Raw genomic sequence first — 144,179 nt, 5'->3', positions numbered from 1 at the left:
AAGTCACCAGGTGCGTGGTTCTGCCTCCCAGGTAAGTGTAGGGAGGCTTGCAAAACCAAAAATGGGGCCGGGTGGTGATCTTTCCCCCCTGCACTGTTTTGGGTCTTCTAAGGCTCCAGGGAGAGGCAAACTAATCACCTAATTGAGCAGCCCGTTTTTAGCATAGCAAGCCTCCCTGGAGACGCAGGAGACCCAAAATGGCACGCAGGGGGAGGGCACATGGGAGGGGGCTGGGGGGTGCACCAGGGGGGTCCTGAGCGTGCCCCTTCCCCCTGCACACCATTTGGGCCCTTTTTTTTCTCTTTGGGAGGTGCAGGAGGAGTGCTGCCTATCACACACCCCTGGCCATGCCCACCCAGCCAGTGATTAGGGCAGAGAACGGGCTGCTCAGTTAGGTGATTAGTTTGCCTCTCTCACCTGAGGGTTGCCTGCTCTCCCTCCCACCGGCCGGCATGTAAGGGCTTCATTCAGTTTGTTCCTGCCCTCAAACAGCAAAGGTTCTCCTGCAGCTGGGCTTGCAATTGGCTTGCAACAACTGACTTCCAGGTCCTTCCTCCTCCTGCTCCTTTTGCTATGCCTGTTTCTCCCGCCTCCTCCTCCTCCTCCTCTTCCTCCTCTTGCTTCCTGTTTCTCCTGCTACCTCTTCTACCTTCCTCTGCTTCTTCCCCACTTTTCTCCTCTCCTTCTCCCAGCATTGCAACTGGGTCTGCATTCCCTTCCTGCCCCTCTCCAAGTTTGCAAGACAAACACTGCAGCAGCCCAACTTGCAAGCAAGTGCTTTCCCAAAGCCTTGTTGGAGGGAAACAAGGTTTGGGGGGAGGGGAGGGGAATGTCACCTTAAATGCTGGGTCTCTCCTTTGCACCAAGACTGCTGACCAAGTCTCTCTCTCTCTGCCTCTGCCTCTCCCCCTCCTTCTCCTTCTCCTCTCTTTTGAATGGTTTGTTTTGCTGGAAGGGTGGGTAAGAATTGTCTCTTCTCTCCCCCACCCTTCCTTCCTTCCCACTTTCTTAGCAGAAAGTCACAGGTCTAATCTGGAAGAGAATCACTGTGCTGAATCATTGAAAAGTGCAGGTGGTGGTCATTTACCCTCTTTCTGCTTTTCCGGGTCTTTGCGGGTTTCCTCTGGAGCAAAAGCAGAGAGCCTCTTCCAGTGAAGATTTATCTGTGTCTTCTAATTTTCTTCCAGAGCAGAACAAAAAAGTCTCTTCCTGCGGAGGCCTTTTCTGTTCTTTATTCTGATTTTCTCCAGGAGCAAAATAAAGCCCTTTCTAGTGAAGTCTTCCCTATGTTTCTATTATGATTTTCCCCTGGACTGGAGCAAAATCATCTGGTAGCAGGCTTTAAGTAACAATCCCACACTTATTTTACTCCGTGCATGACCCACCCACTATTTAATTTACCACTTCTTTTTGTGCTTCTTTCCCAAACTATACTCCCCTCCCCCGCCAAGTCCATGGTGAAATTGTCTTCCATGAAATCAGTCCCTGGTGCCAGAAAGGCTGGGGACCTCTGAATTAGACCATGCAGGAGAACCCTTTTAAGGATTATGTATTAATAGAAAAGTAACCAACTTAGCTCTGATCCTAAACCAGGGGTCCCCAAACCTGGCAACTTTAAGACTTGTGGACTTCAACTCCCCGAAATCCTCAGCCAGCTCTGTTCTGCTGTCTGAGGAATTCTGGGAATTGAAGTCCACAAATCTTAAAGTTGCCAAGTTTGAAGACCTCTGTCCTAAACGCTGCTTCTTTGGAAATATATTGCCCCCCCCCCCCTTTCTTTGTGGCAGCCCTTAAAAGCCTGTTGCCTATCACCCTCTTGGGCAAAGCATGTGAGCCATTTCCTCCTTTCTGTGGTCCATGTAAGTATATCTATAGCACGTAGATAATAAAGTCAATATTTTTTACAGAACTAGAGATAAGTTGAGGCTGGGTGTAACAAGGAATGGTTGGGAGAGGATGGGCCAGGCGAGGCACCTCTTGACGTGAATGATATTGAGTTGGTCATGCCCAGCCAGTCATGTGGCCACTAAACCACACCCACAAATTAAGCCACGCCCACAGAACCGGTTGTTAAGAAATTTGAATCCCACCCCTGCTTGTAGATCATTTATCTGTCATCACATAAGTCCTCTTACATTAACAGTTGCCTTGCTTGCCTATAAGCTGAATGTATGGGCTTGGGATCAAGTTTGTTACTGTTTTTAGGAATACGTGCAATTCTAGAAATCTAATTCTAATCTAATTGCTAATGAAGATACGAGTACTCTATTTTTCTTATCTTCATCTTTAAGTGCTCTGGTTTTATTGTATTGCGAACAGTTGCTGGGGTGCAACTGTTCGTTGTACTCGTACAATGACAATAAAGATCTTATCTTATCTTATCTTATCTTATCTTATCTCTAAATCTATGATCCAGAAATCTGGTCCTTGATTCAGTAGATCTCACATGAGAAACTAAAACACCTTTCTTCCAACATATTTCATTCTCCAAAACTGCTTTGTGGCTGATATCCTCAGACTCCTTCCATACTCTCTCAGCATATATTTTTCTTCTCTTTAAAATACTGTTATATATGGCGGAAAGCCCAACACTCCCTTCTGTCTCAACTAAGAGGTAATTATTATTATTAGATGGATAGTATCCTGAAACACCAGTTTGTGTCTTACTTTACTTTCCCTGTCACAATTAAACGAAATCTGCAGAAGCAACGCATGCCAACTCACTGGGGTGATTGCTCTGCCTGAACATTTGGACAGAGTTCATCACCAGTTGACTTCACATATTTGTTGCCGGGTCACCCCGTTTCAGATTCCAGTGAGTGACTCAGATAATTAATTGTGTTGCTAATTGCAACTACCATAGTATTGTAATGACTTTTTTAATGGCATTACTATCAGAGCAGACATGCAGGACTTGTCCAGACATTTATTAATTCAGTGTTCAATAATGGGTGTCCAGAATCATCCAGGAAAACATGTCCATGACTGTTGTTTGCTTCCACAATCTAATGTTTGAAATCTATTGCCTCTGTTTCTAAACCTAAAGATCTGCGCACCAGATGGTTTGGATTACAAGGCCAGTAATCCCTTGTCATGATGCTGAGCTGATACGAATCAGTCCAAAATATTCAGAGTAGTGGCAATTTATCAGGAAAACTGGATAAGTGCCTCTCTTTCCTGCTGGAGGCCAAATTTATAGATTGCCTGTAGAGCTCTTAATGAGCACCATGGCTTTCCCTGACCCCTGATGCCACAACCCATAAGACTTTTAAAACTATAAATCCTTTCCCTTTTTTCTTGTTATGTTAATACCAATATACACTTGCTAGCAGCTAAAAAATGAAAGCACAACTCTTTGGTCAGGGGTTAAAGCACAGTTTAAAGAGAAAGGTGGGATAAGTTTAAGTAGGGTCTCTCAGACAGACTGGGTCCTTTCCTATTGTAGAAGCAACCCAGAATTCTCTGACAACTACTGCAGAATATATATGTAAAGGTGAAAGCATATGATGGCCCTCAGGGATGATAGTGCTACTATTGAAATGGAAGTAATTTCCCTTCCAGCAGCCCATAGACAGAACCAAATCAGCGAATCACTGTTGAAAATACAGAAAGACAGGCACATCTTGAGAAAATAACAGTAGCAGGTTATCATTTCTGTTTTGTATTTGGGAAAAGATTGACAGACAGGAGTAGAAAATGGAGGCTTTGAGTAATTGACAATTGGGCACACAATGGTGGGATCTCTCCAAATTGCAGATTAATTGCTAAAGCTGTTCATTTTCAGCTTTTAGGTGCAGTAGTAGATGGTGAGAAATTTCAGCTTGGTGGTGCCTATTTCTTTGAAAATCCAGATAGGCACAAAAAAATAAAATAAATCTGAAGCACCCCCCACTTTTCTCTCTTTTTACCACTCCTAATCACCAGTTTTCAACTTTACTCTTCATAAATTTTAAGTTTACCATCTTGTTTGCACAAAGCTGAGGATAGATGATTTTCAGGAAAGGAAGAAACAGATCAAATATTTTGTAATGAATAAAACAAAAGAGGTTGATTAGCAAGTGCTAGCTCTAAGTATACCACTACTTTCAGGAACTACCTTTCGAAGCAATTCTCACAAAGAAGTGAAGAGTGAAATACAAACTTTCTTTCTTCAATAGCTTTAGCCTTGTAAATCATTCTTTCTGCTTTTTATTGCTGCTGATATCTTATTTTTTAAAAAATATTCCTGTTTTTTTAAAAAATACGCTTTTTGAAATGAGATGACATTCAATTTATCAGCACCAAACTATCTGGCTAGTCTTTGTTATATTTTGAAATCTGCATTCCTTAAAGCTAAGAAACACTAGTATAATTCAGAATGGGGCAAAGTTTCACAGTTTTTTTTAAAAAATATGCATATGCCTGCCCATCTTAAACCAAACTCTGGTGGCTCACAACTCTAGGATAAAAATATACACAAACAGAATAACAGACTTGGAAGGGACCTTGGAGGTCTTGTAGTGCAACTACCTGCTCAAGCAGGGGACAATATACCATTTCAGACAAATGGCTGACCAGTTTTTTAAAAAAGCCTCAAGTGATGGAGCACCCACAATTTCTGAAGGCAAGCTGTTCCACAGTTCTAGGTTGCTTCTTTCATGATTAGTTTCCATCCATTGTTTCTCGTCTTGCCTTCTGGTACTTTGAAAAATAGGTTGATTTCCTGTTCTTTGTGGCAGCCCATCAAATATTGGAACACTGCTATCATGTCGCCCTTGTCCTTCTTTTCACTAGACCAGACATTCTCAATTCCTGCAAACAGTAAAACCCAAAGCAGAAATCCTGGTGCAACAAATAAACTTTCTGATGCAACACTTGACAGAGAAGCAGACTTTTAAACTTTTCAGAAGTTTAAAAGTGTAGGAATCTAATGAATCTGAAAGAAGGATGTTCCATAAGGCAGGGGCTGTCATGGAAAAAGAAGCATTTAAGAAAAAAAGGTACTGGAGCATGTCTAAGCTATCTAAACTGGAGAATCACCACATTACAAAAAGATGTTGGGACTTTGGGAAAAGTGCAAAGAAGAGCAACTAAGATGATTAAAGGCCTGGAGATCAAAACATATGAAGAACATTGCAGGAATTGGGTATGGCCGGTCTAGAGAAAAGAACGGCTAGTGGGGTCATGATAACAATATTCCAGTATTTGAGGGGCTGCCACAAAGAAGAGTGTTCAACTTATTTTCCAAAGCACCAGAAGGCAAGACAAGAAACAATGGATGGAAAGAAAAGAAGGAACCTGAAATTAAGGAGAAACTTCCTAACAGTGGGAACAATTAACCAGTGGAACAGCTTGCCTTCAGAAGTTGTGGGTGTTCATCACTGGAGGTTTTAAAGAAAAGATTGGATGGGCATCTGTCTGAAATGGTATAGGGTCTCCTGCTTGAGTAGCAGGTTGGACTAGAACACTGGTGGCTAACCTTTTTGGGGCTCCTGTGCCAAAAATTGTGCGTGCACTTGCATGCTCATGCTCATGTGCCAGCACCCAGAAGGCAGTGCGCGCCTCCCCCACACCCCTATGCATGTGCGCACAATCCCCACTCCCACCCCCGCCACCCCTTACCTGCACTGCGCCTTAAAGCTGATATTCGACCAGTTTAAGGCTTTTTTTAGCCTCCAAGAGGCTTTAGGAAGGCTTCTACAGGCTTCTGCAGGCTTTTCAGGATGAAAACTAGGCCCGTTTCATCACTTCCAATATTTCCGGGAAAACAGGAAGTGAGGAAACGGGCCTAGTTTTCGGTCTGAAAAGCCTGCAGAAGCCTTCCTCAAGCCTCTGGGAGCCCGAAAAAGGCCTCAAACCAGCCAAAAATCAGCTGTGAGATGCACGCATGCAAAGTGAGGTAAGTTTACTTGCAGCTTGAGTGCCGGCACAAATGGCTCTGCGTGCCACCTGTGGCATGTGTGCCATAGGTTCGCCATCACGGGACTAGAAGATCTCCAAGGTCCCTTCCAGCCCTATTTTGATTGATTGATTAGTGTGACTGGCAGATATCTTCAGGGAGAAGTAGTCCTGCAAATAGTCATGTCCTATGTCACGTAAGCTTTTAAATGTTGTAACCACACCAAGAACTGCATTATCACATGATCACAAGTCTCATCAGGCTTTATAGAATCATAGTGACTATTTAAGCTGCAGATACTGCTTATTTGCTCAATTTGGAGGAATCCCTATTAAAGTATCCCTGACAGAGGACTGTCCAACTTCTTTTTAAATACAGAAGGAAAAGCCCACTAATTCTCTGGTAATTGGCCCATTCCACTTATTGTTAGGAATTTTTTAATAACATTTATTCAGATTCTGCCTTCCTGTAATTGATGTCTTTTCTATTAGCCTTTTTAAAGATCCTTTTTAAATGCTTTGATATTAGTGTTCCACATTATAAATGTTATAAATTGTAGATCTGAACTGTAGATCTAAATGTTATAAACTGCAGTGAGGAAAGCAGGGGAAATCAGTTGGTATAAATCTTATTTCACTTTACGTAATGTTGGCATATTGTTCTTCTCAGAAAGTTCTTTTCCTCTCAAATAATTTATTTGAGGGGTGGGTACAGCTTTTCTGTTCATAGCTTGTTAGATTTCTTCCTATGTAATTCCAAGGTGTTGACAGATACTCTGAACCCACAATCTGGCACATAGGCAGTTATGTTTATTTATAATATAATATTTCTCTCCTCTCATATAAGGATTGAGTGATCTTATTGCCAGTATTTCTGTGACACCTCCCAGTTGGGTTGGATGTAGATTGCACTCCAGCTTCATACTGCTATTTGCACATGATTCTCTGATGGTCTTGCATTTAATGGGAAAGCTTTCAGGTGTAGGTTGAACTAAGCCCATATTTGAGGGGGGGAAATATTGCTTTCAGAAGCTTGAAGCAATAGCAATTTTCATGAGTTCTTCTCTTAAAATCATATTCAAACAAAACAAAAACCAGGATATTATTCTTCAGATCTATGCATTACATTAAGTGCTTTCAGGAGACTATTCCCACAGTTTGACAAGACTTCAAAGAAATAGTGCTCTATTTAAACAAACAAAAGTAGGGTTTCCATGTATTTGTACCATAGTAACTGGTTTAAAATGTATGCTAACTGAATTGTAAGTTCACTGAACAGCCTATGACTAACAATTTTAATTCAATACATATTTTAATGTATTTGACAGTTATTCTCTGTGCTATATATTCTGTGTTATATTAAAGACTGTCCAAATATAATTTCTCCTTTTATCAGGAGCAAAACAAAATAAGATTAATCAGATTGTGGTTCTGGATGGGACTATATTTTCTACATCTGCAGTTTCTACTGGTCACTTATTGCTTTTCAAACACATTTGGGGGGATTTAACTTTTAAAGCTTGAAACAGCTTTCCAGAGCTTAGGGGATGCTCGTCTTCTTTGAAATGTTAAACAAATGTGTGTCAATACTATCTAATATCTAATCTAACTAGCTAACAAGCTAGAATTGAATTTATTTTTTTGTTTTTTTGTTTGTCAAACACGTACAAGATAACAAGTATAAGTATGAACATAAACAAGAATAAAGGAAGTAAATATAGACAAATGGGGACAGTAAGACAGGGATAGTAGGCATGCTGGTGCACTCATGCCCTCCCCTTTAAGGATCTTTTAGGAACGGGGTGAGGTCCACGGTAGACAGTTTGAGGTTGAAGCTGTGAGGGGTTGAGGCTGTAACAACTGAGTCGGATAGGGCATTCCAGGCGCTGACCACTCTATTGCTGAAGTCGTATTTTCAACAATTGAGTTTGGAGCTGAAGTTGTATTTTCTGCAATCAGTTTTGGATACAAATTTTGAGTTTGTATCAGTTGTTTGCTTGTGTATTATTGTGATTGAAGCTGAAGAAGTTGTTGACAGGCAGACAATTTTGTCTGTTATAGCAGACAATTTTGTGAACTATGTGTCGGGCTCCAACTATGTATCAGGCTCGGATGCAAATGAGGGAATGAACTGCTGATAAAAAAACGAGCAGATCATACACCATTCAATATTGGAGATCGTGTGTACCTATATACTAAATATCTAAACATAGGACTGCCATGTAAGAAACTGGGCCCTAAATATGTCAGACCCTTCTCGGTTATACGGGTGATCAATCCAGTAACCATTCAATTAAGATTACCCTCACGGTTTAAACATGTACACCTAGTATTCCATAGTAGCTTGCTAAAACCACCTACAGGGATGGGCTCAGAAGCAAGCAAACCAGGGCCTGTGAAGGATGATCATTATGAAGTGGACAGTATCCTTGATACCTTCCGATGAAGGGGCAGGCTTCAATACCTAGTTAAGTGGAAGGGGTATACCATTGATAAGGGATCCTGGATGGATCAGGAACATATGGTGGCTCCACAGTTACAATACCGATTCCATGGAGCATACTCCACTCCACTAAAACCAGTGGGAGAGGGGAATGTTTTGGATATGTATCTCACTCTGATCCCTTTTGTGTTCCAGATGGATCCATGGTAGAGCGGGACGCATGTCAGGCTCCGGATGCCTCCCGACCCATTCTGGAGCCCAACACATCAGTGGGGTGCGAGTGGATGCAAGCTACAGGGCTAGACTTGCCTGGCAATCCTGCATGATCCTGTGCTCTTCATGATGCTGGCTGATCAGGACTAGACATGCCTGGTGATCCTGCACAATCCTGCATTCCTCAGGGTGGCAGCCAATCAGGACTAGCCATGCCTGACGATTCTGCACTCTTCAGTGTGATGGAGCTGCTGTGAAATAGCGGGGCAGCTGTGAATTGGCAGAGCAGCTGCAAATCTCGGCACGGTGACATGCACACATGGGGGCTGTGTGTGCTTGTCATTGGCCAAAGTGCAACGTTTGGGAGAGGCATGAGTGAGCACAGGAGGGTTTGGGAAGTTTGGATATAGTAGGGGAGCACATGATTGAGGGGTAGGATAGGAACACCAGGTTGGCGGGCGGATGTTAGGAGGGTGCGGTGTTAGGAGGAGATGGATGCTGGATAACCCAAGACTGATTTAAAAAAGGTATTTAAAGCACTGAGATACATTAGCTTTCAGCACTGGCTTTTCATGGGTTTCCCATTCATGCTGCTGTTAATCCTGAGTTTTCAAAATAAAGCTGAAACATGATGCCATCGGAGTGAGTACTGTCTGCTTTGTCAGTAAATGCTCAGGAGTTCAGAGGCAGCTGAGACTATGCTTAGGTTGGACCGCAGGCGGCATAGTTCTAGATTGTCCAGGCCCCAAATTTCAAACCTCCCAAACCTTAGTGATATCTTTGATGTCATTGATTGACATTTTAAACATGTTATAAAAGAAACAAAATGTAGGAAAATAAAACTATTTCAAAATAATATAAAGAAAATTTATGGAATATAATATTGTTGACTGCTCATAAAAACACTATGCCACTGCTAAGATGGCTTGACTAACAGGTAATATTAGCTGCAGTTTTTTAAATGACATAAGATACTTAACTATGTAAAACCTAACTAATGCTGTATGGTAAACTCTTATCTAATATATTGAGTTTCACGATATTTGTAAATTACAAATTTAATGGTTTTGCATTTTCTCCTTTTTCTTTTTCTCTCTTTATTTTGTTTGTCCTTTTTTCTCTTTTAAATGTTTAATTAAAACAATACAAAATCCAAAAGGTTCAAAGCTCTCAGTATAGTGGAATAGGAAAGACCTCTGCTGTGAACATGAATAAATTGGATTTGTTAAACCTATGATTTGTTTAGCCTATGATTTCTTCTAAGAATACAAAGCAATGGGATGAGCAGATCACAAGAAACTGAGCAAGGCAGCTAGAGTAAAACAATGTAAAGTAACCTACAAATTAGGTTAAAATATAGTTTCCCCAATTCTATAAATTTAATGTTTTGGAATAAAAAATATTTTAAAAAAAGGTTTTAAATCAATAAGAGAATAACAGAGTTGAAAAAGACCTTAGAGGTCTTGTAGTCCAACTTTCCTGCTCAAGCAGGAAACCTGATACCATTTCAGACAAATGTCTTGTTAAAAATCTCCATCATTGGACTACAACTTCTAGAGGCAAGTTGTTCCACTGAATAATTGTTCTAACTGTGAGGAAATTTGTGCTTAGTTCTAGGAAATGAATACAACAGAGCATAGCAACTGTCATTGCAATATTATGGTTCAGTTACTAGCATTCATGTACACACACACGCACACACACACACACACAATTATTATTCTTGGTATTGAATGATTAAAAAAAAATAGCTCTTAGATATAATAGATGACAGCCAAGCAAAACTTATCCAACCTTACATTGTATGCCAATTTTTGGGGGGAGTATAAAAGAAGAATTGTTACTGAAGACATAGTGGGGGGGGAAAAACCATTTTCTTAAACTTCAAATATATACTTTGGGAACTCACTACACAAAGTAGGTTTTTATTTCTTCAGCTACACAGAAAGGATCATTGTTGTTTGAATTAAAGTTCACTAACAGCAAGATGTATCTATAAAGTCAATACATAAAAGTTCATTTTTTATGTTCGTGGTTTAAATGTACACAAGAGTCAAAAAGATTATAATTAGATATTTCAGTCTTTGAAAATAAGGAAACACATTCAATTGTACCTGGAAGAGATAATAAATTATCTCCTATGATAATTTATCCCTACCTGGGGCCCTTTGGCTTTGATGCAATTTTGTGTGTCTGGGGAGAGCACAACAGCATAGAAGATTGACCTCTTCTTGTTTTATTTTGACTTCTTATGGCTCAGTAAATGAACAGAGAATCTCCTGATAACAGAAATAGTAACAGCATGCACACATTTAAGCAGATAATATGGGAAAATCCATCAAGCAGTTATGCTGAATCTCATATCACATGACGTCCTCAACAATTTCAGGAGTGGTATTTTACATCAGCTGCTAGTCCTTATAAACTTGTGAAATATTGAAAAAAGAAAGAATGCGTTATACCTATATAGCAAATGTCTACATCCATCATATTGAAATTTTTATGGTTGCGATCTACCATAATAAAATTTGTTCTTAGGGATGTGAAAAACATGACATCAAAATGAAAATAAATAAACAAATAAATCCATGGGCTAGGTTCTCTTTCCTTTAAATTAGTGAGGGGAAAAAACTTGCTGCTCATTAAAAGGATAGTATTGGAACTAAGTAAATTTTTCTTATTTGTGCTATGTACCTCAATGTTAGCTGCTGTGGCAATATAAGCACATGAGGAAATTTATTTTTCATTTACTCAGATTAATAATGAAGTGAAAAAAACAGGCTTTAAACTGGTCCCTTTTCTACAGCTTCAATTCCTCAAGACCTCAATTAGCGCTTGGGTGACCTAAGATGCCGAATTCTTTTCAGAGCATGAACCATGAGGAAAAAAAAAATGATGAAGTCCAGTTGGATGATGACGGCTGACTCTGTTGTTCTTTTTAAAGAGAGAAGCATTGGTGCTCTCTTTGATTGTCTTGAACAAAAAAAATTATAATCAGAGACAGATTTTGTGTTCCTATTAAAAATGGAATTTCTGTGAAGGGAAAGACTGTTCTTAATATAGTCTTCTAAAAGAAAAACAACTTCATTGAATACAAATGCCTGAATTTAAATGCTTATGTAACGAGATTGCATCCAAGTTGACTATAAATGTGGCTGAAGATTGGAAAACTTTCTCATACTGATAGTTTTAAACATAATTTATGTAAAAGATTATTTAAAGCAGAAGTGTTTGTCTACTGGACTTGCTAGCATTCATCACTTTAAAATAGTACTAGAATATCAAACGAAAATCCCATTAAGACTGAGAAAACTTTTGAATACATTCTGATGTGCTAATAGAATATGAAATTGGACATATTTGTTTTTTAAATAGTAAAAATTACATTTGCAACAATTAAAAAGAATACAAACTAAAAAAGAAAAGTATAAAAAGAAAAATATAGAAAGAAAAATAGAAATGGAAGAAAAAAAGAACATAGTAAACAAAGGCAAAGAAATAAATAAGGAAGTAACTTCCTCCTTCATCACAACAAATGTAAACAATTGTAATAACTTATCACCTTCTCTTAAAATACAACATACGATTTTTTTTCTTCAACATCTCATCTCTTATCTATAAACAAATCCTTAAAGCCTTGTCACATTTCAATCATTATATCAGCAACAATCCATTAAGAATTACCAGAGACAAGAACAAATCTATTTTAACCTTGATCAAAGAAACCAACTTTACATTCCTTCCTTTTACTTTCAATAATCTTGAACTTTAGTTCCCCAAATAATGTCCTAGATTTAGAACTTGGTTTCTTTTTTTCCTTTATCCTTTCTCAAAAAATTCTTCAAAACTTTAACAAGCCTCTTTTATAAATCCAATTTAGGGAAATTATCCAGGTCACTGTCTTGGTTTCTTATTGTTATTTTTATTATTAAACATCAGGGAGTTTCTTTTTTTATGTCTAGTGTATTACCTCTTTTCATATAATGCCTATAGCCATTTAAAGCCACTTTCAGATCAATCTTAATGCTGTCAACTAAAATTTGTTCCTCTTCCATAACTTCTTTTAAACACAGTCTGTTTACAGAAGCAAGCATTCTTTTAAAAAAATTCTGAATTCATTTTTTAAAAATGTCCAGTTTTGCTTCTTTCTCTATTTGTAAGCAGAATTTAAATGGTCTCTTTTAATTGTAATCTTTAATTCCTTCTACTTCCCTCTAGTGACCTTCAAAGTCCCATCCTAACATGTATTTTCTAATGCAGGGGTCTCCAACCTTGGCAACTTTAAGCCTGGAGGACTTCAACTCCCAGAATTCCCCAGCCAGTCAACTCCCAGAATTCCCCAGCCAGCTGGCTGGGGAATTCTGAGAGTTGAAGTCCTCCAGGCTTAAAGTTGCCAAGGTTGGAGACCCCTGTTCTAAAGGATTTCAAAGCAAAAGCATATACCTATTGAAAGGATTCCAACATCTTATTTCAAATCCATTTGGATCTTTCGTCTGTTTGTAACTTTTAAAATCAAAGTTCTAATTACTCAAAGTAATTACTAATTACTTTGCAGTTTATTTTCAAAATTTATTAATTAATTTTAATTAATTAAAATTAAAAATCCTAATTTTCAAACTTATATTTGAAATTTCTTTTACTAAGGTTTGAAGGAAACTGACTGTTTTCAGTTTTATCAACCCAAAGATTCCTCACAGATGAAAAACAATTAACAAGCAATTCCTGAAAGTGATTAGAAAAGAGAGTATGCAAACACAGTATCGTTTTTAAAGATGTGATTGTGGTTGAGCAAGATAGCGCTTTAAACTCACTTGAGGGCACTATCTTGTAGTTTCCTCCCAAGAAGCAATTTTCTGGAACATTTGTGGGCAATCTCAAATCCTCTCTGTTCAGAGATGAATTACAAAGAGTTGGTCTGTTAGGTTTTCATTCCATGGTTGTCACCTCTGCTTTTAACAGAGTTGTCTTCACCATTTCTTGCCCTGAAGTCAAAACTGGACATGTTTGCATGCTGAATATGATGCCAGGTTTACAGTAACTTTCTATTACAACAAATATCAAAAATATTTTCATATTTACTGAAGTCTGCCCCATGGGAATATAGGCTTTACATAAGGACACGGATTTCGTTTATTATTTGTACATTTAACAGAGTCTGTAGAAATTCAAATTTTAAAAGATATATTATTCACAATGTAGCCCATTTCATCAGATGCACTTTTTTCTTTAAAAAAAAAACTTGACAGGAACTAAGTGAAATGTCTCTGGCCATTTTGATAACCACTGACCCTACAGTAGTGATTATTAGCTTTCTTTTCTGCACTAATTCCAGAAGTTTTCTCAAAGAAACTGGGGAAAACTGCAATATTAAAATTTGAGTCTGAATAAGAGTAACCTTTGCTACATTTTTTTTTAAATTTCCTGATTAAACTGTTTTATCCTTGAATGTATTTGGGTCTTTTCTTGTTGAATAAACAATATTTAATATAAGATTGGTCCTTAAACTTACCCTCATTAGATATGATTTCCCTATGTATTCAAAACAAGCAGAGACAACTGAACATATCCTACATTGACTGAAGAAGTATATTCATGATTAAATTGAGCATGTTTGATTCTAGTTATTTGGAATTCCTAATTGCATGGGATAATTGCATGAAGCACCTGCCTACTGGTATACTTTAACTTCCAGGTTAGTCATGGAACCGATATTGATGAACATCTGGGGATATTACAAAATATTTTTCCAATATTGTTCAAACAGCTATGACTATTGTCTCCCACAGGCCTTTGCCTCTTTTCTTCCAGAAAATTCAATTTCTCAGAAACCAGTTTACTCACATTTAAATAGTTTAAATAGTTATAGGAATAAGAGAACCAGTTTAGTGTAGTGATTAAGGCATAGAGCTACAAACCAAGAGACAGTGAGTTCTAGTTCTACCTTGGCACAAAGCCAGCTGAGTGATCTTGGGGCAGTCACCCTCAGCCCTAGGAAGGAGACAGTGGCAAACCACTTATTTCCAAAACATTGCCAACAAATCTAAAGGGACATGCCCAGGCAATCACTGAGAGTTAAGACTGACTTGAGGGATATGTTAAGCAATAAATCATGATCTGCAGACCACAATGGCTAGGTGCACACCGCATGCTTAACCAAATCTTGTCACAGCTTATTATAATATATTTTAAATGAGTCTACAATTAGATAAGTAAACCAAGCCTGTATGAATCAGGGAAAGATATTCTGTTTCTCTGCAACATTTTTTCGGTTATGCCTTCCATCATCATCAGCAGCAACAGCAGCAGCATGATAAGGTAGCAACAATAATGCACTGGAAGATCTACAATCTTTTGCCTAGAAGAAAGAAATGGTGGGACCATAAAATAAAGTCATAGAACATGAAGTTAAATTGCTCTGGGACTTTAGAATTCAAACAGACAGGCACCTGCCACATAACATCTCAGATTTAGCAACTGTTGATAAGATAGACAAAAAGGTCTGGATAATGGACATGGCAGTACCTGGAGAGAGCAGAATAGACAAGAAAGTAGTGTAGAAGATAACAAAATACAAAGACCTACAAATAGAAATAGACCGACGATGGCAAAAGCAAGCAAAAGTAGTACCAATAGTACTAGGCACCTCAGGTACAATCTAAAAACAACTGGAGCACCATTTGAATATCATCGGCATTGACAAATTCACCACTAGTCAATTGGAAAAGGTAGCTTTACACAGAATAGCTTACATCCTGCAACGATATCTGTAACATTATCAAATGTCCACATCTAACTATCCAGATCCTTGGAAAGGACTCAATAGTTAGATAAAAACGCCAAATCCAGTCTCATCATCCAGCTGACTGTGTAACAAACCATAATAATAATATAATAAAAGCTTCTGTAGCATAATAATCAGATTTAAAGAATGTGCAAATATTTTCTACTCATAAACAAGAGGTTTTGACTATTGAAGTCCATAATTTAAAACATAAAGTCTGACATCAGCCTCAGTTAAAGATAAACGGATTCTCTGTTTAAGTCTATTAACAATGAAGCCCTTAATTCTTCTCACTGTTGATAGGAAGCATGTATGTCATAGTAGACTATGATGTAAATAGGGAGGTCAATACGTGTCTGGAAGGACATGCTAAAATAACAGGTTAATTTAAATCATCTCTAGAAAAATGTATTCTTCAATTCCTCTAAATTTCTGACTATACAGCACCATCTAGAGACAAGCTATTGCCTATTCAAGTGTACATATTTCACTAAGATCAAAAGATCTATATATTCATATGCTTTGATCTTACAGCTCCATTCCAGAGATTTTCATCATTAAGCTATGATGTCACCTGAGAAACATGTGGCAGACACTCAGTCATAAATCAGCTTTTATTCTTGCTGTTTATTCAAGCCTTCCATCTATTTTCTTATGCCCTTAATCTGTTAATCTGTAGTTTTATTATATAAATTAAAACCTTATTACGTGAAGACATATGGTTCAGCAACTATAATCAGTTGAAATGCAGATGCTCTCGATTTTTTAGCCAATATGTTTATTCTTAGAAAGTTTGACCTTTCTATGGAAAAACTTGCAGAAAGGACTAAACTGACTTTTGATTAGAGAGGGAACAATAGCTACTTTTATTGGATATTTGGATGACAATTGGTAAAAATGAGCTTGTGATTTCTGGATTTATCAATTAATATGGGTTGCATATGGAGAGAAGGGAACCACGTTATGTCATTTTGAAGGGGATAAATGATTTCATGTATATTTATAGATGTTGTAAAATAGATTGTCTTTTTGCCTTCTTTTCCTTGTCTTCATTCTTTATTGTTCTCAACACCTTTTTCTTTTTGTTCCTTATATCTTTTTCTATATTGCTTTGTGTTTATCTTTTAATATTGTGAAAATAACTTTAATAAAACACACATGCGTATACTCATTCACAAAGGAACAAAGACACAAAGAAAACGCCGCAAAAAAGACCCAGGGTCAGGAGTAGTTAACCTGTTGCTCATAATGCTATATCTTTAATGGTAGAAATCTCTAGAATGGAACAAGCATCTCCATGTCTGCAGAATTATTTCTTTATGTAGACCACATCTGAATTATTATTTTATAAATTTAATTTAAAAAATTAGAAGAAATACCATTCTCCAAAGCAATCCAAACATCAACTTTATGAGAGCGCCATAAGCATTTGTACAAAATGAAATCGATTGCATTGTCAGAGAAATTCCTTAGTTCCCTCAGCATTCTTTTCCTTTTTCAGTCACCTGACTGACAAAGTTCAGGTCTGCCCTTCAACTCAATCAGGACACCATTCTTGAAATCTCCAATACCTTTGTTAAGCCTCTGTAGTTTAGTCAAACACACAAAGAATATGTTTGGCAATTTTCCTTGGGCAAAACCAAAGCTTTTACAGGATCAAGCAAGCTTATTCAGACAGTTCAGATACAAGGAAATACAGGAAAAGAATCTATCCTAGTTGCTATAAGCATCTGGTCAGTTTTATTTATGCCTGCACTACCAAGAAATACAGAAGTCTTTTATTTGAGATTGCACAATTAGCAGTTAGCTTTGGAGGAATTCCATTTGCAATAGCAGTAGCTAATGTTTGTCGATGAAATTAGCCACATTAACTTTCTGTGTGGGTAACTTAACTTTCTGAGTAAGTGACTTCCAAGTTTGAAGGCAAAATGGAGTTAGTATATCTAAGTAGAATGGTATCCCTAGGTGCAATCCCATATATTCATCTTCCATGTGCCTACATCCTGGATGGGTTTTTTTCCCCCTGATAAATAAATACTGTCTATTTATCCCCATCATGGGAGTATTTTACAAAACCACAAACTTCTAGGGTAATTATTTTTGGAAAGAATCTACATATATACTGTGAAACTCACCAAAGTTTTCTATGCTGGTTTTAGGTGCATAGAAGTAGAACTATTTAGTCTCCTGAAAAATTTCATTTTTCTTTGGAGAATTGGCTAGCCATACCAAAATTATCACCGCCATCTCTTAATTTCATGAATCTATACCCCAAGGCCTTTTCTGACATTACAAAAGAATAACAGCTTTGATACTACTGTTTCTGAATACCATCACCCTTGGATAAATCATAGTATTGTAGAGAAATTCTGGTGTCTCTCACATTTAATTGCCCAATATATCCTTCTTAGGACAGCCAAGAAAATCCAGCAGGAGAAAACATTTTTTTGCTTGTTCTTGATTTTGCCTGCCAGAGAACAGTGCTGTTATTGCTATGTGAAGTGTCTGTGTGTGTGGAGGTAAGGGGGTGGGCTGGGGAGAGGGAGAGAAAGAAAGAGAGAGAATATCTACCGTATATGTGTTCATGTATCTAAATGCTACTGAAATTTTCACAGCCATAACCTTTAATTGGGTGAAACAATGTATCATAGAGCAAAACAGTTTGAACTAAGGTGTGCAAAATCCAGAACACATGATTCTCACCTGACATTTGGCAAATTGTATAAAACACTTTATGACATAAAAATCACCATAAAGCATTTGTGACATAATACAGAATGTTACAAAACATTTCATGAGGTCAGCTCCTGATATTTGACTGTGTTATACAGTTCAACATGGGCTATTTTCAAAACAGATAAAACTCTCTGCATATCTCTATGAATTTTAAAGAACTTTTGTGGGAGACATTGAAGAATGTAGTAAAGAAATATATCTTAAATGATAGATTGCTTAGTTTGGGTGTGGATGTTTGTGTATATGCACTTTCAATTTGGAGGTAACATCAGCCCTTTTAAAAACAAAGAACATCTCCATATAAGAATACTGAAATCACAGATGCCAAATAAAATGAGAGGAAAATCTCATTTTCAGAAACATCAGCATGAACTATGGAAAGGGACAACAAAATTATTACTTAGCATGCTGATCCACTTTTGTAATAATAAAACATTTCAGTAAAGGAGAAAGTTCAAAATCCCAGGCAAGTGGCTAATATGTAAGTTTTTAAAGAAAAACATCTGTATAATGGCACATGCATTCCAGTCTGGTGCTATTCAGGGATAGACAAAATTCTTGCTGAAGGGAGACAACTGTACCTTTCACAGAGGCATGCTTGGAATGCAACATCAAAATATAGATTGGGGCTTGAAATTAGAACATACGATTAAACACCGGGTGATTTCCAAGAATGTGTGATTTTGGAATAACAATGTTACAGACATTCTGCCCATAAAAATCTGTTCTTCCAGATGATAGCTGGAAAGTTAACACTTCCAGATGGATATGTTCTTTGTTTTTAAAAGGGCCAATCTTTTTTTTAAAAAACTCAAATGCATCCAGAGTATTGCAGTAAGCACTTTGGAGGTAACAGCTATGGACTATGGAAATTAAATTTGGAGAGGTGGAACTGGTATCTGCCAAGAATTGGAAACATCCACTTATAATTTTATAACAAAGTATGTTTTCAAAAGACTTTATTTTGGCCTAGGAGAAACGTCCGAGAACTTTCCTGTAGATGACTTTATTTTTGCATCTTATATTTTGATGGTCTTATGATTCTAATATTTTAAAATTTGGCATGATTCTGAGATATGAGATAGTTGATCTAAACTGATTTTTACATGGATTCTTTAATACAGGCAAAATTAAGGGTTAGTTCTAAGCATTATTAATCAGCAATTTTTACTCTCTTTTTAATATTTTTGAAACCATACCATGAAATAGAAATAGCACTTAGACTTATATACTGCTTCACAGTGCTTTACTGCCCTCTCTAAACAGTTTACAGAGTCAGCATATTGACCCCAACAATCTGGGTCCTCATTTTACCAACCTTAGAAGGCTGAGTCAACCTTCAGCCAGTGAGACTCGAACTGCCGGCAGTTAGCAGAAATAACTTGCAGTATTGCATTCTAACTATTGTGCCACCCTGGCTCAATAATTCCATGTGAAAGTTGGTTAAGTCTTTGTTTCTTTATTTCCCAAATAAATTATGCTATTGATTATGTCAGGTATTTAAGACTATAATATTAAATCAATGTATCAATCAATATCACAGAGTGTACAGTGGTACCTTGGTACTCATTTGGGGAGGTGCAATGAGTACCAAAAATGATGAGTACCGAACAAATATTTCCCATAAAAATAATGTAATCTGTCACAAGGCAGCCAACACTGACAAGTTCTAGCTTCTGTGTTGAGTACTAAACAAACGATGAGTACTGGAACAAAATTTTCACATCAAAGTGAAATTTTAATGAGTTTCAAAGCAGTGGAATACTAAGATACCACTGTGTACAGATAAATGACTATGGATTAGAAATCCCAAGTTCAGCATTTTCATCCATGATCATATCAAGTCATCCTAGTTTGATTTTTTCCTGCTGTTTAGCCATCTATGATATTAATCAAATTTTATTATAAATCCTACAAAAAGTAAACACTTGAATCTCTTGATATATGTTTTCACATTTTTGGATGGAATTTTGAAAGCTTATTATAGATGTTCTCTTAAAATGACTCCCACTGTATATTAATAAAATAACTGTAATGGCCTCTTTACTAGGAATCAGACTGGTAGACATTGCTTCCTTTCACAGTCATTAACCTTCCAGAATATTTTTTAGTGCTGTCTCTTTCTTTCTGAGACTAGGTGCTGATACCAAAAACAGAGATTTGGATTTTTCAATGATGGTACAAACCATGAAAGATGGGCTGCTTTGCAAAGATGGAATTTATAATAACGTTGAGAGAAAACACATAGAAAGATTCTACAAAATTATTAGCTCAAAAATATATGAATGAAGCTAAGAAGTCAGAAGGAGAAATGAGCTGAGAGGCAAAATCCAAAAAGAAGGCCTTTTTTCCCCCAAAAAAATGTCGACAAGAAAAGGAGGCAATGCTTACTCTCAAGTACAGAAATATTAACAATTTTAAAAAGTAAAAAATAGTTGCTCCTATTTTGATTGTCTTTACATTCAAAGGAAATTGTCATTTGAATAGCATGAAATGGACATGAAGACCACAGATGAAAATCCATGTCAATATTAATGCACAAACAGAAAATTTCTCCTTATTCTCGGCTGCATCTTCTCTTTTAAACAGTGATCAGATTTTCTGAATCAGTGATATGATATGGGCTTATCCCATAGTTACCTCATGTTGGTTATCCACAAATTTCTTAATAAGATATTACAAAAATCATTATGGTTTAAAGATGTGAATGTACTGTTGAATAATGTATCAACGTTTTACAAGAATTTTAAATTCAAAATGATAATAAGAATTATGGATTTATTAAACACAAGAGGTAGGTACCCAAAAAAGTACACTTCAATGTGCAACCCCAAATTTATAAACCTCTGTAACTGTTATGTGTTCATTTTTGGTTTATAAACTAGGTAGCCATCAGAACCATGAGTTGATGAGTCAACATTACTACTATGCCAAGGATTAATGTTAAGTTTTAAAAAAATGGGTTGAATTATTTTTAAATATACCATCTAATATTTTGTGTTCTCTTTTTACTGTATCTTTTCTTCCTTTCTTTTAACATTTTGTGTACTTTCTCTCCCGTACATTAAAGCCAATTTGAAAAAGGACAGATGTTTAAAGAATTCATTAAAATAAAGGTGTGTTTTATCAGTAATTTCCCACCAACTTTCAACTAACAAATGACACATACAGATCAAATTCTCACTTCATATATTTCCCATGACGGTTATTGGAAATTATCCCTAAAATATTTCTTTTTTTTTCTGTTTTACTTTTTCTATATTTAATTGCCTGAGGTATACACAAAATGCTGTAGCCATCACAATTATATTTGCTTTGTTGGAACATGCTGGAAACTGCATCTCCCATTTCCTGAGAGGATTTTCAATCGGAAGCAAACAGATAATGCTGGGGTGTTCATTGAATTTGGTCGGAACTGCTAATCAGGTATGTATGTACAGGATTACAGCCTAAAACTGACTCTTGAGTTTCTGCCTCATTTGCATTTTTCTTCATCATTATTAATCAAAGGGCAGATTTTAATATGAAACTGAAACTTTGTTTATTCAAGAATGAAGAATAACATAGTCCTGCATACCCCTGGGAGAGAAGGAGACAAAGGGCTGGGGAGAAAAACTGTTGATGCCCATTCTTGGGCCTTTTCTGCAGTTGCCACTTCATTAGCTACTGTCTTATCACTGGATATTTAATTCTTTCTACTGTGTCAGGCAAATAAAGGACAATGCTTCAAGGACTGGCTTATTTTCAGAGACTGCAAGTGAGCACATAATTTGGAGGTTGATATTAGGTCATTGTTTTATATTTTCAATTACAAAATCAGAGCAAGTAAATGCAAGAAATCTCATCAAAATAAACAGGAAAACAATTGCTGTGAAACCAAATTCTTAAAGTGGGCCTCTGGCTCAAATGTTTGTTTCCTTTTAGCGAAATTCTTTGACTATTGGTTTCCTAATTTAAAAAAGTGAAAATTCCTTTTTTTCAACAGATAGCATTCCTGCAAATTATTTTCATACTCAAAACATCTTCAAATCATTACCGCCTGCTAATGCTATATCAGTCACTATTAGCAAAAATAGAGTTTAACGTAAAGTGGTCACAAATGTAATATTAGGATACAAAGTGTTGTCTGGAATAAAGCTTGTATAAGTAAGCATATCACATATTATAATCAACTTTTCTTTTACATTATCTGTTACCTATAATTTACTGAAATTTATAATTTACTAAATAATAACTTCAGAAGTTTAATGTCCATGCCTGGAATGGAATATTATCTATGGAATATTATTTTAATTTTATAAAAATCTGCCATTCATTAAATTTTGAATAATTAACTAAAATGTCACATTAACTTTAGAATTGGCCAGGTTTCTCACTCCTTCCCATATTTTTAAACAAAAAGGCAGAGTACCTCATAGTTTTCATGGATACTCCCAGATTCCTTCAAAGCAGTTATTAATATCTGCTTTTGCTTTGTTTAAGTGTTGCTTGCTATGACTCTTTTCCATTGGACTGAATCCATCTTGTTCATATATATGAACAGCACCAGAGGTGATATTCAGCAGGTTCTGACCAGTTCTAGAGAACTGGTAGTGGAAATTTTGAAAAGTTCAGAGAACCAGAAAATACCACCTCTGACTGGAGATTTTACAGTATCCTTCCCCTGCCGCTCCCACCAATCCATGCCTACAGAGCATGCATAAGTGCACCATCGTGCCTCCCATCCCTGTCCTATTGTCGCCATTTAATCGTACCTATTTTCTGTATTCTTACTCATGTTTATACTTATACCTATTATTTTGTAAGTGATTGACAAATCAAATAAATAAATAAATAGGTAGTAAAATAATTTGAATCCCACTCTTGGACAGCACATATATCTCCGGCAATTCTGCAAAGCTTATCAAACTATTCATTTGTCAGTTTCACTGTCAAACACTGATATCAAAGTTCCTGGAATCCTGTAATTCCACATCTAATTGGAATACAGTTTTGTCAAATTCACAATACTGATCTATATTATATATCAAATGATATTAATTCAAAGCATTATTTTCTAATTTAGAATGTCAAACGAGATGAAAAAATAAGTGTAACATTTTGTATTGTTGTTGAGAAAGATCCAGGAGCATAACTGATAGATAATGGGACATTTTATTACGAGTTGATGATGATATTATGTAGTATTTCCTTCAAAAAACCCTATCTAGTTTCAATAGAAAAGCTATTTTTTTCGAGGCCAACAGCTTATAGTTCCACTATATTTTTCATTTTTTGTATTTCTCAAAAATGGCTTTTAGAATTCTTATGCTTTTTTCACTTGATTTTTTTATTCCATGTTTGGAAAATAGTTGCAAACTGATACCAGGTTCTGATGCAAGACCTTAATCACTGCATCTTTGCATGGAGGCTCAGTTAGTGATTTTAGGCAGATCAATCTTTCAGTGCCTAATTTTGGGGATAAAATAAAAGAAGATTCCCTCCTGAGTTACCTGGAATTGCTGGAGAACATTTGGAATATGGAACAAATGGACTAGGTATGTTTGTGTGTTCCTCTATTGAATATTTAGTCAGTGGTTAGACAGCCATTGGTTGAGGATGATTTAATTTAGAGTCATGCATTGAGCAGTGGTTAGACTTGATGTCACTAAAATCCCATTCTTATGATTTTGTATGTGTGTGTGTGGTGCAAATCTTGAGCACAGAAATATGCATACATACATACATACATACATACATACATACATATTAGAACTATGAACTGTTGGCCCTGAAAGAAATAGCTTATCTAGTAAAACTAGATGGGATCTTTTTCAAGAAATACTACATAATAATCATCATCAACTCCTTGCAATAAAATGTCCCATTATCTACCACTTATGCTCCTGGGTTCTTCTCAACAAAATTGACACACCACTGGAAAGCATTTGACCCTGTTTCATATCCAGGAAGCAACATATTATAAAATTAAAAAAAAATTCAATTCAGATAGTTAAGTAAAATATTACTGTTTTTTTTAAAAAAATACTTGTACAGAGTGTTCTCTCAAAAAAGCAATGTAACTTTTAAATTAGTTTTAAACAATGACTTTGCAGTTTAAAAAAGAAAACATTTGAAATGCTTTGGTTAAGAGACATTTAAATTATAGTTATGACTATAGCACCAAGAACTTGGATGTAGACAAAGAGCAATCATTGAGTTGGAAGAGAACTTTAAGTGCATCATTTAATATATTGATCAATTGATGGATGGATGTTTCTTCAGCAGTCTACATGGCATGTCCACTAAGCATGCTATATGTAATTTTAAAAAACTCAAAACCCAGCAGGCTGGATTACATTCTAAACTGGATGTGTACCAGAAATGTAGTACAGAATTGTATATTTGGATATATCACTTTCAGAGTGACTAATTTTTATTTAAACTCTTTGGCTTTGTTTATTTTTGATAAGGTGAAGATGGATTTTCTACCAGTCCTAGTAAAGAAGTGTTAATGTCATCCAGAGAAGTGCATGGATCCCTGACTTACATGGGGAATAGATGACATAATTAAATTTTCATGTTTTATTTTGCATTTCCTTTCCTGATGATATTTCAGCTAGCAAGATTGTTTGTCCTATTGTTTATAATAAAGATACTATCAGTGTGGAAGCACCATAGAATTTTATTGGAGCTTATTCCTAGTTTATTATGCCTTATTATCTATAAACCTAACTGTAAAGGCTTATTAACAATCTGAATGCTTTGTATGCTTGTCATTTAAGATGACTTTTGTGATTATGGATCTTCCTGGAAGCATGCCTGTTATCACAACATGTCACAATTGCTGTGCTGGAAAATGCACCACTACAGATAATATTTCATACTTAGCATATGGTGTGTGGTAGTGTGTTTTGAAATAATTCCAAACAACTGGATTGCACCAAGATCACACCAATGGTTATGAGGTGTATTCAAAGAAAATTTCATGAAAGCATTTTGGTTTGGGGGTTGATCTGAAATAAATTCTTCAACTGGCAGTGAAATGGGAACTGGATGCTTGCTAAAGGTCATGAAAGCTTCCTGGCTCCTGCTTTATGAATGGAAACTTCTCTTTCACTTCAATGTATACATTGTTTTGTCTTCGACAGTCCAGCCAAGCAATGTTATAGTGGGGATGGGATATTGTGTATCCAAGAGATTTGTCAGATTATTTTCATGGTAAAGGGTAACTTTCAAACCAGCTCTTTCCTATTCCCTTTGAATGATGAAACTGCCTGGAATGAAGCCAATTCAATTTTTTGTACCTTCATCTTGAAATTTTCTGTTCTAAACATGTTTTAAGTAAAATTTGAAAATTGGAAACATATCTTTGAAGGAAGTATTTCTGTATCACTGCAGAAGAAGCTACATAAAAATGTCAATTCTTCAGGACACAAAAAGAATAGAAAGTAATGGGGTAGAAGAGAAAAGAAAATATAGAGGTATTTTTTTTTTCCTTTTCTGAAACCTAAGATGGCTATGAGTAAAACACAGGACAAAAGGGAAGTTACAATAGCAAGAAAAAAAGACAGCAAAATATAATATAGTAAAAAAGAAAAATTATGTAACAAGTCTGACCAGATATATGGTACAGACAATTGAATTGGCTTCATTCCAGGTATTATGCAGTTTTTTCATTCAAAGAATAAGAAACAGCTGGTTTGAAAGTTACCCTTTATCATGAAAATAATCTGACAAATCTCTTGGGTACATAATATCCCATCCCCATGATAACATTGCTTGGCTGGAGTGTCGAAGACAAAACAATGTATACATTGAAGTGAAAGAGAAGTTTCCATTCATAAAGCTTCATAAATCTCTATCTCTATCTCTATATATCTATATCTATATCTATATCTCTATATCTCTATATCTCTATGTCTGTCTGTCTGTCTGTCTGTCTGTCTGTCTGTCTGTCTGTCTATGATTGACGTTGGTCCAATAGATCAAATGTCAAAATGGCTTGAATGCTCCATGTTCAGTCAGAACAAAAATGGAAAACAAAACCCGTTTTTATGAACAAATTCTTTGGGTCATGCAATCAACAGATCATTACTTTCAATCAGAATAATGGCACCTACTTCTTAGCCAGAGGAGGCAACTGGGGTACCCATGTCAGACACAAACATGGCAAAAGCAACTATGCTGATCTTTTCTGGTGCTTTTCTTGCTTAAAAGTCTGTGCTGACCAATTGGCCCCCATCTTCACCCGAATCTTCAGCACTAGAGGTCACTAGAGATGTGCCATGTTCCTTCCTGCTTCAAATGTTCTACCATCATCCCAGTGCCAAAGAAGCCCTCCATCAAGGAACTGAATGACTACAGACCAGTTGCTCTAACATCTGTAGTTATGAAAATCTTTGAAAGGCTTGTGCTGTCCCACCTGAAAACTATCACGGATCTGCTGTTAGATCCCATGCAGTTTGCATACCAAGCAAATAGATTGACAGATGCTGCTGTTAACATGGCTCTGCATTACATCCTACGACGCCTTGAATCTCCAAATACTTACGCAAGGGTCCTCTTTGTAGACTTCAGTTCAGCATTCAATACCATCATTCCAGACACTCTTCTAAGTAAATTAAACTAACTAGCAGTACCTGAACACACTTGTAAGTGGATCATAAGCTTCCTAACAGACAGGAAGCAGCAGGTGAAGCTAGGCAGAATCACATCCGATACCTGTACTGTTGAGGTGAATGAGCACATACAGGGAGACGTATAGAGAACACTGTTTGAATAATACACACACAGCACACAGATACACTGTACAGTAAATGTAGGTTTTTACTTCCAGAAAGCTTAAGCAAAGTTCAAAATAGGCAGTCCAAAGTCATTCACAGGTTAAATCAATCAGTTTTCAATCCAGAGATAATCCAATAACAAAGTCCAGTGTCAAAAAACAGTTCAGGAACAAACTTACATTAAATCCGGGAATATCAGTCAATTAAGAAAAATGGAGGAACAGCAATACTTTCCAACAGAAGAAAACAGAGATACACTTTCTTCTGAGACTAAGACTAAAACAACCCAGGTTTCTGGCTCCATCTTATGGCCGTTTGAAAAAACCACACCCAACTACACTTTTGCATTTTCTTAAAGATATGGTACTAAAATGTCTATCCTGGCTTATATATTTCTAACCCAAATACCTGTTAGGTGACTTATATTCCTAACATGTACAATCAGCACAGGGGCCCCACAAGGCTGTGTGCTATCTCCACTTCTCTTTTCCCTGTATACCAATGACTGCATCTCAAACGATCCATCAGTTAAAATACTGAAGTTTGCTGATGACACAACAGTGATAGGTCTCATTCGAGACAACAATGAATTCACATACAGACAGGAGGTTATACAACTTGCCTCAAAACCATAGGAAACCCTCCCATACTACCACCTCTTACAATACTAAATAACACAGTATCAACAGTAGAGATCTTCAAATTTCTAGGTTCTAACATATCACATGACCTAAAATGGACACCTAACATCAAAAACGTCATCAAAAAAACACAACAAAGAATGTTCTTTCTGTGTCAACTCAGAAAGCTCAGACTGCTCAAGGAGCTGCTGATACAGTTCTACAGAGGAATGATTGAATTTGTCATCTGCACTTCTATAACTGTCTGGTTTGGTTGTGCAACCCAACAGGACAGACATAGACTTCAGAGGATAATTAGGACTGCAGAAAAAACAATTACTACCCATCTGTCTTCAATTGAGGACCTGTATACTGCACGAGTCAAAAAGAGGGCTGTGAAAATATTTACAGACCCCTCACATCCTGGACATAAACTGTTTCAACTCCTTCTCTCAAAATGATGCTATAGAGCACTGCACACCAGAACAACTAGACACAAGAACAGTTTTTTTTCTCAAAAGCCATCACTCTGCTAAACAAATAATTCCCTCAACACTGTTCAACTATTTACAAATTGTGCACTACTATTACTGTTAATCTTCTCATCACTCCTTATCACCCATCCCTTCCCACTTGTGATTGTAGGACTGTAACTTTGTCACTTGTATCCTTATGATTTATATTGACTGTTTCCTAGCATGGTTTGATTGTTGATTGTACCCTATGACTATCATTAAGTGTTGTACGTTATGATTCTTGATTCTTAACGAATGTATCTTTTCTTTATGTATACTGAGAGTATACATATTCTCTATACTGAGAGCATTTACACTTGGCCAATAAAGTATTCTATTCTGTTCTATTCTATTCTATTCTATTCTATTCTATTCTATTCTATTCTACTCTACTCTACTCTACTCTACTCTACTCTACTCTACTCTACTCTACTCTACTCTATTTCTTTGAATTTAGGTGTTGCTTGTTAGGAAGTACATACACTTTTTATTTATTTATTTATTTATTTGTTTTGTTTTGATTTGATTTGTCAATTGCTTACAAGATGATAGGTATAACTATAAACATGAGTAAGATATTTTTGTTGACATGAGTGGAGTTTGCTTTGTGAATCTGATGGGTACAAAAGCTTTGGGAAAGGTACCTGGGAAAGGTAACTTTGGAACCTGTCTTGAAGTTACAGTCTTTAAAATGTTCTGTTTAAATAGGGTTAAACTTAATCAGGACTAAAGTTTGATACAAATAGCATTGTACTTCTGGATGGAAATTGGAAATGTTGACAACTCAGTATAGTCAGAATGAGAGGTTTATTTTTATTTATTTATTTATTTGATTTGTCAAATACTTACAAGATAATAGGTATAAGTATAAACATGAGTTTATACAGGAAATAGGTACTATAAATGGGGACAATAGGACAGGGATGGCAAGCATGATTGTGCACTTATGCATGCCCCTTACAGACCTCTTAGGAATGGGGAGAGGTCAGTAGTGGTTAGTTTGAGGTTAAAGGAGTGGGTGTTAGAGGATGTAACAACAGAGTCAGGGAGTGCATTCCAGGCATTAACCACTCTGTTGCTGAAGTCGTACTTTCTGCAATCAAGTTTGGAGTGGTTTACATTGAGTTTGTATCTGTTGTGTGCTCTTGTATTGTTGTGGTTGAAGCTGAAGTAGTCATTGACTGGTAGGACATTGTAGCAGATAATTTTGTGTGCTATGCTTAAGTCTAACCATAGCAGCATAGGGCAAGGTTGTCCAAGCCCAAAATCTCAAACCTGATGATATAAGGTATTCTGTTGTGAGCAGAGGAATGTATTACTCTTCTCGTGAAATACTTCTGGACTCGCTCGATTAATGTCCAATATGCAGTGTGGATTCCAGACTGATGAGCTGTATTTGAGTATTGGTCTGACAAAAGTTTTGCATGCTCTAGTTAGCAATTCGATATTTCCAGAGGAGAAGCTTCATAAGATTAGATTTTCAACTCTTAATGCCTTTTTGGCAATGCTGTTACAGTGAGCTCTGGTGCTTAGGTCATTTGATATGAGAACTCCAAGGTCCTTGACAGACAAATGATGTTTTATGCTGTTTAATTTTATTTGTAAAAACATGCAAGAACATAGCAGAATACTCTCATATGCCAAACTTCAACAAGCAAGAGCAAAGCAACATATTTGCATTATAAAACACACCCTGACAGAAGCAAATATATGCAAACAGATGCAAATATATTTGCATACCAAAGTTTACCAAACCAAATGTGACTTACATCATTTTAGCAGTACTTAAATTTACCAAAGCTCAGCAGTACTAATAACACTTGTGCATAAAATACAATAGTAAATGGAGCTGAAGTGTTAAGTGACTGTCTCATAATGTGATGAATTGGTTTTTATTGTGATGAGTATGATTCCTGGTGTTACATATGTAATTTCTATGTGTGATTTGATTTTAAATTGGATTGTACATAGTTTATAAGGTTACCCTTGGATCCATTCCAATAAGTTAGCTCTGAATGGTGGGTTGATTTAAAGAACCTGTTCAAAATGCAAAGATTGAGGCTATTAGTTGTTTAGGCCAGAGGTACACCTGAAAAAGTTGCTTTCAGATCTTTGATTGCCTTATAGTATTGTACACAGAGAGTTTCATTGTCGGGACCAAGCTTGGAATTTAAGTCTGTCCCTAACAATATATATTGGATTAGGTACATGCTTGTTTCTATCCCAAACTGGGTATTTAGAGAGCAGAACTCTGCTCAGAATCAGCTAAGTTGAACATCTGATACACCCTATAAATATGTGTAGAAACACTTTTTTTGTTGCCTGTCTACAAAATAAAGCTCGGGGAAAAATATGTGTAACCAAACACCACCCATGTTGAACTCTATTTCTTTTAACAGTTTACATAAGAAATTCATAAAAGAGAAGTAGCTGACAAAAAGTGGAGATACAATTGTGAGCAGTCTCTCCACTACCTCTATGAATTGTCAAACCATATTCCTTCTTTAACAAAATTTAACAATTCACTTATACTTCATCACAGGTGGGCTGCACATACTTTAACAACCAGTTCACAAAAAAAACAGAAAGACAATGCACAAGGAACAGTTTTTTTTGGCTTTGTATTTCAATTTTAGAAATGGAGATCCTGAACTATGAGAAACAACAAGAAATGCCTGTAGAACAAGAAGGATGGGACAAAGAAGAAGCTATCTTCAATGACCAAGTATTTCTATGCGGGGGAAAAGAAAGGAAAGGAGGGAAAGAGAGTGAAAAATTTAAGATCTGAAAAAACAACCCCCCAAAAAGAATAATTTGAAAAGTAAGTACAATATTAGGAAGAAACAGAAGAGAGGATTACAGAAGAGAGAATTAGAATTAGAGAGACAAGTGGTCAAAAAGGAGAGGGGGAAGAAGAGGGGGAAGAGGGAAAGGAAAAGAAGTTATAAAGGACAGAAACAGGATATAGAGAAACAGGGAAAACGTACATGGATTAAAGGTATAAGGCTATTTAGAAGACACAGAAATAATGGGTGAAAATTTAATTGAAAGAGGGATTCTGCAAGGATACATATGATAGTATTGTTATATTAGAAATAGAAATGAACTTAGAAAATATGAAATAAGTGTGATTAAAATGATAGATAAAATACTCATTGTAATGTAATGGAATGTTTGTTAATGAAGAAATGAAATAAAGAGAATGAGAAAATGAAATTAGGAAAGGATGGGAACATTTTAATTATTATTAATGAGTTATAAAAATTTAAGTGAAGAGGAATATGAAAGAAATATGAAAAAATTATGGAAATATAATAAGTGTTCCTAAGGAAGTATGATATCCCATTGAAAAGAAATGTTAAAGATGTTAAAGATTATAACTAACATTAATGATAGAGCTGAATTGGACTAGAATAAGTATTTTATTTATTATTGTTATATATATACTTTTTCTTTAAGAACTTAGTGTGTATTTTAAGAATGTACCAAGCAGACTAGAAGCTATGTGTTATATTGACAGTTATAATTGTAAAGGCATAAATTGAAGTTTAAATAAGAGTTGAATGGACAAAAATTAAAAGATACAAAGGTTTCATACTCCAATCAGTAACTACAGGGGAAAATTTTGTTTAATGAGAAAAGAAAATATGAAATTGAAACAGGACAGACAAAAGTATAAATATAATGATTAGAAAGAGTTTGAAACTTAGAAAAAGATATACATAACTGAATTTAGAAAGGAATGAAATAATTAAAAGCAAGGTTAAGAAAACTAAGGGAAGGGAAAAATTATTAAGAAAATGTTAAAATAGTAATAAGGTATGGAATAGAACACAAAGATGAATATGAAAATGAGTTTGTGTCTGTATGGAGAAGAGATAACCTGGGACCATGCTATTCTCAAAAAAAGATATTTTATTTGTATTATGTTTTGTGAAAACCCAAATAAATGTTTTACAAAAAACAAACAAACAAACAACAAGTTCACCTAGTGCAGAACGAAAAATGTGAGCGCACACATCCTCTTCAAAATATGGATTTCAAAGTCCATATGAAATCTTGGGCGTCATTTTTTGTGGATGCAGAATTACAGTGATATTGTTTAGATAAATTAATGGACCCATAAATGAACAGATAAATTAGCCTTTGCAGTTATGCTAAAGTAATAGCTGAATAAATCATTTCAGCTTTTGAATATTTTTTCATGTAACAATTGCTGTAAATTGCTTAATGTATTTTACTCATCTCAGTCTCACTCTAAGTTAAACCTTGCTAAAATCATTAAAATCTAAGCAGACATAAGATGATTTGATCTGGAAAGCAATTTCTTGTAAGATAATTCAAAAGGCTTAAAATAGGATAAGGCAGAGATCCAGAATAGAATATTATATACAATGAAAAGTTGGAACAACTAAGCAAAAGTATCTCATAATTCTTGGAACTATCATAAATCAAAGGATAATTTTTCACCTAAAAAGAAACTCTGATATAAAAATGCCGTGAAAGGAAAGCAAATTACAAATGGGACATTTCAAAAGTTTGGCAGTTACTATCACATTATTATCAGGGCATCAGTGTCCTCATGACTTTCATTTCCAATAAGCAATGCAAATTTATCCTCAGTGATGCTCACACTCAACTTTGATTCTTTTTACAGCATGCCATGTGCCCAGTTATGAGAATTCCCTGCATAAATAATGAATCATGAATCAATGCTAAGAGTCAGAATAAATCTCAATTACTAAACATATTGAATATCTAAATAATGAGTCACGGTCATCCCAAAGTTACAGGTATGTGGTTCTGTCTGGAAAACATCAAAAATGTAAACTATCTCTGCAAACTACTCTCTTAATATTGGTTTAGTGAAAGACTGCTTTTACCTTATTTTCAGAAACCTGAAGAGCAATTATTTTCTGAAGTGAAAGTGTAGTATATTCACAGTGCTCGTATTATTATACCATTTATATCTAAGTGCCTAAGCAGTTAGAATGCAAGTCAGAATATAAAAACACAATGCTTTCACTTTCTTGTTTGAATTAAGAGGTAAAAATAGAAGGTAAACCAGCAAAAGCTAATACAATTGGACATAGTTTGTCAAATCAAATAAAAAGATTTTCTCCCCTGGCACCCAAATACTAGAAAACTTGGTAGCAGATATAATACTGTAGTGTGTTATAATGGTTAGGTCTTGGATTAGGAGTGGAATAATCAATGCTCAAGTTGAAATTCAGCTGTGGAAATTTCCTGGATGGGTAACTTTGAGCTAGCCATTTTAGTCATTTTTCAGCTTACTCACAGCAGGTCAAGAAAATAGGTAAGCTAGCTTGAGGGGAAAAAAGCAGGGTATACAATATGTCTAATAATTAAATAAGAGACACACTCTGCTAGAGAAAAGTTACCCAAAGATGGGCTCCAGCATGAGCTAAAAGCTGAGAAGACTCAACCTCTGGTCTGGTGACCGACACAAATTGGATCCCGCAACATGATCCTGGGACACATATATTGACCTTCATTAGTAAATAAGATACCCTACAGCTGCTCAAAGGTCTCCCTTTTCATCTGCTTGACTTCCAAAACTAGATGTTTTACCTTCTGTCTTTTAAAACATTCATAATTGCAATAGATTAGATGATTAGATTGTTAAGTGATTTCAAAATGATTTTGGAATCTTCCTTGTTGCTACTGAAGCTTGCTTAAGCCAAGAACATACTATATGTGTAAAATTGTTAATGCAGAGAGTTTTAATTATAGATAAGAACAAACATGATATTCACACTTTTCCTTTAAACACTGAGATATAAACACAATTTGCACTGATCCTAACCTTTAATTGGCTTGTCATGTTTGGAAAGTGAAATATACACTGCCTTGCCTATGAATTGGAAGTAGCTACTCCAAAACCAGAATTTCTCCATTATCCATATACTAGCTTTCATCCTTGTGCTGAAAAAAGTACTTAGAAAAGGCTCAAGAAATTATCCATGAAAAGTGTTTTGGACTGGTTTTATTTTTATACTGTATGGAGAAATTCTTTTCAACTTCAGCATGGTCAGCTTAAGAATTTAAACAATATATTGTTTTCATCCATCCCCCCTTTATATAGATAGCCCAAATCTGTGGTACTTAGAATCTATATTTAAAATGTGCATGTGCCACTTTTATTTTTATTTCTTTCATCTAATTTCTATCTCACTTAAATCTTTTAGCTTCACTAAATGGTAACAGTATTTTACTTCCAATAAAATCTGAAGAAATTTGGGTATTATGCTCAGCTGAGCTGGTACATATACAGTTACATTTTGCCATATAAGGCCAAAGATATAGAAGTGATAGCTACAGAATTGCATCATCAGCCCTGTTTCATAGGTCATGCATCATGTAAAATATTCCCTGTGGGAATAAATGTTCTTTCAATTCATGCTTTTCAAAGTATATTTTTAATTAGCTGGGATTGTTCAGCGAACAGTCCTCTATTAGAAACAAGCTTGGATACTATGGTAAACTTTAAAAACTCACTTCCTATTTGGGGGATTCTTATTATTCAGACAAATACATCTGATGCATATTATTTTAAATATATGTTTTAAAAAAGAGGCCCAAATGTTCAGACATTGCATTTTTTGTCTGTTATTCAATGGTATGAATGAGAGAGATAAGAAATGGCAAGCTTTGGATCTTGAGTGAAACATTAAAATAAAATTTTAAAATGGGAGAGATACCTTGGCAGGTTCTGAGACATAAAACAGAGCTCACACATCCCCATTTTTAACATAACTGATATTAAGCACGTGGAGAGTATTCCTGTATGGTTCATGTCACACAGGAAAAAAATTATTAGCTTGCTATCTTTATAGACTTTTATCTGTCAGCCCCTCAGACAGACAGCTGTTACAAATAATCTCTGTTTTGCAAATTAACATTTATTTCTTTAACATTTAGATAATATCACTTTCAATTTGAGCCAAAAGTGCATTAGCATCCTTGTTCATAGATTTGCTTAAGTGGGAGCTAGACTTGAAGTCACCTCTGCCTTGATAAAATAAGCAACACACCAACACTTAACAGCTGCAGAAAGAAAAATACATAAATATTCTGTGGTTCTGGAACTGGTGGATGCCAAGGCTACAAGCTAAACTTTCCTTCCTTTGAATGTTGCTGTGACTTTCAGCCAAACTACACACTACAGCAAATATGTAACATGCAGCAATGTTTCAATTTTTCTGTCAGTTATTACAAGCACAGGGAGATAATTTTTACTGGAGTAGATTAAGTGCAAAGCAGAATTCTCTCACATACACACACCCCAGCTCCTAGGAAAAACAACATCTCTCTCTCTCTCTCTCTCTCTCTCTCTCTCTCTCTCTCACACACACACACACACACACACACACACACACACACACACACAATGCAACTATGAAAGTTATGCAATGGTTTCTTCAACAAGAAGGGAACTTTTCCTCCATAAGCATTTGGAATTTCTGGGGCATGTTTAGGAGAAATAATCATCATCTTGATTATAGCTCAGGAACAACTTGTGTTACAGGACCAGTGACAAATCTCTATACCAATGTTCCTGGCTCCCACTTTTTAAGAGGAGTTCTCTAAGGGCTACAGCCTCTGCCAATGTCATAAGGGAGTTTACCAACCATAGTTACCCAAGTTCTCTAATTCCAATCATAAAGGTCAACAGCAAAATAGTCCCAATGATTGCATATGATATAGAACTGTGGGGTTATATAAATGCTCCAGTACTGGAACAGGTACAATATACTTTCCTGAAATGTACCTTGGAGTTGGATAAATCTACAAATATAGAGCAACTTATGCAAGGATCAATGGTGAGAAGAATTTCTTGTATTCAAACTTTGTTTCAACATCATCGTGCTCATGCTGACCAGGAAAACTCCTGAATCCTTTAATCCAGATATCTGCACTGCTTCTTAGTTTAGCTATCAATCTGTAGGTTCTACATAAGTTCTACATAATGAACCACCTGAGAGGGCAAGCATAGATTATATTGATTACACACTGACTCAATTTGTTTCAATTTACAACCTAGACTTCATTAATCAAAGTTCATTTCATTTTGTTAATTCTTCCTTTATATTGTAAAAGCAATACAATAAAACACTGTTTACGTATAGCCCTTTAGCTCTTTAATATCTGCATTGGGAATTTAAATGTTTGCTGAAGGTTGACAATTTCTAATCAGGGAGGGGGTGAACACACAGTTGCTGGGGCAAAAACCCCAGGGGCTTTTTTTTTTTTTTTTTTAGCTATTCAGTGTGTGAAGCCTTCCTAAGCTGCAAAACTGAGACAATTTTAAAGGCTGTAACAGGAACTTCCTCAGAGTGTTTTATTCTGTTTGTTAGGCCATCTAGAGAAAAATTGCTGATTGACATCATTCTGCTCAGTCTTCTAATTGTTGGAACTAATTTTGCAGATTAAATTGTAAGAGCAAGGCATAAATCCAATGGTAAGCATTAATTGTTTAACACTGCAAGCTTTATCAGCAGCCATAAAATAACTCCCCAAAATCCTGGCCAGGCAAAAAGTGCTTGTCATGTGGTGCTACTGATGACTGATGTCAGGGCCTGATGAAAAATGAAGTAATTGTATTTTGAAGGGAAAGTCCTTTAGAAAATCCATGGTGCCGCCATTATCCGTTGTCTTTCATTTGTATTGTCCAGTCATGATTTGGATTTTCTTTTTCTTTTGCTTCTCTTACAATATCTTTTTTGTGCTTTATTACAGCTGGAGATTGGGAGAAAAATAAGGCAAACGTTTCCGTACTAAAATTTGTTATTAATGATACTGATATTCAGTATTTTGCTGGCATTACATTGTGTTCAAGAGTGCATTTATAATGTAGCTGTAATATTTTCTACTATAACTGCAACCATTCCTCTTTTTAAAACCTTCACATCTTCATTTGTCTTAATTGCTATTGTTATTATTTCCCATCTCTTTCCTCAGAATTCAAGCTGACACGCAGTTTTTCATTTTGTGATTTTAAGATCATAAGAAGGCTATGAGACAACTGATGAAAGTATTGGATGCCTATGAGGGGGCTTCAACTGGAGTCTTCTAATGACTAAATCCTATTGGCAGTTAATATGAAAATTCAAGCACAGCTCCAGGGAAAGGGAACATGCCACAAATTGCCATATGAAAACCTGAATCTGATCTGTCAGTTCTATAACTTTATTTTTTGAACTGCATTATCCTGGACCTGCCAAATATATTTATTTGACCCAGAAGATATCCAAGGCATTTCAGATGAATCCAGCAAGGCTTGTTAACAACAGATGGATAAATTCATTGAAAGGTCTTGCCAATTTCCTTACTGCAGTAAATGATAGCTGAATTAAATACATTATTAAACATATACATATAGCCTCAGAGAACATAAAAGAGAGTGAAAATATAAGGGCCCATAAATTAATCAATTCAATCCATGTTCAAAGATTAGGAGTTAATGCAAACTGATTAATTATCATAGCTGTGTAAACATTGGTTACCCTTTGTAATGACTTTGAGTTAATTCTGCATATCCCTAAAATGATTTCCTTCTAATGTGATACCAAAAATCCCAAGAGTTTCAGCTAGCATGACTAAAATTGGATTGGGCTAAAACTTTATGTGTGAAAGGGTGATAGCAAAAAGCAGGCTGTGGGAGCTATGTTTCAGGGTCAAACCACATTTTTTTTTATTTGCATAGCTTTGTTGGTCTGCATAAAATTTATCCCAATCCAGCAATATTTTCTATGTATGAGTATGATCTTATCCTTTGGTTCAGAAAGCAGGTTTAGTGCTGATTTTGCATAGTTTCCATATAAAACCTTCTGATCTCCTAGTTCAACTATCCTCTGGAGAACCTTCAAACCATTCTGTGCTACAACCATGGATCCTGCTACTTCTACTTAGCTATCAGAACATGTTAATTTAAAAATAGCTATCAAGTATGTCTGATCACAGAAGATACCACGAAGGAAGAAAGCACAAACCTATCTTAGGAAGGCCATTGCTACAGATGTCCTCATGCCCTGAGAGCCTTTTATTTTTTTTATTTTTTAAAAAACCCACATCCATGTCATAGCTTTCAGTTAACACTAGTTTCATGTTATTCCACAATCTATCATATCATTTGTAAGACAAACATTTATTTCATCTTGACAAATGCTAGAAATGTAAAGCCCTCCCCCCCCAAAAGCAAAGACAGCAGTAAGCCTCAAACTGCAGAATGTTTAATTCTTAACAATTTTAGCTGTAACTGAGACCTAACCATAACCTCTGGACTGCAGCCCCTGGCTTCCTCTTCGTGCACATAAAATGTTTACATATAAAGGACAGCATCTTGATTGTTTGTATTTAACTGTTATGCACATAAGATTTTCCATTATGGAAGGGTTAAGCCTTATACTCCTCTAGGGTATTCTCTTAATGGTGGTGATTGCCAGGACTGGATCCAGGTGCAGAAACACCATTGTCCAAAGGAATGCACTTGAAAGTGGTTTGGCCCAAATTCAACATAGGTAACATTTGGAAATACTCAGCCTTAAATGAAATCGAATCATTCTTAAAGTAAAACAATGACCACCATCAAAAGATTGAAAGCATATAAAAGGATGATGTGAACTAAACTATCTAACCTCAAGGGGACATCTAGTTCTTAGACATCAAACATCTTCAAGATGTGCATATAACAGATGCATAACTTCATATAAAATATTTGAAAATTCTATGATTTTAATAAACTTAAAACAATGATACAAAGGATTCCATTATAAGAAGCTAATGGGAAAAGGGTCTCAAGATGTGTGCAAACAATTTCAGTAAAGAGAAAAATGGAGTTACCAGATGAAGTCAGTAAGTAAAGTAAAAAGTAGGCAAGCAGGTGCCACCCAAAAATCTATTAGGGACTTCAAAATCCAGTATTTCCATCCTTTCAAATGCCTTTGCTTGTGAGAAGATCACAAAAGGTGATCACATGACCTTGGGACACAGAATGGTCATAAATATGAACCAGTTGTCAAGCATCTGAATTTTAATCACATGATCATGGGGATGCTGCAATGACCATAATTGTGAAAAATGGTCATAAGTCTCATCTTTCAGTGTCATTGTAACTTTGAACAGTCACTAAACAAACTATTGTAAATAAAGGTTCTCTGTTCTACAGAGAACAGTAGGTTCTCAGTATCACTGCTTGTCCTTCAGACAAAATGTCTTCCCCCTGAGAGCAGAAATTTCTACAGCTAAGGAAATGAGTGGGTCCAAACTAAGTGCAGAATTTTTTGGATGAACAGATTTACCTTTGCAGGCAGTTTTTAGAATGATTAGATTGTAGGCATCAGGAAAAGGAAGACAATGTACAAGAGAAAGGGCTGCAAAAAGAAAAGGACTCGGGAAGCAGTTGTTATTGATTGACAACAGCTACAAAAAGAGGCAGAAGCACAAAGCTCTTGAAATTATCCAAGCAATAACAGCAATGTGGAAGGAGAAGGAGAAGAGCTTAAGAAAAAGGCAGTGATGGAAGAAAATCAAGATGCCATGGTGTTGGGGTCTGCAAAATAAGATGTCCTCAGAATTGAACTGCCAAAGCCCGAGGGGGGCACCATCCAAGGTTCTACTGTCCTCCAGTGGCCAAACTCAGGAAACCAAGATGATAATTTGTCTCAGGTTGTTAAGACCGTTTGTCTCAAAACATTCTCAAGAACTGAAGGGTCCTTTATATGCCATTAAGTTCTTCATGGGTCTGTGATCCAGCTTCAGGAACTATCACCTCCATCTTAGTTCAGGAGGATGAGAGGAAATACCATGCCAGTGACACAATTCCCCTTTAAAACGCAGCCCTCCCTGGAGCCTTCAATAAAAGTGTTTCAATATATTTTTTAAATGTAGGTATTGACACTGAATCAGATTTCATTGTTCAACTGTTATATGTAAGTAATAAATCCCAACAGTTCTTATCCACTTAATATTTCCATTATTGTTTATTTCAGCATTCTTCTAAAGGTGCAAGATAGTGTTCTATTATTATTTTCAAAGTTACACCTTCTCTCAAAAGATAGATAACTGAAGATTGTTGATCCTCTTTTAAACAGAAGGTTGATAAACTGATATTATGAGGTGGTTACAGACAAAAGTATACTTTTCATCAATTACTAGTGCTTTGGAAGATGCACCAAATACATCAAATGCAGATGCAGCATGGACAAAAAGTAAAAATAACAAGAATATTATGTATTGTAGTTGATGGCTATATGGCTTGAACGCTGCTGAAACTGCAGAATCTTATTTCTAGACTTCACAATATGGGCATGGTGTTTAGATTAAGTGTTATAAAACTAAGAGGATAAGAGGGGCTGTTTTAAAAGCCCCACTACTCATTTAATTAATATTTACTTAAGTTAACTACTTCAGCATAAACTGTTCTTTCATGATTTGTTCCTTAAAAACATCCACAGAATAATCTCCTGGTGGATTATTTCTATTAATCTATTGGACCTAAAATAAAATGATTGGTTAAAAATAATTGGTTATAACTGATGAAAAATGGTCTAACATGAAGAAATGGAAGTTTGTATATCCCTAAAATCTAAAGCTTTAATTATGAGGCTGCGGTAGATTCAAGTGAAAAGAGTTCTGCTGATTCAGGATAACTTTAGAGACACCCCATCAAATGTTTTCATGTTTATTTGCTGAACAATCCAAACAGCTTTACTAAGAGGAATTTGCTTTAATGAGAACTATACAGAGACATAAAAAGAGCACTGATGTTTATATTTTTATTTGCTCTGGGGAATTTGCATAGAATTTTAATATATCTGTATACTGATTTACAATAATATACTGTTTAATTGCAGAGGTTGGTAAGAGAAACTAAATACTCAAGATGAGAGTAGGGTTTCAGGGAAGAATATATACAGGTATTCCTGAATTGCAGGGATAGTATCAGGAAAGCTACAGTTCAAAATAACCTGAACTTAAGGGCAAAAAGGTCATGATCTTCTAAAAAAAATGATTTAAAAAGTCAGTGAAGATGGAAAAATTAGAAAACCAGTTATTTTTGTTCATTCTTCTTCAGTAAGAGTTGTGCCAAAAAAGAAAGAAGGAAAGAAAATATTTACCAAAACTGAAGGGGCAATGATTGAAGGTAGGAATGGAAACAGTAAGCATTTTATGGAAAATCTTTTCCCCACATATTATAAGATATTAATTTCTCTTCATTAGCAGTGGGGTGACAAACATTATCCATTTATAAAGTTTCTCAGGTTCAATCCCCCAAATCTCTAGGAAAGATTGTAGAAATTCTTGCCAGAAAAACTGACAAGTCAAGGCCAATCACTGTTGTAAAAAAAGTTTTCCATCTGCTTTCCTCCAGATGGCACCTTTGTTCATCTCACACTCACATGGCCATTGTTATTATCGCATGAGTTTCAGCTCTAGAGGGACAGTGTTAAGCTAATACCCGAATGATACATTTTGATGGCTTCCTATATTTCTGCCACATAAGTGTCTAACACAAAACACAAAATGTACTAGAAATATTTGGAGTTATTGTATTAATAATATTAACAACATGATTCATTTTAGTGATTTTATTTTATATTTTATTGTTGACATCTTAGAAAGTTTTTTTCTATTACTTCTTTTTTGTACATCACTGAATATTTGAATTTTAAAATATAGCTTGTAAATATTTTCAGTACATAAAAGCAGATACTTAACAGATACTTCCATGTAAATAATGCATAACATTTTTTGCAGATGCATACTTAGTAACCAGCTGATGATACAATGTGCATACTGTATTTTAGACATGGCTGGACCATATGGATACCCATAAGTGGTCATCTGCCCATAAATGATCATTTGGATTTTTACAGTCCAGATATGATATGCCTAACATGTATTTTATGATCCCCCTCCCCCATTTCTATATATTCTCCAAACCTTTGCATGATATCTCCTTCTGAACAAAAAGTATTGAATTATGCCTGACATCTAGGTTATACTAACATTCTGGGTTTAATGAAAAGATGCTGCATAGCAAGAAAGACTGATACAATCTTCAAGAGATACTTCAAGAGAGATAAAGTAGTTTGCTTAATACTGGAATATTTAAGTATGCTGAAAAAATATTGTCCACCCTTCAAGATCTTTTGATAGTAGGTACTGAGAGATCATTAGAACATTACATTTCACAGTTACATACTGTTAATGCTACTTTCCCTTAATTGTTGACCTAGACCTAATTGCTATAGGTCCCTACATCTGGGCAAGATGTATTGTAAAATTAGAATAAAATAAGTAATTGTAGTCATGTTGGCCAAGGGGAATATCCAGTATCACGCAGGAAATTTTCTATTAAGCCAACTTAAATTTTATTTTAAAAGATGCATGTTGCATGGCACTTCTTGGGATAATAATAAAATGTAGGGCTATATTTCTCTAAATGTCCTTTGATAGTGGAATTCAGTTTTGCATAATGGGATAGACTGCCACATGTAGAAGGGCAATTTCCTTTGCACTAAATAATCCAGTGAATCCAGCAAAAAGTACAAGAATCTGTATTCTGTATAACCACTTGACTGTTTAAAAATCTGCATGTAGAAGAGACACTCACAAGCCTTTTGGTTTTGGTCCCTTAAGGAGATTGGGAAGCACGGAGCTCATCCAGAGTCATTCTTTTGATGGGTTAACTATGACAGTGGTAAAAAAAATTGTCCATATTTCTTTGGTGTAAAGTTAACTATCCTGAAAAAAAATCCTTGAAGGCAGAATCTGTAAGAATTTATGAGCCAAATGCAGTAACTCCTTTTTTGCTAAATTAATTTCCCTTATTACATTTTTGTCTTTGGTGCCAACGTTTCAAACCAGTGCTTTAAAGACAGAATCCAAGACATTTCTCTGCAAATATTTTGCAAGAGTTAAATATCATATATTGGCAGTCAATGGAATGAAAAGGATGTTGCTGTTTTTATTCCATTAATAATACATCCTGCTCGAGCTAAAAGCTAAGCTTCAGGTTTGTAAGCAATGAATAAATGCATGCTACATTTTTATCACCAAACCAGACCAATGCTTGGCAGATTATAGAACTGAAATTAAGTTGTAATTGTTTCTCACTTTTGAAGTCAAATAGTTATCCTACAGTTATTATTTTCCTGGCAGCAACAAATAAAGCAAATGGCAGTCCTCATCAATGGAATGTGCAACTAGTAGCTTGCTTCAAATGCAGCATATACTCTTAGGTAGCTTGGGGAAGAGATCAAGCGTGGGGATCCTGCAGTAATACAAGAAGAAACATCACCAAAAAAAGCACATTTCACATGCATAGTAATAATGATGCTTCATCTTGGACTACTCTTAAAATAGAATAAACAAATATAAGCGTATACACATTATAAATGACAAAATTAAATTAAGTTACTGATTATTAACAAGAGAAAACATTTTCTTTTTCTTTTTTTAAATTTTAAACTTTCTTTACAAGAATTAAAAACATACAAATTTAAAAATACAAAACCAATAGTGTATACATAACACATTCCTCTTTACATTTAATATCGAATTTGATATGTCCTAACAGTCATTACTGATACTTCTCACATTTCCATTTACTATCACATCTTAATCACTAAATAACTCACAATACTCTACTAATCTTCTTGTTTGTTTATAACTATTAATTAATAATACATTCAAAAAAATTTAAATAAATAAAAAGATATAGTTAATATATAATAATATATTCAAAAAAATTTAAATAATAAATAAAAAGATATAGTTAATATATAATGATAATAATAATAATGTAGGAGAAAAGAGGATTTAACACCTTTGTTATTCTTATACATTTCGTATGGACAGCTGAATATAATTTGTTTCTTGGGTTCATTTATGTGTTTTCCCTTTACAATCTACCCAGTTGTACCATTTATCCCATATCCTATAATAATCTGTGTCCTCCTTCCCACTGATTTTGAGTGTGAGCCTCTCCAATTGGGCACACTTATACATTTTTTGTATAGCAACATGTATCAATGGTACATTTGGATTCTTTCAATATTATGCTAATGAAATCCATGATGCTGAGAAACATTTTCAAGCAATGATAATAGTGCAGTATTCTTCAGACCATTAAGAATGGCTACTGTCTATGAAAACAAGCAAAAGGTGCTCATATTTAATGTGTCAAAGATGTAATCCACAATCTAGAATGAAACCCTGCATTTACTAATTGTTTAAAGCTTTCTTCTCTAACCCAGTCACCTTCAAACTTCGAAAAGCTGCAGTCCCAACTTATCTGCAGTGTTTCAGCTTGAAAATATTAGTGCTGATTATAGACACAGATTTTAAGGTGTATCTTAAATCTTCCTGAGACATTGTGCTGTCTGGAAAGGATGACTTTGTGCATGCATTGGGTTGAAGAATATCTAAAGCTAAAGGGTTGCACACTGAACAAGATGTCCTCTGTGGGTGGGAAGGATTCTATGCATACAGAAAACTTTATGTGAATAAGTGAATAAGAATACATGTAAAAATACCAATTAATTTACTAAACACATCCATTTAACAGCCTGATCACTGCCAAGATGAACCTTCTACAAGATTCTGAGGTTTTTCAAATTTATTAACTTTTAATTTCCACAATCAATTGAATAAGGCAGTATAGGAACAAACCAGTGGTGGGATTCAAAAACCTTTCCTACCGGTTCTGTGGGCGTGGCTTGGTGGGCATGGCCATGTGACTGGGTGGGAGTGGCTTTTTTTGCAGCCCCCACCCATTTTTGGGAGCTTCCTAGTCACAGAGGAGCCTCAGCGGGGGGGTTCGTTTTTGCTCCCCTAAAGCTCCTCTGGGGCTTTGGAAGACAAGGAACACAGCATGGGAGGGGCATGCAGCACTCCTCCAAGCTCTGTTTTGGGAGCTTCCTAGCCTCAGAGAAGCATCTGGAGGGGCATTTTTGCTCCCCTAAGGCTCCTCAGGGGCTCTGGAAGGCAAAAAATGGAGGGGGGGGCTGAGCTCCTCCCTCCATTTTTTGACTTCCTGGGCCTCAGCAAGGGAAATCCTGGCACAGCTGATCTTATCTACAGCTGATTGTTGGGAGGGAAAAAAAGAAAGAAATACCTTAGGCAAATGTCAGGCAGGCGGGCGGGGTGAGCGAGCATCGGGCGGGCGGGCGACCAGGTGGGGGGGCGTGGCCAGCCAGAACTTACTACCGATTCGGTGACCCACGCCAAATTCTTGTTACTGGTTCGCCCGATCTGGTGCAAACCGGCTGAATACCATCACTGGAACAAATGTATGGGAGACACCAGATTCAGACAGTCTGAATGAAAACAAAACCCATTTAAAAAGCATCAGACTCACCTCTGACTCTTCTTTATTGTGCAGGGGCTTGGTGTAGGTATCAGGTTTACGGATGAAGTGCTTAACTACCATTGAAAAGACTGTGTAGAGTAAAATAGCTCCAAACACTGAGAGGAAAATGATGAGGATGATCTGCATGAACCGAGAAGCGAAATATCATCATACACAGTGGATAAAAGAACATGCTTTAAGCAAGGCGTCAACATCTATATTGCAAAAAGGGAAATCAGCACTGCTAGAAAGAGAAGATCAAAGTACGCACAAAAGTATTAGGCTGGAATTACCCAATTTGATGCCTTTGCAAACTTTGGAACAATCTGCAGCCTCAGAATTCTGTATTGTTCAAGGGCATCAGATTAGGAAAGGATGAAGAAAATGACAGCTTTCCTAGCAGAGTTAAACAATCCAAAACACATAAGATGAGTCCCCCAATGCATGTACTTGCTTCTCTAGAGAAGTTAACTCTCATGCAACAACATCTGTGGTTTTAACTACAAGATCTACATGAGAAATACCATAGTAGACACTCTTGCCTGAATGTCATAGTGCTAATTTCCTTGTGATTATTTTTTCAGTCTCTTTTAGTTTCCTTGACAGTTGGAATCAGTCAAAATTCCTAGTTCTATACATTGAGGAAAGAAGACAGAGAAAGCTGGTGTAAGAGAAAGTCTGATATATTACCTTAGTGGTGGTTTTCTTTCTTTCCACAAACTTGCAATCACACAGCAGGCAATACTCCTCAACTTCATGTCTTGGCACTGGCATTGGGTCCACTGTATACAGGCAATTACTGCAATTGTGAGAAACCAGAAGCAACAACAAGCAATAAAATCTATCCCATGGAAGTCCACCTGAGGGTATTGTTCCAGAGGGTATTGAGCTTAATGTAATGTTTAGCTGGACATATTGACTGTTTATGAATGATCATATATTGGTCTAATAAGCCAAGATACACATTCACCTTTATTTTCTCCACTCATTACATCAATTAAACAGTGGTGCAGTGGTTAGAATGCAGTACTGCAGACTACTTCTGCTGACTGCCAGATGACTGCAATTTGGCAGATCGAATCTCACCAGACTCAAGGTTGACTCAGCCTTCCATCCTTCCAAGGTGGGTTAAATGAGGACCCAGATTGTTGGGGGCAATATACTGACTATGTAAACCACTTAAAGTGAGCTGTAAAAGCACCATGGAGTGGTATATAATCTAAGTGCTATTGCTATTTGATCAAATCTGGAAAATTTTGATTAACTGGTTCATATCAAATTACGGTCTTAACCCATAGTCTCAAGTTAATTTAAGAGACTAATTTGTTCCAAATTATAACTAGTTTCTAAGTTTAAATGAAACAGAAAACATAGTTAATTGAAAATTTCTACATTTAATTGTTGCGTGTAATGAATAAAAGGAGAGAATCTGTCCATTTTAAAAATGTCATGTACCTCTTGGCTTATTTGGACTGTTTAATTTTAGGCCAGTATCTATAGAGCAAGAATATTTGATTTAATCACTTTTCATATAAAATGTTTCTGAATCTATTTTTTTCAGTATGACTTAATAATTCTTACATAACAACTTCAAAACATTCCCAGAACTGCAGAATTTAATCTTCCAGTAGCTAACAAAGACACTGGCATTTAGCTGTTGATTCCTGCCTAAAACATTATGACTTCCATCAAAGCTTTGAAAATGTCATTAGGGAGACAACAGAAAGTAATTACAGATGTAAAAAATAAGGCCTTTTCTAGAATATTTCTCTTCCCAGTCTGAGTCATTCATATTGGAGTAGCGTATAAATCCAATAAATGAAAACTAAAATAAAATATCAAATGTGAATCTAATAGCTCTTGGAAAATCCCTAATTTTGGGACTATTATTCCCTTGATCAATAATGACCATGCATAAATAAATGAAATGCACATGGTGAAAGTATCCAATGTAAACAAACAGAAAGTGTGAGTCTTTAGTTCATTTCACTGAACTCACTTCCTACACTGAAGAGCTGTTTTAAAATCAGCTTTTTAGAACAATCACATCTTGCAGACATTCTATGACGTTTGAAATTTGACTCACCAGTCATCCTGAACTAGTTTTTTCCAGAACATGATTTCACTTAAATTCTGATATGGTGGGCAGACACAGTGGCAGCCATTAGGCACAAATTGCTATAGAAGAAAAATAAGATAAGCAGTGTGTGACTAATTGTTTTGCCCCATTGCAAAGTAAACTAATTAACATTCTCCCCAGTCACTTCATAATCTGCTGGAGAACTTGTTACCCTTAAAGTCCTCTTGATCTACAGCTGCAAGTTTTATTTTAATATCATATAAAATTGAATATTAGTTGCTGAGGATGATAACACTGGCATATAATGGAATTAAAACCTATGGAAGAATAAATAGAATGCTTTTTGTGAATGATTCTTGTGAATGATTGAATGCTGACATGCTGTCATAAGACAAGGATATGTGCATAAAATCCCCTTAATTTTTAATTTAGTTATGGAAGAATGGATAAGGAAAGTTTGTTTTTATTAGAATTGTGATGATTGGGACCATGGATATACGTGCACTTTTGAATTGATATGATTGGGCTAAAGAGCTTGGAACTGAAATTGTATATATGAAAGGCTGAGATAATAGTGTTCTTCAAGAAAAACAGAGTAAATGATTGCAAGTAATATGAAAATACCGTGTTTCCCTCAAAATAAGATCTGGTATATATATATTTGTTTTCTTGAGTTTTCACGGGTACTTACATGTATGGTATTCAGCTTTGTTCGGGTATTTTCCCACGTCATTATAGTTGTGCTTTTAAAGTTGTAGCAACGTTTCGGCAGAATCTCATCTGCTGAAGCCTGATGATGGCAGATGAGATTCTGCCAAAACGTTGTGACAACTTTAAAAGCACAACTATAATGACGTGGGAAAATACCCTAACAAAGCTGAATATCATATATATATATATATATATATATATATATATATATATATATATATATATATATATATATATATATATACACATACATACATACACATACACACACACACACACACACACACACACACACGACACATTCAGGTCTGGCAGCAGCTGTAGCCCATCGACCCCTTGGCTGGCACACTCTGGGCTTGCACAACTTGTGCATCTCAGGTGAATCCAAGTATTGTGACTGCCAGGCTGGCCTTCAAGGAGCAGGTGGAGGCAGAAAGCAGAAGTGGGGAAAGGCACATATCCGGCCTGCTGGATGTACCACATGGCCACCTAGCCCATTGTGGGCAAGCAAAGACAGATGGTGGGAAGAATTACGTGCCTCTCTCCTGTGCCTCTGCCTCTGCCTGCTGCTTGGAGGGCTGATTCAGCAGTCACAACTCTTGGACTCACCTGTGCTGCATAGGCTGCACAGCCCCAGATTGTGCCAGCCACATGGCTGCTCACCCACTGTGTCCCACTGTCTGTCATTGCTTGCCTGCAGATGTGACAGGGCAGGTGGCCTTGTGGCACATCCAATGGGCTAGATCATGTCTGCCCCCTGCACCTATGTCTGCTGCTTGGAGCGCTGGGCTGACAGTCACAGTGCTCGAATTTACCCACGCTGCACACCAGAATGCACCAGTCAAGGGACTAATGGGCTATGGCAGTTGCCAGACACAGTCAAACCCCACGTGCTTGCCACCTCCTCTGCTGGCCACACTCCCTCAAGGGCTGTTGATCTTAACTTGGGCGTATTTTGGGGGTAGGGCTTATATTGCGAGCATCCTGAAAAATCATGCTAGGCTTATTTTCTGGTTGGGCCTTATTTTCGGGGAAACATAATAGGAAAATAGTAACAGCAACTAATGAATTTGGGTTCTTCTGTAAAACATTTACTAAAAATGAACTGATAAACATTAATGCTGATCAAATATAGTGATGTTTTTAGGTCTGTTGTAAAAAATGAATGTTGTTTTGAAAAAACAACAAAAGGCTATATAAAACAGACTGCTTGTCCACACTTGGTTATATGAGAATTGGATATGTTAGGAGAAACAACAGTAAATTAGGTGCAATGAAACAAAAAGTATGTGTGTGGTAAAACAAGAAGAGATGGGAGAAAAAATGAATGGCTGCTGAATGAATATGAACTGAATACAAAAGAGAATTACAGACATGAAATCAATTTAAGCATGCTGGGAGGGGGATCATGTAGAGAGAGTAAATTATGATCAAATTACAAAACAAATATGTGAGGGATTATTGAATAGGTTGAGAGAAATGGGATATAAGGAATTAATGCTGGATGGATTTGATGACATTCTCAAAGAGAAAGAGATGAAAAGTTTATGGAATAAAAAGGGGGTATGTGAACTGGTGAATAGATATGGTAGAACAAAGGACGGCTTGCACAGATAAAAATATATGAAGAAGTATAAACTAATTTTAGCTATGACTCCTTTTCCCTTTTTTAAGCTTATGCCTTGAATTTCTTTGGCTTGCTGTTTTTTACTCTTTTCCCTACTCTATATAACACTGTTGTCCAAAAAAGGAATAGCATAATGGGCATTTCTGCATTTCTGCATATCTGTTATACTGTAATTGAATTGCACATAATTGCAAAAGTCTAAATGCTATTGCTATCAACAAATTATATTAAAAATAAACCATGATTTAGTTTGAACTGAGTTATGTTGGCCTGGCTTCATATAATGCTATGGTGACATAGATAGACATGACTGTTACATTAACCCAAAAGCAAATAATAAACATTAATATAATCAGTTTTTCTTCCTATTTTCCCCTCTCACCTTGCTGGTCTCAAATGATGGTATTAGGATACACCAAAAAATGGCTGCAAGTGACACCGATTTCATGATTTCTCAGATGTGTAAATTAATATTACCTGGAAGGGAGGGGGGAAACAACAGAAATCAGCCAATTCTTTATAACATTATAGAGTTTTAGATATCACAACTCATCTGCTAAAATGTGACAAGCTGGTTTCTTCAGCATATGTATAATTTTGATGATATCTCCTTTTAGGGCCTGAAAACCTGAAGCAATAAAAACATATCAAAAGCCAAGAACTTGCAGTATGCGTGGAAGAGAAGACAAAACCAGTCTTTTCCAAATCCTTTAACAGCAGAGACAGTTTGACTAGAAACAATCTTTAATTAGATTTTAAATATAGCTCATTACATATTATCATCTTACCAAATATGTAAGAATAGCACAACACCTTGTACTATTCTGCAACTAGATTAGATTTTTGATTTGTCTGCAAAAGATGTACAGTGGCTTTCAGGTGAAAATATAAATAGGATAGAATAGAATAGAATAGAATAGAATAGAATAGAATAGAATAGAATTCTTTATTGGCCAGGTGTGTTTGGACACACAAGGAATTTTGTCTTGGTGCATATGCTCTCAGTGTATGTAAAAGAAAAATACATTCATCAAGAATCATAAGGTACAACACTTAATAATAATCATAGGCACACCATAAGCAATCAGCAATCAAATCATACTAGGAAACAGTCAATAAAATTGTCAAGATACAAGCAACAAGGTTAAAATCATACAGTCATAAGTGGGAGGAGAAGGGTGAAAGGGAGGATGGGAGGATTAATAGTAATAGTAATGCAGACTTAATAAATAGTTTGACAGTGTTGAGAGAATTGTTTAGCAGAGTGATGGCATTCGGGGAAAAAATGTTCTTGTGTCTAGTTGTTCTGGTGTGCCAGTGCTCTATAGCGTCGTTTTGAGGGTAGGAGTTGAAACAGTTTATGTCCAGGATGTGAAGGGTCTGTAAATATTTTCCCAGCCCTCTTTTTGACTCGTGCAGTATACAGGTCCTCAATGGAAGGCAGGTTGGTAGTAATTTTTTTTTCTGCAGCCCTAATTGCTCTCTGAAGTCTGTGTCTGTCTTATTGGGTTGCAGAACCAAACCAGACAGTTATAGAGGTGCAGGTGACAGATTCAATCATTCCTCTGTAGAACTGCATCAGCAGCTCTTTGGGCAGTTTGAGCTTTATGAGTTGACGCAGAAAGAACATTCTTTGTTGATAATGTATGTGATGTTAGGTGTCCATTTTAGGTCATGTGATATAGTAGAACCTAGAAATTTGAAGGTCTCTACTGTTGATACTGTGTTGTTTAGTATTGTAAGAGGTGGTAGTATGGGAGGGTTTCTCCTGAAGTCTACCACCATTTCTATGGTTTTGAGTATGTTCAGTTCCAGATTGTTCTGGTCACACCACGACGCAAGTTGTACAACCTCCCATCTGTATGCGGATTCATCGTCTCGAATGAGACCAATCACTGTTGTATCATCTGCAAACATCAGTATTTTAACAGATGGATCATTTGAGATGCAGTCATTGGTATATAGGGAGAAATGGAGAAAGCACACAGCCTACGGGTGGTGGTGTTGTGCTAATTGTACAGGTATCAGATGTGATTCTGCCTAGCTTCACCTGCTGCTTCCTGTCTGTTAGGAAGCTTATGATCCATTTACAAGTGTGTTCAGGTACCACTATCTGGTTTAATTTAGTTAGAAGAATGTCTGGAGTGATGGGATTGAATGCTGAACTAAAGTCTACAAAGAGAACCCTTGCGTATGTATTTGGAGATTCAAAGTGTTGTCAGATGTAGTGCAGAGCCATATTAACAACATCATCTGTCAATCTATTTGCTTGGTATGTAAATTACATGGATCTAACAGCGGATCTGTGATGGTTTTCAGGTGGGACAGCGCTAGCCTTTCAAAGGTTTTCATAACTACAAATGTTAGAGCAACTGGTCTGTAGTCATTCAGGTTCCCTGATGGAGGGTTTCTTTGGCACTGGGATGACAGTCAAGCATTTGAAGCAAATAGGAACATAGCACATCTCTAGGGATTTATTGAAGATTGAAGTGAAGGTGGGGGCCAATTTGTCAGCACAGACTTTTAAGCAAGAAGGAGTTATCTTGTCTGGGCCCTGGTGCTTTTCCTGGCTTTTGTCTGTGAAACAGATCTTGCACTCCTTTTTCTGTGATCACCAGAGGTTGTGAACCCAATGGGTTGGGGTAGTTGTGGGAGCTTTGGCTATTATTGGTGTGTTTGAGATGGGGATTGTGGAGATAGGTGGCTGTATTTATCTTTCGAAGCAGTAAAACATTCAGGTCATCTGCTAGTTCTTGATTTCCTTCTGGCTGGGAAGGAGGTTTGCTGTAGCCAGTGATGTTTTTAAGAGTTTTCCACGTTTGCTGATTCATTTGTTGAGAACTGATTCCTTAACTTTTCAGAGTAGCTTCTTTTTGCTACTCTGATCTCTCTTCTTAATACATTTCTGGCCTGATTGTACTGTCACCTTTTCTATAGGCTTCCATTTTGGAATGATGTAGCTGCTTTTGCTGTAAACCAAGGTTTATTGTTGCTATATATTCACAGGTTCCTTGTCAGTACACATAGGTCTTCCCAGAAGCTGACATATAATCTTACAGTATCTTTGAGTTCATCTAGATCTGCAGAGCTATCTTCAAAAACATTCCATTCAGTGCAATCAAGACAAGCCTGTAGCTTCAGCTTTGCCTCATCAGTCCAAGTCCTCACTGATTGGTTTCATGGTTTTAAGTCTTTGTCTGTAGGCAGGTACAAGGTGAATCATGCAGTGATCAGAGTGTCCCACAACTGCTTGTGATAAAGACCTATAAGCATCTTTTAGTGTTGTGTAGCAGGGGTCTAAAGCAGGGGTCTCCAACCTTGGCAACTTTAAAACTTGTGGACTTCAATTCCCAGAATTCCTCAGCCAGCTTTACTGGCTGAGGAATTCTGAGAGTTGAAGTCCATAGTTCTTAAAGTTGCCAAGGTTAGAAACCCCGGTCTAAAGTATTTTTGCCTCTGGTGGGACAATTGACTTGCTGGAAATATTTTGGGAGCTCTTTCCTTAGATTTGCTTGATTGAAATCTCCTAAAATGATGGGAAGGGAATCTGGGTGTTTGGCTTCAGCCTCCATAATCTGATCAGCTAGAGTTTGTAATTCCTTGTTTACACAAGCTTGTGGCGGAACATACACAGCTAGTATTACCTAAATTTCTCCTCTTACTAAATATGGCAAAATTTGACATCATATTTGTCCGTGAAACATGGCTCAACACATCTCTCCCTGACTCCATTACCACAGTAAGAGGCTATCATGTTTACCGATCCGATCGTGAAATCCGTAGAGGAGGTGGTGTTGCTATCTTCTATAAAAAGTCCTTACATCTAAAAAACATCCAAGTTACCCAGGAGCTTGCTCTTCCTGAGACCATCATCTGTGAACTATCCTTAAATATCACATTTCAATTCTTACTATGTTACAGAGCACCTGATTATGACATCGAACATGTAAACAAGCTAAATACACTACTAACATGGGCAACATCCTGCCCACATGCTTTTATCTTTCTTGGTGACTTCAATCTACCTCATATTGACCCTAAATGAATGTACAACTGAACCCATACATGCAAGCTTCTACAATGCTGTTACAAATCTGGGACTGGAACAACTAGTAACCAACAATACTAGACTAAATAACTGCCTTGATCTCATCTTCTGCAATAGTTTGAATTTAATTTACGGAATACAAACTAAAGAACCCTTTTCCAGCAGTGACCACAATATGATTGACTTTTGTCTCAACATATGCCCACACAAAAATCATCACAATGATGTAATCCCCAATTATAATTTCAGAAAAGGCAACTATGATCTTATAAACAACGATCTCTCATCCCTTGATTGGCAATCTCTATTCACTGGATGCAATACTGTTGAAGACCATTACAACATATTTTTACTTGAAGTCAAAAGAGTCATCAAACTATATGTACCAACAACAACTCCCAAAACAACAACAACAACAACAAAAACAGATTACCCATAACAATAAGGAAGCTTCAATCCAAAAAGAGATCACTCTGGTGGAAAAACAAATCTAATCACATTGCCAACTTCAAAAGCCAATACAAAAATTTATGTCACCAGATAAAGACCAAATGCACCAATTATCACATTAAAGAAGAGGAAAACCTTCCACACACCAATTCCACCGCGCTTTTTACAATTTTGTAAACAACAAATTAAAGGACTCAAGGTCCATCCCACCCCTGATAGGACCTAATGGTAAAGATTGCAACGATGACACCATTAAAGCCGACATCTTTAACACATTCTTTGGCTCAGTATTTGTAAACAGCAATGGATCATGCCCAGTATTTCCTAGCCAAACCACAGAAAACTACAATGATCTAATACATATCGATTTTACAGAAGACAATGTTGAAAAAGCACTACACAATCTAAAACCATCTCTATCTATTGGACCGGACAAAATATGTGCCTACTTCTTAAAAAAGCTATCCACTGCCATAGCCGAACCTCTAAGCATAATCTTTGAAAAATCTTTCAGGACCAGGTCCTTGCCTAACCTATGGTCACAAGCCACGGTCATCCCCATCTTCAAAAAGGGAGACCCCAGCCTAGTTGAAAATTACAAACCAATCTCCTTATGCTGCATCACTTGTAAAGTCATGGAATCAATTATTAACCAATCCATTATCTTCCACTCTTCCACAACCTACTCTCCAATAAACAATTTGGTTTCAGAAAAAAACTATCCTGTAATCTGCAACTCTTACACTGCAAAAACATATGGACTACACAACTTGATCTGGGCAAAACAATAGACGCAATCTATTAAAGCCTTTGATTCAGTGGTACATGACAAACTACTCCTAAAGCTAAAATCTTATGGTGTCTCTGGACAACTGCATAACTGGATAGAAGCATTCCTGTCAAACAGACAACAAATGGTCAAAATTGGGAGTGTCCTATCAAATTCTGTACCTGTCAATAGTGGTGTACCCCAAGGTAGTGTTCTAGGACCAACTCTCTTCATACTTACATAAATGACCTCTGTGATCATATTAAGAGCAACTGCGATGTAAAGCTGTTCAATACCACACACAATACTGCTACCCTTCAAATGATCTTGACTATGTATTAGAATGGTCAAACGGAAACTTCAAATCTCAACAAATAAATGTTCTGTCCTACATATTGGCAAAAAAAATCAGAAAATAAAATACAAGCTGAATAGTCAAGACCTTGCTGATGATCTAAACTCTGTAAAGGACCTTGGAATACTCATCTCTAATGATCTAAGTACTAGAGCCCACTGTAAGTACATAGCCAAAAAGGCATTAAGAGTTGTTAACCTAATCCTATGTAGCTTTTTCTCTGGTAATATCACACTATTAACTAGAGCATACAAAAGATTTGCTAGACCAATACTGGAATAAAGCTTATCAGTCTGGAACCCACATTACGTATCTGATATTAGCACAGTTGAGAAAGTCCAGATATATTTCACAAGAAGAGTTCTCCACTCCTCTACTCGCTGTAGAATACCTTATGCCACCAGACTTGAAATTCTAGACCAAGAAGACCTTGAATGACGCCGTCTTTGGTCTGATCTAAGTATGGTATATAAAATCATACATTGCAATGTCCTACCTCTCAATGAATACTTCAGCTTCAACCATAACAACACAAGAGCACAAATAGATACAAACTCAAGGTTAACCGCACCAAACTTGATTGCAGGAAATACGACTTCAGCAACAGAGTGGTCAATGTCTGGAATACTCTACCTGACTCTGTGGTTTCTTCCCCAAACCCAAAAAACTTTAACCTTAGACTGTCTACTATTGACCTCACCCCTTTCCTAAGAGGTCTGTAGGGGGCGTGCATAAGCACACCAACGTGCCTACCGTCCTTGTCCTATTGTTTCTTTTATTTTTCTTATATGTACCCATTTCATGTATTCATAACTATGTATATACTTATACCTATTATCTTGTAAGTGATTGACAAATCAAATCAAATCAAATCAAATAAATCAATCAATAAATAAATATTAGGAGAAATGAGGAGAACTCACATGGAGAATAAAATGGTTTGCAGTTGATATGTAAAAGACTATAAGTTTTCATCATAGAATTTATACATAAAGCAAATAATCTAATAACATTAAGAAAAAATCAATATACAGGAAAGATCACAATTTTATTATTTCAAATGTCATGTTTTTAATTAAAATTGAGGCCATGTTGTAACTTATTTTTCCATGTTTACAAAACATTTCAACTACACTGGTTAAAATGCATGTTTATCTTATGACTTTAATAGCACTATGAACTGTGCAACAATTATAGGAAACAAAATATGTATTTGTTCTTCACAGTAGCTGCTTTTATTGGTAGAGCCAAAGTTAATTAGTGATCCATCTTTAAAAAAAAGCAAGCTCAAAATCTCTGCAGCTGTCTACCTAAAGGCAAATAAAATAAAAAGAACTATTAATCAGATTAGATCATCATTTACTAAGAAATGTTTGTGTAAAAATGAGCCTCCTCCAAGTACTATTTTATGGGAACATTAAGTATTCTTAGCAAGATACTCAATCTTACATATGCAATCTACCATCTCTATCTTAGATGCTCATCACTTTTACATATATTTTGGAAAGTTTCAGCTTTTAGGCAGCAAACAATCAAACTGGACATAGAAAAGCCAGTCAAGTCACATAAAAAGGACCAGAAAACTCTTCATCACCTGCAAGGAATGTGAATTGAATATTTATACATTCTTCACTAAAGTATTTTTTCTGAAGCATCTGCTAAACTTTACACTCCTTTTCCTCTTTGTGGTGTAGAGTAGTCCAAATCTAAAGGGAAGGAAGAGGAAGAGGAGGCATTTCCCCCTGCTTAAGGGAAAAAGAAAAAAAGTAGAAAAAGAGGGGAAAGAGACAAGAAGCTCTCTTGCACAATGGCCACATTTCCCAGACTGTCCAACTTTGATAGCCAACTATAGCTTCCCGCTCCTCTCTATCTCCCATAAAAGTGTGCATGTGATACATCTGCTTAATATTTGGATTTTGGATGGTTTTGGATTTTTTTTATGCAAATGGAAAGGTGACGAGATTGCATACACATCATGATAAAAAATACCCCATCCCTAATTAAATAAGGGTGCCTTTTGCTGCAACTCCTGAAGGTACCTGCCGATCACCTTCTCCTGGCAATTTACATTCCCTTTCAAACCATACCATTTTTCAGGACACGAACCACCAACAAACACGCAGATCACGGGCAGAGTTCGGATTCTTCCAAGCTTCGCTACACCCATAGTACAAGAGGTTGCTATGGAAACTGCTCCCCGTTTTCTCCCAACCAACATCGGGGTTTTTTTATACTATTGGCGAAGGAACAAGAGACATACCTAGCAGCGACGGCTCCTAGAAACGGTCGGATCCGCCTTTCGCTATCATCACCATAAGTAGGCGTTGCTAGAAACCAACCAAAGCCGCTTCCGCGATTTAATAATTTTGGAAGGTTTAGTCAAATTTTAAACGTTCAGTCAAACGGCTGCGCTCTTTGGATTCCAGGTTGGACGACAGAACGTTTAAAGCAGGAGAGGCGAAAAGGCCGCGTAGCCTTCGCTGGTGCTTTTCGAGAAGGCATTGGACAGCCTTTCGCCCGGAATGGTAAAAGGTCTCCTGCTCGAGCGGTGGGTTGGACTCGAAAATCTCCAAGATCCTCCTAACTCTGTTATTCTGATCTTATTCTGATATTCGGCTTCGACCGAGATGTCCAATTTTGCTGGGTGCTGGCTTAATGCGCTGTTTTGTAGTATAATCATGTCGTATAATCATGTAACATAATCATGTTCTAATGTTATCTAGTACATGCTTGACAACTAAATAAATAAATAAATATTTGGAAAGCTATACGAAGGCTGAAGCAATCGGTGAATGCAGTAACTTCAGTGCTAGCTTCTTATTCCTTGTGAAGATTTCCTTGGAATTTGGGGTAGTTTTAATACAGTATTTCTTACCAATACTGTACTGAGTTACTTATACAAGTAATAAAGATGGTTTATTAAAACAACTAATAAATACCTTCCAATATCGAATTTGAATGTCACCAACATAATTTCAATCCAGTGGTTCTGGTCCTGCTGACCAGAATCCAGCCTCAGATGTGGAAGCCAGCTGGGTGATTTTGGGTCAATCACTTTTTTTCACTCCAACTTACCTCATAAGACTGTTGTGTGGAAAACAGCGGGAGGAAGAAGTATTGGATATGTCTACTGCCTTCAGTTACTTATAAAAATTATAAAGGGATAAAAAAATAAATATTGTCCAAGTAATAGCAGTGTGGAAGAAGGAGAAGCTAAACTGGAGAAAGAGGCAGTGATGGAAGGAAATCAAATGCCATGATCTTTGGGGTCAGCAAAATAAAATAAGATCTCCTCATCCTCCTGAACTGCCAAAGTCCAGGAAATGGATCCAGCACCATCCAAGGCTCTATGGTCTTCCAGTGGTCACACTCAGGGGAGCCAAGATGATAATTTGTCTGTTAAAGGAGTTTGTCTGTCAAAAACTGAAGGATCCTTTATTTACCATTAAGTTCTTCATAGGTCTGGGATCCAGTTTCAGGAATCATCTCCATCTTATCTCAGAGGAGGAATAACATACTAGTGACACAATTCCTCTTTAAAATGCAGTCCTTCCTGGAGCTGTCAGTAAAAATGCTTACAAAACAAAGGCGGTCTTCAATTTATGACTGTAAATGAGCCTGCCCTTTATAGTCATGAGTTGTAATGGTCATAAAGTAGGTTATCATATGATCAATCTGATTTAGACACCTTGTTTTGCGGCAGTCATTAAGAGAATGCCTAAGAGATGTGGTTCTAAAAGCCCCTCTTCTAAGTAAAATTCACTTAAGCTAACTAGTTCAGCATAAACATTTTTTTTTCATCATTTGTTCCTGTAAAATCAACAGAGTAATGTCCTGGTGAATTATTTCTGTTGGATCTGTTAAAAATGATCAATTATGACTGATGAAAAAAAATCTAACAGGAAAAAAATGTTATGCATTTCTAAAATCTAAAGCTTTCATTATGAGGCTGAGGTAGATTCAAGGGAAGGGCATCCTGCTAATCCAGTATAACTTTAAGGATACCTCTTCAGATTCCTATGCACTTTTGCTGAACAATCCCAACTTTACCAAGAGACTTGCTTTAATAAGAGATATGCAGAAACACAACAGGAAGAAATAGAAAAGGGAAGCAATGTTTATATTTTAATTTGAAGGAATCCCCATATAGCTTTAGTACATTTGTATACTGATTTAGAATAATGTACTGTTATATTTTAGTATACCATTCTTGCTCGGGGATTTTAAGCTTCTTACTCAGCTTCAAGTCATTAAGAGAAGTGGGAGGGAAGATGCATACTAAAAATTATATAAATGGATAGCTAACACTTGTTTTTAAATTATATTAAATCTATGGGAAGTTTTAAACTATGCTCTCCAAAATTCTTCTATCTCAAAATAACATGAAATGATGCTATTGATTTTTAATAGTTATGCACTGAGATGGTTCTAGGAAATGAGGTTGTCTTCAGACTTCCTTTTAGTTATTGAATTATGCCTGATGTCTGTAATATTGTACATACTTTAATGAACAGATGCTTCATAGTAACAAAGACTGATGCAATTTGCAAGAGATATTGTAAGAGATAAAGTAGGTCATTTAATACATAAATATTTTTGCATGCGGAAAAAAATACTGTCTAACCTTCAAGATCTCTTGATGGTGCCTTTTATATCTGAGCTACCATTACAAAATTACATTTCACCATTACATACTGGTAATACTACTTCCCCTTAATTGGCGGCATAAATCTGGCTGCTACAAGTACCATAAAAACACATTTCAATACAATATCCCATATATCTGGGCAAGCAATTGGTTGATGTATTGTAAAATTACAATAAAATAATTATGGCCCTGTAGGCCAAGGGAAAAATTCCAAATCCATGCAGGAAATTTTCCATTAAGTCAAGTTAAACTTTATTTTGCATATTGCATGTCATTCTTTGAACTGATATTAAAATCTAAGGCTACATTTCTATAAATGTCCTTTGATAGTAGAATCCAGTTCTACATACTGGGACAAACTGCCATATGTGCACTGAATAATCTGGTGCACTTTGCACTGAATAATCTAGTTTCCTTCCTGTGCATATAACTCTTAAAGCAAAAGATTTTCAATAGTTAATATGTGGAAAACATTCTTTGTTTGCATATGAAATTGTATGAACAGCAACGGCTTCATCTGTTCAACATACTGTGAAAATTAAGATCTAACCTAGGCAGTAATTAAGCGGTTTCCAAAGCAAAGAAATACGACAATCTGTATATCCATTTCATTGTTTAAAAATCTGCATGTGAAAGAGGCATCCACAAGTTTCTTGGTTTGGTTCCTTTAGGAGATTGAGAATTAATCCAGAAGCATTATTCTGATGGGTTACCCATGGGTTACCATTAACTATGATAGTGCTAAAAAAAAAATCTGTCCATATTTCTTTGGTGTAAAGTTAACTATCCCCCCAAAAATCCTTGAAGGAAGAATCTGTACGAATTTATGAGCCAAATACAGTAACTCCTTTATGGCAAGTTAATTTCCCTTATTTCATTTCTATCTTTAGTGCCAACTTTTCAAACTAGCATGTTATACATAAGACCCAAGCCACTTTTGCTCTATTTTGTTGCTCTATTTTGCAACAGCGAAGGATCATATATCGGCATACAGTCAATGGAATGAAAAGGATGTTGCTATTCTCATTCTATTAATAAAACATCCAACTCAAACTAAAAGCCAAGCCATAGGTTAGTAAGCAGTAACAAATAAATGCATGCCTTTTTTTAATCACCAAACCAGACCAATGCTTGGCAGATTATAGAACCCAAAGTTGCAACTGTTTCTCACTTTTGAAGTCAAATAGTTATCCTAGAGTTATTTAAAGCAAGTGGCAGTCCTCATAGAATCATAGATGGCACGTGCAGCCAGCAGCTTGCTTCAAATGCAGCATATTCTCTTGGGTGGACTGAAGAGGAAGACAACAAGCAAATCCAATCAGAAACAGTAGGTGCAAGATATTTAAACTACAGATTTGGGGTCTGTACTGGCGAACAAAATTTTGCCTAGCTAACCAGCAGCTGCAGCTCACACCTAAAATAAAAGGTCTAGCTTAGCATCTTGTGCCGATCAAACACAGTCTTCCGCTGTTCCTGCACCTGACGCTTCCACCTTTCCTGGGCTCCTTCCACTCTCTCCAGCACTGTATTTGTTCTAGCATTCGCTGAAGGATGTATAGCTGTCAAGGAACAGGGAACCTGCAGTAACAGAAGAAGAAACATCTCAAAGAAAAAGCATTTCAGATGCGCAGTAGTAACACTCCACCTTGGGCTACAAAGACAAATCAAAATGTTTTTAAAACAATGGACAGGTGCACACTGTGAAAATAGCAAGGTTAAACTGCTCATCATTAACAACAGAATATATCCCAAGGCAGAGAAATTACTGCAGTATGCTTCAGATTATTAAGAATGGTTAGTTACCTTCTATAAAAACAAATGCAACGGAATTAGAATGAAATGTCTGGGTAACATTCTGTCTACCAAAAATATAAGTTTCCATAATCAATACAATCATGTTATATTGCACTGTTGCCATATTCTTTAAAGCAGAATTGGAGATATTTCTGAAATATAATTCCTAGCTTTCCCTCTTTCTTGATCACGAGTTGTGGTTCAGAAAAATGTGTTCTGAAACAAACAGCCTTATTTTAAACACTGCTTCAGCGTTCTAATTCAAATGAATGAATGACATACAAAATAAAATCCTTTCAGAATTGTCTCAGAAACATAATTAACAGGAATTTAAAATATTTTCTTCAAAATAAAATGTGCTCGTATTTAATGTGCGTGAACTTCAAAGATACAATCCACAATACAGAATGAGATCCTAGAAAGAAATCCAATTTCTTTATGTCACTAATTTTTTAAAGGTGCCTTCTCTAACCCAGTCACCCCCAGACTTCAGAAAGCTACAGTCTCAACTTATCTGCAATGTTTCAGCTTGGAAATGTTAGTTCTGAGTGCTGATTATAGAAACAGATTTTGAGGCATATCTTAAACCCTTCTCAAGCATTATGCTCTCTGGAAAGGATGAAGATGTGTACGCATTTGGGAGAAGGGTATCTAGAGGGAAAGGGTTGTATACTGAACCCCTTTCCCTCTGTGGGTGGGAAGGCTTCTGTTACTGTGCATACAGAAAATGTTATGTGAATAAGTGAATAAGCATACATAGAGGTTTCTATATACCAATCATTTTGTTCTGTAAAGTGATTGGTATGTAGAAATCTCCACTGTTGAACACATAGATTTAAAGGTCAGATTACTACCAAGCTTTCCAGAATCTCAGGCTTTCCAAAATTATTAGCTTTTAATTCCCACAATCTAATCAGTGGGGGATTGTGGGAAGCAACGTACGGAAGATACCAGATTCAGGAAGTCCAAATGAAAGAAAAAACAACCTATTTAAAGAGCATCAAACTCACCTCTGACTCTTCTTCATTGTGCAGGGGCTGTGTATAGGCATCAGGTTTGCGGATAAAAGGGTCAACTACCATTAAAAAGACCATGTAGAGTAGAAGAGCTCCAATCACTGAGAGATAAATGATGATGATAATCTGCATGAACACAAAATGTCATCAAAGATCCTGGATAAGAGGACATATTTTGAGCAAAGCTTCAATATCTATATTGTAATAGGGGAAATCAGCTACAAAATTACCAGTGCTAGAAAGGATAAGATCAAAACATGGCAAGGATACCAGGTTGGATTTCCCCAATCTGATGCCTTTTCAATATGCTGGAAGTATATGCAGTTGTGCGCATTCAAAATTCTGCATTGTCTGAAGACATCAGATTTAAGAAAGGATGAAAAAAACAACACCTTTCCCAGTGAAGTTAAAGAGTCCAAAATCAAACATTTATATACAGTAAATAACCGAAACATGACTAAAATTATTTCCTTGATTTCTTATGAAGAAATCTAAGATATGATTCTCAAATGCAGCTTTCACTAGAAGGTAAGACCTATATGAGAAACACTAACTGGGAGAACTAACCAATGTAGATACTCTTGCCTCAATCTCACAATGCTGATTTCTTTGTGAGTATATTTGCAGATTCTCTTTTCAGTTTCCTTGACAGTTGTCAACAGCCAAAATTCTTAGTGTTATACAGTGAGGACAGAAGACAGAGAAAGCTGGTGTAAGAGATAGATTGGTATTTTACCTTGATAGTCGTGGTGCTTCGTTCTTCATATTTGCACTCACACAACAGGCAATATGCCTCAACATCATGTCCTGGCACTGGCATAGGGTCCACCACATGCAGGCAATTACTGTAGTGAGAAACAAGAAGCAACAACGGGCATCAAAAGCCTTCTATCATATGGAAATTCACCTGTTTTTAAGGATACAGAATTTAATGTTACATTTAGCTGGATAATTTTGAGACTGTTATTGCATCACTAAGTTAATTCCTTTGACAGATATACAAACAGATAAAATGTACAGGGAGAAAGTATCCAATTGATGAGACAGAAAGTATGAGATTAGTTCATTTCACTGTCTGAAGACCAGTTTTTAAACCAGCTTTTTAAAACAATCACATCTTGCAAACATTCTATGGGCTTTGAGAATCTCTTCTGAAATTTGTCTTACCAATCTTTCTGTGATACATTGTTCTTGTAAATCTGTCCTGTTATATTCCGATATGGTGGGCAGACACACTTGCAGCGTATGTCTTCAAATGTCTATAGAAGAAAAATAGGATACAACTAGAATAAGCAGTATGTGCGACCAATAGTTTTGCCTCATTGCAAAGTAAAGTAGTTAACGATACTCTTTCAAGTCATGTCATATTATGCTGGAGAACCTGAGATCCTTCGTATTTTCTTGAACTACATCTTGGTTGTTACAACTGTTAAGTTTTACTTCAGTAACGTTTATTTATTTGTATGGCTGTCCACTCACTCTCAGCAACTGGACGGCTTACAAAAATAAAAATTCAATATACAAAAAATACAAAGCAATACCTTTTGCCAGCAACAACAATCAACCAAATAAGCACTTGATGAGTTCCATCCTACTCTGGGTTCCCAGACCCTTTGGCAAAACCAGATCTTCAGGGCCTTGCAAAAGAATGTCAAAATGAAGGCCACTCTAATCTCCACAGGGATGTTCCGAAAAGAGGGAACCATCATGAAGAAGGCCATTCTTCTGGATCCCACCAGATGTACCTCCGTAAGGAGAGGAGCCCCACATTTGCTGCCACCCAGTTCTGGTGGGTCAGATGGCTATAACCAGGAAGAGGCTGTCCTTCTGATAACCTACCCCCCAAGCCATGTGGGGTTTTTGAAGGTGACAACCAGCATCTTGAATTGTACCCAGAAGAGATTGGTAGCCACTGATGCTCCCACAGGAGATGACACCAATGCACATCTACAGCTGCACAAAACAACACGGACCACTGTATTTTGAACCAATTGGAGATTCCAGCTTCTTTTCAAGACCAACCCCATGTACAGGGTATTACAATAGTCAAGACAGGAGGTTACTAGGGCGTGATTAACTGAGAGGAGGGATCGTTGGTCCAGGAAAGAGCATAACTGATGCACAAGCCACAGCTGCACAAAGGCCCTTGAGCAGGAGTTGTGAGTCCAAAAGAACCTCCAGATTACACACTGGATCTATCTATGGCAGTGCCAGCCCTTCCAAGACCAGAGATAGCAATTCTCGACCAAAGAACTCTAGACTCAGTCATTTGGTCTTTCCAGGAACCAGTTCCAGGCCACTGCTCCCCACCCAGCATATAAAATTGAACATTAATCACCAAGGGGAATCAGATTAGTATATAATGGAATTAAGATCTGTGTGAAAATAAATAGAATGCTTAGTGAATGGTTAAACACTGAACAGGGAATGAGATAAGGATAGAGATCTCCCTGTATGATATCTCCTTGATTGTTTAATGTATTTATGAAAGAAATAACAAAAGTTTGTGGCGACATTAGAAATGTGATGATTGGGACCATGAATATAGATGTACGTTTGTATTTAATAATATTATGTTGTTGGCTGATAGAGTATATGATACAATGAAGAGCATGGATCTGACAGTATATATGAATGCTGAGATAATTGTGTTTATCAAAGAAAATAGAGTGACGGACTACAGACTATATTCAGATACGAAAAAAATCAGAGCAAGTAAATGAATTCGGGTTCGTGTTTAGAAATATATTCATAAACAAAAAATTAATTTAATTATAAACTAATTTTTTTCTCTATTTTCCTCCCTTACCTTGCTGGTCTCAAATGATGGTATTAGGATACACCAAAAAATGGCTGCAAGTGACACCGATTTCATGATTTCTCAGATGTGTAAATGAACATTACCTGGAGGGGGGAGGGAAAACAACAGAAATCAGCCAATTCTTTATAACATTATAGACATTTAGATATTACAATTCATCTGCTAAAAAGTGACAAGCTGGTTTCCTCAGCATATGTGTAATTTTGATGATACCTCCTTCTTTTAGGGCCTGAAAACCTGAAGCAATAAAAACATATATCAAAAGCCAATAGTTCACAACAGATTTGCACAAGAACTTGTAGTGTGTTTAGAAGGGAAGAAAAAAACAGCCTTTTCCTATTCCTTGGGCAAAGAAGACAATTTTAATAGAACCAGCCTTACATTAGATTTTAAATATAGCTCATTACATATTATCATTTTATCGTATGTTACACCTTGTGCTTTTCTGCAACTGGATTAGATTTTCTACAAAAGATGTACATTCAGTTTCAGATCAGAATACACAACAAATAAACTAATAAGAGTATATATATGTATGTGTATATGTATGTGTATGTAATTATATATATGTAAATACAAACACATACATATATATACATATATCTGTGTATGCAGCAACGTTATATATATATATGCATATGTAAATATATATATGTAAATACAGGAAAGATGAATTTATTTGAATCACATTTTCACACTTTAAAATTTCATATCCTTTTAAGTAACCTGAAGGCCACAGTTTAACTTATTTCCATGTTCATAAAAGAATGAAACTTTTCAGCTGCATTGGCTACATCTTATCGCTTTAATAGTACAATAATGAAAATTACAATAGTAAGAAAGAAATATGTATTTATTTTTCAAAAAAAGCTGCTCTTAATGGTAGATCAGTTAATTAGTGGTCAATCTTGATGAAGATTGAGATCCCAGCAGCTATGTCTCAAAATGCAAAAATAAAAAAGAGCAATTAAGTTAGAGCAGATCATCTTTTACTAAGAAAAGTTGTGTAAAAATGAACTTTTTCCCAGTTCCATTTTACTGAAGCATTGAAAAGCAAAAGTATTATTAATTAGATACTTGATCTTACACATATTTTCCACATACATAAATATCTGCCACATCTATCTTAGGTGCTCTTCACATTTACATATATTTTGGAAAGTTTCAGTTTTTAGGCAGCAAACAATCAAACATCTGGACACAGAAAAGCCAGTTCAGTTACATAAAAGAGGCCACAAAACTGTGTCATCTGAAAAGAATGTGAACTGAATGCTTTAGTCTTAGACCACACCAAGGGTGGGTTCATTCTTTGTCCTGTTTTTATGTAACTTTATTTTTTAACTATATTGGGACTGCTCTGCTCCTTCCCAATGTTCTTTGGGTTTTAGATGGTTTCCCAGCATATGTTTAAAAACAGACAGTTTTGTGACATTCAAATTGCTCTTGGTTTATACTCTGGGGGATCCAGAACAAACATTGACAGATTTATCAAGAAACTCTCTTGAGAGCGAAGAAAGCCTGCTTTCTTTACTTATGTAAAATATGTCCAAGTTATTCCTGGATGCCTGAGTAGCTCTGAATCTTAAGAAGGACTCAAAGGAATCATACTGAGTTTGATGAAACTTCTGAAGCATATCTAATACATACATACTTAATATGTTACCCTTCTACAGTATTTGAATAAGATTTTGCATAAATGGAAAGATTCCAAAATATTCTTCCCCTTCCTATGCAGTGCCTGGTGTAGACTTCTTCATAAGACAGAGTGATGATGGTTAGTGCCATGTTTCCCTCCAGCGTGCAATGCTGAAAATTAATAATTGAATAATGTCACCTGGAAAAAAGGCTGTATATATGAACCCCACTTATGCAATCTGTATACTCTTTTTCGATTACTAGGGAAATCTTCCAATTATCAAGCCCACTGCTATGGGAAATACTTGTTGCACAAACTGCCAGAAGTCTGGTAGAATTCAGAAGTCTCCAGCTGTATTCTTTCTAACTCTGAAGTCTAACCAAGCCATTCTGACATCACAACTATCAATCCAAGCCATTTTGACATCATTCTATCTTGTGACAGTCCAGAGAATGCTTTGCAATTTGTACCCAATTTGGTTGGATAAATATAAAAACCAAAGTTCTACTCTCATACTGTAATTAGCCAATCTGGAAAAAGCATAAATGAGGAATGGCACATATTTTCATGTTCATTAGAATGGAAATGAAATAAAATTCACAGAAAAACTGCATCATTATGTCATCATCAAAAACTGCATCATCATGTCAAATTTCATAGAAACTGATGCAAGAATTTTCAAGTTCGGTTACATTGTGTTTTTTTTTTTTATCTAGCTGCTTTGTGTTTTAATTTCTTGTATACTGTAATTTACTTATTTTATTTACTTTTAAATACTGGTATCTACCCATTTTATGTATTTGAGATGAGCAGCCATATAAACTGATTGATTTTTGAAAAACAAATACAAAAGTAAGATACACAAACCTATGATTATACAAACCAAACATTTCCAAAGAACCCAATAATATTGTCTTTCCTGAATATTGTGTTGAAGTGTTATCTAGCCATCTTTGAACTGGCATAGAATGCCTGTATAAATCTTGCTCTGCTCATTGCCAATCTCGGCTCTGCTGCCATCCCCTTCTAGCATGCCGCCAGCCCGTAGGGAATGCATCCACCAACCGAGGAACTATGTCATGAATGGGAAAGGCCTGACTTCAGGAGTTTCTCGGCTCCTCCTTCCATCTCTCTTTTGGCTACTCCCAACTGAAGATATGGGAAGATACAAGGTAGACATAGTTGTATTTATTCAAGTTATGAGGTCTTGCAACCAGGAAAAAACTAAAATGGATTAGTTATTGGGTAATGAAGTCTCTTATCTCAAGAAAAGGAAAAAGGAGTGACTGAAAATATTCACTCTTGGTTGTGTTAGTGATTTGCTGCTTCTTGAGTGCTTTGTATTTTAATTTTTTGTAAATGATTATAATTGTTTTTATGTTATTTAAGTTCTGTTCACTGCCCAGAGTAACTACACAGCTGTCATATAACCCCAAACAAAAAAATCCCTTTAGTTTTAAAAGTTGTGAACAAATTCTCTGCTTTTACTATCAGTTATACTTTTTGTCTTTGAATCTCCAATAAGCTCTATAGCTGAACATATGGATTATAAAATAGAATCTTTTCTATAGGGTCAAAATTGGATATGATAATGTTAATGATATGGGTGAAAGACATCTATATTAATTCAGTCTAAGAGGATAGTTTTAATTGTATTCCAATTTCTACATAAGTTCAAGAAGTCACCAAACTAGAAATTAATCATGAAAGTAGTCCTCGACTTACAACCACGATTGAGTGCAAAATTTTCATTGCTTAAGCAAGGCAACTTTTAAATGATTATTTGTCCCATTTTATCAACTTTTTACCACAGTTGTTGAAGCAAATCACTACAGTTAAATGAATTATGCAGTCATTAAGCAAATCTGGTTCCCCCCCTTGTCTTTGTTGGAAGTTGGTTGGCAAGGTTACAAATGATGATCACATAACTCTGGAACAGTGCAATTATCAGAAATGCATGCCAGTGGCCAAGCACTTTCATTATGTGGCTGTGGGGATGCATGAAAACCAGACATAATCCACGTTTTCAATGCTGTTGTAACTTGGAACTGACACCAAGCAAATAGTTGTAAGTCGAAAACTATGTATAGCCACACAACTTAAGCTGGAAAAACTTTCCTGAATCTCACATGCAGTAATTGATTTGAAAATGACACCATCTGCAGCTATAATTTTAAGTCAAGCTCAGACTGAAGAGGGATGGGTCTATGCAGGGACTGAAGAGATACACACCTACTCCAATCTTAGAGGTGCCTTGAGAGAAACTGGGTGACCATGTGATGGGAATGGAGTACCCATTAACAGACATCTCCTCACACCCCAGGTCTCCTCACTCCTCTGATTTCTACACGCCCTCCCCATCCCAAAGCATGTACTGTAAAGAAAGACTGTGTATCCCTTGTGTGTTCTGCTTGATTCTCTTATTCCCGGAGTACTTCATTAAAACCCCAAAGGTGCTTTTTCAAAAGGCAACTGGACTTTCTTTCTTTTTCCCTGAAGATGTTTCACTTCTCATCCAAGGACATTCTTCAGTTCTGAAGTATCTTGGATGAGAAGGGAAACCTATTCAAGGAAAAACAAAGGAAGTCCAGTTGCCTTTTTTGAAAAAGCACCTTTGGGACAACCATGATCTGGATGACTTAAAGTCTCAGTATACATTCTTCACTAAAGTATTTTTTCTGAAGGATCTGCTAAACTTTACACTCCTTTTCCTCTTTGTGGTGTAGAGTAGTCCAAATCTAAAGGGAAGGAAGAGGAAGAGGAGGCATTTCCCCCTGCTTAAGGGAAAAAGAAAAAAAGTAGAAAAAGAGGGGAAAGAGACAAGAAGCTCTCTTGCACAACGGCCACATTTCCCAGACTGTCCAACTTTGATAGCCATCTATAGCTTCCCGCTCCTCTCTATTTCCCATAAAAGTGTGCATGTGATACATCTACTTAATTTTTGGATTTTGGATGGTTTTGGATTTTTTTTATGTAAATGCAAAGGTGACGAGATTGCATACACGTCATGATAAAAAAAAACCCACCCCTAATTAAATAAGGGTGCTTTTTGCTGCAACTCCTGAAGGAACGGCAACAGTTCATAGCTACTACCCACCGGTACCTGCCGATCACCTTGTCCTGGCAATTTACATTCCCTTCCAAACCATACCATTTTTCAGGACACGAACCACCAAACACGCAGATCACGGGCAGAGATCGGATCCTTCCGAGCTTCGCTATACCCCCAGTACCACAAGCTAAGGAAACTGCTCCCCGTTTTCCCCCAACCAACATCGGGGGCGTTTAATGCTACCGGCGACGAAACAAGAGACTCACCCTTAGCAGCGCCGACTCCTGGAAACGACCGGGTCCGCCTTTCCCTGTGATTTTTTTTCTGCTGACATCACCGTAATAGACGTTGCTAGAAACCAACCAAAACCGCTTCTGCGATTTAAGGGACTATTCATAATTTTCAAGCCTTTTAGTAACCAGAAAAAAAAAAAAGTCAGATGATTGCGCTCTGTGGATTCCAGGCTGGGTCGCAAAATATTAAAGTAGGAGAGGCGAAAAGGCTGCGTTGCTGTTCCTCCGGGGGCGGGATTAAAGACGCACTGTCGTTTTACCGATTTGTGCTATAACGGGAGTTATTTCTCAAACAACTTGGGAGAGTAACTTCAGGGCCAACTTTTCATTGCCTGTAAAGAGGTGCTTGGAATATCGGGTTGTTTTACAAGGCTTGCTACCTTTGAGTACCATCCCAACAGCAAAAGGAGACATTCTTAGCAGTGCCAATGAATACGTGCAGAATGTTTTTCCCACTATAAGCCGTTTCAGTGAGCATGAAGGCATCTATTCTCTTATCTATGTTGGCACATACTGAATGTCCGTGGGTTTTCTGACCCCCCTCATCTGATTTACATTGTACAGCAATCTGGAGGGGGGGGGAGGAGAGTAATGTTCACAAATGCATTGCATTGCATTGCCTAGCGCAGGGGTCCCCAAAGTTGGCAACTTTAAGACTTGTGGACTTCAACTCCCAGAATTCTCCAGCCAGCCCTGGAGAATTCTGGGAGTTGAAGTCCACAAGTCTTAAAGTTGCCAACTTTGGAGACCTGTAGCCTAGGGCCCGTTTTTTCCCCTTGTCGATTAATTATCTAAATGCATATAAGCCTGGTTCCAGTTGTGAAAACAAAACTCATAAAACAGCGCCTTTGAACACCTGCAGTTCTACTTCAACCGGAATCAACTTGCTTTAACCCGCCTTGATAGTTTGATTACAAGGTAGAAAGAAACAGCAGCCTTCTATTAAAGGAGTATTAGGGAAGAAAAGTTGGAATAAAAATACCTGCATATCCCGCCCCCCCCCCTCAAAAAAAAAAAGCAATAAATTCTTCGATGCGGCAGTCAGCGGTCATTTTTCAAAATTTTCCTCAGTTTCACTCCATTGCCTGCATCTGCACCCGCCGACCTACCCTGTAATCGTTTCAGTGAAATCGGCCGGATGTGACGTCAGCAAAGAAAAGACAGCCGGTTAAAATGCGAGCGGGCAACTCCGGCCGCCATGGCTGCTGCAGTGGATTGCATTCTGAAATTAGGTGGTAGTGCGTTGACGCAGAAAAACCAGCTGGAGACACTGAAAGCGGAGTCCTTGCGGAGGGCGGCTGCTCTCGTGTCGAAGCTCTGGGAGGCTGGAGAGAGACGCTGCATAATCGTGCACGGCGCAGGGTAGGAACGCATGCGAAGTAGCAGAAGGCTGCTGCCCTTGAGCCAGGATGGCGTCTTTCCCAAACAATTGAATTAAAGGACTGAACTAATTAATCAAGGAGCTTAATTAATTAATTAATGCCAATGAAAGGAGCTGAAGCCCCACACATCAACACCTGGAATGCTCTACCCGACTCCGTTGTTACAGCCTCAAACCCTCGTAGCTTCTATTTCAAAGTGTCTACCGTGGACCTCATCCCCATTCCTAAGAGGGGGTGTGCATAAGCGCACCAGCGTGCATACTGTCCCTGCGTTATTGTCCCTATTTATATTTATTTCCTTTGTTCATGTTTATGTTCATACCTATACTTGTTTTCTTGTACATGTTTGACAAATAAATCTGGAGGGAGTACCAAGTTAAGGAAGACCCTAACTTTAACCCTAACCTATTGACCTGAGAGGGCGATTGCACTATGTTTAAATTTGCACCAGCAGCAAACTCATCCTGTTATGCAGCCATGCGTATTTTTATTTGGAAGTCCTCAATTTTCCCAATGAATCTTGTTCCTGGGATTGCACCAGCTGCAGTTTTAATGGGTTTTCTTGGTAGATGTGCTTAGAATAGTACAGGCAGCGTGTATTGCATCATGATTTGGGAAAAGAATAAATCGTACCTGTTAAAGAAAAATGATGGATTTGTTTTTTAAAAAATACTTTTTCTAGTTTGCAAGTTACATGGTTTTTTCATAATCCAGAAAATCTTGTAATTTTGAAGGGTCAAACAGTAGAAAATAAAGGGAGAAAAATCTGCATTGTACAGTGTTCAGAAAATAGAAAATGAAGTTAAGAAACAAATGTGAGAGACTATCTCTGCAAATCTATGCACATTTTCTTATAAATAAGTTCTCAACCGGCTCCATGAATTGATTCCCAAGAAATGTGTGGAATAATTTAGGGGTACAGTCCTACTGTAGGGATACAGTGTTATGCCTATGTATATGGGAATAAAATACAATCCCGGGTTGTATAAACAGAGGCATAGAATCAAGATCATGTGAAATATTAGTACTGTTTTATAAAACCCTAATAAGACCACACCCTGAATACTACAACCAATTTTGGTCATCATACCTACAAAAAAGATGTTGAAACTTTGGAAAAAGTTCAGAGAAGAGCAACTAAGATGATGAAAGGCCTGGATACTAAAACATGAAGGATTTGGGTTTGACTAGTCTAAAGAAAGAAGAATTAGGGGTGACATGATAGCAGTATTCCAGTATTTAAGGAGCTGCCACAAAAAAAAAGTGGGTCAAATTATTCTCTAAAGCATTGGAGGGCAGGACAAGGAATAATGGTTGGAAACTAATCAAAGAGAGAACAACTAGAATTAAGGAGAAACTTCCTAACAGTGAGGACAATTAACCAGTGCAACAGCTTCCCTCCAGAAATCATGAGTGCTCCATCACTGGATGTTTCTAAGAAAAGCCTAGAGCAGGGGTGTCAAATTGGTGGCCTGCAGGCTGGATGTGTCACATGCAGGCCACACCCATCCCAGCTCTGCTGGGTGGAAAAATCTGACGTGAGTTTGACACCCGTGATCTAGAGTCACTTATCTGGACTAGAAGACCTCCAAGGTACCTTCCAGCTCGTTTATTCATTCATTCATGTTGGATATGTTAATTAGGTTTAGAGACTATTTTAAGTCATGCTTTGGTTAACCCTGGTTTATTGAAGAACACACAAAGGGCTAGATTCAGAGAAGATGTCACAAAGATGCTTTTTCAAGAGGCAACTGGACTTTCTGGCTTTTCTTCTTTCTTCAAAGAAAAATGAGAAAGTCCAGTTGCCTCTTGAAAAAGCACCTTTGGAACAACCATGACTCAGATAACTGAGAATCTCCATAGACATTCAGAGAAGATGTTTATTAAACAATTTATATGGCCACCCAACTGACACACAGTGATGCTGGGCGGTGTACCCAGTTTTAAACCCATAAATCCTAAACCAGGTAATCACAGGGCAGGGCATGGATAGAATGTCAAATCAAACAAAGCAAGATTACCTAGCCCAGCTGTATTGATGTATCCGATATTGCCATATGAGAAAAAACAATTGCTGTTGACTAGTTTCTCATTACAATTAATGGGGAAGATTAATATACTAATATTTAACAATTTAATTAAAATTAATAAAACTGAAGATTTTATTTTTAAATTGGTCCAGTCTTATCAAATGACCCTAATCAAGATCCAAGCATCTAATCAATTTCTCGTGTGATTCTGTGTGGCTGGAAGATTTGTTTTCTTGCCAATAAATTGCTGCAAGGAGCATGAACTATGTACTTCCTGTGACTAAACTCAGCAGCTCTAATTTAATACATATGAAATAAGGTATATTTTATATATAAACATATGCAATTTTGATCCACATTAACCTAATAACTGATATCCTGTTTATTTTATAAAAAATTCATTTACCACGTGTTTGAAGTGAAAGCTTATCATGGCAAACTAAGAATTGAGTGAAAGAGTCTTGGTTTTTGGTCTTTCAAGTACTTCATAGTGGAGTATTTTGTGGATATTTCCTGAGAGATAAATAGTTATTTAGGAGGCAATTGCATAAAGAGAATTGAGATGCTTCTTCATTGCCATCTTGCCCTTTGGCATATCGGGTGCACTTTCAGAGTTCTAAAAATCTGGGCAACCAATGGAGAAAAGAAGGAGGAAAGTCCCTCTGGTACTACTGAGACAGCAGGAGAAAGACTGCTGGAAATTAGGCAACGGCATGAAGGTTGTGTCAGACACAATGTATCCAAGGCCCAGAAGAAACAGCTCCATGCCCAGATAGTTACACTCCTCACCATGCATTAAGGTATCACATCTGGGGCCAGAGTTGGCACCTGCACCAGTGGGTCTGACATGTTTCTTCTTGCTATGGATTTAGGGGGGGAAGTACAGCTATAAACCTGTAGAACAGGCGAAGATAAGGCTGCATTGAGGTGTTTTCAGTGGTCAAGCTTGGAGTCCACAAAGCATCGTTTTGACAGTGGTGGCTGTGATTGCACCTTGATGTAAGGCTAGGAATGCAGTTGCCTTTTAGGCTGCAATGCCTAGGAACGGAGCTTCATGTTAGTGACTAATCCAAGGGAGGATTCATAATGTGTGTTCATGATTATTGCACAAAGGGGCTAGCCAACTTCTATGCCTCACTCTCCTGTTGGTTACGTGTGGGCTGCAAAAGATAACAGAGGGCCAGAAATTTAAGATCCCTAATATAAGTTTTCAACTATAGTTTAGCAACTTTCTTTTTAAATGTTCCTTTGCAGAATTGATTTTTTTCTGATATGTCTCAAAATAATTTTATTTTCTGAATCACTAAAGTTAAAAATGATGCCTTCTCATCCTGGTGTGGTAGTGAAAATATAAAAGCGTGTTAATTAACATTCTTAAAATGTATAATCCTGTCAAATGATAAGTACAGTCTACTTGTGTGGTATTGCAACTAAATAAAATAAATGGATGCTTCAGATATTTTAAGTTATATTTAGCATATGATCTGTTTGTTTACTGGCCTTGAGTTTCCTCCTATTGAAATTTACTTCTTGAATAAACCACATAAAGTGGTGGATTATCTGGTATTTTGTTCCTTATTTTATGGCACAGGATTAATGGCAGCAAAGCTCCTGAAATAAAAGAAAGAATTAACCTGAGGCCTTTATAGAAATTGCAAGCTGCAAATTATGCCCTGTAATCCCAGAATCAATTCACATGGAAAGCAAGAAGAGGTGGTGTTAGTGTCAAATTCAAGTAGCCATTCCAAGCTTGAGTTGGGTGGGATCAAAACAAGGATTTTGATGGCATTCAAAATCTATTTCTCAGATCTGAAACTACAGAAGTTTAGGAAGGTTTAGATCAGGACTTGGGACAATAAATTGAAACTAAGTGAAACAGGGACATCGGCCAATAAAGCAAAGAGAAGAAATGAAGCTTTTTATGTTGTCTCTAAATGTATTTATTTGAAGGAATGTCTGTTGTCTAACAAATATGTTTATGAAGTAGCTTTGGTGAAGTAAATTGATTATTTCCCTCATCTAGATATGTTGAAACCTGATCAAGAAGTAAGGTCAATTTGATTATTCAAGGTGAAAAATTGTCCTTGTCAGTGGAAAATACTCTGAAATTAATTGAGAATCATTACATACTTCAAATAAATATCTTTCTGACATCCTGCAAGACTTGGTCAAGAGAGTGAAACTGAACCCTGGTAAGATCAATGGATGGCAACTTCCAGACTTGGGAAATAGGTAACTTTTTTTGAAGGATCAGATATGGATGTTACTGAATTCTAACCACCATATAGTCCTAAATGGCATGGGCAAGGGGAAGTAGAAGTGATTATGGAAAATGTTATGCAATAACATCTGGAGGATCACATGTTGTCTACCTGGCTCTATTCCTCTGGCCCTACTACAAGGACATGTAATACATTGTTTTCTTCACCTTATCATTTGACAATGCTGTTACTGACATTGCCACTTACACTTGTTTTATCTATGGTGCATAATTATATTGGGTTAAGAAAATCTATGTGATTGCAATCTATGTGATTGCTAAGAGTTGACAGTGACTTGATGGCACTTAGTCATCAACAGCCTTGCCCAAACATTATGAACCTGGAGTATCTGCTGTGTAGAAATTCAGATAATTTTCTTACTCCCTTCCTTGCCAACATCATCATCTTTCCTAGAGGAGATAAGCAGTTTTATATGACCTGGGACCTTGATTTTGCAGTTTTGACCTCTTGAGTAAGTCAGTGTACGAACAACCACTCATGTATAACACATTTCTTGAAATGCTACAGATATAACTAAATACAGGATGTGGTCTAGTCTTTTTATACAGGACTAAATAAATAGGCTAGTTTAGTACTCAAGTCTTGAAAGAGCCATCCAGAAGAGGCATTGATCCATAAAATAATCTTTGTGGTATCTTCTTTTTTTCTTGCCTTTATGAAATCATAAGCTTATGAATATGAAGAGATAACTGTTACCTGGCCCGAGATTCAGGAATATTTTATCAACTGTTCATGTTTTGTCTTGTTCTCAGGCCAAAATTGTAAATATTTTAATAGGGTGTATTATAATTATGAAGTCTGAAGTTCCTAGTTTAAAATCTGGAATTTTCTGTGATGGTTTTGCATCTTTGGTAATTTAAAGAATGGGCATATGGATAAGATTTCCCAGAGAAATTATTATATTCATTAGTTATCCAATATCCAGCTTTTTCTTGCTTATTATGCCATGATCTTTTATAGATAGCCTCCATCATGTCAGACTATTGACCTAAAGATTCTTCATTTGTTTTAATAAGAGTGAAGTTTCATTTCCAGCAGGTGGCAGCAGTTGTTATCTTTGATAAAATACATTGCTGCTATTTCAGCAGAAAGATGGAAGAAAGGACAATCGCCAGCTAGTGGATAGATTCAGTGGGAGTAGTGATGGGGGCAGCATTGGAAGAGTTGAAGGTCCAAGTTGGGGACAGATCAGCAAGGAAAAATATATGATTGCTAGGAGATGAAAATGGTACATAACCATCAAAACTCCTATTCAGGTATTATGAACTCAGAGTTCTTGCTAGTGAGAAATTCAGATAACTTCTCTACACCTTCCCTTACTGTCAGAGTAGAAACTGTTTTATTTGACACGGGATCCTCATATTGCAGACTTCTGAGCTCTGCATGATTCAGTGTGCATATAGTCAGACATGGTTTTCCCTCTGTACATGTTTGCTTTAAACATGAAAATTCTGCAGGACAGTTAGAATCGGTGAGCACTGGAGCTTAATAGATCTGTTCAGATGTTCATTTCTCTGGCTGCATGAATAGGGCTAAAGATCCAAAGGAATCCATAGACAGTGCAGTCCTATGCATGTCAGAAGCAGTTCAGTGGGGTGTATTGTCAGATAAACATGAATAAAATACAGGCTGCGCAATAATGGCATAATAATGCCATTATTATTATTATTATAATGGCATAATCTGTTAGGAAAGTGATTAAGCCTTTGTAAAGGTTGGGTTGATTCTGTTTACTCCTCTTTGATTCTGGCAGTTTTCTGATCATCACTCATTGAATTATTGAATCAGAATATTCACATTTGCCTGGAAGTTCTGAAAAGGTACTGTATTAAGGTGGTTTGAACTTGACCACAACTATCTAACTGATGCAGATAGTATGATGGCCCCAAATCACGTGCTTTAATACATGAATGCTTTTAAAGCTTTGTAGGAACTACGGCTGGTGGTGCAGCAGTTAGAGTGCTGTACTGCAGGCCACTTCTGCTAACTACCAGCTGCCTGCAATTTGGCAGTTCAAATCCCACCAGGCTCGAGGTTGGCGCACAGCCTTCCATCCTTCCGAGGTGGGTAAAGTGAAGACCCAGATTGTTGGGGGCAATATGCTGACTCTGTAAAACCGCTCAGAGAGCGCTGTAAAGCACTATAAAGCAGTATATAAGTCTAAGTGTTATTGCTATTACTATCTAGAATTTACCAGCTACTCTGGCAGTGGATTCTGGTAGATGTGGTCCAGCCTACTAAACCTGGAAAATAATAAAACTCTGGGTTCCTGTTTTTGTTTTAGCAAGCTGCTCTTCCTGTTGGTGACATACAGTATCAGCTTTATGTTTCCATTCTCGCCAGCTTTCTGCTCGCTTTCCTGCTGTTTCTCATTTGCTGCTGATTGGCATGGATTAGCGTTGGAAAGAAGAAAGCCAGATGGCAAGGTCTGTAATGAGTGGCATGTTAGTGGCAGGGAATCAGCACAGCGTTGCCCACTGTGATTGGATTACACTAAGGGTTACTATTTAGCGGATAGATCAGCACTTGGAATAGAAACATTTAAGGTGCTGAACTGGAGCCAACAAGAAGATTTCTAGCATGTTAGCTCTTGAGAGAAATGTGCTTTGATGCATAAGGGCTTAGCTCAACACTCAGAACGTGCTTCACAAACAGGAGTCTTTTAAGATCTTTCAGTTACTGCATTTCAGAAATTTTCAGAACCAAAATAATGTGCTATTTCTAACTGCATAGTGTGCAATTAGTACAGGGAGTCAAAAACTGACTTCCTATGCTGTGCCATGTTTTGCTTGAGATTGATTTAGATAAACTCAGCCATTGAAGTTTGTAAACTGTGACTTTTACCTAGTGTGATGTACAAACTCAGCCATTTGTGGGTTTGCTAACAAAACAAAATATCCACGTCTGTACTGTGTGTGAACGGATTCTGGTGTCATTTTTTTGAAAATGTATTTCATCGATACATTCAACTCTTTTCTGGTTTTGTCCTGTTGCTTCTTAGCCAGCAGCATTATGGGACATTTTGTCAGAAAATACCTTATACTAGATCAGTGGTGGCTAATCTTTTTGGGCCCAGAACTCAGCAGGCAATGCGTGCAAGTCCCCCACATCTCTGTGCATGTGGGCGCGCACCCCCTGTGCATGCGCACCAGATACTCAACAATCATCTGGTGGGTGGGCAGTGTGCGTGCATGTGCAGAGGGGCTCTTCTGGGCGACCTCTCACGTGCTGGCAGAAGTGGCTTTGCATGCCACTTCCAGCACACGTGCCATAGGTTCGCCATCATGACTCTAGATTATTAACTTAGTTAACAATCTAGAGCTTGGGAAAATACCCTGTTTCCCCCAACCTGATATTAGGTGACTATGAGGGCAGCATTTAAAACTTAAATACAAACAATGCTTAATAAGAAGGGTGAAAAATCCAAGTACAGAATGATTGGTTATGCTACCTAGGTCTACCCAATATGAGCTGCAAAAATCCAGCCAACCACTAAGTAGTAGAAAAACCTTATAGAAGTATTCATCCTATTTTTTTATGATGTATATTAATTTGTACTTTTATGAGCATTCTATTCTTCACTTAAATATTTTTAATTCTTTAAATATTCTTTAATACTTACTAATATTGTTAATATTATTTCCTTAGTGATATAATTATATAATGATTTCATAAACAATATTTATTAATATATTTAATCTTTAAATTTAGTCTTCATAAAAGCAAAAAAATGCAGAAAGCTTTTTCTATGATCCAACAGTCATCTGGAATTTGCAGCCCCCATATGGTGCACATATGGCCATCTTGCTCAGTGACTTGCCATTGTTTCTCATGTTAGCTTATATGACTATTAGTCTAGAGAATAAATTATAATTTGGATTCTAAAATCAAGACAAGATTGCCTTTTTTTCAGGACCTTAGTGAAGATATCAAGTTTGTGAAGTTCAACTAGCTCTTCTCACTTGTGGTTATTTTCATTGCTGGTGCTTTTGATTGAATTTTCCTTCTGACTTCTTCAGTGGTGCAAGGGAGTTGCTGCACTATTACTTTTCAGTTATAAGATAGGATTTGAATGATGGAAGTCATTCCAATAGTGTAGGAGGTAAATCAATCAATGATATCATAATATTCTAACAGAGTAGAGTAGAGTAGAATAGAATAGAATAGAATAGAATAGAACAATAGAGTTAGATGGGACCTTGGAGGACTTCTAGTCTAATCCCCTGATTAGGCAGGAAATCCTATATCATTTCAGACAAATGGTTATCTAGTCTCTTCTTAAAACCCTCCAGTGTTGGAGCATCCACTTCTGGAGGCAAATCATTCCACTCATTAATTGTTCTAGCTGTCAGGAAATTTCTCCTTAGTTCTAGGTTGCTTTTCTTTTTTATTAGTTTACGTCCATTGCTTCTTATCCTGCCTTTAGGTTTTTTTGGAGAATAGGTTGACTCCAGCTTCTTCGTGGCAGATATTGGAACATTGCTATCATAACTGAAGATCAGAATAGCAGGCAATATTATCATTTTTTTCAGGGCTTAAGCTTCCTTTGTCATCTGCTTCCTGCCTCTTGTGTGATATGGTGCTTAAGATGTTGAAGGCTCAGGTTCAATTCCATTTTTATCCATGTTGGCTCATGGCATGATTTTGCACCAGTCATTCAATCCAGCCTACCTCTCAAGATAATTATGGGGGATGGGGGAGACATGAATGCTGTGTATGCCACTTTGAGCTCCAAAGAAAAGGATATAAGTTTAACAAATGAATGAAAACTGCTTAAGTTCACTCCTTTGCATTTCTTTAGAAATGTCCAATTCATCAAAGTAGAATCATAAGCCTCCAGATCATTGATGAAGTTGGCTGGAGCTGATGGAAGATATCAGTCATCTACATCTGAAGGGCTATAGGGTTGTTGCTTCAACTGTAATCCATTCCTCATCTAATAATAGAAATGTGTATGTGATATCATTGCATTTTGTGTATTTTTTCCACAGGCAATTTTGTGCAGAGGGTAAAGAACCATTGCATACACTGACATCCTTTGCTGATATTTTCACAAGGGTAATAGACTTATTATTTGTGTGTTATCATGGAGAGTTAGAAGGTTACAGCGGTCTAGCTTTCCAATTTCTATAAGTGTTTGAAGGAAATGAATGACTCCTCAGTTGCAACAGGCTTTTGACCTGTGAATGTGTAGTTTTAAGAGATAATACGATATATGATGGAAATGCTATAAATCTAATAATTCTAGAAATCTGATTTTCTCTCCATTTTTGAGTATTTTTCAGTATTCAAATATTAATAGAATCTGATTCTCCTTAAGTAGTTGGCACAGGCAAAACCAGATCTTTTCTGGGAGCCCTGATGGTGAAATATCTAAGCCATCATCTTCCCTTCCCATTGCAACCTACTCTAAGACATTTTACTTTCATCATTCTTTGTCCGCTGAAATCAATGACCTCATACATAAATAAGAATGCACGGGGAGTACATTCTGAATAAAACGATTTATCCGTTTGGTCATTTCAAATACTAAAATTAAAATTGTGAAATACTTTGAATAGTGTCTCTTCTTTGCATGGGGTCCACGGCAAATATCCCCCATAAAAAAGTTAATGGGCATGACTCCTTGTGTTTATGCCAACTACTAGGTTCCAGCAAGGTGAGGGTGCTAATTTATTAGTGGGAAACCCTTTCATGTTGACACAGATGCTGATTTCCTGTGTCTTTTTGTTCTTTAAGAAACAAGACTTTCTCATGTAGTAATTCTCTCCAAATACGAAGCTCTTGTCAGCTGGCTTGCATATCAGTAAAGTTCAAAGATTCTCTCTGTATGATGTCCTAACTGAGAAGCATGTTTCTAAGACAAATACCCATGCTTATGTGCCAGCCAAGGATACCAGAGAGATTTGTGAATCTGGAAACACACATTGGGATCTGTCATTAGCTCATGTGTCTCATCTTCACTTTGGTTACTGGTATATCTAGTTGCTAATATGGATGCCATGTGGATCATTCCACATAACCTTTTTTCCTTAAAGCTTTCTGATGCTGGATGATGTTAGAACATCAAAATATGGAGCTGCTCAAGGAAACAATGATATTTGCAGCCCCTCCTCCCTCTCCCTCTCTCTATACATCCATGTGTGTGTATACATACACACACATGCATATATTTTTGTATATAAAAATAGACCACACATACAATTGTTGATTTTGTAGAATTTGTAACAACAACCAACTACTCTAGATTTTACTGTTTAATCTAACTAGCCAGTTTGTTCAATCCATTTAGAGAGTTAAAAACCACCCTAGGCAACTTTTGTTACTAATCTGTATGCATGTATGCGTAGTGACATTATGGAAGGAGTCTTGTTATTCCTGTATCTTTTTCTCACTGGATAACGTAAAGTAAGTTGGTTGTTCTACTTAGGACTGGCTAGAAAGAATGAGGTCTGAGAACCAATATAGAGGGCTAGTTATGTGACAGAAATTCTATAGACTCAGTGGCAGTGTTGTCATGGGACGTGCCGGCATATGGTTGTAGTAGCACATGGAGCTATCTACAAATACCCCCTCAGCTTGCTGACCTGTCTTTGTGCCTTTTTCATACCATCCTAACCCTTCAGAGCAGCCCAGTGATAGCCATCCTGCCTCTCCTTTTGGGATATGTGGTGATCTCATAACATCTGTTACTTAAAAATAGTTTGAAACAAATATCCGCTCCACTTTAAAAATGATGACCAGTAATGGATATGAAATCAGTGCTTCTTTCAAATTGGTCTTCTTGTAAATTGCATTTATGTTTACCTCTTTGTGTTTGACCATATTGTCAACTATCATCAACTATGATTTATGTTAGTCAATTTTTATGCCACTACCTTGAAAATCCCCTAACATTTAAAACTATTACTGTTCTTAATTATGCTTTGTTCTAACTTCTAGCAATTCAGGGACATGGCTTTGAGTACTCGCTCACTATCCCTGTCCCTGAAGCATGTAGTTCAACCATTAGGTGTGTAATTGAAAAATGTTAGAAGAGCCATCATTTTATGATTGTTGAACATGCCTTACTTTTGATACACAATTTTGTTATTTTGGCCTCTTATTCTTTTAGAAACATTTGCTTCTAAAGCAGGAGTGGGCTTAAAATGTTAGCAATGGGTTGTCTGCTGGGTTGCTGAGTGGCCATGATGGGCGTGGCCTAGTTGGCCTCAGGCACCATGGTGGGGGACATTTTTGCCCTCCCAGGACTCCAGAGGCTTTCCTCAAGTCTCTGGGAGGGCAAAACGGCCTCCCCGGGCTCCAGAGGCTCTCAGAAAATGTTGCAATGTTACATGGCGAGTTTAATACGTGTGTACTCGTTGTTCCTTCCTTCCTCCCAGAACTGGTTTTACTGTGTTTTTATTAACCTGGGATTATATGCTTTGTCTTGGAGATTTTCTACATCTCATTTATTGATGCTCACCCAAATTGAATTGTGCAAATGGTGCTTCATCATCACAGCTTGTTCTGATGGTCTTCAAATAGAGAATTAGCCTCTGGTTACATTACTAAAATCACTTACCTAAGCTGCTTAAATCTCTTGTCACAGAACCATTTTAAAGTTTCTTTGCATACATATTCAAGCAGACCAAATACAAGTGTCATTCCTACAGAAAAGTAAAGTAAAAAGTGAAATGGTTCTTTTTAAATTCTTGTTTTGGTTTTATGGTTTGAGATTTCATTACTACTGTGAACCACCCAGAGTTATGTTTTAAGATGGGTGGCCAGATGGATCTTTGAAATAAATAAGGAGAGAATTAAACCAAACAGTATTGCACCTGTTGCCATAATGCATGTGGGTGGGTGGGTGGGTGGGTGTTAATCAATTATATCATCTGCTTTATTTTAATTGAGGACAGAACGTTAATGTTGCTAGCAGTGGATCATTGCGATTAATATTTCATTCATCTGATGGCTTAGAAATACCAGCTAGGCAGGTAAGCAAATGAGAAACTTGAATCTTTTCAGCCATCTCCTGCTGCAGCAAAGGTGTTTATTCCAATGACAAGCAATCAAGAACATCTCCATGGCCTTTTTGTAATTGTGGCATTAACAGAAGATCAAATAGCACATAATGGAGGCATAAAACATGCTTGAAAAGTGGCGAGGGAATATTTATGGTAGTCTGACCTAAGAGTTGGCTGCTCCTTCACAACAGGTGCATGATTTTAGTCTCATTTTGGACAACTAGCATTTTCAGCCTTCAGTGCCTCTCCTTACTGCATGCCTGTGCAAATATTCGCAGAGAAGGGTCAGTTAGTAGTGGGTAGAGGCACAAAATAGCTAGAGCAGTGACTCTGTTCAGCATGGACCACCTAATTTTACTTTGCATTGCTGATTACATTAAATCTGCACTCTGTGAACCAGATACAATTTAACAGGAGAAGAAAAAAAGCCTACATCATTAGGTGAAAATCACCCTTTTCATTTGGGCAATGTCTTTTCTGTCTCTTTCAAACTGTTTTAGTGGGTTCTCCCAACTCTCCACAGAAAATTTCAGTTGAGGCAATAGGCTCCAATTCTTAAGAGCTGGCATTTCAGTAACAACACACACATTTCTTTGTTATTGAAATAAGCATATTTATGTTGTGATTTTCTCCTTCACAGTGTGAAGTGGCTCCCCCACCTCCAAAATAGGACTTGATATATGGATTGCCAGAATTTGTTCCATTCCTGAACCTACATGGTTCCTTAAATAAATTCAGAATGTTTCTTTTCTAAAGTTTTTGTTGACAATTATTTGTTGTATGCTGTGACACCCACCCACCCACCCACATATGTTAATCAGGAGTAATAGCATAACCATGTGTCTTAATGGTTAGGACAGTCTTTTCTTTCAAGAAGCATAGTTTAAGTTAAAGTTCCCAGTCCAGTGAAAACAATCATAAAAAAAAGAAAATAAGGATTTCAGAATCCCCCATCAATAATTGAATGGATAGCAGGTTGAGAATACACACATCACCTATTCACAGCTGCAGAAGAAATAACAGCAAGATAAAATGACTTAAGTCCATTTAAGATATAGTCATTTTATATTTGTAAAAGTTACATTCATTTTCTCTTAACTACAATTTATAAATTCCATGGTGATAAATAATAGAAGCTGTATCTGATACACCCCCATTTCCTATTTTTAAAATGATCCCTTGTGCTTGTCTGAAAGGAAAGCAAAAATAGATTTTTACATGGATTTAGTTTATAGGCTTATTTTAGCTGCTTTGACTTCTGTCAAATTTCTGCAATAAGCTGTTTTGAAATTTACATCAGTTTCATTAACTGCACACAGAAGTCATGCAGTAGTATAAATGCTTGACGGTTCTGTAAATTTCTAATTAGCCTGACTCTGGATGGATAATTGTTTCAAAAATCCTCCCTCACCCCCACTCCAGAAAGCTGTCATGAAAACAGCATCCATCAATTGTCAGCCTGATTTAATCCAGTATTAATTATTCAGAGGGCTGCCAGGTTTTCCGAGATCTCAAGCAGGATTCTTTGATATATCTTGTTAGAGAAGTGGGTTTATTTCAGAGTAAGCATTCCTTGATATCAGCATGATTGACATGTTGGGCATGTGTTGCTACTAGTAGTTTTTTGATCCAGGGAAATGGATGAAGAAAAGATGCATGGAAAGTCATTATAAAGTTGAAAGGAGACATAGAAATGGGAGGAAAACAATATTGATTTAACTCTATTTCCCTGGACAAATTTTTAAAAAAGAGAAAGAGGCAGATCTTCAGAAGTGAATGTTGAAAAACACTGGTTATTATACCACATCTATGAAAGAATAGGTATATGCTTTCTCTCCTCACAACTGCTGCTGCTTTTTTTATGTAATTAATTAATTAATTAATATAGCTGCCCATCTCACATGAAAATGAGTCGGGGCAGCATAGAACACTTAATTAAAAACAATAAATACATAAAATCAATCACAATTTAAAATAACTATTGAAAAGGCACATAGTACCAGAGAGTTCTGGAAGTTTAACAGAGCATACAAACTCCTCAGTGAAAAAAGGTGAAGATATATTACTGGTCCCAGGGCTTTGCTTGGTGGATTTGTTTCTTCTGGTTATAATCCCTCTTCTCCCATTTTGGAAATTCTTGGCTCTCATTGTAAAAAATAACTCAGTCTCATGCTGTGCATCATATTATGATGTACTTTATAAGTTAAGCAGTTAGGTATTCATTCATTCTTTGGACTAAAATACAGTAGATGTGACATACTAGACACAAATATTTGTTGATGTTTTTTTTGTTTGTTGTAGCTGTTGTAACAGGATGACATCAGATGTAGTTGGAAAACAGCTCTCTCATCTCAAAGTCATCTTTCCCCTTTCCTGTTTTCAGTGGAAAAAGATAGCTTTCCTTGAGAGAAAGTGAGGAGTTGAACAGTTTGTCTGATATTCTCAGATCAGTGTTTTCACTGATAGCAGATTTGTAACAGATAAAGTGATGCTGAAATAGTAACTTAAAATAGACAAATGTAGTCTTTTTCTTTTTCAGCATGATAACAGACAGATTCTGCAAATAGCCGTTCATATAAATTGAGACACTGCTTGTTAATGCTTTGTAGTTATAGCAAAGCAAATAAAAGAAACCATAAGCAACTAGTGCAAACTTTCCTTTTATTAGTTTACAGTACAGCCTTTGTCTTTGGATCTGAAGATCAGTGGGCAAATACTGCTTTTTTAACTGCTTGATGAGAACCAAACATATAAATCACCCTTTTGCCATTCCAGGTCTTTCGGGCATTTCCAAGCAAGAGAATATGATGTTGCCTTGGGGACATCAGGAGGAAGATCAGCTGCAAGTGACAATTTGAGACAAGGGCTGTGTTTGACCAGGCTTTCTGTCACCAAGGTATTCACCGAGCAGTATGCACAACATCGTTGAGCATCTTGCAAATGTTCTCAGATCACATGTTCATTCCTGAATGGTGGTGTAGTCTTTGCTGGGTTCCTTGTATGAGATGCACTGAAGTCTGACAGATGGATGAATTGAGAGCATGTGGAAAAGCTTAAATGATATATAGTTTCACAGATATATGAAATCAATGCAAAATATGTGCCTTGAAATACATGTCTGCATTTGGTATACATGCTGATTGCTATTTGCTTTACTATAGAACAGATTTTCTCATTATAAATTGGCTCCCCCACTAAAATGGTGAAGAGATCATGGAAGTCCCCACCCACCCATTTGCTACCAATACCAATATAAGAAGAGGGGAATTCTGTGAGAATTCTAATAGTTTCGTGAATCATACCTTAATTTCTGGTTTAAAATTAGGAGACAGAAAACACTACAGCTTTACTGTAAATTTGCTACTCAGAAGGTAGTTGACAGAAGAAGTTTCCCTCTTCTAGCTATAGGGATCATTTCAGGCTTTTTCCTACCCATGAAAGAAATCTTTGTTTCATCTTATATTTACCCTTTAAAGAAAACAGAGCCCTTTCATCAGATCCATCTTGGAAACTGAGAATAATAGAGAGAGAAGAGGACCAGTGATTCTCCAACATTCTAAAGGACTTCCGGTAGCTATGAACCCATTGATGTAGAAGACTGTATTTGCGAAAGCAACATGATTTAGCTGGAAGAATGATAAAGGAGACTGGGGAAGGAACATCAAAAGAATAGCCCAACCAGTTCTCCAAAAGCAGTGGAACACGGGAAATGAAGAGTCACATAATATGGCAGGAGAGAAAGCCACACCCACCTCGATGAACTAGAACAAGTGTTGCAACCCAATGGCTGCCTGAAAGAATTCCACCGCCGCCCCCCCCCGACATGTCAGCAAGAAAGAAGTCCAGTAGAGAATACTTGATTAACCAGCTAGAAATCTGAACCCTTGTATAGGGTAGATCTCCAGTAACCAGCTTGAAGATGGAGGCTAGAAAAAGTGAGGTACCAATTCTCATTCTCACAGAGAAAGCAAATCCATCAATCTCCCTTTATTCCATCAACAGGGTGGCAGAAGGAGAGCCAGATGATACTGGATCTGGGGATATGTTAAAACTGTGAGAGAGGGGCAATTTAGTTTTTTTTATACCCAATATAGCAACCCAGGTGCTAGACAGAAAGGATAAGATTTGCTTGGCAACTGACTAGCCATGCAAGGCATCTTACCTGCCCTCCAGTAATGCTTTTTTTAAAAGCAGAATTATACACAACCAGGAAGGAAGGAAGGAAGGAAGGAAGGAAGGAAGGAAGGAAGGAAGGAAGATAAAGCCGCACATTTTAAATTCAGATACTCCAGGTCATGAGGAACATCCCTGACTTATTTTGAAAGTGGTTCTGAAATATAAGGAAAATGTTAACAGATTCCTGTGACTTAAGGAGAGTCATGAAATGTCTATTCTGGGCCAGTCCATTATAAATCAAATTGCCAACTAGTAAATTGGAGCAAATGATAATAACACAGGATTTGAAAGCCATATCAGACCAGGCCAAATGGGTGAAAAATAAGCATTCTCTTGCATTGCCAACACAGCCACAATATATGCTTTACATGGATCCCAGGATGGTTTATTATCATTCATGAGAACACTTAAAAGCAACACTTTGTAAAATTATAAGATCTGATGCTTAAGATATTCTCTGTGCAGCATCTGTAAAAATGCCCATGCCTTATCTGATTATCTGGTTGTTTTTTTGCTCTCATCCTAGGTCATTCTGGGTCTATTACTCCTTTCATTATCTAACGAGTAGTAGTATTGAACTAATATAGAAATTTAAGAATAGGAAATTGGGGCAGGAAAGCTGCAGGATTTTGACACTCACTCATTTATTTATTTATTTACAGTTGAACCATTTGGTAACAGAACAATTGATCAGTGTTGGAGTTCCAGCAGTGGGGATTTCGGTAAGGGGGTTATAATTTTTGTTTGCCTTTTTTTGGAAGGAAGTAGATTTTGATAATTTGCCTAGGTTAGATAATGTTAATTTCATTACTGTTCGAGTATGAAGAGATATGATGATGGGATTATCAAGAGAATCTCCCTTGAAAGTATTTTTTGGAATTTTTTCTTTAGCTTGTAAAAACCTGAATTTTCTGCACTAAATAATTGCTGAAGTTTATTGCTTCATATAATATATTAATCTATTATAATTTGTGTTGTTTTTGTTGCTGCCTTTGAGTCAGTGTTGACTCCTGGTGACTACCTGGCAAATAGACAAGTCTGTGCAGTTTTCTTGGCAAGATTTCAAAAGTAGTTTGCCATTGCTTCCTTCTTAGAGCTGAGACAAAATGACTGGCCAAAGTCACCCAGGTGGTTTTGTTTGTAAGGCAGAATTAGAACTCAGTTTCCTGGTTTCTAGGTTGGTTTTTTAACCATTTCACCAAACTCGTTCTTGTTGACAGTTTCTTACCTGCATTTTAATTTGAGAAACAAATTTAAATACTTTTGTATAATACCAACACATCTAATAATTGCCTTTCAGGTTGCTACTGTAATTGGCAAATTTACAGTTTAAGAAATAATGCTACTGTATATCCATGTATATCAAGGTATATCAAGGTCATTTCCTGAATATAAAACATAACCAGAACCAAAATGCCTTAATTTTCAGATCATTCTTATTTCAGAAATAGTAATTCCTTCTGATTAATAACAGTAACAGAATTATTTGTTTGCTATTTCTCTCCAGCCTTTTGGAACCTGGCAAACAACAAACAAGAATGTCATTAAAGCTGGTATTGATACCGTGAAGAATGTTTTAGATGCAGGTTATGTTCCTGTATTACATGGGGATTGTACCCTGGACTTGGAACAACACTGTTGTATCTTATCTGGAGATACAGTTATTGAGGTGAGATATGGGGACTTGACTTAGTTCAACAGGATATTTACAAGAAATTTGAATTCTTTAAATTCATATGCTGCAAATATATCTGATTATTTCAGACTGTTTTTCCCCTTTTTAATGAATATTACTAAGATGAAGTTGTTTGCAGTCAATTGAAGTTACTTGAAATTGAGTTTGATTAAAAAATAGAAATACAGATATGGTCATGTTCTTAATTGGGTAAAATATATACCAGTTTAAGAAGTAGCCTAAAGAAATGCAGAGCTGTGTACAAATTAAGACAAACCCTTAATGCCATCAACCATGTGCAGATAACAGCAATCCCTTTGGGTTGTGTTTGAAAAAGGTAAGTTTTCTTGCATGTAACATCTGGATGACAAAATGTATAATAATTTTAAGTGAAAAACATCACAATCTCAAATAGTGTAGTCTTGGTACAATGAAATCATCCTATGGTTCTGAAGCAGACAAGTCTCCCTCAAATTATTCCTCACATTTTCAGGCATTGGGACTTTCAGGGCCTTCTTTGGCACCTCATGTTAATAGATACTAGTTTGTGAAAGATCATTCTAAGAAGAGTTAGAGAGCTGATGCTAGTCAGTCACAAGAGAATTTGAAAATTAGCAGATCAATGATTTGACTTAGGATAAAGCAGTTTTTGTTTATTTTTTTTCTATTACAGGTTTTAGCTAAGACATTCTCTCCTAGGCGAGTTGTGTTTCTCACAGATGTGAATGGAATTTACAGTTGTCCACCCGATACCCCAGGTACAGAACAAGTAAGCTGAAGTTGTCAGTACTAGAGGAAAAATAGATAATATCAAAATTGGCATGAAAATTTTTGAAGTACTTATATGATGAGATATAACGTGGGGTTTTCTCATGCTTTATCTAAGAGATAGCTTTGAAAAGCATTGTAAGATTACATTATCTTACTATTTTGAAAAAAATAAAAAATAAAACTAAAACTACGTATATAACAGGTCATATTTCAGCTGCTGCCATCTATATAGGCATAAATTATAAAAAATGCAGATTCAGGAGTAGTAAACAAAATGCATAGGTACTCCTTGTAGACCAAGATTTGGTAGAGAGATGAACTAGGGATGCATAGCTATTCAGATCCAGAATGGAAAACTTCAAATTTGGCATGGGAGAGTTTACTGTAGTGTTCAATATATTTGATTTTGGTCAAAAGGCTGAGAAGAGATTTATGGCCAAAGGCCAAAATCAATAAAGTAAATATATAATTAACTGTCAACAGTTCCTTTAAAAAAACACCTATTTTTCTCTTGGGCTTGCGCTGTAGTCATATAAAATGCATCCCTTAGTTAAGGAGGTAGTGACAGATAGTGATAGGAGCACAGTGGCTCCTGTGGTTAGATAGTGGGTTGAAGGTTAGCAAGCCCGCGTTCAAGAGTCAAGTGCTGCTCCATGGGGAGTGAGCTCCTGTCATTCACTCCTGTTTCTTGAAGGGGTCATGAAAGGAGCCCCCATGGGTGTTCCCTGGGCAATTGTTTATGTCACCGGCTAATCCTTTAACCCGTGCCTCTAACATGATTGCACTATTTTGTTACATTTAACACAGTCTAAAGCATTATGCCAACCTTGTTTCTCTTCGAAGTCTATCAGTGGAAATTATTTCTTGTAAACGTTCAAAATTAATATTAGTTGTTTCCATGCCACGGTGCTCTTATATTTTAAGATTAGCTTTTGTATGTTGTTATCCAAATCCTCTGTTTGTTTTGGAACAGGTGCTAGGCTGGTGGATTCCATTGTTATTGGTCCTGAAAGAACGATGGAGCCATCTGTGCTCACATCTGCACTACCACATGACTCTACTGGAGGAGTGTCCTTGAAACTACAAACTGCCATAAATATAGTTTCTTCAAGTCATGGAACCATTCCTGTTCTGATCTGCAAACTGGACAGTGAAGCAGCTATAAAGGCTTGCTTGACTGGGGAATTGAAAGAAGGCGAAGGCACAAAGCTTTCCTTTGTGGATACGTGAAGTCTTTTGTAAAGGAATCTTGAATCATGTGCAGAAGAATTTCTGGGACAATAATATTCATAAATTCTTGACTGACTTTTTTGTTTCAATCATATGTGTGTGTATTCGTTTTCTGTTATTTTATGAACCTCACAAATTCAAATCATAAGTTTTTAACGCCTTGCAAAACAATAACATTTTGAATATCAGCATACAATATATTCACGTCACATTGATAGCCCCTTGGTGCTATAAACTCATCCTCAGTGCCCCCGATCCAGGGGTGGGATTCAAATTTCTTAACAACTGCTTCTGTGAGCGTGGCCTAATTTGTGGGTGTGGCTTGGTGGTCATGTGACTGGGTGGGCGTGGCTTGCCAACTGGGCATGGCTTGGTGGTCATATGACTGGATGGGCATGGTCTGGTGGTCATCTGACTGGGTGGGTGTGGCCAGGTGGCCATGTGACTGGCAAACCAAATATAAGTGGTTCTCACTTAATGGCCAGTTGCTTAGTAAGTGTTCTAATTTATGACTGACCTCCCCAGAGCTATTTGACCTGTTTTTGGAGTTTTGACAGCCATGTACGCGTGTGCACACACACACACAGATACATACACATACTCCGTTCTAACCCTGCTGGAGCAGGTGGTTGGACTAGATATCTCATTAACTTTCTCCTACCTCCCTTTCTTTTTTCTTCCTTTCCTCCTTTCTTTCTTCCTTCCTTCCTCCTCCCTTTCTTTCTTTTTCTTTCTCTCTCCCTCCCTTCCTCCCTCCATATCCCATTCACTTTCTCCTCCCTCTTTCTTTCTTTCTTTCTTTCTTTCTTTCTTTCTTTCTTTCTTTCTTTCTTTCTTTCTTTCTTTTTCTTTCTTTCTCATTCTCTCTCTTTTTTCTCTTTCTCTATCTCTTCTGCCCCTCTTTCTTTCTGTCCCTTCCTTCCATTCCCCCCCACTTTCTTTGTGTATCCCTTTTCTTCCTTTCTCCCCTTTTCTTTCTTTACTTTCTTGTCTGTTCCTTCTCTCTTTTCCTCTCTCTTTCCCCCTCTTTCACTTTCTTTTTTCTCTTTCCTTCTCTCTCTTTCCCTCTCTCTCTTTCCCTCTCTCTTTCTCTCTTTCTCTCGTTCCCTCTCTCTCTTTCCCTCTGTCTCTATCCCTTCCTTAACCTATTTACCTATTTTCTATCCAGGCAGGCGTGGCCTGCCAAAGGCCTGGGCTAATCCTGCATCACCCCGTTTCCCATTTCAGAGGCCCCGGCCCTTAATCTCCCCATTTCCTCCTGATGACCACCTCTTTCGTTGCCCCGTGATTTTACCTTGCTCCCGCAGCTGGCTGCCAGGGAAGGCAAGCCAGGGCTGAGCCATTGTTGTCACTGGACTCCCCACCAGCCCACATTGCCTTTGTCACAAATGCCTGCAGCCGCCGTGTATTTTTTTTCGGTGCAGCTGGAGTGCAGCCACACCGAAAAAAAACCACATGGCGTCTGGAGGTTTTTTGCAGCAAAAATTACCAACCTCTGGCTTTGCTCTGCTTCTCCAATGTGCTGCTGCAGCCACATTCTAGGCACAGGCCCAGCAGGTCCACTCCATTAAGCCTGCTGCACCAGAGGGGCTTGCCCAAGCAAGTCCGAGCGGAATGGTACAGCAGTCAATGGGGTGAGCCTGCATGGCCAGTGCCTAGAACATGGCAGTGGTGGCACATTGGAGAAGCAGAGGAAAGCCAGAGGTTGATAGTTTTCACTGCAAAAAAACTCAAGAAGAGTGTTTTTTTCACTGCGGCTGGACTCCAGCTGCACCAACCCCCCCCAAAAAAACATGGCATCTGGATGCTTTTACCAACCTCTGGCTTTGCTTGCTCTGCTTCTCCAATGCGCTGCTGTGGCCGTCAGCGATTGTTGCACATGCGTGCAATATCGCACATGCGCAATAAGGACTGACTGGGAAGGGAACGGAGGAGTGGGTGAAGAGGAGCAGGGCTAGCCAGGGGCCCATTTACTGGTTCTCCAAACTACCGGGAATGGTAATGAACTGGTAGAATCCCACCTCTGAATTGCACCCTGCAAGGGGCCCACCTCCAGTGCCCCCCTACTGCCTCTTAGTGCCCCCTGCCGGCTCCCTTTCCTCTTAGCACCCCCCTAAGGCATCCCACCATCCCCAGGGGGTGGTAAGCCCACTTTGGGAACCACTGGTTTAAGGGTAAAGGAGTAAGGGTTTGAGGATATAACAACAAAGTCAGGTAGGGCATTCCAGGCATTGACCATTCTATTGCTGAAGTCATACTTTCTGCAATCAAGTTTGGAGTGGTTTACATTGAGTTTGTATCCGTTGTGTGCTCTTGTATTGTTGCAATTGAAGCTGAAGTAGCCATTGATTGGTAGGACATTGTAGTAGATAATTTTGTGTACTACCCTTAAATCCAACTGTAGGCGGCATAGTACTAGGTTGTCCAAGCCCAAAATTTCAAGCCTGGTGATGTAGGGTATTCTGTTGCGAGCAGAGGAGTTAGTATTCTTCTCATGAAATATTTCTGGATTCGCTCAATTGTATTAATGTCTGATATACAGTGCGGATTTCAGACAGATGAGCTGTATTCGAGTATTGGTCTAGCAAAGAACCTAGTTTGTATGCCCTAGTTAGCAATTCAATATTTCCGGAGGAGAAGCTTCATAAGATTAGATTTACATCTCTTAATGCCTTTTTGGCAATGCTGTTGCAGTGAGCTCTGGAGCTTAGGTGTGTACTCCAAGGTCCCTGACAGAGTGAGAGTCGTCAATGAGGTCATATCTACCTAGCTTGTATTTGGTGTACTGATTTTTTTTTTTTTTTTACCAATGTGTAGGACAGATCATTTGTTGGTTGAGATTTGGAGTTGCCAATTGTTTGACCATTCAGACACATAATCAAGGTCGCTTTGAAGGACGGCAGCATAGTTTTAAATCATCAGCAAAGAAGACACAGTTGCTTTTAAGGTCATTTAAAGTTGCAAAGGTCATTTATGTAGAGTATAAAGAGTGTGGGTTCTAGAACGCTGCCTTGGGGGACACTGCTGTTAACTGGTGCAGGGTTTGATAAGGTGCTCCCTATTTTTACTATTAGTTGCCTGTTTGACAGGAACACAGTAATCCACTTATGAAGGGATCCAGAAATGCTGTAAGAGTTTAGTTATAACAGTAGGTTGTGTACCACTGAACCAAAGGCTTTGCAGAAGTCTATGTAAATTGCGTCTATTGCTTTACCCTGGTTGAATAGAGTATCCATATGTTTTTACAGTGTAGGGGTTGCAGATTGCAGGACAATTTTTTCCTGAAACTAAATTGTTTTTTGAAGAGTAGGTTGTTTGACTCTAGGTGGAGGGTAATGGATTAGTTAATGATTGATTCCATGATTTTGCACGTGATGCAACACAGTGAGATTTGTCTGTAGTTTTCAGCTAGGCTGGGGTCACCTTTTTTGAAGATAGGGATGACCGTTGCTAAGGATCATAGGTTTAGTAAGAAGCTGGTTCTGAATGATATCTCATATATTTTGCTTAGGAGTTCTGCTATGGCATTGGAGAGCTTTTTAAAGAAATATGCACATCATCTATCGGGGCCAATAGATAGGGATGGTTTTAGGTTACATAGTGCCTTTTCTATGTTATCTTCTAAAAAGTCAATATGTAGTAGGTCATTACAGTTAGTTGTGGTATGATTAGGGAATGTGGGGCATGAGCTATTTACAAAGACTGAACTGAAGAATGTGTTGAAAAAGTTGAGTGAGGGAAGGGAAACCTAATAATAGATTTTTCCATATTGACTTCCATTCATTTTTTAAAGATTTGTCTTTCAAACCTGTTTCTTGTGACTTCTTTGAATTTTTGTAACTCTAATTTCTCATGCTTTAAACATTCTTTTTCATTTTTGTTGAAACACCCATCTTGCTCCATAACTAACTAGATTAGTTTTAAGTCTTCATCTTTAATGCAAGTACTATTGCAACTAATTTCACAGCGCATCCAGTCCCTTGTTAACACTATGCTATTTGTTTAGTACCAGCATCATTCTTTCAAAGGCTGTGATATACCCACAAGAGGGAATCAGTAAATGTGTAGGAATGTGCTATTTAAATTTTTGAAATTGTTCTTGAATTCACACACAATGTTTCATTTGAAGCCAAGTATCAATATTTTTATGCTGCTCCTTTACTGGTTTCCATCTGGGGGAAAGATTGCCAATACTGCGTTTCTACAATTTCAGCACATTTTTGATTTGGACAGCCTATCAAAATATAGAATACATTATTTATATTTATAATAGTATAATTGCAAGTATATTTTTGCTTATTAAGTAAAGTTGAATTTATCATAGAAATAAAGAATTTATCACAGAAATACAAACTAAACTCCTTAAGAATGAAAAATGAACAGGGCAAGGCAAAATTATCCAGACTATTCATTGAAATGTTTATGCTTAACAAGATTCTATAACTATCAGTAACGCTACCTACATCGGGTTGAAACTCAATTTCATTGAGGGCTGCATCAGGGTTATGTTTGACCTTGGGGGGCTAGTATGTGTATATGTGTGGCCAGGGGGGCATGGCCATCTGATGTCAGTCCACCCAGGCTCTGTTTTCAGCCGTGACAGCCTCCTGCAGCCTTCCACCAGTAAAAATGGAGCTTGGGTGGGCCTCATGCAGCCCCCACCAAACTCCGTTTTTTGCTGGCAGAGGCACCATGGGCCGGTTCGCTGTTTGCAGGGCAGGGCAGATCTAAGCACCCCGCGGGCTCAATCTGGCCAGCGGGCCTTGAGTTTGACACTCCTGGCTTACATAGATGCAGTTGTCAGAAATAAAGCTCAACTAGAGGATATCTTCCAAATTAACCTTGATTTTATATATGCATTCAAGGAAAGCTATTTTCCATTATCTCTTTCTGGGAAGCTTTTCACCAATACCTCAGGACATTCTAAATCTCTTGAGTCCCATTAGGATCTCTTATTCAAACATTCAACCTGGCTTGCTGAGGAAATAAGTCAAGCGTGGTCACATGCTGTCACCTTCTCAAACAAATATGGAAATTTCTGACATAATTCTAAATTATAATTCTAACTTATAATTCTAATAAGTCATAGGAAAACACCTGGAAGTTTTTGTCATGTTACTAAACTGTGAGTATTAATATTCATTTGTGTACTGTATGATTAAAAGTAGGAATACAGATCCTGGTGAACGTCAACAGCAGATTTTTAGGACAGTACTCAGTGCAGCTCATGTTGCATGTTCAAACTGTGCCTTGAAATCAATACACTTTATTGTCAATGTAGATCAATGTATTATATTGCAGGCTATGTAGACAGTGAATGCTATGTAGACAGTGATCTTAACTGAGTGGGAAGATCTGTTACCAAGGCAATGAACAGATAAACATGGCCTAAAACCATATGAAGACAGAAGTTTATAAAAGTATCTCAGACAGGCACCCTCCAATTCTTCAGAAGGTAAAAAAGGAATGAGGTAGGTATATTCCATCATAACATTCAGCTACAATAGGGACCAGAAGTTCCATTGCTAAGGTTAATTGAGTTGCATCTGATTTTTCATCTTTTTTTTTTTTTTGTCACGGTTGCTAAGTGAATTACTGCAGTGCTTGTTGGAAGCCAGCTGGGACAGTTGCAAATGGCCATGACATGATCTTGGAATGCTGTAACAATTGTAAAAATATGCCACTTTCCAAGTGCCTGGATTTTGATCACATGACTGTAGGGCTGCAGGAATGGTTGTAAGTTACTTCTTATAATGCCATTGTAACATCAAATGTTCACTAAACAAGTGGTTGTAAATCGAGAACTACCTTTATATTTACAAATGAATGCTGCTGCCCTGGCTCCTATGTTTGTGTGCATCTACTGAAATGCAGAAAAAGACCCAGAAGCCAATGGAGCATCTAGTGGTGACCAATGTTCTTCTTTGAGCAGTCAAATTTCATCTGCAAGTCAAAAGAGAATATGCAAACTTTTAAAACTTGCTTTCGGTAAATTTCCTTTACAGTCTCTCATTCATAAAATAAACCCTTTAAAATCTCAGTTATTGAAAGATTAAAAAAAATATGTAATAAACAGTAATATTAATTATTCTGTTCATAATTTACAAGTCTTTGGAAATTTAATTTGGTTACGATATGCTCCTGAGATTTGAAAAGTCTCCTTTCTGTGGAAGCAGCAGTGTGCTTTACAAGGAAATATTTTAAAACTTTTCCAAAAGGAAAGCTCTGGGTGGGAAAAGCTCTTTTTTGCAAGAAAAAAAAAAAATCAGATTGGCAGAAAATTAACCCACCAGCTGAATTTAAGAAATGTCAAAAATTAAGGTCAGTTTGAATTTGTTCAGCATTTTCTGACATGGCTTGAAATAATAATGCCCAGAGGACAGAAGCTGTTTCCAGCAAAAATCAGGGGCAACGACTCTGACAAGTTTTGACCTATGAAAGAGAGAGGGCAAGAGAGAGAGAGAGAGAGAGAGAGATTAGGAGGGAGCCAAAAGACTTCCACTGATTCAGTTCTTAGATCTTCATTTGCACAGCCTTGGGCGCAACACAGAAGCTACTGAGTAGCAGCAAAGAGGGAGATGCTTGTAAGGCAAAGGGAAGAGTAACAAGGTGAGTCACAAATCTGCGAAGCTCCTGATTTCTTACAGATTGCTCTTGCATGGCAGGGAAATTATTTAACTGATGATTTAACTGTATTAATTGAATCAATTATGTTACTTTTCAATAGTAAATAATGCGTGGATTTCAAAACTCAACTTAAAACTGAATCTTCACAGGGTATATAAATTGAAAAGGATAGGACAAGAATTACTTTCTGGTTAATATTAGTATAATTTGAACTCTATGAATCCATACTGATGACCCTTTATCCCTCCTTTGCAAATTTAAAAATTGCTTGGGGAAGTGGGAGTACAAAGCACTAAAACAGCAGCACATAGAATCCCTGCTCTGGATTCTTCTCATATTTTGTTGCCCTTCTCAAAGATTGGCTTTTTGTAATTTGAGTTGTACAACTGGTCAGTGGAGTGATTGAAAATGAATTGGAAATAATATTTGGGTGGATTCCATGACACAACACACCAATGATAGGTACATTCAAAATGTAAAGATAATTGTAATTGGCTATTAGATAAATCTACACTTGGTTTTTAAGTGTAGGTTACTCTAATATGAAGGATGATTTATCTAAAGAGGGACATGAGAGCTTTTTTGTTAATGTTCAGTTTAAGAATCACAGTGATTGCATTTTACAGTATGTTAAGTCATTTGCTCATAATTCTAGTGAATGCAAGGATGCTTATATTTGATATGAAGTCTAAAAGAGCACAGAATTGGCAAGACCACCCTTTCTACCCAAATGGGGAAAACAATGATTTTATCCATATTTATATATTTTAAGTTTGCTTGTATGTTAATATATATGCCAGATATATTACACACAAAACATTTGGAATATGCAATGTCAATCATGATCAGGAATGTTAACCATATAAGGCTATGTGGAACAATTTAGCTGACAATTAAGTGAAAATCAGCTTAGGTTAATTTTCAAATTACTTTCAAACATTTTTACTGAATATTTTTACTTGTTCTTGCAAGGGCCTTTCAGAGGCATCAAAGCAACCTCAGGGACAAACAACTGGAAGTCTAAAGAACAAGGTGTTTAAGGCAGAAGTTTAAAAGTCAGGTTTAAAAGCATGCTTTTATTTTTTTAAATTATGCATTAGGTTAACAAACAATGCTGACCAGTCCCTTTAAATCAAATTTAACTGAGGAAAAGGAAGAAGCTAATTTAAAAGCTGGAAGCTGCCTATATTGCTTTCTATATTTGTAAAGTTAGATTTTAATCCCTGCTGCTTGTTGACCAACAGGCAGACAAATACAGAAACTACTTAAGCTACATAGGGATATTGGAATGTCAACATTGGTTGCTGGGAGAAAGGACTTACAGCAGAAAAGGCATGCTAAACTTTTAGAACTCTTTAAATAAATATCTCTTGCCTCTGGTCTATAAGTTGCAAGATGGCCATCTGTTTTTCAAAGTGTGCTGAATACTTCATAATCAATGTCAAGATCATTTTCAGAGTTATTTAAAAGCTACATGTAAAGGTTTTAGTTAACACACATAACACACGTTTTGCTGGATGCATCCAGAATACACCATTATTTAGCATTTCAGCCTGTGGACATAGAATGAAATTCAGATCTACATATTCCAAAGATAATCTCATTCTTCATTATGAAGCTAGCATTGGGACAAACTCACATTAGCAAAACTGTATTCATAATTAATTCCTGTCCCTGGATATCTGAACAAGATTTATTCATATGTATAATATCTGAATTGGTAAAGTGTATACCAATTACTGCTACAAATGACAGATGTGCACACACACACACACACACACACACACACACACACACTATTATTTAATCAAGTAACAGCCATGGTTTGACTAAATAACTCTGTTTAATCACATAGTATCTAGGACTGGAAGAGACCACAGAGGTCTTCTAGTCCAACCCCCTGCCCATGGCAAGAGAACTTATAACATTCCAGACAAATGGTTGTCTAATACTTTCATTTCTCTACTCGTTGCAGAATACCTTATGCCACCAGACTTGAAATTCTAGACCTAAACAACCTAGAACTATGCCGCCTTCGGTCTGATCTAAGTATAGTATATAAAATTATACATTGCAATGTCCTACCTATCAATGAATACTTCAGCTTCAACCATAACTGTACAAGAGCACACAATAGATACAAACTCAAGGTTAACCACACCAAACTTGATTGCAGGATATACGACTTCAGCAACAGATTGGTCAATGTCTGGAATACTCTACCCGACTCTGTGGTTTCTTCCCCAAACCCCAAAAACTTTAACCTTAGACTGTCTACTATTGACCTCACCCCGTTCCTAAGAGGTCTGTAGGGGGTGTGCATAAGCGCACCAACATGCCTACTGTCCCTGTCCTATTGTTTCTTTTATTTTTCTTATTCGTATCCATTTCATGTATTCATAACCATGTTTATACTTATAAATTTGCAGATGCAGCACACTGCTGGCTCATGCTTAAGCAGTAGTCCTCTAGGACACTGAGATGAGAGGTGGTATTCAGCAGGGTCTGACCAGTTCTGGAGAACTGGTAGCAGAAGTTTTGAGTAGTTTGGAGAACCAGCAAATACCACCTCTGACTGGAGATTTTACAGTATCTTTCCCCTGCCACGCCCACCAACCCACGCCCACAGAACCGGTAGTAAAAATAATTGAATCCCACCACTGACTTAGATCCCACTTGTAGTTACTATAGTTGAGTCGGATACAACCTTTTCTACATTTGTTCATTTGGTTTTTCCTGCCTAGTTGCAGTATCTTATTTTTCTCACCACTGCATCTTGTTAGCTAGGGCCCAATGCTCAGATCTGTCAAGATCCTTCTGAATTTCAAGTCTATGACATCTTATCGGACCTTTGAAAGACAAATGAATACTGAGATAATGAATATGTAATAAATGGCTGCTGTATTAATTTTTTTTCAAAAGAAGTATGCATTTCTCTGGCACATTTAATCCTTATATTTTCACATGAATGACTCAATTTTGATGGTGTATCAAAATATAACATTTGAAATTATTCTGGAAACAGTTCTCAAATCCTACAAAGAGTTTCATAAGAATGAAGTAAAATTTACCTTAAAGTGATTTGGAGCTGCCAAGGAAGTGATCACGCTTAAGCCAAAAACACATACAGAATGTTGAATTTGTTAAATTTTAGCATGTCTTCTCAAGCTGCCTAGTTGTATGCTAGAATATTTGTGTTGGAATGGCCTAGGCAACCCATTAACAGTGCAACTACTTCTGCTCACTTAACAGAGTTGGAAGAGACCTTGGATCTTCTAGGTCTCTTCCAAACGAACAGGAGACCCTACACCATTCCAAATGTCTGTCCAATTTCATCTTAAAACCTCTTCTTAAAAATATTGCACCCACAATTTCTCTCTGTGGCAGCCCCTCAAATATTGGAAATCTGTTTAGATTAGACATAACCAGTTCCTGCAATTGTTCATCATACATTCTAGCTTCCAGCCCCATAATCATGCCTTTCTAGAGTCTCAACATCTATTTTGTGTCATGGTGACCAAAATACAAATACTTGATGGATAATCCTTGGTATACTTGATAGACATTGACAGGACAAAGAGTTACAGCCTGCAATGAACAATAATTGTTATTCCAGGAGAGAAGAGATATAGAATGGTTGTAAGACTCAGCTTTAATCTCAATATTCCATCAACATTACATAAGCTTCAGGAGATTGTCCACCTGTCTATAGACATTTCTAAATTCTCCATATTAGAATCCATTCAGCTGCCATGGTGTTTATTGTATGCTAATCACCACAGTACAAATGTATATTTAAAATTTGCAGAGGCTTTGGAGACCCTGAAACTGTTAAACATCCAGTTATGCCATCCATCCCGCGAAGTTATGCTAAAATATTAATTGGCTGTCCTTTACAAGAATATGCTATAAGCATAGATCATGATCAATAGTAAAAGTTGGCTGATCAAACCACTTGAAAGCACTATGAAATGACACATAGTATTAGCTTGGATCATAAACCACATACTATTTTAGCTCTACACTGCTAGATTAATCTAGCCATATCCTTGATATCCTGATCATGTCGTGATTCTCAAAGTCTCTGAGTTGGTGTTAGGAAAAAGTAGAGAATGTAGAACATCCAACCTCTTCCAAAGCGCACTGCAAAGTTAATCCTGAAATGACGGTGTGGCAGTTGCTTTCCCTGATCCATTTTTATTAACCCTGGCAAAATGTGCTTGGTCATATGAAAGAAATTCACAACTGCTTTAAGCAGGTAGGATCACAGCAGAAATAGACTGAGCCCAGTGGAAATAAAAGCTAGATCTAGGTCAAAAAGTACATTTGGCATTTCAGGATGTTCATTTGACGACAGTTAAACAAAAAATACAAATAATTTCAGAATTTCAGCACATGGATGGATGATCTAATACATAACTGCTTTCAAAAGCTTCAATCTTTCACCAAAGGATCCTAAAAAGCATAAGAAAAGTAAAACAGGTTCCTTTAATAACTGGCTAAAGAAAAAAAAGGCAGAGACAAGGATTTAACAAACAAGACTCATCTCCAAAGGGATGTAAGAACTGTTCTTTTCCAAAAGGTCTGTATCTTCTTTGTTCATGAATGGGTGACAGCGAGGAGGTTGAGTTTGTGGATGGTACAACTTATTTCACATAGTAAAAACAAAAGCCAACAGCAAAGAATCCATATGTATTTCCAAACTCAATTAATGGCCTTTAAGCTTGCAATTATAATTGGTGGAAAGTGATGAACCAGAAAGAAATAATAATGGTTTATTGGCTCTAACTGACAAAAAAATGGAGCTTAGATCCAAGCTGGATACTTCAGTAAGCATATTGGTCCCAGTATACAACAGCTAAGAAAAATTCATATATATATATATATATATATATATATATATATATATATATATATATATATCTTAAGTTTTCGTGGATTCAGTATGGCATTGTTTGTTAGGGTATTTTCCACGTCATTGTAGTTGTGCTTTTAAAGTTGTAGCAATGTTTGGCAGAATCTCATCTGCCATCATCAGGCTTCTGTTCTATATACAGAAGCCTGATGATGGCAGATGAGATTCTGCCGAAACGTTGCTACAACTTTAAAAGCACAACTACAATGACGTGGGAAAATACCCGAACAAAGCTGAATGCCATACACACACACACACACACACACACACACATGAATTAGCTTAAGAATAGCAAAATGATTTTATCACCATCAATATTGCTTTACAAATAATACCTAGTATTATGTGATTTATATTTAAAATTTGTATAGGTTTCACAGTTTTTTCCCCATTGCTTCCCTTTTCACCAGTATATTTGTATTCATCAACCAGGGTTAACTGTCTATACTGCACAGAACTTTAATACATTTTTGTCTCTAAGATGCTAATGTTTCTAAGCCTACAAATATGGTTACTGAGTTTGAATTGTCTCTAGCACCACCTAGTGTCTTTATTTGCTAGATATTCCCAATTCTTTTCTCATTTGAGTACAAATCTATCCAAAATCACAGATATTAAAAACTAAGTTTTCTGGCTTATTAAAATATGCTAAAGATGAAATCCATGAGATAGCATGAAAACTTTCTCCATTTATGAGCAGCATTTCTGCAAATCCAACTTCCCATATCAGTGCACAGGGAACTATAATGTCAATAACATTATGCCCACCCCACCCAGAAAGAATATGAGTCATTAGTCCAGACTGGATTAAAAACAATACATGAAAAGAATTGAACATCCAAAAGCAGTTGCTCTCACAATTAAGTGACACTATTTGTATGAGTGGAATTTATTTCTAGTACATTCATGACTGTACCTTTATTGAATTTTGTAAGCTGACCAATTTCCAGATGTGTGAACTTTGATAATTAAAATTTTCAACCAGCACAGCACTGCTAAGAATTCTAAAAGCTTAAGTACGTAACTCTGAAAATGTCCAATTATGGATAGGGTGTTACAAGCATTTTTGGCTTATTCACTATGATTCTCTCTCCCTCTCCCCTCCTTCCTTCCTTCCCTCCCTCCCTCTCTTAAAACAGTTTCTTCTAAATATTGATAGATATTTCCACTAATAATAACGAGGCATTGATTTGCAGTGAAAACTGCTGAATTCCAGTTGTCAACAGAAAACAATGGCAAATTGGAGAGGAGGTAAGATCTTTACTAGAAGCTTAGACAATTAGTTCTTCCAAGAAAGGATTTATTCATTCAACATTATTTCAATGGCTTGGAGCTTATGCTCCAGTTAATGTTTTAATCCAATCTTATTCAAGTTGAAGTAAATGGTTGGAATTCACATGCTTCAAAATATATGATCTACCGAACAGAACATTTCTAACAAATAAGTCCCCTGAACTCTTGAAGTTAAATATGTACTCATAAATCATTTAAATTTTATAAAATATGATAAAAATGGGTCTAATTTATTTCTGCAAGTCTCACTTTTGACACACTTTTGGTAGTTCAGAAGTAAAATTGGCTTTTATAAATATTCCCAATATAATGTCATAATTCTGGAATTCTGATAATTGAGAGTGCTACAGTATCTGTGTAGAGATAAATAACTGATTAAGCTCAAAGAAAAGCTTTGTGTGGGCTTAGAGTCAGAAAATGTTGAGTTCTAATGGTGGATAGAATAAAAGAGGGAATGTCAGTAGAGAATTGAAGATGATAATTTTGGAAAATTTCATATTTTCAATTACAATCTGGGATTCTATATCAATCACTGTAACAATACATATTGGGGGAGCCAGTTGGTCTGCTGGTTAAGACACCAGGCTAGAAGCCAGGATGTCATGAGTTTCAGTCTTGCCTTAACCATGAAAGACAGGTGGGTGACTTTAGGCCAATCACTTTTTTAGCCTAAGCCACCTCACAGAGTTGTTGTTATTGGGAAAATAGGAGGAAGTAATGTGCTGGCTATGTTTGCTGCCTTGAGTTATTTGTAAAAAAAAAAAGATGGGATGTAAATAAATATAAATGCAAATAAATAATATTAATAATTAATTAATATTAATTAATTATAAATATTTATTTATTTATAAATAAATAAATCTAAAGGCATATCCATATTGCATTTGAATGGTCTAATTAGTTTGTATAGAAATGTTTAAAAATACAATACAGTATATCATAATTTATCTATGTTATTTCCTTAATGCCAAGTCATTTTTCAATCTTGTAGAAGTAGATATCTAGCTATTTGATTTGCAATTAACTTTTCATTTTTGACTTTGTCTTTTTATTACTTTTCAGTTAAGTCTTTGAATAAATCTGCCCTCCCAGGGGTGGCTATTACACAATTTGTAGAAGATATTCCTAAAGGGTACAGCCTGCCTGACTTTGAGCGGAAACCAATCACTGTAACATTACAGGAAGGTGAGATTTCTTAAGGATTTGCTACCTCCATTCTTAAATTTCTAACTGAATAGCAATTCTTTTAACCAATTTATTTTAATCAGTGGAAAAACTCCTGGTAAATGTTAATCAGGTTATTCCCTGATGCCTGATTTGAAGCATGGGATCTTTTGCTAGAAACAAAACAAGTTCGCTGTTGGCTTTTGCTGTGCTTTCCCCCATTCTGCTCTCTAAAAGCAGAATTTATTTTTAATATACACAGTGGGCTTTTAGAACTTTCTACTTCCCAATGAAAGCAGCTTGTATTTTTTTCTTTCTTCTTTGTCAGGTAAAAATGCCATTTTCAGAGCTGTGGTCAAAGGTGAACCAAAACCAAAGGTTTTGTGGAAGTGCAGTAATAGGGAAATGGATGATTGTCAGAAATACCAAATATCTTTTAATCCTGCCACAAATGAATTTATCTTGCAGGTAAGGTTTAGCATTTAATTTTAAAGGATTGATGGACAGACGGACAGACAGACAGACAGACAGATATAAATTTCCCAAGGTTAGCCGTTCTACCTTTTTACTCAGGAAACAGAAGAGTGAGAAATATATTATACCAGTCTAAGAAACTGTAATTTTATTCATTTTATTTTCCCTTTGAAGATAAACAAAATTACCTCAGATGATGCTGATTTGTACCGTTGTATTGCTGTGAATGAATATGGGGAAGCGTCCTGTACTGCTGGTCTCAAAATTATAGAGGGTAATTAAATCGTGTTAGCATGTGACAATCTGTCTGAGCAATCTATCTGTGATGTGCAATTTTTGGGCTGAAATCAGGGGCAGCAACAGTATGCATGTGTATTTGTGTCAAAAAAAAAACACCAAAGATGATATCATGATCTTAAGACCAAAGCCTGCTCCTTTTTTTACATTGCCTAGCATCACATGTTGCCTATTCATAAATTAAAGTCACAATTTAAGTTCCTTGTAAGTTGTCTAAAAAAGCTGTTTCCCATCAATGTTTAGATGTTTTAATACAAGTCATGTACATTTGTCTCACTGAAGACTGTATAAGTGCTAACTATAATTACTATAAATTCTGCATGACCTGATTATGTTGTGAGTAGTCCTACCAGGGTATTGTTAATTAACAAGAATTGTCTTTCTGTCTCACTATCTCTTCCTTTTCTTTTATCTCTCATCAAAATGGATCTGTAGACTTCAAAAAGAAAACATTGCTTCATGTAACACAACAGGCAGGTGAGTTGCCATAATGTTATTTTAAAAAATCATAATAGTGGTAATCTAGAAGGCCAAACCCCAGTTCTTTAATGGCTGCTTGGCAATTTTGAATCATTTTAAAGTTTTAGTAAGTTTTAAATTATGAGCTGTTATGTACCCTTTAAATATGATTTTGAATAAGCACGTTCTTTTTTACTTCATGCAAGTAGTATGTCTCTGCTGTTCATTAAAGGAATCTGAATTTTTGCAGATTTTCATGAGAGCATTTTTCATGAAAAAATACTGCTGCTTTAAAAGATTAATAATACAACTCTTTAAGAAGCTGCTGTTGATTTTAGACCAGTATTTTTTAAACAAAAATTGGCAGCTTTAAGATGTGTGGACTTCAACTTCCAGAAGTTGGATATGCTAGCTGGGAAATTCTGGGAGTTGAAGTTCACATAACTTAAATTTGCCAAGTTTTAAAAATACTGTTTTAGGTTCACATGGAGATACAAAGCACTTCTTCTAAATCATTTTTAAAGCTTGCACATTTCTTGTGATGTAAGTTCAATTTTCATGCTAGTGTTTAAAATATTTTATAGATCTTAAGAAAGAGATTCAGGACTTCAGAAAAACATTAAAGAAACGGTGAGCTTTCCAACAACGACTTATGTTAAATATCTGTATTTTCTTTTTGTTATGTGCTAACAATAATAGTAAAATAATGACACACAGAAATTCCAATTCCAGTAAATTAAACTGTTGTTTTATTGTTGTTTTGCTTCTGCTAGTAATAAAGAGCTGTCTTCAGTAAAGGATTCTTCAGTAATATACCTTTTATATAATCAATCAATCAACTATTATTTACAGTTAACTTTTTCTCTTAAATATTGACTTCATTTATGTCAAATGATTCTGTCCCACAAAAGATACCTGCAAAAACTCCTAAATTTATTATTTATTTAAACTATGTATGCATAGATGTTAAATATTTTTGATAACATTTTCTTTATTAACAATACCAACCAATAGAAAACCCATCACCTCCCCAAGTTAGGTTTTTCAGTACTGAGTTAGCTTTGCTTCTAACAATACATCGTAATTAATATGTCTTATATATGTCTGCTATTATAAACCGAACAGTATACATTTTTGCAAAGTATACGAAATTTCCCTAATGTAATGTAATGATAAAAATGAGGTAATGATAAAAAGTAGTCTTCCAAGCATTTTCCTCATATGCTTCTTTGACAATTACATGACAAATTGTAGGTCTCTTGCAATTCATGTACATTTTGGGTTTCTCTTTTGGAAATTAACCTGTAGAACACCTTCTGCTGTTCCTAAGAAAAAAATGGACATGGAACAGATTGCACAAATATTGCTAAATGCAGAGAAGAAAGATTATGAGAAGATTTGCATAAAGTATGGAGTTGTTGATTTCCGTGGGATGCTGAGAAAACTTCAGGAAATGAAGAAGGCGAGAGAGGATAAGCAGGCTCAAGTGAGACTATCTTGCTTCGTATCCTGTGATTTGATTAGATAAATATTCAATAAGTTGTCACTGACATGTTAATTAAAATATCATCAGAATGCAAACTTTCATTGCATTTTAAGGACAAAGTAACCACTAATCATTAAAAAGGATACTGTCACAAGTCTTGAGTTTATTTCATGGTATGTTCCACTGAGAAATAATTGTCTTAACATCTTCAAGTGGAGCAAAAGTTTTGCTCCTTTGACAACAATGAATGTGTTCTATTTTGCTAGTGTGAATATTATACATAAAATGTTATAATATCTTAAATTATTTACCTCTCTCTTGTTTTTACAGTATGTGTACAGTATTGCAAATCTGAAGCATCTGAAAGTCAATAAAGAGCAAAGAAATGCTTCATTTGATCTAGAGATGGAACTGAAAAACCCAGACAGCAGAATTTGTCTCTACAAAGTAAGGAAGGATAGTGATTTGGCTAACTCGACACATGAAGTTTATGAGAGAATGACTCAACTGGAACTAAACAGCTATGGAAACAAGCAGATTAACACTTCATTTGATAGTAGCAATTTTATCTCAGGAATAACATTGCCAGTATGGTTTTATACATAGACTTCCTTTGTGGTAACATAGAAAACACAAATATTAGGAGAACAGTTTAAAAAATGAATGGAGGTGATAGGGAAAGAGATAAATGAGCAGAGGAAAGAAGAGAGAAGAGGAAAGTAAAACAAATCCAGGTTAGATGTTATAAAAAGAATACAATTCAGCAGAACAGCAAGCCCTTCCAAATGGTTAGATAATAGTCCTGATGGGTGTGATAGCAATCCAATTCTTGAGTCTTTTGTACTCTTTTGCATTAATTTCTTTTCAATAACAGTCATAAGCAATGTAAGTTGACTACTATTCATCCCTAAACAAGTTATTGTTTTAGGAGGAAAACTCTACTGGTAGATTTAACCAATTCAGATATGGCTAATATCAAATTAGGGCCTACTATGTTTTCCTTAAAGTAACTATAATTCAAATCTTAAAGTGAATTCAGATTTATTCTTCAAGGCTGTAGCTTTGCCTGTTTATTTGTTCTCTCATCTTACTTCTAGGATGGCCAGAAGGTCAATTTTGGAGTTAATGATGACAACTTAAAGCACCGCCTACAGCAAGAGGGCAAAAACTATAATTTTACGATCAATGATCTGCAGCCAGACGATGCTGGCGTTTATCAGGTCAAAGTAGAAGATGTAGATATCTTCTCCACTGAACTGGAAGCAGAAAGTAAGGCTTCTCAACCAAAGACTCCATATGGGTGTGCATTTGTTTCATAACAAATGAAATATCTGACAAACTAAATTTATTCCTTTCATTTGTTACTAGTGAAGAAATAAATGCTAAAGATGTAGATAAATTTGAAATGCCATATTCATTTGTTGCTCATGTTTAGCATTCATTTTCGCAGACTCAAATTACGATAGATGAGAAATAAGAAGGAGCATGTCATATTTTAATTATGACATAGGGAGTGTAGAACAGGACTATCAAATTCATGGCCCATGGGCCAGATGCTTCATACGCTGGCCATGCCCACACCCAGTTTAACGAAGGGGAAAAGAGTTTTGATACCTCAAGTGACGTTAACACCCCTGGTCTAGAAAGAGCATGAGAATCAGGTATACCAAAACTGCCAGAGAATGATAAAACTGCCAGAGAATGACATAGGACAGCCTTTTTGTTCTCTTCTTGTTTTGTTTTTAAATCAGCTTCTAATAAACATATAAAACAATCAAATAGACTTAGAAGTCAGGCTTTGTTCCTGATTGCAAGAACAATTTTTTTTTGGCAATAAGAAAGGGATTTGCATTTGCCACTTTTGCTTCCTATAATTTTTATATAGAATTTCAATAAACTTCCCATTCTAGCTAGAGCCTTATGGATTTCTGGCAGTCAACCATTCAAGTCCTAAGCAGGTAAAAACCTGCTTAGCTTTTTCTATCAGCCACAGTTGGATTCCAGAGAGCTCATTAAAAATACAGAATAGCATTACTTAAATTCAAAGATTCTTCAAATCTTACTTGTGCTGCTCTTTATATTTCCAAAGCACTTTTTGAGTGTCCACATTTCTGGAACAGCTGTGGTAAATATCATGTAAAACAAAGAAGTGAGGAAAACTTCAAAGCATATCAAAAAGCAGTGGTATTTTCATATTAAAAATCATATTCATGTTCCTTAGAGTCACCAATCCTTCTTCTTCCCCTCTTTTATGTTCACTATCATAAATATAGGGAAAAAATAATGCCGAATTGTGAGACTGGTTCATTGCTTCCATTCAATCACTTCCAATATTTGGAGGCTGTCTAGAGAAGCCCCTGCAAGTTTCTTGGTAAAGTTTTCAGAAGTTGTTTATCATTGCTTCCTTCCTTAGAGCTGGCCCAAGATCACCCAGCTTTGTGCCTTAAGGCAGGCCTAGACTTATGTGACCACTACACCAAACTGCCTTTCAGGTTCACATATTATATTATATTAAGAGTGCAGTTTGCTTAGCACAACTGTGAAGAAACCTTACATTTTTCCAACTTTATCTTTATTCCAAACATGATCTTAAAGACAGATTTTCCCCATTTCTCCCCCTAAAGTTTGCCACGTTTCACATCATGGTTTGTGGATAGAAAATATAGAGGTCTAGATTTAAACTTCCAGCTCTGTTTTCTGTTGAAAGCAGAAAACAAGATGATGCACAATAATTGACAGAATAATAATGAAAATGAATGTGATTTTAACAAATGAATAATTTTATGAATGATAATTTAATATAGAAACAACTAGAAAAGCAATTTTGCACAAATATGTGATCTTGTACATGTAACCTGGAAAGAAATCCCATTGTCTTTAATGCCAGGATTGTAGCAAGCATAATTTTGTAGTATGACTGGCATTAAAGTGAACAATTAAAGAATTCAAGCCAAGGTTTTATAGTATCCTTATATATTAGCTCTTTAAATAATATGAAAAATGTCAGATTAGTAAATCGTATGTACATGGAATAAATATGTCTTTTCAAAGTATATAATAAGCATAGATGCCGAGATGTATAATTCATTATGTACACAATCAACATTGAAATGCCTCAAAAAATGAAATAACCCTCAATCTCATAAATGAATCCAACATTTGCAGAAAGCTGTTGCATAAATTGGGAGCTTAAATTAGGACAGAAAAAAACTGGTTTCAGGTAATTTCTTCTTGCATCGATGTGGATATTTTTCTCAAAATGTGAGCTTAAAGCCTTTTTATACATTTTAATATATTGTGAAATTGAAATTTGAGTAATTTATATTCTTAATATAAAATTTGTTTAATATAAAAATATGCCTCCAATTTTAAATATAAAAACAAGACAAAATAATATAAAACATTTTAATAGTTTGTGTGCTGGAAATCCTGATTAGGCAAAATGAATTGTAAAATACTTTTGGAATAATGAATGTATCCTGATATTTTGTTATCAACAGTGTCAGGAAGACATTTTATCACTCAATATTAAATCTGATTATTCTAAGCTAAGTTTGAAAAGTAGATAGGTAAAATTCATTTATTGGTAAATGAAATAGATATTTGCCATGTTTTTTCCACCTACAGGTTTTCTTCTGCTCCACATTTTGAATTTGTTGTATGTCTATTTCCAATTAATTCATTATTTCAGACATTCCTATACACTGTTGCTCTCTACCTAGTGAGAATGAAGTAGCCACCAGAAAGAAAATGCTATTTTCAGTGTGCCTGCTACGAAGCCTATTAATTCATTTAGAATCAAATTATAATTATGATATCTCAATCTTGAATGATGGCCTTATTTACCATCTAGGCATTAAAAATATCCAATCCTCTGACAAAGAGACTTACACCATTGACACTGGAAGCTGTTCTTCAAGTACTTGGCTTGAAATAAAATGTGAGTGATGATCTAATCTTGATTTCTTACAACATAACCCTGCAGATGTACCCCTTTCCCTTCTAAAAACATCTAACAGTGCTATATTCAAAATCTCAATGAGAAATGCCTAATTATGGGTTGCAAAGAGATTTAAATGACAGAAATACTGGAATAAGTTTTAAGATTCCTTAATCATTAATGACTTCTTCCAGTTATTCTAAACTGTAACATTTGCTTTGGAAATGTTGTCCAGTGTGCTTTGCAAACACCATTAATGTACTGGTCTTAAATAATTTTTTTTCTTTGAAGGATTTCAAAGAATACGTTTCTAAAAACATAAAAATTATTTGCCTGATATAGTGCAATGTTTCCAGCAGTACTGGAATCATTATATATATCCCTAAACTATCTAAATGTGAAAACTCTATTGTAAAACTGATAGCTGTGATCATTGTTAAATCAATATTAATTAATGCAAATCATTCATATAACATAGAAGTTATAATGCCTTGCAATTTGAAGATCCGTGTTTATAATAATAGTTATTTTGCTACCATATAAATACTGTTCATAAATGAGATGTTTATAAATGATAAATTAGCTATAATTTCATTTGCTGTTTTTTTTAAAAAAAACCCACAATTCTTTTATGCTACTGATCATGATATGGCACTAAAAGGCTCACCTGGTATCACAATGCAAAACTAGAAGGAGTGATGTTTATTTAATTAAGGTGTTTCATTCATTAAATTGCATTATTTTGCATTAAATTACAAGAAATGAATGGCTTTGCCATTTCAATTTAACCATCAGTATATTTGTAATACAGCTTCTAAAGAAAAGAGAAAGCAATCTGAAGAGGACAGTAGTGATAAAGCTGGACAATGGAGCAAACCATTAGATGAAGAGCATGCTAAGAAACGTCACCAAGGAGAAAGGCAGAAAGATCAAGATCTCCTTGCAGACTTCAACATGGGCAAAGATGCCCAGTATGGGAATGGCCAAGATAGCAATATGCAGCTTTATAACAGCCTGGAAAAAGATGGATCTTTGAGAAGTGATGGGAAGATAGGATTTGGTCAGAATGTAGTGCTAGATGGAAACATCAGAAGAATAGGTAGTTTGACTGACAAGACCTCCCAATATGGGAAAAATGCAATGTTAGCTTTCAACACTGGACATGAAGGTACAAATGGATGGCAACGTTCAGAAGGACAAGTTTCCACACTTAATGGAACAGATCTTTCAGACAGATTTAATAGAGGATCAGTCTTGGGATTCCAAGATTCCATATTAGGCACTGCAGAGATCAATAGAAATCAATATATTGTCGGATACAATGGTAGCTCTGGAGTTGGATTTGACATAGCAGGAAAGATAGAAGGACTTAATGGCAAGGAAGTTATATTGGGTGATTCTGATCAATCAAGAGTGACTTTTGATAGAAATGGAAGTCTCTGTCCTAAAGATGGTGGGTTAAGTGGTGCAGATATACTTTATTTCAAAGATAATAAGCTCTCAGAAGTTGGAGACAGAAGTAGACTTTATAGAGATGTTTACATAACAGCTGAATCTGATGTAATAGAAGGTGATATAGGAGTTGCAGGGAAATTTTATGACAAAGATAATCATTTAGAGAAAGCCAAAGGTCTTAGACTTGATGGCACGAAAAGTATCTGTGGCAATATGGCAGGTAAATTTGGAGATGGTAGGATAATGAATGAGATTTATGTCAATGATGTAGTGCTAGCTGAATCTGAAGTGGTGCGTAGATTTCCGAGTGCTGGAGGGATAGTAGTACACTGTGGGACAAAAGGAATGTCACCTGAATCAGGCACTGATAGACATAATGATGCTGAAAGTCTAAGAGTGCTGCATAGCAAGGATAATACGATAGTTGATGCTGGTGCTTGCATAAGTGGCAAGAAGGATGTACTAAAAGGAGCTGTTAGACCTGACGGTACTGTGAACATAGATGGATATTATAATATGGATGTTGTGCTACAAGGAATGAGTGCTTGCAATCTTGCTAATAACATAGATGGATTCTATAATAAGAATGACATATTAAGAGGCACAGATGCTATTGGACAAAATAGGGCCACGAGCATAAGCAGTCTTTATTGTAAACATTCTACACTTGATGGAGCCGTTGTTGGGGGACCTTATACTATTAGAAACATCAATGAACACCATGGCAAAGAAGTTGAAATAAATGGAGCTGATGGTGGGGGCATCGGTGGACTTTATGATTGGAAACTAGGAAACTATGGCAAGCTAGGGAGAACAGAGACTACGAGTGGACACTGTGGCAAGGATGGCATGCTAGGTGAAACAGACACTAATATAGCTGATAATATTGGTGGAATAGATACACTGTATAGTAAAGATGTCCTGCTAGATGAAATTGGAGCTAGTGAATATGGTAATACAGTGAATATCACTGGACTCAATGACAAGAATGGCATACCAAATAAAGCAAGCAGTTGTGGAGCTGATAGTTCTAGTGGGCATGATATGCTATATGGCAAGGACACTGGTAGATTCTATAGAAAGGATATTATACAAAATGAAGCAGATACTACCGGACTGTCTGTCCAGAGTGTGATGCCATGTGGATTTTATTCAGATGGTGGTGATATTAGAAAAATAGACGGGCTCTATGTGAAAGGTGATATATTGGGGAAAGTAGGTGCTAGTGGAGGAATCTTTGACAAGAATAGTATGATAATTGGTACTGTTGATGATGAACTTAGTAATGGTGAAAGATTAGTTAGCAAAGCAAATGTTATTGGAGAAACAGCTAGAATTTATGATAAGAATGGAATGTCAGATGGATTTGTTAGTCTTAGAGGAGTTTCTAGGCTCTATGATAAAGATGGCATACTAAGTGGAATTGGTGCTAATGGACCCATTGGAAGTGAAAGCACTGCTGTATTTTATAGCAAGAACAGCATGCCAAAGGATACAAGTACTGGCGGATTTAGAATGGGTGATACATCAGATGGAGCCTGTGCTGGGAATAAACTCAATGGCAAGGGTGATATACCAAGTGTCACAGGCAGGAGAGAAATTGATTCTAAAGACATGGATGAATCTTATGATAAGAATAGCATACCAAATAGAACATACACTATTGGATATCATGGCTCAATAGTACATAGTCTATATGACAACGATGGTATTGAGAGCATACCATTAAGTGCAGGCACTAATAAACCTGGTGGCATTGGTAATGTAGATGGAAATTATGGCAAAGACAAAATGCCAAATGTAGTAGACATTTATGGACTTAGAGATGTTGGCAGAGTAGGTGGACATAATATTTTATGTAGAGCAGGCCCTACTGGATATGTCATTATTGGTAGAATTTATGACAAAGACAGTGTATTTAATCAATTTGGAGCTGGGAATATTGATGGTGCAAGTGAATCTATTTGCACGGCAGGTGGAAAAGGCACTGGATTCTGTGAAAGAAATGATATATCAAAAAGAGAGGTCTTAGATAAACTTGATGGTGCTAGTAATGTAAGTGGACTTTATGAAAAAAATGGTTACCTCATTGGAAATGGTGTAGCTGGAGAATTAGATGGGCCTTATGGCAAGAATGGAGTGCCAGGTAGTAGAAGTATTAGTGGTATCATGGGAGTAAGTGGGCAATATGGGAAGGATGGTGGATTAACTAGCATAATTGCCAGTGAGGTAGGATTTAATAATGAAAGAAACTTCAATTATCACTACCATGAAGATGTCGTACACTATGCAGATAGTATAGGAGTTAGAGATGCTAATAGATCACTACATGAGAAAAAGTCAGACATACTTGGCAAAGAGTTCCTGGGTTATGACCAGGCTTCTGGCCTTTATGATGCTGTATCTCATGCTGGTGACAGAAGAAGGCAGCTGTCTGATTTAGAGACCAGTGGATCTACACCAGCTGATCTCTCAAGGAAAGGGAGAGGAGAAAAACTGCTTGAAGAGGACTTGAGAGGTATTTATATATTCATGAATGAGTTCTTTTTTTAAAGTGTGTTTTAATATAAATTTATAAGACATGTGTAATTTTTTTTTAAAAAAACATCTTTTTAAAATGAGTGTTTCTGTCTCTTGATTATTCAGAACCACTTTGCCATCTGCATCAAGGTTTATTTGATGTCCATGCTCAGAAAGGAAAACCAACTGAGTTGTCTTGCTGTCTCAGCAATGATCAGGTCAAGGGAACTTGGTTTAAAGATGGAGTGAAGGTATGAGTTATTAACTTGTGATCGATGAAGTACTCCTTGTTTCACACACATTGTATCTAATGAAATTTTATTTGGGAATTAAAAAGATAGTACTGGCAACAATGAACAAATGTACTATCATAGTAATATGTAATAATTTGAAAAAAAGGAAAATAAAACTAATCCATTTATTAATTCAATTTATATATCTGCCTATCCCCCTTTTACATGACTCTACATAGCTTACAATAAAATAAATAAAATATGAAAATATACATATATATATATATAAAAAAAAAATAACATAGAGCAGGGATGTCAAACTCAATTTCATTTTCACTGGCAGAGGCACTGCAGGCCAGTTATTAGCTGTTTCCAGGATGGGCCTGTGGGTCAGATTAAACCACCCCATGGGCTGGATGTGGGCCGTGGGCCTTGAATTTGACATCCCTGACATAGAGGCTGGATATTATCCAACCAATCAGCTACATAGCCAGGACAACAGGTTCTTTTCTATTCCTCAGGGCTTTAGGCTTGTTCAAGCTTTTATGAAAGGCCAATGCAGATGGGGCCTATCTAATCTCATATCTTAATGTTCCAATTGATGTGTCAAAAGCCCAATGCCATAACTGAAAATTCTCTTCTTCTGGCCTACCTGCTGAGACTCTTTAGCCATCAGTACCAGGAACATACTCCTCCTGCCAAATCAGATAGGGTGGATAGAAACAATTGAGGAAAAATGGTCTTGTAATAACAGGTTCCAAGCCACAAAGAACTTTAAAAATTACAAACAGCACTTTGAATTGCACCCAGAAGCACGCCAAAAGCACTCAGAACCAATGATATCACATGCATCATGTAACTGGTGCCAGTAACTGCTTGCACCACCCCTTTCTGCACCCGTTAAAGCTTCCAAATAATTTTCAAGGGCAGTCCCATATAACGCACATTGCAGTGAACCAGTCTTGAGGTCATAACTACATTCTTCTTCTACTAGGCTTGGTGATATGCAAAAATAAATAAATAAACAAAAAATGCAACCAAACATAAAACCAGAAACCATAAATAAAATACATCTAAAATAGGTATTTAACATTCCAGAGGAACAGCTCCTTACTGCCAATTTAAATTATAGTAAAAAGAGACAGTGTCTTAATTCCATCGGGATGAAATTATGTAATAAGTTTATAAATTATGGAGTTGAATTATCAACAACAAAAATGCATATGTATTTGACTGGAATATAACCTGAAGCAAGAAGAATCACCACAGTTGTGCAATGATTCATAAATGAGAAAATAAATCTATTCAAAAATATTAATGACTTTTACAAAAAGATCAGTGAATTCTACCAATTTCTGAAAAATGTCCATCTCATTGGCACATCTTTGAAATCTGAACAAGCAATCGTCTAACTCCAGGGTTCTCCATATCTGTAGTAAAGTTAGCTTTGGACCAGACTGAATTATTTGTTCAATGTTGCATGGTTTTGGTTTTTTTTTGAGAAACGTATTTTCCTGTATTCTTTCAACTTTCCCACAAGATAACAGATTTAGGAGCAGTCTCCATTGAGAAAAATGGCCCAGTCCATAAACTGATAATTGACAAAGTAGAAGACACTCATGCTGGAAAATATAAATTTGAAGCTGAAGGCATCTGCACAGAAGCATCTATTTTTGTTGAAGGTAACCCTAGCCATGTTATTTTAGCAGATTGAATAGCAATGGCTAAATGCCACTGGTTAATCATGCATTTAATACATGAATTTCTCCTTTTCTTTAAAAGCAATCAGAGTGAGATGTCATGATACATTGGTGAAACTAAAGACAGGCACTTTTGGGGAGATCTGTTCCAATACTTTTTCAAATACTGTCTGTTTTTCTTTCCTGCTTTCTGATACCATCTTTGCTTTCTCTGAGACTGTCCTCACATATCAGGTTCCCCATATATTCTTCTTTCATAAATTGTAATTGATCACTTGTAGAGGGTTTTCAATATTTGCTGGAAAAATGCATAAAACTAGGTTGAAGGATATCTATAGTCATAGGCCACCAATTGCCATTCTAGCATTAGAATAAGAGTTTTGTAAGTTCATAAGACTGAAGGGAATGGATACAACATTGAATTAATAAGTGGTATATGTTGTGGCCCCAACTCCCGAGCCTATGCTGTCAGAGGAAGAGGACCTGGAAGATGAGGGGGAGGAACTGGCAATGCCTTCCTCCCCAGGACCTTCCTCCCTGGTAATGCCTTCCTCCCTGGTAATGCCTCAGGTTCCATCAGACAACCGAGAGGAACAGCCTGAGATGAATCAGGAGGAAGGCGTGTTGGAGCAGCCCCTGACAGGGAGTGAAGAGGAGGAGTCTTGGATCGACTCCAAGCAGTGTCATAGGGAGAAACGTGAGCAGCAACGTAGGAAGATGGGAGGGTCAGAGAGTGAGCTGAGTCACTGAGCCACACCCCACAGGGGATAAAAGTGGGTGTGCTTTCTCCTTAAACTTTGTACAGGACAAAGTTTAACTTACTTTAGACTTTATTCGTGACTATGTTGGAAGAACGATTGTTTTGTGGATTGCCTTGTGCTTTGTGAAGTAAAAGACCCATTTCCCTCTGTGTGAATAAGACTTTCATTTACAATTGCTGCCAGCTCGGACTTGGCAGGCAGGATGTAGTGGGATGCTAAGATTGTTATCAGTTACAGAGGATTTGCTCTGCAAAGTTTGAGCCAGCTTGCCTGTCAGTGTTTGTGTGTGTGTATAATCCCTTACCTTTTGGGGGAAAGGGAAGGGGAGACAGAACAGGTATAGATCAAAATCTCAGTACTGCAAAATCTGAGAGCCAGTAGCACTTGGAAGATATACCATTAGTGAGGCATTAATTTGTGCAATATTTCCTACTATGTTATATTTCTTCTCTTCAATTGTATCTGATTCTTGGAGACTGCCTGGACAAGACCATGCAGTTTTCTTGGCAAGGTTTTTTCAGAAGTGCTTTGACATTGCTTCCTTCTTATGGCTGAGAGAAAGCAACTGGACCAAATTTACCCAGCTGGCTTTGGGTGGGTCTAGAACTTAAAGTCTCCTAGTTTTCTAGTTGATGCCTTAACTACTACAACTGTCTCTCTCAATATTTTATAAATGGTTGCAATTTTAGAATTCTTCTGCTAAATTCTGTCTCCTCTTGCTGTTTATTAGATTATTGTCAAATAATCTTAAAATCATCACTTTTCCACTTCATTACATTGTATATCACATTTGAATGTAATATCAAGCCCCTACCTCTTGCTCTTAATGCTTGCTTTTTTGCAATAACTTTCCATTTTCCAAGTTTGTTTGTTTGTTTATTATAACTCTTGATACCCATTGACTCTAATATTTGAATCTTATTTATCTGATGGAGTGTTAGTAATGGTTTCTACGTTCACTCTGTGCCATATTTTATGTTGCCCTAAATGTCAAGAACAGTCTTCCCTTGGTTATAATATTGGATCAATGTTTTTAGTTTCATCTTGGGAATACTTTTCTTTCTGTTTTAACAAAACTGTTAAGGAATTGTACATGTGCTAGGGCATTTGATGTTCTGGTTGGTAGGAATTATGGTGTGTTTTTTAAAGATTGAATTCCTTTTTAATAATGTAATTTCATTAAATACTTTTTATTTAATAAAATTAATAGTAATTTTATTAAACATGGTCACTATAAAAATATAAACTAAAAAAGATAAATAGAAGGTGAAGAAAAGTAAGAAAAATAAGAAAAATGGAGAAAAGAAAGAAAAGAATAACAATATAGCAAAGAAGAAAAAAAAGAAATATATAACAAAATGACTTCCCCCTTTATCACAAGTATAAACAATTTTAGCAACTTATCACCTTCTCTTAAAATGTTACAAGTGAACTTTTCTTCCAATAGCCCATCTCTTATCTATAAACACATTTATAGATATATAAATCTTCATCACTGGGAGAAAATAAATGATTATTGTCAAATAATCTTAAAATTTGTGAACTTTGAAGAATAAATGGAGATTAACAAGACTGGACTCATTAGAAAAAGGGTAGAATTAAAATTGAGGGAGGGGCATGCCACTCACTCCTTAACTTTTTTTCAGATTTTCATAAGATTTGTTGACAGAAAATTTAAACATTCAATGAGTAGTAAAGTGTTTTGCCAGAAGATACCATGTTTTGCCAGAAGATATCATGTTTTTGTCAGAAGATTTTTTTTAAAGTCAAACATAGAATGTAAACTTCGTTTACATTCAGTGCTTATTTAGTGTATCCTTTTTCAGATCCTCCAAATGTTGACTCTACACTTCTGGAAAAACTAAAGAAGGAACCTATTGTGGTAAAGGCAGGAAAAAATGCCATGGTTAAGATTCCATTTGAAGGTCAGAAGCCAATCAGAGTAACGTGGTTAAAGGATAACCAGGAACTTCTGGATGATGACCGGATAAACATAGATTCTTCACAGAACTTTACTCGACTCTCCTTACCCAGCACCATCCGGAAGGATACTGGAGATTATAAAGTGAGATTAAAGAATGAGTGTGGAAGTTTTGAAGTTCCTTTCAAGCTGGAAGTGATAGGTGAGGAAACTGTAGTATTCAGGCAACTATTTTTTATTAATATATATAAAAAATGAAGTACTATTCAACATTTGTATGTGAATAAATTTTTATTGCTTCTTCATGGGAAGCTGGATAAAAATAAGTTGATGTGAAATAAAATAGACAATGCTTTTCAATATAATCAAAGACACGTACAAGAAGTTTGCTTGTAGCACTATAATGTGCATTAGTGGTGCTCAACCAGGGCCACAAGGCCCTCTATGGTCCCTAGGACATTTAAAGGGGACCATTGGTGAGAGACATGTTTCAAAGGCCACAGCATATGGTGAGGTGGCCACAGAAAAACAAAATGTACTATATTCCAAATAGTGTCTTGTATCAGAAAATGCATCACTTACTGTCTCATGTCTGTATCTAGTAATGAAATCTGGACATAGAGGAGCTACAGGTGAAAATAAAAAGCCATGTGCAAAAAAAAAAAGTTGAGAAATACTGGTATACAATTTATTTGTTTATTTATTTTATTTAGTTTATGGCAAATACGTGGACTTATAGTAGTTCAAATGTTAATATCCAGTCCACCCAGCCATTCATGGACAGGCTGGTCTATGATGAAAAAAATCAGACATAGGACCGAAGTAAGCTCTTGATGGATATTTGGACACAATGTGATGAATATTTTGTTGAGGAGCCCCAGTCACACTGAGGGTAGAGACATTGCTATGATTATACCAATATTTTCTTTCTGAACTCTTCCTTTGACCAAATGTTTGGTTTGGTCATTATTGTTGTGTACTGTCCTTTCTGAGGAGGAGAATATTGGGAATCAGAGATGGGGCTTTCTTCCATTTGGGCAGAATACTTGTTTCTCAGATAGAAGACAATTGCAGTAGTAGACAGATGAACAAGAGGAGATGAATAAGAATGAGTTGCTAGTATTTAATCAATTAGTGTCTGATTCACTAATTCAATATAACCAAGGGAGTAAATAGTGCATTTATAGTATTGTTAGTTTCCTTTTTATATAATTTATAATTTATTTGTATCTTATTTGCCTTAGTCTGCCAGCTTCTCTCAAGTGGTTATAATAAAGCCCTTGCCCATGTTTTCTGTTTTGATCTTTCATTCAGATAAACCACAATCGCCAACAGGCCCCATAGCGGTTATAGACAATTCTGCAAATGGCATAACTATTCAGTGGAAGCCCCCAAGAGATGATGGTGGTAAACCAATCCAGAGTTATATTATTGAAAGGCAACAGGTTGGTAGAAAGACCTGGGTGACACTGGGAAAAACAAGTGGAAGCTCTACTATTTTCACCACCAACAAAGTAGAACATGACACAAGCTATTACTTCAGGGTGAAAGCAGTGAATTCCTTGGGTACCAGTGAGGCCCTGGAATCTGATGAAGTCATGGCTGCCGCAAAAGGTGATTTTTTTTAATGTATGTTTGTCAAAGGATTATGACAATATCTAATGGTCTAGCAAAATCTAAAGAATTTGTCTTTAATATTAAATGTAGATTGCATTGCCATTCAATCTCATGAGTACTTTGCACAAATATATTTCTTGAGTATTTCAGGCAATTCATCTGATGCATTATTTTGGCAGTTCTTACAGAAACCTCCTAAGATAATACCAATGTATTATCTTTATTAATCTTCATTAATACAATAAATAATAATAGAAGATTTATTCTCTTTGCTAATATGGATCCAAGTTATTCAAGAATCCATTCTGAACTGCTGCTATTTGGGACAGGATAACAAAGCCAAATTCACAGTTGTAAGGAAAACCTCTACATCTCGTTATGGCCAGGTCTCTCTCTGAAAGTATCGGAATTCACTATAGTGTATAGCTGCTTCTCGTTTCAGGGAGAAAGGACTTATTTGATCAGAGTCCCACAGGCATCTGATAGATCCTATTGGGTTTCAGAGGGGACTTGAAGGACTGTTTGTTTCTGAGGATCTGATGCATGATGCAACTGAGACCTTAGGTGCTACTTGGAAATGAGAGGACAATGATGTGGGATACCCCTGTAAATGGCTCCAAGGGAGTTCCCTGATTTTTAGGACTCCAGAGATAAAACAGCAGAAGTCTTAGAGCACTGAGGGAGGGAAATTCAGGGTAAACCTGTCAGGGTTTAGGGTAAAATATGATCTTATGGTAATAAAATCAACACAACCTAATTATGTTAACCATTATTGCATCTGCAGATCATTAGTTGACAGCCATCTTCACTATGACCCAATCCCTCTTGCATAGCTTTATGAGAGCTGTTTGAGGCACCTGTCAGTTAAAATCAGTTTCGACTTACTTTACTTTTAAAATCAGATCCTCTCTTAGCTGTTTTTTTATTATCTTAGTTGACAATGAAACAACATAATTTTAAAATCTTGGAAACAATTCCTCAGCTTCTCCAAGCCCTCCTGCTCCACCTAAAGTTAACAGTGCCAACAAAGATGCCATCACAATTTCATGGTCTGCACCCCATAAAATAGGGAATTCACGAATTTTGGGCTACAGAGTTGAGAAACGCAAGAAGGGCAGTAACTTCTGGACATCTGTCACTGATTTGCCCATAACAGGTAAGTAATTTATGTTTCTATATGAGCTAGGACGAGGCTAAAAGATTTAATTAAAGGGAATTGTAATACTCACCTGTATTTTATAGTTAACAATGCAGGTTAACTTACAACCATTTGTTTAGTGACCAAAGGTACAATGGCACTGAAAAAAATGACATGACTGTTGCAGCATCCCCAGGGTCACATAATAAAAATTCAGACACTTAGCAACCAGCTCATATTTACAATGGTTGCAGGATCCCAGTACTGCAATCATCATGAGGATAATGTGATCCCCATTTGCAACTTTCTAAAAGCAAAGTCAATGGAGAATCCAGATTCAACAATTGCAACTGTGGCAAGAAAGGTCATAAAATGGGGCAAAACTCACTTAACAACGATCTTGCTTAGCAACAGAAATTTTGGGCTCTGGTGGTTGTATGTCAAGAATTACCTGCAACATTTTGGGAAAGTATATTATTGAATTAAGTTCCATTAAATGCTGAAATACATCATGTTATTAGATGTCAGAAGCATTTTCACTAGAAAAAGTTTGATCTGGCTAGAGTTGTACAAATTGCTCTTTTCTCAGTATCCATAAATACATTTTCTTTGTAAGGACTACCTCTGTAAAGTTTAATCCGAATAAAGTGTTGGTTTCAAAACAATTCACAATCCTTCTCTTATTAGGGCATTTTGATGCTGTTGGAAGGTGAATTTGGGTGGCCAAACACAATCATATTTATTGAATGATATTCACATTAGTTGGGATTATATAAAAAAACAAGAAAGAAATAGCACTATAAACATGATTGTATTGGCATCAGCTTTGTTCGGGTATTTTCCCACGTCATTATAGTTGTGCTTTTAAAGTTGTGGCAACGTTTCGGCAGAATCTCATCTGCCATCATCAGGCTTTCACAGCCGTTTCAGTTTTAAATTTGGGGCTAGCCTACTGCTGTGCCAGAATGGTTTTTTTTTTCATCCTGATTGGTTGGGAGTCTTGGTCTGTGTTTATTGGTCTTGGAGTTTGCTGTGTTCTGCTTGATTGGTATTTCTAATATCTTCTGTCTATTTTGTGGCTTTTTTTGTTTTGATTGGCTGGCAACATTGTGTTCCTGTATTGGAGGCTTTTAGTGCAGCCTGTGTAGTATCTTACTGATTTTGTCTATGGTGCCTTTTATGTAGGGCAGGACAGCTGTTCCATAGGTCTGTGCATCTTCTAGGTCTCCTTTATGTCTCAGTGTGTTTTTGTGGATCAAGCTGGTGATTTTGCTTTTGTGGAAGCTGTTAGCTGTCAGTACTTTAGTCAGGGTGCATATTTCAGTCTTTATGTGTGTCTTGTCTGCCAGGCGTTTGGTTCTGGCGATTAGTATTTTGGCCATGGAGTTTATCTGTGCTGGGTGGTGGCAGGATTGGGCGTTGAGGTAGCGGTTGGTGTGTGTTTTATTCTGGTATATGGTGTGTCCTAGTGTGCCATCTGTTTTTTTGTAGATTAGTACATCTAGGAATGGTAGTTGTTTATTTGTTTCTGTTCCCATGGTGAACTTGATTTTGGGGTGTGTGCTGTTTAGATATGTTAGGAAATTGTTTAGGTTTTCTTTTCCATGGGGCCAAATCACAAATGTGTCATCGATGTATCTTAACCATAGTTTGGGTTTGTGGGTGGCATTAGCTAGGGCCCTGGATTCGAATTCTTCCATGAACAGTTTTGCAATGACGGGTGACAGTGGTGATCCCATAGGGGCTCCTTCAATTTGCTTGTATCTTTGTCCTTTGTACATGAAATATGTGTTGGTTAAGCAGTGTTCTGCTAGTTCCATGAGGTGTTTAGCTGATTGGTATTTATTTGTGATGATTTCAAGAGTTTCTTTTATCGGGACTTGAGTGAATAGTGAAACCACATTGAAACTTACAGGCAGATCTTCTTGTTCCACGTGTAGATCTTCGATCATCTCCAAGAAGTGGTATGAGTTTTGTACATGTGAAGCTGCTGCTGTAGCTGCTTTGCTAAGTGTTTAGCTAGGTTTTGTAGTGGTGCTCCTCTGAAGCTGACTATGGGTCTGAGAGGTATGCCTTCTTTGTGTATTTTGGGGAGGCCGTATAGTTTGGGGCATCTGGAAGATTTTTCTCTTGGGATGATCGTCTGTTGGATCTCTTTGCTCATGTGGCTGGTTATAATTTTCTTCTTGGTTATTTTTTCCAGATATGTGGTTGGGTCCGTGTTTATGGGTTTGTATGTGGAGTCTTGGAGTAGGTCTGTCAATTTTGTTTCATAATCTTTTCTATCCATTACTACTGTGGCATTACCTTTATCTGCTGGAAGTATGATTATGCTGCTGTCATTCTTTAGGGCTTACAGGGCTTTTAGTTCCTCTTTGTGCAAGTTGCTTTTGCGTGGTTTGCTTTTGCATAGGATGTTAGTAACTTGGTGTCTTATTCTATCAGCTTCATCTGTATTTAATTTAGTTAGGCTGGATTTTACTGCACATATGATGGATTCTGTGGGGAATTTTTTGGGTGCTATAGCATAATTGAATCCTTTGGTTAGGACATCTGTTTCTGTTTTGGTGAGTTCTCTGTTGGAAACGTTATATACTAATTGTTTCAGGTGTTGTTATTAGTTTTTGGGGGCTGTATTGTCATGTTCTAATTTCTTTAGTTTCTTCAAGAGTTTGTCATTTTTGTAAGTGGTTTCAGTTTCAGCTCTCCAAGTTGTAAGCTGGTTTATCTTGTCCCAAAGTAGAGGGTGGATTTTGCTGCTCAGTTCCAGGTGTAGTGTTAGCAAATTTTTGTTTAACTGATACAATTTGAATCTCTTTCTGTGGAGCTCGTTCCTGAGTAGAGCCATTTCAGTTCTTTTCAGGATATGTTTGGTAGCTGCTGTGCTGTGATGAAATGTTAATTTGAAGCAGGTTGGTGTTGCATTGTTGTCTCTGCAGCTGCGTAGGAATTTGAGGTCACATAGTATTCATGCTCTTTTAACTTCCAGCTTCTCATAGGTTTATTTCCACCCCATAGAGGTCTGATATTTGTTTTCTTAAGTTTTTGTGGGTACTTACATGTATGGTATTCGGCTTTGTTCGGGTATTTTCCCACGTCATTATAGTTGTGCTTTTAAAGTTGTAGCAACGTTTCAGCAAAATCTCATCTGCCATCATCAAGCTTCTCTATACAGAAGCCTGATGATGGCAGATGAGATTCTGCCGAAATGTTGCTACAACTTTAAAAGCACAACTACAGCACAACTATATATTCTTAAGTTAGAATATATATATATATTTCTTAAGTTTTTGCGGGTACTTACATGTATGGCATTTGGCTTTGCTTGGGTATTTTCCCACGTCATAGTAGTTGTGCTTTTAAAGTTGTAGCAACGTTTCAGCAGAATCTCATACAGAAGCCTGATGATGGCAGATGAGATTCTGCTGAAACGTCACTACAACTTTAAAAGCACAACTACTATGACGTGGGAAAATACCCGAGGAAAGCCGAATGCCCCACACACACACACACACACACACACACACACATTTACTTATACTTATACATATTTATATTTATATTTGAGATAGAGACAGAGATGTGTGTGTGTATGTGTGTGATATTTATCCACAACCTGTGGTTTCTGACTTTCTTCAATTTCTGCAATCATATATTAGTCCCAGTCCCAAGATACACTTTCTCTCTGCCATTTTTGTCATACTCCCCAGACACCTTTTACATCGCTGGGTCTATTTGATCTTAAAGTCAGAAGATCATTGGTCAGCAGATAAAAAATAATGTGTTAAAGTCATAATAGAAATTTTCTATTTATATGACAGTGCCTTCCTCCCTCCTCCAATCATGGAGATTCTTTTTGCATTTCTATTTCAGTACTCACAGAATTGGATTGCTATTATTCTTCTATTTCTATATATGTTTTATGAATGCTGCAGAACCTTATTTATTATTCTGCAGGTTTAAATTCACTGAAATTTGGTCAGAATGGATCATAACAATCAAACACAAAGAATATAGAATATTGTTGTTATCTGGTCAGAACAATTGTAATTCTGTATAACAAAAGAGTTATATTTCATTTTGACCTCAGAACTCAAAGAATGACACCTTTAGGACAACAGCTGGGAACCCAATCTCATACATAAGCCAATGTATATAGATATTTCTTACTAGCTCAGCTTTTTCTTCTTTGTGAAATTCAAAAACCTCACAACAAAGCAAAGATGAAGTATATGCATAAATTATTTTCAAATATTAGAGAATTATCTAAGTTATCAAGATAATAATTGCAAATGCAATAATATACATATATCCATTGCTTATGAGATAAAACTAGCTCATTTATGCTGTAGACAGGAAATATACAGTGAATGGTTTGAAGGAGGGACTGCAGTATGAATTCCGTGTGGCTGCCATCAATAACTCAGGAGTGGGCGAGGCCAGTGGACCTTCAGAAGCTATTTATGCTCGAGATCCTATGAGTAAGTAGTTTACTTCCTCTCTTATATTTATTTGCTTATTATTCAATATATATTTATGCTACTTCCCCTATAACTGTGTCTGTAAGCATTTTGCAATAAATAGTTTATTAGTAGTGGCACTGAGAAACTGCAAAGATAGCATGTGGATAGAAAAAGTTATTTCATACAAAGTAGTGGCATGTGATAACTTCTCTCACAGTTATGTAGTAAAATGAAATGTCCCTTCCCAAAGCATTGTGTGTTTCTCCAGAAAGTTCCCTTAACTCACTCTTTGCTGGTTTAAGTATTCCAAAATAGTTTATAGTTATTTATTTATAGAAGGGTCCTTTCTGAAACAGTTCTCAGTATTCTGGATATATTCACGTCCCAAAACATAATATTCAAAAAAACACCCTGTCCATTTTGTGCATTCCTATTCTCTCAAAGGACAAGATAATCATTAACCACATTCATGAATTCCTTTTAAAAAAACTTATTTATTTAATTATTAATTTCTGTTAGTTTTTTTAAAAAATATAATAAGATTATCTTTTAAAAAAGGAACTGAACAAATACGATATACCAAATAATGAGGTAAGTTATTTGGTGATCTATATATAAAATGGAATTTGTCTGGCTTCTATTGAATGGGTGATATTCGATTTTTAGGAAATTGTAATGCAGTAGCTATTCCATTGACAGTAGGACAAAGTAAGTTCATATAAAATGTTCTGTGGTGAGGAAAAGAAAGAATCAAGAACAAGGGTTCCTATTGGTTTTCAGTAGACTAATGTATCATAAAAAGTTAATAAAGCAAAGGAAACAATGGGAAACAGAATGTAAAAAAGTAACTCTGAAATGATATCAACATTTTAACACTCCTTTTTCCAGAGTCTCCAGGCCCAGTAAAAGATCTAAAAGTGGTTAATACTGACTACTGTAGTATCTCCTTATCATGGATGAAACCAGAATCATCAGAAGAAAGTTATGTCAAAGGATATATTGTTGAGATTCGACACTCTGATACTCTGAAATGGACCCAGTGTAATACTGTCCCAATACAAACAACTGCATATACATTTAGAGGATTAAAAGCCAGGGAGCCATATTTTGTACGTGTGAGAGCAATTAGTGATGGTGGTTTGGGAGACCCAGTTGAAGTTGATACTTGTGTTCAGGCGGTACCTTCTTCTGGTAAGTCAAACTATGTACATTCTGCTTTGGAAATTAAATACTTATAGAGATAATTCTGGAATACCTTATTTATATGAAATTCTATGACTGTTCCTTTTATTTACATGAAATTCTGTTCAAAAATAGTAAAAGGAAAAAGCAAAGCATGTGAAATCTATGATATAGCTGTTATTTAACAGGTGGACAAGAGGCTGGAGAACGAAATGATTTGATTCAATGTAATGAGGATAAGGACAGAAAAGTCAGACCTTATGAAGGCCCAGGTAAGCCGAGGATAGTTCTGTAAATCAATTATTAAAGAATTGGGTTTTGTTGGAGAACTTGAAAGATAAAAGGAAACAATCTGATAAATCATAGATGTTACTCTAAAGGGTTCTAGAAAAGGCTAACGTTATTGAAAAAAACAGAAGACTTTTGAAAGAAAGCCAAAACCAAAAGACATTGTATCCAGAGAGAACTGGAAAAGACATGTCATAGTTATATTGAAGAAGAAACTAAAGAATACTTGGGACATATTTAGTTCAACTGTAATATCTAGGGTATTTCCGAACTTGAAACCTTCAAGATATATTGGATTATCATCATTCATAGCTGTGGAAAGTATTTTAATGGAGATTGTTGCAAATGCCTGCACTTGACTCTGAAGAAAAGACAGCATTGCTCTTCTTGTTGATATTTAACAAGTGTACAAGGGAAATATATTAATATCAAATGGGATATTAGGCCATTTGAGAAGTTGGTAGCCAGCTGTTCTGCATGTATACTTCTTAGATGATGAAACAGCTTGGTTCTATAGAATATGCAGTGGTGAGTGAGGAGTTGTTTTGAGCATTTTATATATTGCAGTTACAGTACTGAACTAAACAATATGATGCCAAAACTTACTTACTTACTTACTTATGTATGTATTTCCAGTTAACCCCAAGTTCTTAGTGAAGGATACTGTTGAAAGTTTCATGAATGTGAAAGCAGGGGATGCCATCCATGTGCGTATTCCTTTTGAAGTAAGTATAGCCTTTGCAAGCAATATGTATTAAATCTGCTTCTGTACTTTTTTTTATATACCAGTAAATGGAGCTATCTAGAGATTTGGATATTTTTTTTAAAAAAAATGTTACTTTATAATAATCCTTGAAAGGAAAGAAAAGCTAGAATACTTAGAATCATTTGGTTATCTAATTTGGAATTACTTCTAAGTAGAGAAATGTATATCTTGAGCTGCTATGACAATGCAATAAAATTATGTGCATGTGCATTATTTTTTTAAAAAATGATGTCTTCTATGTTTAGTTGGAATTCTAGATATTATCTGTGGAATATTTCTTTGCTGATATAAGTAAATTAAGAAGTTCTTGTTTGGCTTAGCCAAACTGATAAGATCACGTCAATACGAATGGAAGAAAGTTAGGATCATATCTCCAGTCTTTCTGTCATCAACTGCTATTATGCTACAATAAGGGGGGGAAATGGAGAAGCAACATAGTACTTTTACATGGAAGCTGACTTATACCACTGCCATGTATATACTTTAAAAGTAATTTAAAATTAATGTCTTTTTCATGTCTATTAGGCATCTCCATCTTCTGAAGTGATTTGGCTGAAAGATGGACTTCCTCTGCCTGTAAAGGCCACAACTGCTTTCAGAGAACGACTGAGCCAACTCATCATACCAGAAGCTGAGCTTTCTGACAGTGGACATTATGCTATCAGCCTTCAAACTGAGCATGGGAGAAAGGAAACATTCAGTTTTCGAGTTCAAGTTCAAGGTAAAGATCATACAGGGAAATCTGCAATTACATTTCTACAGTTCTACATTTGCGCCTATCACCTTACCTGGAAAACTAGTCATTTGGAACCTAGACCCTAGAATAGTAGGGTTGGAAAGGACCTTGGAGGTCTTCTACTCCAACCCCTTGCTTGAGTAGGAGGCCCTAATTGAAGTTCTGCCTATTTTTAATATTCATTCTTAATTTATTATTAAATATAATATGCATTTGCATAAACGGGGTGGAGCTCTAATTGCATGGCTGTGGTCACCATCTTGACTCTTTTGACTTTATCCTGTAGACACCCTTGTCCATTAGAAACTCTGTATACAAAGGCATTAGTGCTTGAAAAAGAAAACAAAAATCATAACTACTCTTTAAATAACAACCCTTCAACAAGAAGAATATCAGCTGTGCATTACCCACGAGTGCTTCTTTCTATATGAAGCTTCAAGCTAAAATTGCCTAACTTATAGAGAGCCTCTGCCCTTTTCAATTAGATTTGAAGGGTGAACCTGCAATATACTAAAGGGTTCCAATGAAGATTTTAAGACTGTTAGTTGCCTTACCTTTTATGAAGTGATCGAGTAACTAATTAAAACCAAGAGTATGCTAGCGTGTTATAAGCAGCAGTTTGAAGCCATTTGAAAATAGTCCATTATACAGATATTATAGGCAAAAGTAGTACAGAAACATATGTTTTAATAGGAATAAAATTTTAATTTACCCTTCTCTGATTTGGCATCTTCAATGTGGACTTGGGTAACAACTCTCAGAAATTCCTGTCCACATTATCTGGGCATTTTTGGATTTGTAAACAACCCATCTGAGATATACAAAGTTAAAAAGGCCTGTCTTACTATGTTCAAGAGAAGTAGTAGTTTAGTACAGTTATCTGTTGACCTTATTTTCTATTTTAATCATAGCAGACATCACCTCTTAATAACATCTTTATAGTATATATTAATCCTATTAATAAAGATTCCTCCTGTAAATTACTTTTGCTTGAGAAGAGTAGATAAAGTGGTATTCAGCCAGTTCTGACAGGTTCTGGAGAACTGATAGTGGACATTTTCAGTATTTTGGAGAACTGGTAAATACCACATCCGGTTGGTCCTGCCCCCATCTATTCGGTGCCTCCTGAGTCCCAGGTGATGGAAGTCCCAGCTGATCAGCTGGGTCTTTTTTTGTTGCGCTACACAGGAGAACAAAGCTGGGGTGGGAAAGGAATGGGGATTTTACAGTATCCTTCCCCTGCCATGCCCACCAAGCCACGCCCACCAAGCCACGCCCAGACAACCAGTAGTAAAAAAATTTGAATACCACCACTGATAAGAACCAGTTTGTCATACTTCTTTACTATGCCTTGCCTCTGGCTTTATTAGATGGAAAATACATGCTGACCACATTTACACTTATAAAAGTATATCAACGGATTTAAAATATTAAAAAACAAGACATAACAGCTGAACAGAACTATTTTTTTATCCATTAAGGAGACCTTTCAGGATGAGAGACTGAAGTCCATGGAGCTACTCTTCTTTCTTCAATATATTTACATTCTTTCTCTTCCACATAGTTTCTAAATCTGTAATACTTAAATATTGTTTCTGTAGGGTTTCTAAATTTGTTGATAAATAAATAATCAAATTGCTCCACTTTACAAACACTTAGAAATTCTTCCTGATTTTGGTTTTATTTTGCAGATATTCCAGAGTCTCCTGGCCCTATACAACTCATTGAGAAGGTCCCTGGGACGGTGACTCTGATATGGGAGCCCTCACCCACAGAAAAGAGAGACAGTAATATAACCTACATGGTTATGAGATGTGACTCCAGAAAAGGACCATGGCAAATGGTGGCTGACCATATTTACACCAACAAATGTACAGTTGTAAATTTTGTCTCAGGTCGGGAATATTTCTTCAGAGTTCTGGCAAAAAATTGTGTAGGGATCAGCAAGCCTTCTGAAACAGTGAACCCTTGGACTATTCAAAAAGAATATGGTAAATATAGATAACTATTGTTTGAGGAGCTGTGCATGCTTCAGAAAACAGCATCTCTATTCATGAAAGTGCATTTTTATGTGAGGCTGTTGCTTTAATGTATCAGATTGTTAAATAGTTCATCTATAACATGACTCCAAAAGTAGCATCTTTTTTCAGGCTTGGGATTATTTGGATTCACATTATAACAAATGAAATCATTGCAATATGGACTGGAGTACTCCTGAGGCATGTTTAGGGTATCTGATATCTTCATAATATTGGAGAACTTTTGATCATTGACCACATTTCCTGGAACATCAGTACAAAGTGACTAAGCACTTTCCCAGATCAATGATCTCCAATCTGGAACATAGAATAATATCAGAATGAACTTACATGGTTTAGTATTTTTCCTAAATGAGATCAGAAATAGTAGATAATTTATTGTAATTCATCATTATCAAGCCAATATTGCAAATAGAAATAACAATGAAAAATAAGTATCCTTAGCTGTTAATGTAATCCTTTGTTTTCCTGGTTTTGTACTTCTTTCAGATAAACCTGAAATGAAGCTTCCAAGATATAAGGGGATCAACCGAAATCAACCTCCAAGATTCCTTGTCCAACTGAAACCACATGTGGTGAATTTAGGATTTAATTGTCACATGAGTTGTGCTGTGACTGGAGATCCAGCCCCTCAGGTCACTTGGTACAAGGGTAACAAGAATCTCTCTCAGGATCCTGCTTTTTTCTGCAAAAATGATTTTGGGGTTTGCTCCCTTGTGATCCCTGGAGTCACACCATCAGATGCCGGCCAATACAAGGTGCTGGCTGTCAATGAACTAGGCCAAGCAATCAGCAAAGCTGAACTAACGGTGAAAGATGGATATTAAAAGGTAGTTGAAGTTCACTTCCATATAAAATCACATACTTTGCTCCAAATTAGACTGCTTTTCATGAATTCAGTTAATTTAAGAAGGCAATATTTTAAAAAATACTGACAGAAAAGGGGTAAGGATAATAATAAAAGGATTGTGGCTCAATATTTAGAATAAATCCAGCTCGAGTAATTAGTTTATTCTATTCCCTGCAGTCATTTTTTCTGCACCAATCCTAAAAAAAATTCTGATGATGGACTTTGACACCACTATCAATGATGACTTCATTCTCAGTGGCAATCATCCTCCAAAATTTTACAATTTTTAACTTTGCTTGATTGCACCTTTGAAGTAAATCCAAATTGGAAAAGTGATTGCAGTAATCTCAAGGCTAAATTGCCCTGATGTTAACTGATTATTTGAATCTGCATACAAACTCTAGTGGCACAACTATGCTGAGATGGAACCTTAAAAAGTTACTTAAATTACATTTGATCCCATTAACCCCAGCTTAAAAAGGCAACTCAATACTTTGTGCAATGTTACAGAAAATTTGTAGTTCAAGAACTTAGAATGCTTAGCATTTTGATCTTTTAGGTAATTCATAGATTTTATCCCATTTTCTAATAATGAATTTAATATATATAATCATTTTGTTCATTTTTAAATACGTATACATGAAATCCAAAATTTTCAACTATATTTGTCTCTGGTTTTTTTCCCTATGGAAGAACCTGTATATTATTACGGTTTGCACTGAACCAGCTTCACACAGCCTGCAATATAATAATGGCTACCTGTAGAAGTACCACTATGAACAATAAATTTATTTTTACATCACTGTTCTGAAGGATTTGTCTACTTGAAGTTCCAAGTGTAAAAAAAACCCAGCAGCTTTTGTTTTCTTCTATCTTTTACAGTATGAAAGCTTTTGAAAATATGCATACAATTGTTTCAAGCAGAAGGGAAAACATCCAAATATATCAGTGACTTCTGGAAATGATTGAAAAGTCAATTACAGGTGGAAGAAAAATCACCATCCACAGTGATAGGTCACAGCAACAAAACTATTCATTCAGCCAGACGTAATATATTATTTAGGTAAATCTAGAGTGTCGAAATTCACCCTCTTCCCTAGCTAAAAGATGTACTGATACTTAAATGCTTCTTTTTCCACTGACAATAGTTCTGCTGAAAACTGTGATTTATGTATTTTTTGCCATTTTAAATGTTTGGAAGACTTTCATCCAGAAGAAAAGCAAAGCTTTATAAGATATATTTCATTAGTTTCAATCATTGCATTACTTATGCCTGTATTTCTCTGCAGGAAGTTTAAAAAGCAATAAAGGAGAGTTGAATATTTTCATCAGTATTTTATTTCTTAATTTATTTTGAGGTAACAATGTTAGTTTCATCAAAAGAATCAAAGTAACACTTCCGGCTTGTGGTTCTTCAGTGCAGGCAGGAATCCGTGGCACTGCACGGTTTCTGCCTGTGTTCACTGCCTGAGTGCCTCGAGCCACTTGGCTTCGGGGCTAAGCCACCTTTGTAGAAGGTGGTGAAGACTGGGGGGTTCTGGCAGGGACGAGAGACATGGCATCTCTCTTCCCTAGCCGGCTAAATCTCCCTCTCCGACGGCAACTGAACGGCGGTCTTTTGTGGCCGCCATTTAGAAGAGCCCAGCCGGGGAAAGAAATGTGCTGGAGGGGTTTGTGAAGAAATGAAACTGATTTTGCTGACCGGGACAAAGGAACAGTGAAAGTATCCTGGTATTTAACACCTACTAAAGACACACTGTTCCCAGACTGAGTAAGCAGCGAGTGGATATCAAAGGGAAAACTTTTTTTCTTTTCACTCTCCTTCCAAACGGAACAGCTTTGAGAGAAATCGGAAACCCGCATTGAAGGTATGCTAAATGCTAAAGACTGTGCTAATGCCAAAGGGATATGGATTTCTAAATATTTAAAGAAATTTTTTTCTTCTGCTGTGAGTGGGAAGGGAGAGGAAAAAAAATTGAAGTTGAAAATAAAGAGCAGACTGCCTAGAATTTTAAAGAGCCATTTGAACATTAATAAGACTTCAAAAGACATATTATAATTGGAATTTTGTGATTTAATAGCAACCCCAGAAAAAGAAATGGAAGAAGGGAAAAAGTGCTAAATGAAATAGTTTATCTGGATTGTTTGGTGACTTTGCATCTTTTGGGAAACTTTTTTTTCTTTGTTTAAAAACACTCGGGTGGTTGTTTTGGGAAAATTTTTTCCTCTTCATAATGGCACCACTTTTGGATGAATTTAAAACTGAATATCTAAAATATAAAAAGGAAGAACAAGACTGGAAAGATACCTTGGACATTCTTTTTCAATCTCTAGAAATGGCGGTGCATTCCTATGGAGAATTGATTGCGCAGCAGGATAATTGGGACAAAGAAGGAACTATTTTTGATGAACATGTGACCCTATTGGGGGAGAAGAAGGAGGAAGAGGAAAAGGAAAAAGGGATTTTAAAACTTAAAAAACAACCAAAAAAGATAAAAATGAGTTGAAGGGTGGATATAAGATTAGGAAACAACAGGAAGTGGGAAAGCACAAGAAGAAAAGGGAGGTGGAAAGACAAAGGGGTGAACAGGGTAAGGAAAAGAATAAGCAAGGGAGAAAGGAAGGGGTGAGAAGTCTCAATGATGGGAAGCAAGATTTGAAGAAACAAAATTTATTTATAGACAATGGGTAAATTTAATTGAAAAAGGGATTCTGTAAGGTACATAAGATTGTGTTATTATAGGCATTTATAGAATAAAATGTTTAAAATATAAATATATAAATAAGTATTAATAGGTACGATTAAAATTTTTCTTTTTCTCTTTATATAATATATTGTGTGACTTTAGGATGTGCTAAACAGAATCCCAATACAAGTTATGTGTGATATCAAGTATTATCAGGTTAGGGGAAAGAGTTAAAGGCGTCATACTCTAATTAGTGTACAGGAGAGGTTTTGTTTAAAGAGAAAAAATGAATGGATAGTTGAGAACAGACAAAGAATGTTAAGTATTATGACCTGAACTGAGATAAGTAGAATAAAATTAAGAGAGTTAAAAAAAGGAAGAAGCTATATAGAAAATGGAAAATGGTAATAAGATATGGAATGATATATAAAGGGAACATGATTTTTGAAGAGGTGTCTGTACGATGAGTTTTAACCCGGGATCAAGCAACTTTCAGAAAAGATGTTTATGTTTTTATGTTTTATGTCTTGTATTTTTTTTTTATTGGAAGAGAATAATGAAAATTTATAAGACAGATGGATATAAAAAATGTATACAATCTAAAGTTAAAGAGATATAATTTGAATAAATAGAAGGAAAAGAGAAGTTTGGGATAAGATATGAAGATGAACAGATAAGGTAAATATATATATCAAATTGTGCTTGTTTGGAAATGTGATAACTTGGAATAATTCTGTCTTTAAATAAGTTGTTGTATTGGCTTTTTAAGAAAAAAAAATTCCTATGTCATTATATTTTATGTTTTGTTTGTCTGTGTATTGTTTTGGAAAATCAATAAAATTTGTTCAAAAAAAAAAAAAGAATCAAGGTAAGACTATGTTCAGGTGTTTCTGGAGAGAGCGTTGTGTTCTGATTATTTCCCAAATATCTCAATAAAATAACAACCCATTCCAGGGAGGTGTGGTGTATTCTTTACTAAGTTATGCAGTTAACTATCTTTACATTTAATATCTTAAATCAAAATAACAATAATTACAGAAAGCCAACAGCAGAACATTCATTCATTCATTCACTCACTCATTCATTCATTAGATTTCTATAATTTCTATAGGTTCTAGGCTGTCTGACTGAACAATTAGATGACACATCTTCAGGCCCTCCCACCTGTCCCTGCGCTTTTCTCTTCTTTATCCTCTCAGCTGAATGGCGCTGCAGGTCTTAGCTGGTATGGGGAAAGCTGCGTGCCAGCATTAAACAAAGCACGCCCACCAAGCCACATCCACCGAACCGATGGTAAAACAATTTGAATCCTACCACTGATCAGAATGATCTTTAGTTCTAAACAAAAAATCACCAAAGCCTAGATCTGTATTATTAATTCAAACCACCGACTCACACTAGGATTATCATTTGAAACTTTTCAACTAGAGATGCCGAGGGTTGCAAATGTGTTTTGCTGCTCAAGTAATCATAGCTGCATACAATAGGACTAAGCAGTAGCCAATTTAGGAAATATTTGCAGGCTGGTGCTAATGTTCTCTGAAGCATCTTTCTGGAATCCTATCCAAGCACAAATCTGTGACACAAATCTTGTGTATATGTTATTGAAGTATGTGCTTTGCAGCTGTTCAGCGCATCAGTTTATCCTCAGATTATTTCTTCCAGGGCAATGACATGCAGATTCTCCAGAATTGATATTTAGAAGAGTAAGGTTCAGTGATAGAACCTGCTGCCTCAAAATGTTACAAGTAATCAAGGAATAAAGAAAACCCTCAGGAAGTAGGAAAATTTCTCCAATTTTACCACTAGAGGGACTCTTTCTAAACTACTGACTGCCCATAATTTCAAAAGCTGCATGGATATCTTGAGGAAAAGTTAAAACTGGAGAATAATTTACTTCTGTTCATTTGATTGTTGTTAAATGTAAAAGGAAAGCCTTTTCATATGGACATCAACAGGCAAAAATTGTAACTAATGATATGAAAAAGTTACAGTGTATTTTATCTATTTTTAAAACAACAAAACAAAACAGTGGTGTTACTTTAACTACCATAACTAAACTGAATGAATGTAGCATAGACCAACAAAAGAAAGAAAGAAAGATAGATAAATAGAAAGAAGAAAAGGAGAAGAGAAGAAAGGAAATAAAAAATTAGAAAAAGCCCTGATTCAAATGTTACCAAATATTTTTATCTTCATGTTGATCCTTTCTTGTTTCTGAATGATGCAGATTTAATAAATAATATGGACAGAAACGTTTAATGGTAGAAATTGTACAGCTACTAGAAACAGAGAGGTTAGCTATATATGCAGTTGTTCAATAATATTCCTTAAACTTAGTGCCTCCAGATATGTGGCTTCAACACTCAGGATTCCCAGCACCACAACACCACAGTGCCTAGTGAATCCTGGGAAGCCACCATGGTTGAAGAAGGTTCTTGTATTGTATCAAAGTCTAGTAGTGATCCTGTCTCAACATAACACAAGAACTCTGGCAGACATTTTAGATAGCCAGTATATTAATATCATGCTACAGAAACAGCTGCAGATAACTTGCTTAGTGTAATATTGTTATATGTATCCTATCAAAATTTCTTTTAGGTTCATACTTGTATGAACAGTTCATACATCAACGAAATGAAATATAATATAGGAGTGTGCATTAATCAAATGGAAACCAATATGCACTGCCATTTTTGCTGAAAATATCTATTTGGCAGGCTACACAGAATTTGCCTGCAGTGTGACCAACTAACATGGAAATGAAAATTATAGATAATTTGAAGAAGATTTAAGGAACTGAATACAATGTATCTATTGAGTACAATAAGGTATTAGAAAGAGTCTATCCCAAGTTTATTCTAACTTTTTTTTTACTTAAAACAACATGAATAATAAAGAAGCAAAGAGAAACCTATAATAAAGTAGATTCCCTTTCTAGTGAAGAGCATCTATTGATTAGTTAACTGTAATAAAGCATTTTTCAGCTTTCCCTACAATATTTTCCTGCAGCAGTTACAGAAAAATGTTGGTAGTTCAGCAGAATCCAACCTTCTTCAAAATGACACTTCTTAAATAGAAGATATAGAAATATCCAGGGGTGGGATCCGACAGGGTTAACTACTGGTTCAGTGATTTATGAGGTTTGGTGATTTACGATGTGCTTCCCTGCATGCTGTGTGCGCCTGTAAATCATTATCAGCTTGCTGCCTGGACAGCTTACCAGTGCTGAGTGCAGAGAAGCAGCATTTGAAACAACACTTGTTTCCTGCTTTTTCAACTAAGCTATGCCTCGCACAGCAGCTGGGCTTGAAAAAGCAGGAAATAAAGGTCAGGTAAGAGCCCAGGTGGGCAGGTGGGCCAAAACATCAGCTGACATAGAACCAGTTCTATGTCTGCTGCTCTACAGAGCTGGACAGAACTGGTAGAATCCCACCCCTGGAAATATCCCAAGCTATTAGTTGCTTTAGCAGTTTACAACAAAACTGCACTTATAGTCATAATAGAAGATCTGTTACACCTTGTTACTGTTTTGGCTTGTAACCATCCTTTATTTAGCCAGGTTCACATCACACTATATATTTTAAAGAGATTTATAGAAATATAGCAGAAAAAACAGCAATATTTTGCAAATATGTAGGCATCTTACCATGCAGTTAGAATTAGCTATAGTCCCCCAACAAGTGAATATTTATGGAAGAAATATTTTGTCACTAGGGAGAAAATACTTTCTCTGTATTTCTTACAAATTCTATCCTGTAACTTTTTGAACTGATAGATGGAGACACAGTCTCTCTCTCTCTCTCTCTTCGTCTCTCTATGTGTGTTTTTATAAATGAAAGTGCCATATAATGATTCATAGTCTTCTCATATGGCCATGTCAGGATATTTAAAGTATTAACCCTCTGGGAAAGAACATACCACACCACAACCTCTCCCATAAATGAATCACTCAATGTATTTTCTGTTCTGAGCAAAAGATTGTTCATCCAAATAGGGAGCGACTGTCTACTGAGATTAGAGTTGAATGGGACCTGAATAGGAAATGGAAGATGGCTATAATCACCAAGGAGATTTTCCAGAAAATAGCTAATATCTGATCTGCAGAAGGAAAGTCAGAAGGCTGAACACAAAGCACAAAAGCAACTTAAGCTCACAAAGTAAAATAAAAGCAACAAAAGAAGTATTAGGGACTAAATAGAAAAAAAAGGAAGGAAGGTGTGGGACCACTGTTTGAAGAAGATGATAGGATAGTAATAGGTGACAGGGAGAGGATAGAGCTAATCAACTTTGGTTCAATTCTCTCCAATTTAAGTTTCCAAGGCCTGATCAGTTGTGTCTGAAAGTCTTAAAGGAGTATGCAAATATCATCTTAATGTCATTTTCCATGATCATAAAGAAATCATGAAAGATGGGGGGGGGGGGGAGAAAAAGAGGACTTGGGTAACTATGGATACATTACCATGATGTCCATACTAACAAAACTTTGGAACTCATTAATTAACAAGTACTTTGTGAGCATTTGTGGAAAAATTGCATTGTTTGACACAAACCAGCATGAGTTTATCAGGAACAAGTCATGCTAAATCAACTTGATCTCCTCTGTTGATAGAATGTCTGGTTTACGTCATCATGGGAATGCAGAGGACATATAACACCTTGACTTCAGCAAAACCTTTGAGAGTATCTCCCATGTAACTTGCAATAAAGAAGACAGCAAATTATGAACAAAGGGCTGAATGAAGTGACAATATCACTAAATGGTTATAGAACTGTTTGAATAATTATATGCAGTGAGTGTATATCCATGGCTCTGCATCAAGCCAAAAGGGGGCAATAGATTATAGGGCTACATATGGGGCCTTGTTATGTTTTAAGATAGTTAACAAATTGGATGAAGGATGAAAAAAATGATTGTTAATATGAGTTTGTAGATAATGCAAATATGGAGAGATCAGCAATTGTCTTGAAGAACTATATCAAGAATAAGGGGGATCTTGACAATAAACAGAAACAATGATTAATCTATCATCAGGAACAAATGCAAGATTCTTTATTTGGGTAGGAAAAATCATAGATGTATAAAGGAATAGGGGCAATTGTACCCAGCAGTAATCATGGGAAGAGGATCTGGTGCCTTGGTGAATCACAAGCTGAGCATTAGCAACAACAAAAAAGCAATGATAGACTGAAAAAATACAAGAATAGTGCCAGGTTCAAGAGAACTCAGTGTTCTTCTCCATTCTGAATTACTTAGTCCACACCTAAAATATTATGTGCCATTGTGAGCATCACAGTTTAGAAAGCACATTAACAATCTGAAGTACCGTATGTGCAAAGGGAAGCAATGGACATGGAAATGTTTCAGAAGAAGAAAATTCTTGAACTTGGGTAATTTTAATCCAATAGTAAAAGACATAATAGCTACCTTCAAGTCTCTAAACAACTGTCATGTGCAATATGTGGTAGATTGTACAGTGTTGCTACAGAAGGTGAGACTAAACACAATTGTTTAAGTTACAAGGAAGAAGATTTCAATTGGGCATCAGGAAGAATTTCCAAATAATAATAAGGGCTGTTAAATGATGAAACAATTTGCCATGGAAGAGAATGGATTTTCCTTCATTAGAGACATTTATACAGAGACAAGCTGACCACCTGTTAGAGATGATATAGTAATGGGTACTCAGCAGGGGGTTGGACAAAATCGTTTCAAGATATAATCCAACTCTCACATTCCATGGTCCAAATTATTTACAATGTATTTCCATATCAGATATAGTGCTGATTATGACCTTGAAAGCCCTGTATGGTTTGGTTTCTGGTTACCCGTGAGAATGCTTTGCAGTTTATATGGGGCACCTTGGGACAGATGCTCCATGGTTGCTGCCATAAATCTCTAGTATGCATTCCTTGCCTGAGTGTCGAGATGACCACTTTACTAGATTTTTCAAGGGTTTTAATTGCTGAACATCTTAATGTTTTTACATTAATAAGCCTATTATATGACTTTTATTATTGTACATTGCAAGATACTTGGTGATATGTAATAGCAGCTTAACAAACTTATTTTTATTTTTCAAGTAAACGAGATTTATCTTTCAAGTAAATGAGATTTTCTAGCAGTGGAAATGGAAATATTAAGTAGTTTTATGTACAATTGGTAGGTAGTTCTCTTTTGAGATTCAGTTGTGTATCAATGAATTCAGGGAGCAGAGCCATCCCACTTCTGAAATTAACCTTCTTATTTTCTCTAATTAATTCTCCACCTAAAGAATGTCAATCAATGCTGTGGCTTCTTCCGTCTATCTGATGCTACTGTTGGACAAGAGAAAGCCTGCTCAAGTGCAACTCCCTTCTGACTCTGCTCTGCTTCCTGTCTTTGATCTCACAGACCCAAATGGTCTCTCTGCTCTGCCCTTTCATCTGGCCATTCCTCAATACTTTGCAAGCAGTTAATTACATCCAGTGCCAATCCTGTGAAAGAGGCAAGAGGTTGCATCATAAGACTCCCATGGCAGCCACGTGAGATCGTTCAGCTTAAATCAGGACATCCTCAAAGAGGCCATGGGAGAAAAAGCAAAACAGTTTTACTGATAGAAACTTCATGATGGGTGGATGAATCCTCCCCAGAATTCTAAGAACAATGGTAGCTGCCGCCCAGCCAAATTTGAGAGCTGGTGTATCTCTAGTTTTCCAGAGACTAAATGAATGTAGGGAGTTTCCCCAGCTACTTTCAGGTAGTACAGCCCATAGGTTCAGTTCCTGCCATTCATGCCAGTATTCCAGCTCAGATGTTGGGTGTTGGCTCTCATTATTTCAAACCCTGCCTTGTTCTTCTTCTCCTCCTCAACTCTCTCAGGCTGTTGCTATATTGGCTTGGGAGACTAGTACAAAGGAAGGCCTGAAAATTATGCACCATGTCTCAAACCCCATGTCTCAAATAACTGAGATTGGCCAGTGGTGGAAATGGAATGTCAAGTCAT

The 144,179-nt window shown here is 36.5% G+C and overlaps 4 protein-coding genes across 8 annotated transcripts; 2 read left to right on the top strand and 2 right to left on the bottom strand.

The window, feature by feature from the left end:
• Nucleotides 1–41,558: 41,558 nt before the first annotated feature.
• Nucleotides 41,559–57,928, bottom strand: LOC113444276 (proton-transporting V-type ATPase complex assembly regulator TMEM9-like). 2 transcript variants are annotated; one of them, XM_026712940.2, is made up of 6 exons: nt 57,628–57,928; nt 50,128–50,222; nt 47,414–47,505; nt 46,018–46,126; nt 45,337–45,468; nt 41,559–43,248 (listed from the first exon to the last, which is right to left on the bottom strand). In XM_026712940.2, exons 2-6 carry the CDS (start codon nt 50,191–50,193, stop codon nt 43,234–43,236), a joined length of 414 nt encoding a protein of 137 aa, XP_026568725.1. In that variant the 5' UTR covers nt 50,194–50,222; nt 57,628–57,928; the 3' UTR covers nt 41,559–43,233. The 2 variants fall into 2 exon arrangements, with proteins under 2 accessions (XP_026568725.1, XP_026568726.1); XM_026712941.2 differs by lacking the exon at nt 57,628–57,928 and adding an exon at nt 57,455–57,585.
• A 1,542-nt stretch (nt 57,929–59,470) lies between these two features.
• TMEM9 (transmembrane protein 9) lies at nt 59,471–71,946 on the bottom strand. 3 transcript variants are annotated; one of them, XM_087931985.1, is made up of 7 exons: nt 71,737–71,946; nt 70,601–70,742; nt 65,635–65,729; nt 63,993–64,084; nt 63,562–63,670; nt 62,820–62,951; nt 59,471–61,593 (listed from the first exon to the last, which is right to left on the bottom strand). In XM_087931985.1, the coding sequence occupies exons 3-7, from the start codon at nt 65,698–65,700 to the stop codon at nt 61,444–61,446; spliced, it is 549 nt and encodes a 182-aa protein (XP_087788111.1). In that variant the 5' UTR covers nt 65,701–65,729; nt 70,601–70,742; nt 71,737–71,946; the 3' UTR covers nt 59,471–61,443. The 3 variants fall into 3 exon arrangements, with proteins under 3 accessions (XP_087788111.1, XP_087788110.1, XP_087788112.1); XM_087931984.1 differs by having other exon boundaries at nt 71,610–71,846; XM_087931986.1 differs by lacking the exon at nt 71,737–71,946 and having other exon boundaries at nt 70,434–70,607.
• Nucleotides 71,826–92,258, top strand: LOC113444277 (uncharacterized). Of its 2 annotated transcripts, none has more exons than XM_026712942.2 (6): nt 71,826–71,989; nt 87,106–87,226; nt 89,169–89,228; nt 90,014–90,175; nt 90,855–90,939; nt 91,926–92,258. In XM_026712942.2, exons 1-6 carry the CDS (start codon nt 71,826–71,828, stop codon nt 92,180–92,182), a joined length of 849 nt encoding a protein of 282 aa, XP_026568727.1. In that variant the 3' UTR covers nt 92,183–92,258. The 2 variants fall into 2 exon arrangements, with proteins under 2 accessions (XP_026568727.1, XP_026568728.1); XM_026712943.2 differs by having other exon boundaries at nt 90,855–90,950.
• A 12,698-nt stretch (nt 92,259–104,956) lies between these two features.
• Nucleotides 104,957–134,483, top strand: IGFN1 (immunoglobulin like and fibronectin type III domain containing 1). Its single transcript, XM_026712993.2, has 23 exons — nt 104,957–104,975; nt 106,080–106,202; nt 106,510–106,649; nt 106,830–106,929; nt 107,388–107,429; nt 107,996–108,041; nt 108,720–108,897; nt 109,228–109,344; nt 109,995–110,166; nt 112,751–112,837; nt 113,649–116,810; nt 116,939–117,063; nt 118,586–118,727; nt 121,333–121,629; nt 122,742–123,041; nt 124,027–124,200; nt 128,535–128,663; nt 129,534–129,836; nt 130,016–130,099; nt 130,752–130,840; nt 131,407–131,602; nt 133,309–133,608; nt 134,146–134,483. The coding sequence occupies exons 1-23, from the start codon at nt 104,957–104,959 to the stop codon at nt 134,481–134,483; spliced, it is 6,663 nt and encodes a 2,220-aa protein (XP_026568778.2).
• Nucleotides 134,484–144,179: the final 9,696 nt, after the last annotated feature.

Source organism: Pseudonaja textilis, chromosome 3 (genome assembly GCF_049901715.1).
Source record: "Pseudonaja textilis isolate UNSWEBS1 chromosome 3, rPseTex1.2, whole genome shotgun sequence".
Taxonomy (NCBI): Eukaryota; Metazoa; Chordata; class Lepidosauria; order Squamata; family Elapidae; genus Pseudonaja; species Pseudonaja textilis.
The sequence above is the reverse complement of the archived record's forward strand: the minus strand, read 5'-3'. Positions and strand labels throughout refer to the sequence as shown.

Bases quoted from the DNA above. Each gene is read 5' to 3' on its own strand.
- LOC113444276 (XM_026712940.2), bottom strand. From the start codon at position 50,193: ATGAAATCGGTGTCACTTGCAGCCATTTTTTGGTGTATCCTAATACCA. The intron at 46,127-47,413 runs GTGAGTCAAATT...TCACAATTGCAG, and splicing joins AAACTAGTTCAGGATGACTG to TAATTGCCTGTATACAGTGG. The intron at 45,469-46,017 runs GTAATATATCAG...CGGTTCATGCAG, and splicing joins GAAAGAAAACCACCACTAAG to ATCATCCTCATCATTTTCCT.
- TMEM9 (XM_087931985.1), bottom strand. From the start codon at position 65,700: ATGAAATCGGTGTCACTTGCAGCCATTTTTTGGTGTATCCTAATACCA. The intron at 62,952-63,561 runs GTAAAATACCAA...GTGTTCATGCAG, and splicing joins GAAGCACCACGACTATCAAG to ATTATCATCATCATTTATCT. The intron at 61,594-62,819 runs GTGAGTTTGATG...CTGTTACTGCAG, and splicing joins ACAATGAAGAAGAGTCAGAG to GTTCCCTGTTCCTTGACAGC.
- IGFN1 (XM_026712993.2), top strand. The intron at 123,042-124,026 runs GTGATTTTTTTT...ACAATTCCTCAG, and splicing joins AGTCATGGCTGCCGCAAAAG to CTTCTCCAAGCCCTCCTGCT. The intron at 128,664-129,533 runs GTAAGTAGTTTA...TCCTTTTTCCAG, and splicing joins TTATGCTCGAGATCCTATGA to AGTCTCCAGGCCCAGTAAAA.
- LOC113444277 (XM_026712942.2), top strand. From the start codon at position 71,826: ATGGCTGCTGCAGTGGATTGCATTCTGAAATTAGGTGGTAGTGCGTTG. The intron at 71,990-87,105 runs GTAGGAACGCAT...TTGCCATTCCAG, and splicing joins ATAATCGTGCACGGCGCAGG to GTCTTTCGGGCATTTCCAAG. The intron at 90,176-90,854 runs GTGAGATATGGG...TTTCTATTACAG, and splicing joins CTGGAGATACAGTTATTGAG to GTTTTAGCTAAGACATTCTC.